The 144,179-nt window shown below is 45.1% G+C and overlaps 2 protein-coding genes across 2 annotated transcripts in view; both read left to right on the forward strand.

Annotated features, from left to right (window-relative positions):
• Window positions 1-12,592, forward strand: part of LOC142663703 (uncharacterized) — a 17,435-nt gene extending 4,843 nt beyond the window's left edge. Inside the window, exons 2-7 of the mRNA XM_075842476.1 lie at window positions 3,044-3,169; window positions 3,286-3,441; window positions 7,441-7,564; window positions 8,634-8,731; window positions 8,998-9,085; window positions 11,360-12,592. Of these exons, the coding sequence (XP_075698591.1) occupies window positions 3,092-3,169; window positions 3,286-3,441; window positions 7,441-7,564; window positions 8,634-8,731; window positions 8,998-9,085; window positions 11,360-12,558 (1,743 nt within the window). The 5' untranslated portion in view covers window positions 3,044-3,091 and the 3' untranslated portion in view covers window positions 12,559-12,592. The remainder of the gene's footprint in view (window positions 1-3,043; window positions 3,170-3,285; window positions 3,442-7,440; window positions 7,565-8,633; window positions 8,732-8,997; window positions 9,086-11,359) is intronic.
• Window positions 12,593-38,737: 26,145 nt separating this feature from the next.
• Window positions 38,738-115,610, forward strand: LOC142663004 (uncharacterized). Its single transcript, XM_075841298.1, is given in 16 exon segments — window positions 38,738-38,875; window positions 44,676-44,831; window positions 44,935-45,439; window positions 49,448-49,559; window positions 49,674-49,829; window positions 55,439-55,562; window positions 57,667-58,097; window positions 65,843-65,975; window positions 70,939-71,647; window positions 79,257-79,309; window positions 82,390-82,493; window positions 82,610-82,765; window positions 100,470-100,593; window positions 103,480-103,601; window positions 103,871-103,985; window positions 113,895-115,610. Coding segments are annotated over 14 exon segments (3,723 nt in total). The 5' UTR covers window positions 38,738-38,875; window positions 44,676-44,831; window positions 44,935-45,410; the 3' UTR covers window positions 115,250-115,610.
• The last annotated feature ends 28,569 nt before the right edge of the window (window positions 115,611-144,179 follow it).

Genomic DNA, 144,179 nt, shown 5'->3' on the forward strand with positions numbered 1-144,179 from the left:
GGTCCTATGTCTACACTACAGCTACATTTCTACATTTAGGCCTCAGCTAAGTTTCTAGATTTTAGGTAAGGGGCAAGAGGAGGGCAGATGGAGCCAAGTACTGTTATTCAATACTAGTGAATGAGGATGCAGCGGTCTGAGTGAGGAGGCCAATGCGTGCTGGCCTGGGAGTGGACCAGTCCAGTCACCTGACCTCATGTCAGGTGACTGGACTGGTTGACTCCCAGGCCGGCACACACCAGCCTCACTCAAACCGCCACCATACTTGGCTCCATCTGCCATCCTCTTGCTCCTAAATGTGAGTGAGATTGGGTTGGACGGAGCCATGCAGAGAATGACACGGCTGCAGCGGCGGTCAGTGAAGTCGGTGCGTGCTGTGACGGGAGTGGACCAGTCCAGTCACTGACGTGAGGTCAGGTGACCGGACTGGTCCAGTTTCGGGCCGGCACGCACTGACCTCACTCAGACCGCCGCCGTACTTGGCTCCGTCAATGATGCGGTGGCAACGTGGTCTGAGTGAGATCGAGCCAGACCAAATGATCTTGCGGGCCTAAGACGGTCCGCGGGCCAGATGTTCCGCACCCCTGGTTTACGATGATAATCAATGGTTCTATAATCTGGACAAAATGTAGGGAACATAGTGCTTCTAGTGAGAGGGAAAATGAAGAGACCGGAATGTTTTGGTTTGTTCCCCAACCACTGGCTTCCGATACAGCAGCTGTTTCACGGTTTTTGTTTTTTTATTGTGAAGTGACAAAATAATTACAATTTCAGAACTATAATGCCGTATTTTCAGGTTTAATCAAGATCTGTTGTTCTGCCTGACTATTGAGTATTGGGTTTCAGTGTTATCACGTATAATCAAACTGTTAAATTATTAATTGCCCAGCTTAGTATGATTTCCCATGGCTTTGTGTTTTTAGCACTGTATGACGGTGTTATTTTGCTACTACATGGCAGAGGTGTATGTTATTGTTATTTGTGCACTATATGGTGGGACATTATTTGGGTTGCTATATATGTGAAGCGTTACCAAATAGTCACTTACCACTTGCCGTTCGTATCTAGTATACAGATGTGTCCTCCCTTACCTTTTTTTCCTATCTCAACATATCCTGACATGTCTGGCGTGAGATAACTGGCTTGAAAAACAAAAGGATTTTGCGATACTCTGTCATGAGATGTCTAAGATATGTTTGTCCACCCAATGGTTGTGATGTGCATTGCATCCTGTTATAGTTTTGCTAGCATGTGGCGACATTGTATTGAATTTGTTTCATGATAAATTGGAGTCCTCAACCAAAGGTAAAGTGGACACATTTTTACATACACTACCGTTCAAAAGTTTGGGGTCACCGAGACAATTTTGTGTTTTCCATGAAAACTCACACTTATATTTATCAAATGAGTTGCAAAATGACTAGAAAATATAGTCAAGACATTGACAAGGTTAGAAATTATGATTTTTATTTCAAATAATAGTTTTCTCCTTCAAACTTTGCTTTCGTCAAAGAATGCTCCATTTGCAGCAATTACAGCATTGCAGACCTTTGGCATTCTAGCTGTTAATTTGCTGAGGTAATCGGGAGAAATTTCACCCCATGCTTCCAGAAGGCCCTCCCACAAGTTGGATTGGCTTGATGGGCACTTCTTGCGTACCATACGGTCAAGCTGCTCCCACAACTGAACTATGGGGTTGAGATATGGTGACTCAGCTGGCCACTCCATTACAGCTAGAATACCAGCTGCCTGCTTCTTCCCTAAATAGTTCTTGCATAATTTGGAGGTGTGCTTTGGGTCATTGTCCTGTTGTAGGATGAAATTGGCTCCAATCAAGCCCTGCCCACAGGGTGTGGCATGGCGTTAAAAAATGGAGTGATAGCCTTCCTTATTCAAAATCCCTTTTACCTTGTACAAATCTCCCACTTTACCAGCACCAAAGCAACCCCAGACCATTACATTACCTCCAACATGCTTGACAGATGGCGTCAGGCACTCTTCCAGCATCTTTTCAGTTGTTCTGCGTCTTACAAATGTTCTTCTGTGTGATCCAAACACCTCAAACTTCGATTCGTCTGTCCATAACACTTTTTTCCAATCTTCCTCTGTCCAATGTCTGTGTGCTTTTGCCCATATTAATCTTTTCCTTTTATTAGCCAGTCTCAGATATGGCTTTTTCTTTGCCACTCTGCCCTGAAGGCCAGCATCCTGGAGTAGCCTCTTCACTGTAGACGTTGACACTGGCGTTTTGCGGGTACTATTTAATGAAACTGCCAGTTGAGGACCTGTGAGGCGTCTATTTCTCAAACTAGAGACTCTAATGTACTTGTCTTGTTGCTCAGTTGTGCAGCGGGGCCTCCCACTTCTCTTTCTACTCTGGTTAGAGCCTGTGTGTGCTGTCCTCTGAAGGGAGTAGTACACACAGTTGTAGGAAATCTTCAGTTTCTTGGCAATTTCTCGCATGGAATAGCCTTCATTTCTAAGAACAAGAATAGACTGTCGAGTTTCACATGAAAGCTCTCTTTTACTAGCCATTTTAAGAGTTTAATCGAACCCACAAATGTAATGCTCCAGATTCTCAACTAGCTCAAAGGAAGGTCAGTTTTATAGCTCCTCTAAACAGCAAAACTGTTTACAGCGGTGCTAACATAATTGCACAAGGGTTTTCAAGTGTTTTCTAATCATCCATTAGCCTTCTAACACAGTTCGCAAACACAATGTACCATTAGAACACTGGAGTGATGGTTGCTGGAAATGGGCTTCTATACACCTATGTAGATATTGCATTAAAAACCAGACGTTTGCAGCTAGAATAGTCATTTAGCACATTAACAATGTATAGAGTGTATCTCTGATTGATTTTAATGTTATCTTCATTGAAAAAAAATTAGCTTTTCTTGCAAAAATAAGGAAATTTCTAAGTGACCCCAAACTTTTGAACGGTAGTGTATAATCCAGTATAAGTATTTGTTTATAACTTTCATTTAGTGGGATAGTATATTTCATATAGGATGATCTTTGAAGAGTTATTTAATTCCCTCAGGTTTGTTTAAGCAAGAAACCAGGTCTTCTCCTGATTGACTTTCTAAGGATGGACAAGGACAAAAATCAGATGGCACAGAGAATATTAAACCTCACCCTAGAGATCATCTACTTGCTGACTGGAGAGGTGAGGGATTCTGGAAATTATATCCCATGTCATGACTTGTATCTTAATACATCAAGCACATGACGGGAGAGGTGACGGGAATATATAAAGTGACATCAGTGTCTCTCCATGTACAGGATTACATAGTAGTGAAGAAGAGACCTGAAGAGGGTGACGGACGGAGCAGGAACCAGGTTCCTATCACGATGTCTCCACCTCAATCACTAATACATAAGAGAGATCAGGAGATCCTGGACCTGACCAACAATATCACTGAGCTGCTGACTGGAGAGGTGAGGACTGCTGGGAATACCGGGAGGAGGTGTGTGGATGACGACTATAACCTTGTGTGTGGATGATGACTGTAACCTTGTGTGTGGATGATGACTATAACCTTGTGTGTGGATGAAGACTATAACCGTGTGTGTGGATGAAGACTATAACCTTGTGTGTGGATGAAGACTATAACCTTGTGTGTGGATGAAGACTATAACCTTGTGTGTGGATGATGACTATAACCTTGTGTGTGGATGATGACTATAACCTTGTGTGTGGATGACGACTATAACCTTGTGTGTGGATGACGACTATAACCTTGTGTGTGGATGACGACTATAACCTTGTGTGTGGATGACGACTATAACCTTGTGTGTGGATGACGACTATAACCTTGTGTGTGGATGACGACTATAACCTTGTGTGTGGATGACGACTATAACCTTGTGTGTGGATGACGACTATAACCTTGTGTGTGGATGACGACTATAACCTTGTGTGTGGTTGACGACTATAACCTTGTGTGCGGATGATGACTATAACCTTGTGTGTGGATGATGACTGTAACCTTGTGTGTGGATGATGACTGTAACCTTGTGTGTGGATGATGAATATAGCCTTATGTGTGAACCGTGATGTCAACAATCAAGCGGTTGAGGCTTTGTGCTTGTGCCAGGAAAACATAGAAGAGTCCCAGTATGTAAACAAATTACTTTAACATTTTTGCTGTGATTTTGCACCCATTTCCGTGTCAGTAAGTAACATCTAAGATTTGTTATGCTTTGAAACTGAAGTAAATATGGGACCAGTTGGGTTCCATTTCGAATATTGGTCATACTTTTATTTTTTTACTGTTGTTTTTTTTAAATTAGAACAAACCTAGAACAGTAGAACAACTCCTTACCGAGCAATGTTATGTGTAGGAGAGACAAAGAATAGATACCAATTAACAATATGTTAAAGGTCTTGTCCACTTTGGACAATTCTTTTTTGTTAGAAGTGTCCCCTGACAATATGCTGGTCTCGTGGTGTCTCCCCGTGGTTTTGTTCAGCTGTACATTTATCTGAAGAAAATGAATGCCCAACCATGTACTTCTAACCAGCATATGGACACGAGTTGTTTCGATGAGAGCAATTCTCCTGACTCTTGTTAGCGAGAGGTGCTAACATAGAGTACCACTTGATCTGGCAGACCTGGCCTGCCACGTATTACAGATTTTAAAACTGGACCAAGGGCAATAAATACAAAAACAGGTCTTTTGGATGAGATGATCACTTCAATAGAGTATATAGCTAGGGATATGCCATCAAGTCAGAAAGCTGTAAATCATTGAAATAGCATTATTAACATTGACAGATCATGCAAGTGCCAACTTCACACTTTCTTAACTGACGTTTAGTACTGTAAATCCAAGTGAAGCAAAAAAACAAAAAAAAACAAAAACAGCTTAATGCTGGATTCGGGTGAAATTAGCAGAATTATATTTAAAAAAGGCAATTAATTAATCTGAGAGACCTCAAAATCTATCCCCCCAATGAAAGCATATTTTCTATCAGAATTTCTACCATACCGGCTAAAAGCATAGATACAACAGAACATTTACTACTGTATAAAAAAATCATAAAAACATTTATAAATTAACAAAAAATAAAGACCTGCAGATTATCATTTTCCACTATTTCTTTTTATCCCATTATGCAAAAAAAATTCCTAATTTTTGCAGATTTTAGTGTAACCCGCGCTGATTAACTATCTCAACTATTTGCTAACCACAAAAGAAAAAATTGGCTTAAGTCGGAATATGGTTGTGAGAATTATTTCTCGTTCTGACGTTTGCAATTTAATTTTAATAAAAATGCTATACGGCATGAAAATTCAAACAAAATTACTATAATAAATACCAAGATTAGCCCACAGAAGAATACAATAGTAAATTTCAGATCATTTGTAAAGACTTTCAGATACAACTTTTCCTTATGTCCGGGTAATCTAAGTGTAATTGAAAAAGAGACCATTTGTTGGCGCTGCTCCGACCGTGCAAAATAAATGTAACTCAGCTGATTTACTTTGGAGTTACTTTATTAATTGTGTAAGAAGGTGCTACGCGTTTCGGAACTGTACCAGCTCCTTATTCAGGCAATTATTCATTGAGAACATGCAAGAAATTTCCATCTTAAAAAAAGAAAAAAACGGGAAAAAGACAGTTAGGTCAAAGGTGACTCACATTGTTGTTGTTTATAATGATGCATAAAAACATAAAACTGTTAAAAAACCTATAAAATCACAGATATGCTTTGGGTGTATACTTTGTATACTTTGATACTGTCGGACTGATTTGTGTAGAAAGCAGATGTAGATATTCTGATTAAATGTGTGTTGTATATGCTGGTTCCATGGTAACCCGTTCTCTGCGCGGAGTCATGTTCTCCAGTGTGGGAACTTGTGAGAACTGGTAAATTTTGAGAAAAGAGGCTAAAGTACTTTGGAAGAAAAAGCTGTTCCTAGATTTGGGACCTGATGTGTTTCTTTAGAATACATTTCTAATGTTGGCTGGTCTCCCAGGTCACTGGTGACGATATTAGTTTATAGCGCAATGACGGAAGCCCGTGAGGCTCAAAAACAGAAATGTCAGCATTTCTTCTAAGAACCAGTGTGGTGGCTGGGAGACATTTGGGTGAGTAAAGGGTTCGTTCCCAGACCACGTTGATGACTTTTCCCGCCACCACTTGTTTCTGCAGAGTTTGCTGCCCCCTTTAGTGCACAAAGTACTCGTGCCACACACAAAAATACTGGCTCATTAGTGCCCACCATAGTAGTCGTGCCCCCTGTGTGCCCACACATTAATGGTGCCCCTACACGGTAATGGTGCCTTCTTAGTTCTCCCACAGTAATAGTTCCCGCAAACAGTAAAAGTGCCCCCCAGTATTGGTGCCAACTTAGTGTCCTTCAAACAGTAACTGTGCCCGTCACTTAGTAACGGTGCCCCTTATTTCTCCAATCAGAATTAGTGTTCTCTTAAATCCCCACTAAGTAATGGTGCCCCCACAGTTATGCTGCCCCCATAGTGCCCCCACTCAGTAGTGCTGCCACACTCTGGTGCCCCCCACTCCGTAATACTGCCCCCAGGCAGTTATGCTACCCCTGTAGTACCCCACACTCACTAAGCCTGCTTCCCACTCAGTAATGCTGCCACTCTCTAGTGCCCCCCACTCAATTATGTTTCCCTATAGTGTCCCACACTCAGTAAGCCTGCCTCCCACTTAGTAATGCTGCTGTCCATTTAGTAATGCTGCCCCTCAGTGCAATAGCAACCCCATATTATCCAAGAATAGCTTAATAAAAAATGAAACTAATAATCACCTAGCCCTGTCCCCACGCCGAGCCGCTCTGTTTGCAGTCTATGATACGCTGGGACGGGATCCCTGCGCTGGTCGACGTAATGACATCACTGCATTGTGCCGGCCTCCCAAGGAGTCCAGTCCTGGCGTCCCATATGCTGTGAGTCTGAAGTGGCCCATGAGAGTGAATGGTGGGGCAGGGAACTGTCCGCTCCCTTGCCCCACCATAGTATTCAACTGTATCTGCGTCCTGAGAATGCAGATGCAGTTGAAAATTATATCAATGTGAGACATGTTATGCTAATATTCCCCTGCCGCAGCCAATGCAGAGAAAATGAGTTTTAGCTTCTTTTTTTTTTTTTCATAAAAAGGTAGCGAGTTGTCTGGGATCTAGTAAATAAAGAAATCATAAAAAAATAAAGGATGTAAATTTGTCTCATGAAACTAGTAAATTGTTTTGTCTATAATGAAATCGCTGAAGTTGATTGTATTATCAGTAAATTTGTATATTAGCGTATGTACGAGGCATAAAATTCTATAATCGTATGGAAGAAACCACTAAATGGGCTGTCGTCATAACCAGGAATGTGCTATTCACACTACGGAAGCCCGGATGGTTCAAAAATTCTATGGTTGACCCTTTTTCCGCACTGAGTTTGTATCTTTGTGTGTGTCAGGTTCCTATAAGGTGTCGGGATGTTGCTGTGTATCTCACCATAGAGGAGTGGGAGTATATAGAAGGACACAAGGATCAGTATGATGACATCATGATGGAGAACCACCAGACTCTCTTATATTCAGGTAAGAGGAGACCTTCTTTATCCTTGACTCCAAAGTTGTGTTCACAGAGTGCGATTTATTTTATTAGGCTGTTTGTGACTTTTTTGTCACATTTATTTGCCACGGTTTATTTAATTTTGTAGATATTTTTGTAAATATTTTAAAAAAAATTGCATCTAAAATCGCGGCATCACTGAGACAAAAACTGCAGATGTAAATACAGCCGAAAAGGAAAAATCATAAGTTGGTCATAAACCGACAAAATGTTTAAAGACTTAGGCTGGGTTCCCACAATAGTGTAAACTCGGCAGAATTTCTGCAATGGGATTCTGTGCTGAAAATACGCAGCATTTACAGTAGTAGAAAATTGGATGAGATATGAAAAAATTTGCAGAGAAAACATTCATAAATTAACATGCGGTGCGTTTTTTTTAATCCCCAGCATGTCAAATCATGCTGTGGAATCGTTGCACCCTTGTTGCGAGTTTTCACCATTGAATGCAATCGCAACCCGCAAACGTGTGGCGCAAACGCTGCGATTCCGTCGCAAAAATTGAAAATTCGAAGAAATATGCAAACTTTTTTTTAGCTCAAATTTAATATAAAGTCTAGATTTACCCCCCTCTGTTGTCATAGCGACGGCTCCTTTTTCTTCCCGGCTGTTCTCTGTGCAGGCTGACCTCCAGGGATGACGTGTCTGCTGCAGCCATTCACAGACTGCAGTGGTCATCATAGGAGGCTGGGCTGCACGGAGAACAGAGAGACGTGTTACTATGGCAACACCAGTGAGGTCATTTATTTTACGTCCGTTTTCCACAGCGGCGATTCCGGACAAAAATCTGCACCACAATTTGGTCCAGTTTTTCGGTCAGAATTCCCTGCGATTTCTAGGTCGAATACACTGCGTACTTTAATGCAGCATATCCGACCATAGCCTCACACGTCACTTTTGGATCCAGCCTTGCTTTGGGCTGATAAAACTGCACTGTGTGAACAAGGCAGAGTAGTTTGAATGATTGCAAAGAAATGTCCAGCACCTGATGATCACGTATAAACAATGTATAAGTCACTAGGTGTGTGTCACCTACAGATGAATCCAGTAATGAAGAAACACCAGAGAGATGTCCCAGTCCTCTATACTCCAAGAATGATCCAGAGGAGAAGCAGAATGTCCCACAGGATCATCAGGTAGATGGAAATGCCGAATGCTTTATATGATAGAGTTTGATCTCAGGTCACAAATTTAAAGTTATACTATTTTTGATATTTCTTGGAATATTAAGGGAGGTGATGAGCTAAAATTAGGGGTTTATTTATCTGATGTAAATATATATATACTGCTGCCATGAAATATTTTGTTATCATGAGAGACGGCTGGGACAAATTTTTGGTTTCTTTTTCGCATTTCTCCAACTGTCTTTAAATCATCATTTGTTACATACGTGGGGAATTAGGTGACGAATCTGACTGAAAAAGGAGAGACGTGTGTGGATGCTACCCAGCTTTGTAAGGTGGAGGCAATCCCTACAAATATCCGTATCGGTAAGTGATGACCATTAAAAGGGAATCTATGGTCAGAGAATGATAATAAATCTAAATATTATCGAAATCAAGTTTTTGAGGTAAGTTTTTGTAAAGTTTTTGTCACTGTCTATAAATATGAAAAAAATATTGCCGTTTTGCCACTGACCACTCGCAGTAGGTAGGCTGATATTTCCTGCTTTGTGGAGAACGCTTTTCAGCTGGTGCTGTGTATACTGTAGAGCAAGCTCCACGGTCACCCCATTGACAATAGGTGATGGGGAGCTTCCTCCCTGTGTATTGACCCCTGAGCATGCTAAAAACACTCTCCTACACGTCAATTCATCTTTTTTTTTTATATTGTTTTCATTTAACCAGTAAAATAACTAAGGAAGCATTTCCTTATAAATACTAAAAATAATCACATCGTCACAGTAATCTTTTATTCAATCCTTCCTTCTCCCAGTGGATGGGCTCCTGACCCACCATCCCCCTATATTAAACCCTGCTTTTGACACCCTTACATGGCGTTAGGGGTTTTATAAACATTGATTTCATTTTCCAGAAGTACATTGTTAAGTTTGATATTGTTTAACCGCTTAATGACACAGCCTAGTTTAGGCCTTAACGGGATTGTCCACGCCCGAACAACTGATGAGCTATCCACAGGATAGGTCATCAGCATATGATCGGTGGGGGTCTGACACCTGGACCCCACACCGATCAACTGCTCCGACTGCCTCCGGGCACCGGATGTTGTGATGGGTATTCAGTAGTCGGAGGCAGATGGCCCAGACCCCTGCATAGTGGGCATGCTGCAGAATTGCAGTTCTGCTCCTATTCACTTGATTAGGAGCAGTACTGCAGCCCGACTGCTATTCAGTGACCGGAGCCATCTGCTTCCGGCATTGACGTCCAGTGCCCGTAGGCAGCCGAAGCAGCTGATCGGTGAGGGGTTCGAGTGTCGGACCCCCACTGATTATATACTGGTGACCTATCCTGTGGAGAGGCCATCAGTTGTCCGGTCGTGGACAACCATTTTAAGGCTCAGACCCCATTTTTCAAATCTGACGAGTGTCACTTTATCTGGTACCATCACTCCACCCATTTGGCCAAAGTGTTTTTAAATAGCAGGAGACTGCATAAGGGTTTCTACCTATTTTGATCTCAGTTTGGCCACAGAGACTACAAGGAAAGGTGTTCAGTGTTACTGTAGTGCTGTGTCTGTGGGGGGACGTGGTCCAGAGCCAAGGTGGCTCAGACTGGCAGCATGGGTGCTGTTGATTCCCTTGGGTTGCTCCCTCTGCAGGTGCTGTGTTGCAGTGGCATTGGTTGCCATGCAATACTGCATTTGATAGAGTAGGGACGCACTTTAAAGAGGTCGCCGTGAAGTGGCAAGTGGCTTATAGAGTTTGATCAAAATGTAAACTAAGAACCTCATTTTCTCACATTTTTAAATTTTGCTGAGCCGCAGTAGATCAAGTACAGCAAAGCGGATGTGCAGTCCAGATTTTCTTCTCTCCCCTTGTGATTATCTGGTAATAACTTTGGAATGCTTTTATTTATCCAAGCGATTCTAAGATTGTTTTCTCGTGACACATTGTACTTTATGTTAGTGGTAAATTGTGGTCGATACCTTTTTAGTGTTTATTTGTGAAAAACACCTACAGTTAGAGAAAATTTGGAAAGATTTCCATTTTTCTAAATTTGAATGGATCTGCTGGTAAGACAGTTAGTAATACCACACAAAATAGTTAACATATCCCATCCCATAACTTAGATGTGATCGATTACAGGTGGATCCTGCGTGCCAGAGACACGCAGGACCCACTTTCACTGATTCCGTCAGGTCTGCGGGACTAACGGATCCAGTGAATCGCGAATGATAAAGCTGTTCTGTATAGAGAACTTTTCTTCTCCCTCCGGTTCCGACCTCTATGATGACTTCATTGTTGAAGCACTGTATGGCGAGGCGGGAAGTGATGGTTCCCGTCTCGCCAGCGCAATAGTAATCCATTGTGTCCGTGTCCTAAGGACGCGGATACATTTGGGTCAGAGGTCCCGCTTCACCCGGCTCTGAACCAGCTGTAATTTTAACAACTGGATCAGGAGAACCGGGGCGAACTGGGCCCCCTTTCAGCCTCCAGCCCTGGGCACATGCCCAGATTGCCCTCATTGTAATCCGCCCCTGAATGCCTCTGACAGATTCCACTGTATAAGTATACAGGGACATTTTAAAATAACTACTTTGCGTTTTTAAAAGTTTGAATTCAAATCTGTTTCTATTCCTAACAGATAACTGCAACAAAAACTTTGCGCAACATCTCCTTTTATCTCCGGATTATAAAGTAAAATATCAAATTGCAGAAGACCATCACGAAGAGCATTCCACGTCACCTCTTACCACAAATAAACCTTCAGTCGTTCAAAGCAGAGATCTATCTACCGATCCCAAAAATCACAAGAAACCTTCATCTGGTCATTCACAGATTATTAAACAGAGTGCAGGAGATAAAAAAGGTAAAATATTTCCATGTTCTGAATGTGGGATACATTTGAAAAATAAATCTCTTCTTTCTATTCATGAAAGAATTCACAGAGATGAGAATTTATTTTCATGTCCAAATTGTGGGAAAGTTTTTTGCCAAAAATCCGATCTTTTTAAACATCAGAAAAGCCACAGAGGGGAAAAGCTATTTCCATGTTTAGAATGCGAGAGAGATTTTCACCATAAGTCACATCTTATTGTACATCAAAGATCTCACACAGGGGAGAAGCCTTTTTTATGTTCAGTATGTGGGAAATGTTTCACCCGGAAAGCAAATCTTATTGAACATCAGAAAATTCACACAGGGGAGAAACCATTTTCATGTCGAGAATGTGGGAAATGTTTTATCCAGAAATCAGATGCTATTAAACATCAGAAATGTCATACAGGCGAGAAGCCATATTTATGTTCAGAATGTGGGAAATCTTTTAGCCAAAAGTCAAATCTTATAAAACATCTTAAAACTCACACAAGGGAGAAGCCGTTTTCATGTTCGGAGTGTGGGAAATGCTTCACAAGAAAATCAAGTGTTACCGATCATCTGAGAACTCACACGGGGGAGAAGCCGTTTTCATGTCCAGAATGTGGGAAATGTTTTATCCAGAAGTCCGATCTTGTTAAACATCATAGAAGTCACACAGGGGAGAAACCATATTCATGTTCGGAATGTGGGAAATGTTTTAGACAAAAATCAGCTCTTATTACACATCAGAGAATTCACACCGGGGAGAAGCCATTTTCATGTTCGGAATGTGGGAAATGTTTTAGTCAGAAATCTGATGCTGTTAACCATAAGTTTATACATACAGGGGAGAAGCCATTTTCATGTTCAGAATGTGGGAAATGTTATAACCATAGATCAGCTCTTGCTCATCATAAGAAGCAAAGCCATTTTAATGTTCAGATGGTAGAAAATGTTTTACATCAAGGAAATCCGTTGGATTAAAAAAACTTTTTTTATCATGATATTTTTTTCTTATGTGTCTGTTATATCCCCTATCCAAATTAAGTGGTGTAAAATTGAAATGAAAAAAAATGAACCAGACACTGTACCACATTTGACCATCTCTGCAGGGACACCCGGTCCCTAAGCCTTTTTCTGGCCAAGGGAGGCAAACAGGATGCCAAGTCATAGTTCTTGCCAATTCTCTCCTGGCAGTTTTAAGGCACCGGATACACGCCATCAACAAATCAACATTGAGAAGCTCCAAGGCAGACTATCACTACAACGTTTTATAAAATGGCTTCTGGCAGTACTGATACCAACGTCTTACAGGCACTGGCATAGCTATAGGGGTCGCAGTGGTCGCAATTGCGACCGGGCCCCGAAGCCAGGGGGGCCCGCGGCCCCCCGCACCACATCAATAAAAAGTAACTATAGTAACTCGGGCCGCGGGCCCCTGTTACTATAGTAACATACTTTACTTACCTTCCTGGTTCCGGATGGCAGCGGAGGTCCTGACGTCAGGCGCTGTGCGCAGCGCATGATGTCACAGTGCTATGCGCCGCGCACAGCATCGAGATGACAGAACTCCCGCCGCGGCCGAAGAGGAAGGTAAGGTTAGCCCTGACTGGCGGGGACCGACTCCGGGACCCACCAATCAGCTATTTTGAAGGGGCCGCAGCACTCGTACGAGAGCTGCTTCCCTTCATTCCTGTCACTTCATTCCGGTCACACTGTGAATCCGTGTCGGCGATTCACAGTGTGAGCGAGTAGTGAAACGAGTGCTGCAGCCCCTTCAAAACAGCTGATTTGCGGGTCCCGGGCGACACATCAGCTATTGATGGCCTATCCCGTGGATAGGCCATCAATGTTTAGGGACTGCACAACCCCTAAGCCTACGATGTAGCAGGCTTAGGGGGCCCATGAGACAGGATCACAGATTGTGTGATCCTGTCTGCTGGGCCCTGTATCTAAGCCAATCACATGGTAGGCTTAGATACATGGCCCATGTGTGATCCTGTCTGCTGGGCCCTGTATCTAAGCCAATCACATGGTAGGCTTAGATACATGGCCCATGTGTGATCCTGTCTTGTGGGCCCTGTATATAAGCCTACCACACTGTAGGCTTAGATACATGGCCCATGCGTGATCCTGTCTGCTGGGCCCTGTATCTAAGCCAATCACATGGTAGGCTTAGATACATGGCCCATGTGTGATCCTGTCTGCTGGGCCCTGTATCTAAGTCTACCACTCTGTAGGTTTAGATACAGGGCCCCAGCACACAGTAATCTTATATAAGATTACTGTCTGCTGGACCCTGTATCTAAGCCTACGTTGTGGTAGGCTTAGATACAGGGTCCCACAGACAGTATCACACATGGGCCCTGTATCTAAGCCTAACACATGTGTTACTAATCATTTTTTGTGTGTTTTCTTACAGGTTCGGTCGTTGGACTAGGTCGGATTCCAGGACTACTTCGATGACAGCTTTTTTTTTTATTATCAATAAAATGGTTAATGATGGCGGTGTGGGTTTTCTTTTTATTTCAATAAAATATTTTTTCTATGTCTTTGTTTTTTTTTAAACTATATTACTACCGCCTTAGTAATGTCCGCCGGCTGATTGACGACGTCCATTGCTAAGGCGGGGCTTAGTGTTAGCCGGTGCAGCGGCTACCCCGGTACCCACCGCCACCAGGGGTGGTACGATCCAGTACCTGACCATCTGTAGTGATGGTAGGCCACTGGGGTGGCCGCAGGCTGATATTATCAGGAGGGGAAAGGCCAAAAACAGTGGCCCTTCCTACCCTGGTGATGCTAGGCTGCTGCTGCTTTATTGTATCTGGCTGGTTATGAAAAATGGGGGTACCCAACGTCATTTAAAAAAAAAAAATTGGAAAGAACGATGTGGGGGTCCCCCCCAATTTTCATAACCAGCCAGATACAACACAGCAGCAGCAGGCAGCATTACCAGGGTGGGATGGGCCACTGTTTTTGGCCTTCCCCAGCCTAATACTACCAGCCTGCGGCCACCCCGGTGCCTACCCGTCACTACAGATGGTCGGGTACTGGTTCGTACCCGGCTCTTCGCAGTACCCCTGGTGGCGGTGGGTACCGGGGTAATAATGGGGGTTAGTGTTAGCCTCTGCACCTGCTAACATTAAGCCTCGCCTTAGTAATGGAGGTTGTCAATCAGCCAGCGGCCATTACTAAGGCGGTGATAATAAAGTTTAAAAAGATACAAACACATAGAAAAAATATTTTATTGAAATAAAAAAACACAACCCTCATTAACCATTTTATTGAGAATAAAAAAAAACTCTGTCATAGAAGTCCTCGTATCCGAAGTCCAACAACCGAACCTGTAAAAAAACACACACAAAAATAATCAGTAACACATAAAGAAGCAAAATTATTATTCTTACCTGTCCTGGGTCCAGCGCTGGAGCCGCAATGTCAGCGAGCTGGGCCCTGTATCTAATCGTATCTTGTGTGATACTGTCTGCTGAGCCACTGTATCTAATCCTATCATGTGTGATACTGTCTGCTGAGCCACTGTATCTAATCCTATCATGTGTGATACTGCCTTCTGAGCCACTGTATCTAATCCTATCATGTGTGGTACTGTCTGCTGAGCTGTGTATCTATTCCTATCATGTGTGATACTGTCTGCTGGGCCACTGTATCTAATCCTATCCTGTGTGATACTGTCTGCTGAGCCACTGTATCTAATCCTATCGTGTGATACTGTCTGCTGAGCCACTGTATCTAATCCTATCCATAGTTTATAGGGTTGTAGTGCTATAGATATGCTATGCTTATACACACACTTTTTTTTGGGCGGACACATATGTCTTGGGGCTATTTCCCCTGACATTTTAAGCCCTGAGGGTATGTTCACACCGCAGCGTCTGTTACGGCTGAAATTACGGTGCTGTTTTCAGGAGAAAACAGCACCGTAATTTCAGCCGTAATGGCATGTGCAGGCGTCTTTCACTGCGTCCATTACGGACGTAATTGGAGCTGTTTTTCTATGGAGTCCATGGAAAACGGCTCCATTTACGTCTGAAGAAGTGACAGGCACTTCTTTGACGCGGGCGTCTTTTTTACGCACCGCGTTTTGACAGCGGCGCGTAAAAAAAATGACCGTCGGCACAGAACATCGTAAGACCCATTCAAATGAATGGGCAGATGTTTGCCAACGCTTTTGAGCCGCATTTTCGGACGTAATTCAATGCTAAAACGCCCGAATTACGTCCGTCAATAGGGTGTGTGAACCCAGCCTTAGTGACGCCCCCGGCTGCTAGTGCTGCATTGTTGGGTCACTTAGGAGACCCAGCGATGCAGCTGAAAGGTGCGGACCGTCGGCCATGAGAAGTTTGCGGGGGGGGGGGGGCCCAGTGAGAATTCTTGCATCGGGGCCCATGAGCCTTTAGCTACGCCCCTGCTTACAGGCAACACTTCTCAATGGGAACATTTAACAGGGTTAACCTATTCTTCTACTCTTGTGGGAAACTATAAGATACCTACCCCGTGTCCTAGAGCCTACAAATGCGTTTACTTTTCAGCCTCATCTTGTAGCAGTTTTTTACTATAACATCACACATTTCCATAACCAGCCATGGATTACTTTAACCTTACCACACTTACCCACTGTGGCTTATGTTTAAATTCAACTGCCCGTCCAAGATGAGCTTTAACCTAAACTGCGTTTATGGTTTCCGTTTGACTTATGCACTGGGAAAAGCTCACAACTTATAAATTAAACTTGGCTCCGTCCACTGCATGGCGCCCGTTCTGCAGAACTGCAGCTTTGCTCCTATTCACTTGAATAGAATCAGAGCTGCACTACTGCAGCTCGGCCACTATTCTGTGACCAGAGCCATCTGCTTCTGGCTCCAACTACTGCATACCGTCCACAACACCTGGAGGCAGTGGGAGCAGCTGATCGGTGCCGGGGTCCATGTGTCGGACCCGCACCGATCATATACTGATGACCTATCCGGTGATCGTGGAAGATCCTTTTAATGGATAAGTCCCGAAAAGCTCATGACGTACATATTTAACGGATGCCATACTGTGCCATTCATCATGAATAGGTTCCTATTTTTAAAAAAACATGTATACTGCGGTGTATTTGCTTTTTTTTTTACTGAATGCCTCTGTATGAAATAGAGAGAGCTGCTGTGCTATTCCATACATTACATAAAATGGTATCTCTGACATATACCGCCTGACCGAGGCCAAAAGAACACTATTCTGGCCTTCGTCAGTATAATGGGAACCCGTGCGTACTTTAGACGTATGCCCTGGAAGCTTTACTGGCTTTACGTCAAACGTTCAGGGGAAACACAGTAGGAAAATGCCCTTAGTCTAACTGCATTTACCATTGATGCCATGTGATAACAAGACTTAAATAAATTAAAACACACCTCTTCGCTTCAAATTGGGCCAATAGTGTCCGATACCAGCGATGACGCGCGTCACATGCCAGGCCCCCCACCGCCATTGGATGGCGGTCCGATGATGCTGTCAGACACACCTCCTCAAGCCATTGGATGGCCGGGTCGATGACGCACGTTGCGTTATATGGCATGCCACACTGATTAGGCAGTGCTACAGCCCAAACGGAGGTGTGTTTCCTCCATTGGTTGCTATGGAAACCTGACGGCAGGCATACATACATGTTAGAGCTCTTCGGCAAATTACAAACAGATGGTAATTATAGAGACAGAAGACTTACCTCCCAACTTTTGAATTCGGAAAAGAGGGACATTTTAAGCCATGCCCCCTAACCACGCCAAATATCCCGCATAAACACATCAAATCACGGCCAGATCATTCTGCAAATAACACTCGCACATTCTCACTGCGGATCTCTAGACTGTCTATATATCACAGATGTTATATTTCAGGTTATGTCGTCTTTGTGTTTCTTTTGCTATCTTGGGTATAACATTTGCTCACCACGGCAGCAGCAGCTGCAGGACAAACCAAAATAAACAAAACCTAAAGATTGGAGTCTGACACACCAAAAATGAATTAAAACGATATAAATTTATTAGATTAATTAAAATTAACAAAACACATTAAAAGTATAGAGATGATTGCCACAGTGCGGATAGACAACCAGATAATACAGTACAGAAAATGGCGCTGTATAAACAAGAAAGGACAAGACTATAGCACATTACACACACATATATATATATATATATATATATATATATATATATATTACAGTGGAGGAAATAAGTATTTGATCCCTTGCTGATTTTGTAAGTTTGCCCACTGTCAAAGTCATGAACAGTCTAAAATTTTTAGGCTAGGTTAATTTTACCAGTGAAAGATAGATAATATATAAAAAAAAAAAAGAAAATCACATTGTCAAAATTATATATATTTATTTGCATTGTGCACAGAGAAATAAGTATTTGATCCCCTACCAACCATTAAGAGCTCAGCCTCCTCCAGACCAGTTACACGCTCCAAATCAACTTGGTGCCTGCATTAAAGACAGCTGTCTTAAATGGTCACCTGTATAAAAGACTCCTGTCCACAGACTCAATTAATCAGTCTGACTCTAACCTCTACAACATGGGCAAGACCAAAGAGCTTTCTAAGGATGTCAGGGACAAGATTATAGACCTGCACAAGGCTGGAATGGGCTACAAAACCATAAGTAAGACGCTGGGTGAGAAGGAGACAACTGTTGGTGCAATAGTAAGAAAATGGAAGACATACAAAATGACTGTCAATCGACATCGATCTGGGGCTCCATGCCAAATTTCACCTCGTGGGGTATCCTTGATCCTGAGGAAGGTGAGAGCTCAGCCGAAAACTACACGGGGGGAACTTGTTAATGATCTCAAGGCAGTTGGGACCACAGTCACCAAGAAAACCATTGGTAACACATTACGCCGTAATGGATTAAAATCCTGCAGTGCCAGCAAGGTCCCCCTGCTCAAGAAGGCACATGTACAGGCCCGTCTGAAGTTTGCAAATGAACATCTGGATGATTCTGAGAGTGATTGGGAGAAGGTGCTGTGGTCAGATGAGACTAAAATTGAGCTCTTTGGCATTAACTCAACTCGCCGTGTTTGGAGGAAGAGAAATGCTGCCTATGACCCAAAGAACACCATCCCCACTGTCAAGCATGGAGGTGGAAACATTATGTTTTGGGGGTGTTTCTCTGCTAAGGGCACAGGACTACTTCACCGCATCAATGGGAGAATGGATCGAGCCATGTACCGTCAAATCCTGAGTGACAACCTCCTTCCCTCCACCAGGACATTAAAAATGGCTCGTGGCTGGGTCTTCCAGCACGACAATGACCCGAAACATACAGCCAAGGCAACAAAGGAGTGGCTCAAAAAGAAGCACATTAAGGTCATGGAGTGGCCTAGCCAGTCTCCAGACCTTAATCCCATCGAAAACGTATGGAGGGAGCTGAAGAGCCGAGTTGCCAAGCGACAGCCTCGAAATCTTAATGATTTACAGATGATATGCAAAGAGGAGTGGGCCAAAATTCATTCTAACATGTGTGCAAACCTCATCATCAACTACAAAAAATGTCTGACTGCTGTGCTTGCCAACAAGGGTTTTGCCACCAAGTATTAAGTCTTGTTTGCCAAAGGGATCAAATACTTATTTCTCTGTGCACAATGCAAATAAATATATATAATTTTGACAATGTGATTTTCTGTTTTTTTTAAAAATATGATCTCTCACTGGTAAAATTAACCTAGCCTAAAAATTCTAGACTGTTCATGTCTTTGACAGTGGGCAAACTTACAAAATCAGCAAGGGATCAAATACTTATTTCCTTCACTGTATATGTGTCTTGTCCTTTCTTGTTTATACAGCGCCATTTTCTGTACTGTATTATCTGGTTGTCAATCCGCACTGTGGCAGTCATCTCTATACTTTTAATGTGTTTTGTTAATTTTAATTGATCCAAGAAATTAATATTGTTTTAACCCCTTAATGACCAGCCTATTTTAGACGTTAATGACCAAGCTATTTTTTATGTTTTCCCATCGTGGCATTCCAAGAGCTATAACTTTTTTATTTTTGCGTCGACATAGCTGTATAAGGTCTTGTTTTTTGCGGGACAAGTTGTATTTTTTAATAGCACCATTTTTAAGTACATATTATTTATTGATTAACTTTTATTAACTTTTTTTGGGGGGGGAATAGAAAAAAATCTGAAATTTCGCCACTCTTTTTTGCGTCCTAAATCTACGCCGTTTACCGTGTGCTATAAATAACACAATATCTTTATTCAGCGGGTTGTTACGATTGCAACGATACCAAATTTGTATCGTTTTCGTATGTTTTACTACTTTTACACAGTAAAAACGCATTTTTTTCAAAATTATTTGTTTTTGTGTCTCCATATTTGAAGAGCCGTAACGTTTTTATTTTTTCGCCGATGCAGCTGTATGAAGGCTTTTTTTTTTGCGGGACGACTTGTAGTTTTTATTGGTACCATTTTGGAGTAGATGCGACTTTTTGATCACTTTTTAATCACATTTTTTTAAAGTCAGGATTCACAGAAAACAGAAATTTTTCCATCTTTTTTTATTTAATTTTTTACGGCGTTCACCATGCGGGTTAAATAATGTTATAGATTTATAGTCGGGGTCGTTACGGATGCGGCGATACCAAATATGTGTAACTTTTTAACTTTATTTTGTTTTTTTTAATACTAAAGTGGGTTTTTCATTTTTTTTGAAATTTTTTTTTTTATTAACTTTATTAAACTTTTTTTTAAACTTTTTTACTAGTCCCACTAGGGGACTTTAATATGCGATTCTGCGATCGCTATTATAATACACTGCAATACTTTTGTATTGCAGTGTATTATGCCTGTCCGTTTAAAACGGACAGGCTTCTGCTAGGTCATGCAGGAGGCATGATCTAGCAGGCATTCACTACAGGCAGACCTGGGGGCCTTTATTAGGCCCCCGGCTGCCATCGCAGACACAGACACTCGGCGATCTTATCGCCGGGTGTTGGTGGGATGAGAGGGAGCTCCCTCCCTCTCTCCAAAACCACTCAGATGCGGTGCACGCTATTGAGCACCGCATCTGAGGGCTTAAACGGGTGAAATCTATACTAATATCGATCTCACACGGCAGAGCAGGGACGCCCCCAGCCCTCAGCTACCTCTGGCAGCTGAGAGCAGGGAGATTTGACAGCTCCCTGCTCTGTTTACTTATTCCGATGCCGCGACGTAAAAAGTCTATGGCATCGGAAAAAGGCCCGTTAGTGACCGACGTAAAAAGACTATGGGCCGGTCACTAACGGGTTAATTCATTTTTGGTGTGTCAGACTCCAATCTTTAGGTTTTGTTTCAAATCAGCGGGTCTCACTGTTACCACCATGTTTACCATGGGCCTTTGTGCCTGGTTCCCTACAGACATCATACATCAATTGAAATGCATATTTACAATGAATATTCTAGGGATTCTCTTGGTGTTCTCCATTTAGGTATAGGACAAACCAAAAGGTTGAGAACAATGAAAGTCAAGAGGGAGACCCTGTGGTGGATGACTTTTCAATTGACAGGTAGCAGAGTTACATTATGGGGATTTTCTTTTTCCAGTTGTGTAACTCTGCTACCGGTCAGTGGAAAAATCATCCACATGAGCCCCCCTGTAGATTGCTCCACACACAGCCCCCCTGTACATAGCGCCAGACACAGCCCCCTGTAGATAGCTCCACACACAGCCCCCCTGTAGATAGCTCCACACACAGCCCCCCTGTAGATAGCCCTACACACAGCCCCCCTGTAGATAGCCCTACACACAGCCCCCCTGTAGATAGCCCTACACACAGCCCCCCTGTAGATAGCCCTACACACAGCCCCCCTGTAGATAGCCCTACACACAGCCCCCCTGTAGATAGCGCCAAACACAGCCCCCCTGTAGATAGCGCCAAACACAGCCCCCCTGTAGATAGCGCCACACACAGCCCCCCTGTAGATAGCGCCACACACAGCCCCCCTGTTGATAGCTTCACACATAGCCCCCCTGTAGATTGCTCCACACACAGCCCCCCTGTAGATTGCTCCACACACAGCACCCCTGTAGATAGCGCCACACACAGCACCCCTGTAGATAGCGCCACACACAGCACCCCTGTAGATAGCGCCACACACAGCCACCCTTTTGTACATAGCACCACACAACCCCCTCCCCCTTCTACATAGTGCCACACAACCCCCCTCCCCCTTGTACATAGTGCCACACAACCCCCTTATACTTTGCGCGGAGAGCGGTAGAGGTAGCCGGCCCTACTGCTGCCACTTTCCGCTCTGCTTTGATGTCACTCACCATCAGAAGAAGGCAGGAGTCTTGCAGCGGCGTTCTCACTGGTATCGATGGCGGCCCGGGAGTGGACCAATTCTGTCACCTTACCTGTCACCTTACCAATGAGGTCAGATGACAGGTCAGGTGACTGGACTGGTCCACTCCCGGGCAGGCACTGATCCCAGTCAGAACACCGCCGCAAGACTCCTGCCTTCTTCTGATGCTGATCGCTGCTGCAGACGTCTGGCATGCAAAGTGCCTGTCAGCAGCGATCAGCTGTTTTGATACAGCTGCAGTGCACAGCGGGACCTTTTGCAGACCGCCCGGGACGGCGGTGAGAAACTGGGACTGTCCCGCCGGATCCGGGACGGTTGGGAGGTATGCAGAAAATTATCCTTCAAAAACAGGAAACAACGATTGTCTTTGAAGAAGAGGGGAGGATGGAGCGGTTCTATGAAAAAAAAAACATGCGTGAAAAAAGCCCACGTGAAAATTCCTCACTGAAAGAACTCCACTATCATATATGTGCACACCAAAAATGCCCACACGGAATATTGCCCACATTGAAAAATGCCCACATAGAAAAATGCTGGTGTGATTCAAAGGTCTTGGCAATGCAGTGTTATTTGAGCAGCATGTAATGTGCTCCGTGTATGAAACTCTCTTATCTGCAAACTGAACAGTCAGCTCTAAGGCCTCGTGCACACGAACGTGTTTTTGTGGCCACAATTCAACCGCGGGTAAATTGCGGTCCCATTCATTTCTATGGGCCCATGCATACCACCGTGGTTACCACGGGATCCCGGACCGCAAAAAGATAGGACACGTCTTATTACGGCCGCATTTTGCGGTCCAGGCTCATTGAAACTGAAGGTGCACGGCCTGTGATATGGGGCCGGCCTGCCGGTGACACTGCGCGGCTGTCCGGGCTGCAAATCACAGGCCGTGCACAGTCGTGTGCATGAGCCCTTACTTTTGTCTGACTGTTTAGTGTGCAGATAACAGAGATTTGTACACTGAGCACAGTAAATCTGTGCAAGGAACTGAGCTGCAGGGACCTTCTAACAGAAATAACTCCTATCTGCTTCTCCGTACCACTGCCATCTGTTGAACTCATTGGAGGGTGAGGACTCTATTTGGCAACATGATTGGGCACTGTGACTGGCATTGTAGTGAGGCACCGACTGGCATTGTTGTAAGGCACTTTGGCTGGTATTGTTGTGGGCCACCATAGTACTGTATCTGTACAATATAGTCTTAATTTTGCCCATTAGACGTACAATAAAGTAAAAATGTTTCTCCTCTTAACCCCTTGCCGCTTCAGCCAGTTTTGACCTTCCTGACAGCCTGATTTGTCAAATCTGACATGTCATTTTATGTGGTAATAACTTTGGAATGCTTTTACTTATCTAAACGATGATGAGATTTTCTCGTGACACATTGTACTTTATGTTAGGGGGGAAATTAGGTTGATCAGTGTTTATTTGTGAAAAACACCAAAATTTAAATAGTTACTACTTAACATTTCCCATATGTCTACTTTATGTTGGCATCATTTTTTGAACGCCCTTTTATTTTTCTAGGTTGTTACAAGGTTTAGCAGCAATTTCTCATATTATCAAGAAAATATTAAAAGCCTATTTTTTTAGGGACCAGTTTAGTTCTGAAGGACCAGTTAAGTTCTGAATTGGCTTTTTGGGGCCTATATATGAAATCACCTTATTTTAAAACTGCACCGCTCAAAGTTCTCAAAACAGCATTTAGAACATTTCTTAACAGTTTAGGCATTTCACAAGAATTAAAGCAAAGTTGAGGTGAAATTTACACATTTTCATTTTTTTTCTTTTGCAGAAATTTAATTTTAATGTGGACATTTGTCCTTTTAAGCAATTTTTTATGTGCCCATTTTTCTTGTGCACATTTTTTTATACCTTTTGGGGGACATTTTTATTTTATTTTACATCATGTTTTTCCACTGTAAGGCTGGATTCACACGAGCATGTTCGGGCCGTAAAGGACGGAACGTATTTCAGCCACAAGTCCCAGACCGAACACACTGCAGGGATCCGGGCTCCTAGCATCATAGTTATGTATGACGCTGGGAGTCCCTGCCTCTCTGCGGGACAACTGTCCTGTACTGTAATCATGTTTTCAGTACGGGACAGTAGTTCCACGGAGAGGCAGGGACTCCTAGCGTTGTACATAACTATGATGCTAGGAGCCCGGCTCCCTGCAGTGTGTTCAGTCCGGGACTTGCAGCCGAAATACGTTCCGTCCTTTACGGGCTGAACATGTAGTGTGAATCCAGCCTAAGGGTTATTTCACGCTGATCTTTTTGTAGCCATTTTCTGAAGGAACTTTGAGGTAGATTGCCAGCGTTGTTTTAATGTTTTTATATCCACGTTTTTTCGCCTGTGACCATTGAATCTAATGCAAGGACCGCAGGCAAGAAATGCCACCAAAAAGGCTCAGAAACTAGCGCCGTGGCTTTTTCTGCCTCGCATTGATTACAATATAAAGTTAGAGGCGGAAACCACAGCATGATTGCAAATGCCGCTTTTTTCCCCTGCAAGCGGACAGAAGTCGCCTACGAAATAAAATGCCTCCGCCTTCTATTGGGGGCGATTTCGGATTTCTGGGTCAAAATCAGCGCAAAAAAACCTCTATGCGGACTATAACCCTGACTAGGACTGCAGAGCAGAGCAGCGCCAGTTAACGGGGAAATCGGCTCTGTTAGTGTTACTATTGTCACTGATACGGCTGTGCTGGGTCTAGTTAAAGACGGCAGCCTTCCAATAACGGCATCCCGGCGATCATGTGATCAGTCACATATTTACTGGGACCAATAGAGGCAGCGGCGCTGCTGCCTCTATTCTATACACAGCGTTGATTAAGCACCAGAGAAGACAGAAGTGGTGAGAACAGCTTCCATCTTCTCTCCAGGGTGCCCGGCAGTCTGACTGTCGAACATCCAACATTTAGCTGGCGGATGATTCTAGCCTGTGCCGTAGATATACTATGGCACAGGTTTTAAGAACCTGGATTGCCCACTGTATAAGTACAGTGGGCAGTCGCAACCAGCTAACTATCTTTTCTCTGTAGATGTACGTTTGTCTCTAGAAATGGCTTTACTATCGGTTATTCCGGGTCCTAACAAGGTGGTCAAACATAAAGTGCTCCATCATTTCTCAATAGCCACTCCTTTCTTAATTACGAGATCATGGAAATCCATACATCCTCCGACTAGAATCCAATGGGACACTGAATTTATTCGCATTATGATAACTGAAGAGACTGTATCTTATTCTGTCTTTGTGACACAATGGTCCCATGGCTAAAATTCTAAGACTCACCCGCCTTTTCTATATGGATTGAGTTGGATTCTCTTCCCCGTGTGGCCGAGTGCTCTCCCCCCTCGCTCAGCCAAATTCAACCCCTACAGGTTGCTATGCCTAGAGGGGAGACTCCCTGTTTGTCCCTGAAGATTTGTGAACTTTATGGGGTTCACTGGTTCCCCCTCCCCTCTTTTTGTCTCATTGTCCTGGTCATAGTTTGTATGTCTGATGTGTATATCTATGTTTTTACTTTTTGAGATGTTTTTTTCTTGTTCCTGTATCTTTTACTTTTGTGAAAATTGGTGTACTCATATTTGATAGTGTGCAGATTTGCTTTACAGCATCGCCCACTATTTCTGGTGATTGTGCCCTAAAAAAGGTGATGTATTCAAGTTCCTGGCCGTAGGAAAAGTCGATGTTGGTATCTGGGATGGTCCTTGTGTTTGACTTTGTGACCTGGGTAACATCGACCCAGTAGCTGTATATATGTGCTGTTCCCAGTCCCATGGTTGATACTTGGGAATTGATCTGTCTGGCCCATGATATTGAGGAGGGGCCCTGCATGACAAATGATACATTGCAGCCATATAATGCTCACTACTCAGGGAGTTTACCTCCAGTTTAACAATTGATGCAGATATATCGGTACTTATAATACAGAACAACCAGGACACGATTTATGCAACTTTACTGTGGAAGTTTTAAGTTACTTCTTATTTAGCTAATGGACATATAGGGATAATTTGTGGCCGGAAGACTTGTTGTTGTACATGTAAACCATAAAGTGCACAGCTCTCTGTGTGTGTGTAAGGCCCTGTTCCCATCTGCGTTCGTTATTCCGTTGTTCTGCTCCGTCAAATAGAAGAGCAAGGGAATAACCGGAAGCGCCGGTTCTGTTGCACCACTAACACCACCGGCAGCTGACGGAACCCATTGGCTTTATGGCCCTGCTCACACAGAATTTTTTGGTTCTGTTTTTGACGTGGAAACTGAAGCGTCATGCCCTTTCTTCAGGTGTTTCTGTCTCTGACCTCCCATTGACATCAATGGGAGGCAGAGAAAGCGGTTAGAACATAAAGTCGGAGCTGTGTGTGTAAAGTATACAGTGCAGAGCAGTGTGTGTGTCAGAGCCTCTGACGCAGATGTGAACAACAGCCTTACCTGCTCTTGAGGACATTATCAAGAGGGAACTACATGACACTCCTCCACAGTCCGGAGTCTGACTCCTCCTCCACAGCCCGGAGTCTGGCTCCTCCCACACATCTAGAAGAAGCGAGACGAGGCGGCACATCCATAATATAAAGGCAATTTTATTCACCCAAATATGCCACGTTTCAGTCCAACAGGACCTTTCTCAAGATTGTTCAAATACTCAATGTGACAGGTATACATGGACTCGAGAGTCGTCCATAATCAAAATACATAATTAGTGATATAATATATAAAAAATACTTAATGAGGTCATGATATTATCTAGCATACATTTCATGACATATTCAAAGTGAAGTGATCATCATAATTTTTTTTAAACTAGTGTAAAGGTTCTATTAAATAGGTGTACAATGTTTAAATACCTAATATAACAGGTCCAGATATTGAATTAAAAACTGATTAAGCATAAAAAACAGCTATTACATGTGGACTTACTATTCCTTGGTCTCCCCGTCCCCAGCTCGCCACTATGCATGTCAAAACAATAATTAAAGGCAGTCGTGCTAAGGGAAAAGCTATTCTGTCTACTGCGCATGCGCAAAGTATGTCATCGAGGAAACTCATGTGGGTCCTGAGTAGGTCTACTTAAACCATCCTCGCGCATGTGCAGAAAGGACCCATAACCCATAAGCACCATCGTGAAGATGGGCAAATCGCCAAGAAATACTCACTTAGGAATGTACCAAGGTAAACGGACACAAAATCCAAAATAACTAAACTAAATTGTTAATAAATAAAAAAAATTATATAATATATTAATAAATATAAGGTACGAAATATCCAAAAAAGGTCAATGTGAAGGAAGACCACTCATGGACCTCGATCTCCTATCCATTTATAACGGGACATAAGGAGGTTAACCCAAGACCAGTCTCAGAAACTGAGAGGCTCAAATGTACCCATCAAACTAAGTGACAAAGGGATTCACTCCTGCATCAAAGATGCAAATCCTGGGCTCGACAAAGGCGGAATCCAAACAAGTTAGACCCAGGAACCGAACCCCGGCCATAATGTCTGGATCACGGTAAGTAACACAATGTCACTGTACGTGGTGGTGTACTACTGCATTTCACACGGGTAAGTGATGAGCCCGGCCAGGTATGCTAGATAATATCATGACCTTAGTAAGTATTTTTATATATTTTATGCTAATTATGTATTTTGATTACGAACGACTCTCGAGTGCATGTATACCTGTCACATTGTGTATTTTCACATGCTTGAGAAAGGTCCTGTTGGACAGAAACGTTGCATATTTGGGTGAATAAAATTCCCTTTATATTTTGGATGTGCGGCCTCGTCTCGCTTCTTCTGGATTACACCAAGGGACATGGGATCAGTTTCTGTTGAGGCTATTTTCATATATGGTGCCGTGATACCATTGTTTGTCCTCCCACCCATCTGACTGATCACATGATCATGACATCATTGAAGGTCCTTTAGATTCTACAGCAGTACACCCTGAAGCCTGACTCCTCCCACACATGTGACTGATCACTTGATCATAACCATCAAAGGTCCTTTAGCTCAATAGAATTTACCATCTACCTTAGTGTTAAGTATAAGTGTGACTTGTATAAGTGTGACTTTGTGGTAATACGTGCTTGTAACTGGTTTTTAGTGTATATATCTATATATAATGTGTATATTATATACTGTATGTATCGTTAGTATGTATATATAGTACAGGGTTATATATGTTAGTATATTATATATCTGTAGACATGTAATATAGGTGTGTATACAGTATATATAGTGTATTATATACAATGTATAACTATAATGTATAAATACTACTAAGTTGTATATAATGTTAGTATTTTATTTATCTGTGTGTACATATAGTCATGTAATACAGGTGTGAATATATAGTGGGGGAAGTTTAGCAAGATTTCTGGTGCAGTGCAAATTGCGACTTTTGGAGTTTTTTACGCCACTTTTGTGACAACTTTATTTTACTTCACGCCAGTTTATAGCTGGTGTAGATTTCACTCTGTGGGGTGTAGCAAGGTAAAGGTCTGTGCTTGACCCCCCCCCCCATGTGCGTATTATATACATTTTAGATCTATAGTGTTTATAAAAAAAATATATAATAAAATATATATCTATGACCGGGTTGTATATGTTAGTATTTTATAAAGCTGTGTGTTTTTATAGACATGTAATATGGGTGTATTATATACAGCGTATATCTATAGTGTGTTTGTGTGTGTATATCAAAGTTTCCTCAGGGCACCACTACCAAAAGTTGTTGCCAGAAAAACAAGCACTACGCTCCTAGGGTATGTTCACACAGCGTTTTTTTGTAAGGCAGAAAAAAACCCCGCCTCGAAATTCCTTTGGGATTGACAGCGTTGTTTGATACTTTTTCTTCGTGGTTTTTTGCGATGTTTTTTTAGCACATTTTTTTTCACAATCCGTTGAAGCGAATGCAAAAACCGCAGGCAACAAAAGCTCCAAACGAGCGCCGCAGGTTTTTACTGCCTCCTATTAATTTCAATGGGAGGTCAGAGGCGGAAGCCACTCAAAGACCATCAGCCCCCCCCCCCACTCACAGTAAAATGACCATCAGCACCCCCTCCCCCACTCACAGTAAAATGACCATCAGCCCCACACTCCCCACTCACACTAAAATGACCATCAGCCCCCCACAATCAGTAAAATAACCATCAGCCCCCCCACTCACACAAAAATGTCCATCAACCCCCCACTCTCAGTAAAATAACCATCAGCCCCCCCCCCCCCCACACAAAAATGACCATCAGCCCCCCACTCTCAGTAAAATAACCATCAACCCCCCCACTCACAGTAAAATAACCATCAACCCCCCCACTCACAGTAAAATGACCATCAACCCCCCCACTCACAGTAAAATGACCATCAGCCCCCCCACTCACAGAAAAATGACAATCAGCCCCCACTCACAGTAAAATGTCCATCAGCCTCCCACTCACAGTAAAATTACCATCAGCCCCCCCACTCACAGTAAAATGTCCATCAGCCTCCCACTCACAGAAAAATCACCATCAGCCTCCCACTCAGAGTGACGATCACTGATAAAAAGTGTGCTTACTCCTAGGGAAGGGATAAATAAGGAGGTATAATAGGAGAAGACTACAACTCCCAGCATGTCCAGGCTGTTATTATGTAATATCAGAGGACATTACAGGGAGGAGGTATAAGTGGAGAGAGCTACGACTCCCAGCGTTCCCCTGTCTCCAGTTCTTAAAAAATTGCTGAAAAACTACCCTGCCCATGTCCGCAGCGTTGGTTCCTGTCCCTCCGTCAGGCTCTTCTGGTGGGAAGTGGTGGGCGGTGCTTGTAGCAGACGTGCGTGTGTCACGTCAACTACCAGCAAACAGTTTTTGTTTTTTTGCAGTGGCTGAGCGAAGTGTCGTGGCACCCCTGGTCGGTCCTCACGGCACCCCGGTTGGGGACCACTGGTGTATATGTATGTACGGGTTTGTATATAATACTAGTATGTTTATATACTTGTGTGTATATATAGAGGTGTTTATTATGTGTACAGTGAATATTTATGGGGTGTGTGTGTGTGTGTGTGTGTGTGTGTGTGTGTGTGTGTGTATGTATATATATATATATATATATATATATATATATGTGTGTATGTATATGTTTCAGGGGCTATTGAGGGACTATATACAGAATTATGTGACAATAAATAGTATTATAAGTGGCAGCCAGCACGGATTTACTAAGGACAGAAGTTGTCAAACCAACCTGATCTGTTTTTATGGTGAGCAGAAGCCTAGACAGAGGGGTCGCTGTGGATATAATGATTATATGAGGGGTGAGGAGAAGCCTAGACAGAGGGGCCACTGTGGATATTGTGTTTTTGGACTTTGCAAAGGCATTTGACACTGTACCCCATAGACGCCTAATGGGTAAATTAAGGACTATAGGTTTAGAAAGTATAGTTTGTAATTGGATTGAGAATTGGCTCAAGGACGTATCCAGAGAGTTGTGGTCAATGATTGCTACTCTGAATGGTCCCCGGTAATAAGTGGTGTACCCCAGGGTTCAGTGCTGGGACCACTATTATTCAACTTATTTATTAATGATATAGAGGATGGGATTAATAGCACTATTTCTATTTTTGCAGATGACACCAAGCTATGTAACATAGTTCAGTCTATGGAATATGTTCGTGAATTGCAAGCGGATTTAAACAAACTAAGTGTTTGGGCGTCCACTTGGCAAATGAAGTTTAATGTAGATAAATGTAAAGTTATGCATCTGGGTACCAACAACCTGCAAGCATCATATGTCCTAGGGGGAGTGATATTGGGGGAGTCACTTGTTGAAAAGGATCTGGGAGTAATAATCTGCATGTATTATATGTCCTAGGGGGAGCTACACTGGGGGAGTCACTTGTTGAGAAGGATCTGGGTGTAATAATCTGCAGGCATAATATGTCCTAGGGGTGCTACACTGGGGGAGTCACTTGTTGGAAAGGATCTGGGTGTACTTGTAGATCATAAACTAATCATCGGTCGGAAAGGGATTAAGGAAGTTGTCAGTGGGGTCTTGTGCAGCTGGTCCCCTTGACTACCGACTGTAAGACGCAGGGACTTTTTTTTAATATATTTGTCTATCTATAGAATTAGTCTGTCAGGAAGGATAAGGAGAGATGAATGTCTGTGGCCACCGTCTGCAAAACCATTTTTAGTGGTTGTGTCTTGCTGATGCCTCCCCAGTTCACCTGTTGATTGACTTTAACCCCTTAAGGACGCCACCTAGTTTGGGCCTTAAAGAGGCTCTGTCACCAGATTTTCAAACCCCTATCTCGTATTGCAGCAGATCGGCGCTGCAATGTAGATTACAGTAACGTTTTGTTTTTTTCAAAAACGAGCATTTTTGGCCAAGTTATGAGCATTTTTATATTTATGCAAGTGAGCCTTTCTTAAGTACAACTGGGTGTGTTTAAAGTCCAAGTGGGCGTGTATTGTGTGTGTACATCTGGGCGTTTTTACCTGTTTTACTAGCTGGGCGTTGTGAATAGAAGTGTATGATGCTGACGAATCAGCATCATCCACTTCTCTTCATTACCACCCAGCTTCTGGCAGTGCACAGACACACAGCGTGTTCTCGAGAGATCACGCTGTGACGTCACTTCCTTCCCCAGGTCCTGCATCGTGTGGGACGAGCGAGGACTCATCGGCACCAGGCGACAGAGGCTACATCGACTTACCTGCAAACGCAGATGCTGCTGCAGAATCAACTGTAGCCTCTGTCGCCTGGTGCCGATGTGTCCTCGCTCGTCCGACACGATGCAGGAGAATTTTTTGAAAAAAATAGAATTTTTCTGAATTTAAAGGCATCTGCTTGTAAAACAGATGGTTATACCACCCAAAATAGTTACTAGTTCACATTTCCCATAAGTCTACTTTAGATTGACATCGTTTTTTGAGCATTATTTTATTTTTCTTGGACGTTACAAGACTTAGAACATAAACTGCAATTTCTCATATTTTTAAGAAAATTTCAAAAGCCTTTTTTTAAAGGTACCTGTTCAGTTCTGAAGGGGCTTTGAGGGGCCTATGTATTAGAAACCCACATAAAACACCCCATTTTAAAAACTAGACCCCTCAAAGTATTCAAAACAGCATTTAGAAAGTTTTTTTTAACTCTTCCGGCATTTCACAGGAATTAAAGCAAAGTGGAGGTGAAATTTGCAAATTTCATTTTTCTTGCTGAATTTCAATTTTATTCAATTTTTCTGTAACACAGAAGGTTTTACCAGAGAAACACTACTAAATATGTATTGTCCAGATTCTGCCGTTTTTAGAAATGTCCCACATGTGGCTCTAGTGCGCTCGTGGACTAAAATACAAGCCTCAGAAGCAAAGAAGCACCTAGTGCATTTTGCGGCCTCTTTTATATTATTAGAATATATTTTAAGCAGCATGCCAGGTTTGAAGAGGTGATGAGGTGCCAAAAATAGGAATTCCCCAAAAATGACCCCATTTTGGAAACTGCATCCCTGAAAGAATTCATGTATGGCTGTTTTTACCATTTTGACCCCACAGTTTTTTCCACAGCGCGTATTTGAATTGGGCTGTGAAATGTAAAAAATTTATTTTTTTCCAATAATATGTAGTTTTGCCTCAAAATTTCTTATTTTCACAAGGAATAAAATACCCCATTTTGTTGCCCAATTTGACCTGAGTGCGGCAATACTCCATTTGTGGTAATAAACTGCCGTTTGGGCCCCATGCTCAGAAGAAAAGGAGCGCTATGTGTTCTTTGGAGTCCAGATTTTGCTGGATTGGTTTTCGGGTTCCATGTCGCATTTGCATGTCGCATTTGCAGAGCCCCAGAGGTATCAAAGCAATGGAAACCCACCAGAAGTGACCCTATTTTGGAAACTACACCCCTCAAGGAATTCATTTATGGGTGTTGTGACCATTTAGACCCCACAGTTTTTTCACAGAATTTATTTGAATTGGGCTGTGAATTAAAAAATATATATTTTTTCCAATAAGTTGTAGTTTTGGCTGAAAATTTCTTATTTTCACAAGGAATAATTTTGTTGCCCAATTCGTCCTTAGTGCGGCCATACCCCATTTGTGGTGATAAACTGCGGTTTGGGCCCATGGAAGGGCTCAGAAGAAAGGACCACAATTTGGCCTACTGGGGATTTTCTGGTACTAAGTCATGTATGCAGAAGCCCCTGAGGTACCAGTACAGTTGAAACCCCCGAGAAGTGACCCCGTTTTAAAAACTGCACCCCTTAAGGCATTCATCTAGAGGTGTAGTGAGCATTTTGACCCCACAGGTATCGTGTAAAAGATAATGCGCAGCAGATGGTGCAGAGTGAGAATATGCCATTTCAGTGTCCGAAATATTGTGCCCAGCATGTGCCACCGGAGATATACACCCCATAAGCTGTAATGTGGGTTCTCCCGGGTACGGCAATACCCTACATGTCGCTGTTATCAGCTGCCTGGGCACACAGCAGGGCCCAGAGTGGAAAGACGAGGGGGATACCCTGATGCACTCCGCACAGCTTAAGTAAAACTGGGGTAGATTGAAAATCTAAGGGATGTATGATAAATTTTAAAAACACTGTCATACAGAGCCCTGGTTTTTCGTGACACGTGTCACATTGCTATATTGGGTCCTTCCTTATCCCCCTCTTTGAGCAGACTCTGCACCTCTTTTGACTTTTTCCCTTCTTGCCAGTTTGGGGAACTTCTCCTGGAAAGTTTTGCCCTGGTGCGATGCGTGTGGCCTCGCTGCCAGAAGTACTGGGTGCCCCCCCTTCCCGGTCCCTAAAGATTAGTTTCTTGATAACCACCTCTTGAAATTCCAGGAAAGTTCCCGTCCGGCCTGCACATCGACGTAGCACGTACATATTGTACAATGCCATCTGTATGATGTGCGCGGCCAGCTTCTTATACCACACCGCATGGCGCTGTAGGGCTTCAGGACTTGATCTGACAAGTCCACCCCTCCCAAGTACCTATTGTAGTCCAGGATGCAGTCTGGTTTGGGGGTCTCTGTACTGGTACCTCATATGGGTACTGGTGTGACATCTCTCTTGTCTTGTACTTGACACACAATATGTTGCTGCTGGATTGTGCCCTGCTCTCACCCCTTCTGAGTGTTTGCCCTGCAGAGTCTTAGGGAGGCCTCTCAGATTTCTTCTAGCAGTGCCGCATGCTGCAGTACTTCTGGAAGCGAGGCAGTTGAAGAGCGGGACGCTGGTATAAAAATTATCCAGGTAGTAGTTGGTAACCCTGGTCCAGCAGTGGGTGCACCAAATCCCACACAATTTTTGCATTAACTCCCAGTAAGGGGGGGGGGGGCGCTCTGGGGGCTGAATACTGGTGTCCTTCCCTTCATATATCCTAAATTTGTAGGTATACCCTGATGCACTCTCGCACAGCTTATACATCTTCACGCCATACCTTGCCCTCTTACTTGGCAGGTACTCGCGGAATTGAAGCCTCCCTTTAAAATGTACCAAGGACTCATCAATAGAAATACACTTCTCGGGGGTGAATGCTTGGGAAAACCGGGCACTGGAATGGTCTAATAGGGGTCGCAGTTTATACAAAAGGTCAAAACTGGGGTAATCTCGGGGTGGGCACGGCTCATTGTCAGTATAATGTAAGAAGCGAAGTATTGCCTCATAACGCATCCTGGACATGGCCATGCGGTACATCGGGGTGTGGGATAAGAAAAAGCCTAAATTATTATTTTTTTTTTTAGGTTCCAGTTCTGAAGTGGCTTTGAGGGGCTTATATATTGGAAACCCCTATCAAACACCCCATTTTAGAAACTAGGCCCCTCAAAGTATTCAAAAAAGCATGTAGAAAGTTTATTAACCCTTTAGGTGTTTCACAGGAATTTAAAGCAAAGTAGAGGTGAAATTTACATATTTAATTTTTTTGTCAGAAAATCCTTTTTATTCCATTTTTTTCTGTAAAACAGAAGGTTTTACCAGAGAAACGCAACTTAATACGTATTGCCCAGATTCTGCAGTTTTGAGAAATATCCCACATGTGGCCCTAGTGCGGTAATGGACTGAAGCACCGGCCTCCGAAGCAAAGGAGCAGCTAGTGGATTATGAGGCCTCCTTTTTATTAGGCACCATGTCCAGTTTGAAGAGGTCTTGTGGTGCCAAAACAGTGGAAACCCCCCAAAAGTGACCCTATTTTTTAAACTAGACCCATGGGGAATTCATTGTAGTGTTCATGTTGTGCATGCGGCCTTTTGATCAGTTTTTGTTCTATATTTAAGTGGCGTGGTGACTAAAAAAACAGTAATTCTACTATTGTTTTTTATTAATTTTTTTTTTTACAGCGTTCACCGTGCGCTATAAATGACACATTGATTTTATTCTGCGGGGCGATACGATTACGGCGATACCAAATGTTTATAGTTTTTTTTGTCTTAAGGTGTTTGCACAATAAAATACATTTTATTAAAAATCATTTACTTTTTGTGTTACCTTATTCTAGGAGCCATAATGTTTTTTGTTCCCCATCAATAAATCTGTGCGAGGACTTGTTTTTTGCATAACGAACTGTAGTTTCGATCAGCACCATTTTTAGGTAAATGCGACTTTTGATCTCTTTTTATTCCATTTTTTGGGAAGTGAAGTGACCAAAAAATTGTGATTCTGGTACGGTTTATTGTTATTTTCTTTTATGGCGCTCACCGTGCGGGATAAATAACTAAATACTTTTGTAGTTCAGGTCGTTACGGAAGCGGTGATACCAATTATGTATAGTTTATTTGTTTATTTTTATTAATAATAAAGAACTGATTAGGGGAAAAAGGGGGATTTTTACTTTTGTTACTTTTAAAACTTTTATTTTCTTGTTTTTACACAACTTTTTTTTAACTTTATTACTTTGTCCCACTAGGGGACTTGAGGGCAGGAGGCCCAGATCGCTATTCTAATACACTGCACTACATGCGTAGAACAGTGTATTAGAGCTGTCAGCTACTCACTGACAGCAAGCATAGTGGGTCCTGACGAAGTCAGGACCCACTAGGCTTCCGTAGATGGCATAGCCGGACGCCATTGTTAGGCGTACGGTTGCCATAGCCACCATCGCTGGCCGCTATTGTGTAGCGGGCCGACGATGGTAGCTTAACCCCTAAGAAGCTGCGATCGCTATTGAACTCGGCTTCCAAGGGGTTAATCAGCGGGGACACCACGATCGGTCTGCGCTGAAGGAGCTGCGGTAACTGCTGTACGAGACAGTTAAGGACAGAAGATTGACACCCGTCACAACCATGGCCCCACATTTTCCCTCAGATAAAGACTCAACTACCGTTATGGTGTAAGGCCATAGCAGGAATATTTATTAACTAATATTCTCATAAATAACTTTTTTCATAAATAACTTTACATAAAATACAATGTAAAATGACAGGTAATCAACAAATTCATCCTAGAAGATATTACCCTGTTCTATCTTCTCCATTTTGGGGGGAAAACGATCCTAAGAGGCAGACTCCATTTTTTTAAACCCTACTCTCCAAGTAAGGTAAAAACTCCTTACCCCTAGCTGGCCACACCTGGCCTAAGGGCACCAAATACAACTTATCCCACTATTCCTGGAGGACTCCTGCCCCCCAGGATTCCATTTGTTGTATTACACCTTAAATTCAGATGCATTGACCATAAAATGTCTGCCTCCAAGGACCCCTTCTCCCGGCCAGAGACGGACCACAGTGATGCCTTACTGGAGGCGATCACGCCAAACCCTCAGGGCTAATTCTAATCTGTCCCAAAGCCCCAGACACCACATGTCTATGCCAACCGGGCTAATGTGAACCCCATCGAATTCTGGGGACAGTGTGTCCAGATCTTTGTGTCGCACTGCAAAACCCCCGTTACGGCGGACAAAATGTGACACCTCTTTGTTAATTTTAGCCCTGGCCCTGTTCAACCCCTCAACACTCAACCACACATGATCGCACGGCCCCCCTCATGCCCGGTGTTGCGTCGCTAGCACCGGAGGGGGCCCCGGTGCTAGCGGCAGCGACATTCACACGTCAATGAAATGACGTGTAATAAACTACACGGGCCCCTGTTACTTTAGTAACTGACAGTACTTACCCCTCCTCTTCCTGGAGCGCATCGGAGGTCCTGACGTCACAGCGCTGTGTGCAGCGCATAACATCACGATGCTATGCGCCGCGCACAGCATCCCGACACTTCATGGAGTGAAGACCTGCGGCCGAGGAGAAGGTAAGTTTTTAATGTTAGTGTCTTGCTGATGGGTTGGGGTCAGACACCCGGGACCCCTGCCAATCAGCTGTTTTGAAGGGGTTGCAGCCGCTCGTACGAGGGATGCTTCCCCTTCATTCCGGTCACTTTCTCACACTGAATCGCCGACACGGACATGTCAGCGATTCACAGTGTGAGCAAGTGAGGGAAATGAAGGGGAAGCAGCGCTCGTACGAGCGGCTGCAACCCATTCAAAACAGCTGATTAGCTGGTGTCTGCTATTGAGGGTAAGAAGGTTCATGTTGGACTTTAACATGCCCTATCCTCTTTTAATCTCGGGGAAAAATTTTATTAGATGTATCTTGCAGCTGCTTATCCCACTAGTTAAAGCTGCATAATCACCACTTCTGCCCCATATTAAAGCTTTGATATTGTAGATATGCTTTACGTCTTTTCAAAATCCCATCTCTTGCTACTGGGAAGGGCTGGAAGGACTAATGGGAACAGGGAGGTAGAGGCTTTTAGGTCGAAGACAACACAGGGCAATTGCCTCATTTTACCCCCAATAACCCTGTTTGAACATGGTTCAGGATGACCTATTTTGCTTCTTGCCCCCTCACATATCTATATGCCTATATCATAGTATAATTAAATTTACATTCTATTTTAGCCTCTTGGTTGATCCAATGTAAAGCTTCAAGAGGAATCAAATGTCCGGTCACTTTCTCACACTGAATCGCCAACACGGACGTGTCAGCGATTCACAGTTTGAGCAAGTGAGGGAAATGAAGGGGAAGCAGCACGCATACGAGCAGCTGCAACCCCTTAAAAACATCTGATTAGCGAGGGTCCCGGATGTCTGACCCCAACCCAACAGCTATTGATGGCCTATACTGAGGATAGGTCATCAGTGTTTAGGGACTGGACAGCCTTTAAAGCCTACCGTGTGTTAGGCTTAGATACAGGGCCCCAGCTTATACTGCATAAGAATACTGTCTGCTGGACCCTGTATCTAAGCCTTCATTAGGCTTAGATACAGGGTCCAACAAACAGTATCACACATGCACATGGGCCCTGTATCCCCCGTTTGGGGGGATATTCATTTGCATCTATAGGGGGCTGTGAGTAACGCTCTCTACGGGGGGGGGGGGGATGTGTGATATCTACAGGGGGCTGTTTGTGCCGCTATCTATGGGGGGGGGGGTAATATCCACAGGGGCTGTGTGTGGAACTATTTACAGGGGGCTGTGTGTGGCACTATCTATGGGGGTGTGTAATATCTACAGGGGACTGTGTGTGGAGCTATCTATGGTGGGTGTGTATTATCTACAGGGGGCTGTGTGGCACTATGTACTGGGGGCTGTGTGTGGCACTATGTACAGGGGGGTGTGTGTGGCGCTATCTATGGGGGTGTGTAGTATCTACAGGGGTCTGTGTGTGTCACTATGTACAGGGGTCTGTGTGTGGCACTATGTACAGGGGCTGTGTGTATGTGGTGTTTTACAGTGTGTGGTATTATATGGAGGCGCGCAGTGTTTGGTGCTATTATATTTAGGGGTACAGTATGTGGCACCATGATAACTTTATTTTCATTTATAGGTGTGGAAACGTGAGGAGTCGAAGACATCTGAGTGGCAAATTCTGCAGAAATCGGTCATGGCTGGGAGAAGTCGTCATGAGCTCTGGACTGGATGGAGAAGAAAAGCAGAAAAAAACTACTAGAATCTGAGACGTCGTCACATGTGAGTCACTAGATTTATAGAGAATCTGTCACCTCTCCTGACATGTTTATTATAGGAAATCCTTGTATTTCACAAAAAGTCTTTCTGCTGTCCAGGACTGATAGACAATTCCCCTTGTCGGGAGGATGTGTCCCTGCAGAGTGTGATACTGTCAGTTGTAGGGACACAGCCCTGTGACAAGGGGAATCGTAACACTCATTTGTTAATGCTTGCCCAAAATGGTAGTGGAAATTGGTTCGGAATGCACTAGATCCAGGTAGGTGCACGAATAGGCTCCCAACCCAATCGTATTGTGAAAAAGTATTTGGCACACTGAGTCGTAAGTAATGGATTCTTGAAATTTTTATTATGTTTGATGCCAAGGGTTAGGTGCAACGTTTCGGTCAAAGGACCTTCGTCAGGCACTATAAGTATACAGAATATTTATACATTGGTATATTAGCATCATATACGTACATTGGTCAAAAATTGAGTAAAACAGAACGTAAGTAAGGAAAGTAAATAAATAAAAAATGAAATAAATCAAAGAACAGAATTGTGCATTGAAATATCACAGAATAAATAATCAATCAAGCAAGAACAGTATGAGTGTACGGACGACATCCTCGTCCCAAGCACAATAACGTAATCAGGTATGCAGCAATATAACGAGTTCTTCATATAGGCAGCATAAACCGTTCCACAGAGGCTGTGTTTAACAAATAGAGATATCCATACATAGCTCATTAAGGAAAAGACAGGGGTAAAGCAGTATCTCCTGTTGTCAAACAGGTACATCGCTAAGGGCAACATAATAACATCATAACATGGTAATAAAGTGTGACAGGCTTCCATGGTCTGCAGAGGCTATCAGTCTAGTGCTAACTAGCATAACATCAGGTCATAGTTGTAATGTATTGGGTGCAGAGTTGTTGTCAAGCCTACCTTGTTACCCTGGTTTCTGGTATGTCCAGACGATCGGCGCTGTGGATACGAATGGCGGAATTCTGCTTCTTTTTGGCGCTAAAATGGGGGATATATCGCAGGTTTAAATATCCCTGAGCGGGGCGGGCAGTGGGCGTGTCCCAGTGTGGGTCTAGTTATTGACGTCACGCTATGGGCGTTCTGCTAATCAGAGGACACTCGTGTCCTCTCCTGTCAAACCCTGCCTCTCCTTCATCTGATTGGTCCTTGCCGTCCTTACTAACGCCTACATGTTATCGAGCGTGAAGGGAATCCCTGCTGTCGGCTCTCGGCTGGTCTTGTAGTTAGAATACTACAGCTACGCTATTTAATTATGGAAATGCCTCATCATTAGACAAAGACGCCTGTAATCCCTTGTGCCCATCTGTCAGATCTGTCACACGGCATTAGAATGAAAGGGAAGCGGATGGCACAGGGGGACGATCGCAGCCTGTTTCACCAGAGATTTGTTTCACCAGAGATTTAAAAACTTAAGAGATGCCCAATGTTACCCGGCTAGCTTTTAGGGAGTTATGAATCCTGATCCTACAGTAAATCCTACCGCAAATATAAGGAAATGGTGCCATCTTTTTTCCTTTTTTCTTCATTGTGGTGTCAGATCTGCTTAAAATACCTGTCACAGGTGAACAACAAAACGTATATTTTACCACAAAACGGCGCGGTTTTCAAATTAATTGTTAATGGTTGCATAATTTTTAAGCTGCAGTTTGATTGTTATTTGCTAAACGGGTCTTTGTTTGCGAAAATTTGCAGCCATTTGTTATAAAATTGCATGGCGGCGGAGATCTTGTACACAGCGCGGCTATACGTCATTCGCCTGGTCTAACTACTACCTCTGCACCCTTTATAGCTATGGGCCTGCTTTACTGTGTAATAAAAAGTTCTACAACTTCTCAATATCATTTATGCATCAATATCTTACAATTTTCAATATCTCTGCTTGCTGTCTTCAATAGATACACTATGTGCTGTGCCATGGTAGTGTTAAAAATATTTACGGCGCGGCAGGGCGGCGGTGCGCAAGGGGGGCCCAAGTTTGGGTAACAGCCCAGGGCCCATCTTCTACTTAATCCGCCACTGCCCGGAGCCCTAACCAGCAAACCTGCATATCTGACCTGTGAATGCCCAATTGCCGACCGTCAGAACAAACATCGGCTCGCAGTGCACCCCAGTACACGTATGAATGGCCAACGATCCACGCCAGACACGCCGCCGCTCCTGAAAATAGAAATAATAACATAGCAGACAAAACACCACCACAAAACCCCCAGCATCTTCAAGCAAAATTCCCAAGCACTATAACAACTGAGGACGGACATACCCCTTGAACATAGCAGATTCCCAACTCCCAATCTTCTTAATCACTGCATCCCCTAGACCACACCGGAATGCCTCCGTAGCTGCCCCAATCCGGAATGAATGCAGGACTTCCCATGTTGCTACGCTCCCGGCGCCAACCTGCGAAACCTGTCCCACTGAAAGAGAGAGAATCAGCGATATCATTAACAATATGTATAACAAAAGAAAATAAAAAATATTTCAGAAACATAACAAGGCGCTCTTGGGTTATTAGAAAAATATAAGAAATACTTTATTGAACTCTAAATAATTTTTGAAATATAAATATATGAAAAAGGGGAAAAGGGGGTAATGGACACAGATATTTAAAAAAATCATTAACAATACCCTGTACATGAACAGCAACAAAACACACATTCAAACTGAGACAACGCAGCACCAGTTGACAGAACAGTCTCACTATCGGGGGGGGGGGAACTGGCTGTCTGTTTGTTAATGGCCTGGACCACACCCAAATTATAGCAGCAAAAACGCACCCTCTTATTCTTCAGATGCTCGCCCCATATTTCTACTGCCAAAACTATAGGGAACAATTCCAACAATACCAAATTAGCAACAAGCCCCCCTCCCTCCGGCCACGTCCCTGCACACCACTCTCCCTGAAAATATGCACCAAATCCGTGCGCTCCCGACACATCCGTATGCATCTCCAGATCAACATTGGACACTACCGCCTCCATCCACATAGACTTTTCATTGTACCGCCAAAGAAACTTCACCAGAATGCTAAATCTGCCCGCACGTCAGCCGACAAACGAACAAAATGTTGGGGCCCGCCACCCCCACTGTAGCTAAGGCCAGCCGGCAGCAGAACACTCTCCCCATAGGCAACATCCTACAAGCTAAATTAAATTTTCCTAACAAGGACTGAACCGCCCGCAGCTGCGCTTTTCGCATCCCCTCCATGCGAGCAATTGTATCGCGCAAATCTACCACTTTTTCAACCAGCAACTTGCACTCCATCCGTTCAGTGTCGATTATGATCCCTAAAAACTTCACCTGAGTCGCCGAACCTTCCGTTTTTTTCAGGTGCCAATGGGAATCCAAACAAACCCGCTACATGCTCCATTGTACGCAACAAAATTGAGCAGACCCTAGAACTCGGTGGGGCCCACAAACAAAAAGTAATCGAGATAATACAACACCGACATCCAGCCCGCCTCCTCTTGCACCACCCACTCCAAAAATGAACTGAATGCCTCAAAACACGCACACGAGATCGAACAGCCCATTGGAAGACAACAATCCACGTAAAAGGCTCCTTGCCAGCAAAAATCCAGCAATGGAAAACTATCGGGATGCACCGGCAGCAACCGAAAGGCTGCCTCGATGTCAGTTTTTGCTAACAAGGACCCCCTGCCAAATTTTCGAACCCACGAAATGGCGGTGTCAAACGACGTATAAGACACGGAACATAAGTCGGGATCATTCACCGACCCACCCGCAGGATACGACAGGTGATGAATGATGCAAAATTTGTTAGGTTCCTTCTTTGGGACCAAGCCCAAAGGAGAAACCCACATGTTGGGCCACGGTGGATTGCAAAACGGGCCGGCGATCCGCCCCAGCCGAACTTCCTTCTCTATTTTCTCCGAAACTATCCCCGGTTGTTCTAACGCCGATGCCAAATTCTTATAAACACGCCCCGAACCGTCCAAACGATAAGGGATACGAAAACCATCCAAAAATCCAGCCCGCAATAATTCTGCTGCCGCCTTATCTGGATACCTCAAGAGGAACTGCAGCATCTCTGCCACCCTCACCGGCGTCACCCCGCTTTTGTCCAGCATCCGTGCCTTTTCCTTTTCCCCGCTTGAAACACCGCGACAAGCTGTGCCCTCCACCGCTTCCAGAGCACTCATGCTTGTAGCGGCACTCCGATAAGAACTTGCAGTGTCCCTCGTTGAACTGCAACAGCCCTTGCGCAAACCAGCCGAGGAGCCTGCTGCTGAGCAACCCCCGGCTGTTCCGGGAAACGACTGCCCCCCCCTTTTGGCGCCGCCATAAGCCTAATCCAAAGACTAATGTCCTTGTGGTCCCAACGCAGACTAAGACGTACTGACTTTCTCTGGCGAAATTGCTCGTCGTACCGTAACCAGGCCACACCACCGTACACACGATAAGCTTCCCCAATCCCATCCATATAACACAAAAGCGCCGAACAGTTTTCCGGTGCCTCCTCTCCCACCACGCTTGCCAAAATTGCAAACGCCTGCAGCCAATTTGAAAAAGTAAGTGGAATTAAGCGATAACGCCGCTTCACCTCCTCGTCCTTTTTACTCTCTTCTGGTTTAACCCTATCCAAGCTAAATTTTTCCAGAGGTAAGAAAGAGAAGATTTCAACAAATTTGTCTTTCCAAATCTTCTCCTTGGTCTCTGTTTTTAAATGAGCGCCTAACGGACCTTCAAAGCACACGTACACCTCCCCTTTTGCCGCGTCCGCCAGCCTCACATCCTCCGCCGCCTTGGCTTTTTCACCACCATCCCCAGACTTCTTGTTCGAACCCGCTGGCGCATCCACCACGTCTGACGCATCGCTCTCGACTGTCGAAGCCCCCGAGGCACACACTGCAACCGCTCCAGCTCCCCCCGCAACTACAGGCAACGGAAATATATGGAAATGTCAGCACACCCTCCTAGGTGCACGAAGAAAACAGCGATCTCCACGCTGTAGAAACAACAATCCAGAAGGAAAAGGTTCAGCACTCCTTGTGGAACATGAAAAAAATCCTCTTTATTGGTTAAAATAGATAGCCAGCGGAAGACTGAACAGCAAACAGTGGACAAGAAACATAAAACATACGTTCGCTCTGACGCGTTTCTAGCTCTCAAGAGCCATTACTCATAGATAGGGGAAGGAATGAGAATGTCTGGCTAAAATAGCAGCCAAGACAAAAAACACCCACTTTGATCAGGTGTATGCAATTATCACAGAAGTGGATGACATGTGGAACATACAAAATTGTATAAAATGCAGCTATAAAATCTCAAGCCAAACACAAAAATACAAAATGTGCAAAATATATAAAATATTAGTAGTTCAGAATAAGATCATTTCTCACATTTAAACCATTGGGGACTATAGTGTTCAACATGAGAATCCAGTAACCCTCACGATTCAAAAGTGCTCTCCTATGATCACCACCTCGCACTGGTCTATTAACTCTTTCAATTCCTGAAAACTCAAAACTGCTTGTATCGCCTTGGTGCATAAGACTAAAATGTTTGGATGCATTGGAAGGATTTCTAACTCCAGGATTAGTGGCTCCATTGAGATGTTCTCTAATTCTATTAAGGGAGCGACTAGTGCACCCAACATAAGATAAATTACAAAGAGTACAATTTATTTTGTAGATTACATGTCGTGTGTTGCAATTGATGAATTGTTTAATTTTATGTATAGATCCATCAATGGCTGAAATAACTTCTTTAGTTTGGTGTGCATAATTACAACACATACATATATTTGCTCCACAAGGATAAAAACCCTTTGATGACAGCCATGAATTCTGTTTGGATGAAAATTGCGTTAAACTAGGTGAAAGCATAGAACCCAAAGTAGGCGCTCTCCGAGAGGAAAATTTACAACCTGGCTCTAATATCTGGCGTAAGCCCTCATCTTGAAAGAGGACTGGTAAATATTTGGACACTATAGATCGTATGGTATGATATTCTTTACTGTACTATGTAACAAACGCAAGAGATGAATTTTTGTTCTTTTTATGTGTATGCTACAGGCAACGCAACGGGCGGCTGCGCAACTAGAATGCTCACATCAGGTGGCGACCCTAAAGCTGACCACACAATCGCAGGGGACCCTAGCCCACCATGTGACCCCGCCACAGCACATGCCAACCATTGTAAAATGCCAGACAAAACTCCTTGAACTACATGCTCATGCCCCCCACCCTGACAATCCCACAATTGCGCCAAAGCGCCCTCACCTGGCTGTCCCTAGGCAGGATCTCCAGCAGCCGCCGTGAAGACTCCATCCCGACATCCAGGCCGTCCCGAATTTGCACCGGCCGTCACATCTCCTGGAAGAGGGCCCCTTCGCGGTGGAAAATCCTCTGCCCGATCCGGATCTTCATCCGTGAGTTCGCCGTCTTCCCGGGACTCCCCGGCCACCATTGCTGCTCCATCTGCACATGCGGCCGCAGGGGATTCAAGCTCCGCCCCTCCTCCATGTCGCACAAGCCGCCGCCCAGCCGAAATGTCCAAAACGGGCGGTTCCCGCTACAGGTAAGTCCACCTGCATGACTGCCTCCCCGGCCGACCTCTCACCAGGGGATTCAGCCGCTGCACGCTCTGATTCGCCACGTTGATTAGAAGGGGGAGGAGGGATGGCCCCACTCCCGCCATCTGCTGGGTCCCACCGGCGTACAGGATTCCTCCCCGACCGCAAGCCCGCCGGAGCAGACCGTTGCCGGCCAGCAGGCACGGGAGGGTCCCTGGTGGGGCTCCTTAGCCGGCGCCGAACCCTGGGGGTAGCCTCAGGACTAAGGCGCTCGGGTGGCCTAGAACAGCGGGCCCGCTCCCGGACTGGAGGTTCCGCCACCGACTCCCCAGGACCAGACACTGCAGCCATTAGCGTGGCCTGCACCCAGTCCTGGCCCCTCTGTGTCACAGTCTCACGAACGGCCACCAAAAAAATCGTCCATGGAGGACGCCATGCCTAATCAAAATTTGCTAACTGCTCCTAAAGTTCATCAAAAACTGCTCCCTCCAACTGCTCTACACTGGTACCAACTGAGGTACCCTGCCCTTACCACCTCCTTTTTATATATCCCCTACCCAGGCTATACCAATACCCCCATCTAGTGGCAAAAATGGAATAATACAGGCCTCCATCACTAAAATCCCACTAATCCCGTTAATGATCCTGCTACTTCTCCCCCAGTCAAGCCGCACTCCGCTACGGTTTCACCCCGCTCCATTGCTCTCCTTATTTGCACCAAGTATCTTTATTTTTTTTACACCGAATACTGAGCAGTACAGGTCAGTCACTAGCCATAAAGTTCCTTCAAATGAATTTTAGGTCACAATAGGATTTGATAAAACCTGATATTTGAAGGAAGGTACACAGTAGATAATTTGACAAGGACTACTAGGAAACTACTAGAAACTTTGACATAGGTCAGTCTGTTTTTGCTCGGGACTACCAAGGACACAAATGGCAATTTGGGATAATTTATTCCAAAACTGGACGGCTGATATACATTGTGCAGGTGGGAGGAGGGTTGTAGCCTTGCTACATTGACCAGATTGTAGAGGCCACTGAAAAAAGGGACATTAGTCTATACCCAAACTGATCTAAGTTAGAGAGGCCGGGTCAACTGTACCCATACAAAAAGGATTTGCTGATATGATGGATCCATCTGGACTTTTGACCGAGAGTATTTTTGAGCCAAACTTGGCTCCAACAGAACCAGAGACCGCTTAGGCGTCTACAGTAGATTTTCAACACGAAATTCCTCCAGTGCGAACCTGCCCCACTGGAATCTCGACACCGATGCCCTGTCCGCTTCAGGAAGGTGTCTGGAAGACTAGATCTGAAGTTTATGGATCTCTATATAGGGTTGTGCTAGATTTATCATTTCTTCATTTAATTGGCTATATTGAGGGAAGTGCGGTGTATGTGTTTTAGTTCTATATGCGGGAGACGTATTAGGCCCCCAGCTGCCATGATAACCCATCGGCAACACGCAATCGCATTATAGTCTGATGCATGGAGCCCCATCTCTCTGTCTCGCTCCTTAGATGCTGCACCACCTGATTGGTCACGATTGACTGTGGAATCTAAAGAGTTAAACAACTTGAATCAGAAGTTTCCCTGATCCCGGCCATTACAGCAGGAGCCTGACTGTCAATCACTGGCAGGCTCCCGCTGTTAGCTTCTGTGCTCATGTGATACACCTGACATAATCCCTTAGGCAAGGCAAGCTATGAGATACGTCAAGGTGCGCCAAGGAGTTAAGGTATTCATTTCCTAGCAGGCACACAGGCGTTTTAGCCGCTGTGCCTTTGACTGTGGCAGTAAGGGCCTAAATATTTCCTTGTAGGCTAGGGGGAGTGTTTTTTTAGTGCTCGCCAATCATTTGCTAAGGGGGGGGGGGTCATGCTAATCTAGAGGGTTTATAGGGACAGGGCCACTCCCTCCTTCCTCTTTTGGCTGTGTGATTTTCCCTCCCTCCCTGTTTTCTTTCCTTTTTGGAGTTTTTTTCTGTATATATATATATATATATATATATATATATATATATATAATTACAAAAATATTAATATTTTGATTATTTAATGAGTTATGAGAGAATAAAAGCTGTGGCCGACCCGAGTCAACCCACTTGAAAAGTAAAACAAAGTGTCGTATTATTTTATTTATGGGGTATGAATAAGGTCCTTGTTGTTTCCGCCTACAACAGTTTGCTGGTATGCACCCAGTCTTAATTAACTTGTACAAGTAGACCAGACACCAGATTCTGTTCTGACCTAAATTTATTCAGAAAGTACAACCAAGTGGTCATTTTATACAAAATTTCTCCTACAGTATATAATGTTGTGTTATACAGTACTGTGCAAACTTTTTAGGCAGTTGTTGAAAAAATGTTGCAAAGCAAGAATGCTTACAAATTTTTTATTTTATTATTCAATTAACAAAATACAAAGTGAATAAACAGAAGAGAAATTCAAATAAAATCAGTATTTGGTGTGACCACCCTTTGCCTTCAAAACAGCATCAAATCTTCTAGGTACACTTGCAAAAAGTTTTTGAAGGAACTCATCCGGGAGGTGTTTCCAAACATCTTGGAGAAGTAACGGCAGATCTTCTGTGGATGTCTCTTCCTCAAATTCTTCTGTCTCCATGTAATCCCAGACAGACATGATGTTGAGATCAGGGTACTGTGGGCCACTTCATCACTTCCAGGGCTACTTTTTCTTCTTTAAGCTGAAGATAGTCCTTAATTACGTTGGTTGTATGTTTGGGGTCGTTGTCCTGCTGTAGAATAAATTCAGAGCCTTCTTGACAGTATTGCATGATGGATAAGTATCTGCCTGTAATTCTGAGCCTTGAGGACACCATTAATCCTGACCAAATCTTCAACTCATATACTGAAATTATTGTTATAATTAACAACTGAACTCAGCGCTGGATCATTTCTTCTGTTTCTTCTAATACATACCGCCAGCCGTAGCGGGGATCCGAGCGGAGAGTCAGGAGACGCACCAAACTGGTGAGCTGGAGGTTTCCTCCCTTTACTATTTCACATTTTTACTCATCAGTCCAGAGCACCTGCTGCCATCTTTCTGCACCCCAGTTCCTATATTTCCGTGCATAATTGAGTCGCTTGGCCTTGTTTCTATGTCGAAGGTATGGCTTTTTTGCCGCAATTCTTCCATGAAGACCACTTCTGGCCAGACTTCTCCAAACCGTAGATGGGTCCCACTTGTTTCTGCCAGTTCTGAGCTGATGGCATTGCTGGACATATTCGATTTTGAAGGAAAGTATGCATGATGTATCTTTTGATCTGCTGCACTAAGTTTCCTTGGCAGACCACCGTGTCCACAGTCCTCAATGTTGCTTGTTTCTTTGTGCTTCTTCAAAAGAGCTTGAACAGCACATCTTGAAAACCCAGTCTGCTTTCAGATATTTGCCTGGGAGAGACATTGCTGATGCAGTATAACTACCTTGTGTCTTGTTGCTGTGCTCAGTCTGGCCATGGTGGACCTGTGACATGAAACTGTCTTCCACAACCTCACCTTTGTAGCATAGTTTGGCAGTTCCTCACCCAGTTTTAAGCCTCTAACATGGCTGTTTGTTACAGTTAATTACTGTTCTTCAATCTACATATGTAAATAATGATCATTATCACCTGTTTTGTATAATTGGTTAATCATACACCGAACTATAATATTACAAAATCCATGACTTTGTGTAAGTGTACCTAGAAGAATTGATGCTGTTTTGAAGGCAAAGGGTGGTCACATCATATATTGAATTAATTTAGATTTCTCTTCTGTTCATTCACTTTGCATTTTGTTAATTGCTAAAAAAAAGAACTATTAACACTTTTTTTTTTTTTTTTAAAGCATTCTCACTTTGCAGAATCTCACAACTGCCTGTAACTTTTGCATAGTACTGTATATTCCGGTTTGAGTATTCCTTCATAGCTTCAAATTAGTGGGCTAGTATAACACTTGAAAGATTATACTATATAAAAGTATTTGACTCTCCTTCCCTTTCCCCTCTAGTAAAATCTGTATTTTCCTGACTGACCCACTAAGGATGGACAAGGACAGAAATGGGATGACTGAGAGAATATTAAACCTCACCCTAGAGATCATCTACTTGCTGACTGGAGAGGTGAGGGATTCTGGGAATTATATCACGTCATGACTTGTATCTTAATACATCAAGCACATGACGGGAGAGGTGACGGGAATGTATAAAGTGACATCAATGTCTCTCCATGTACAGGATTACATAGTAGTGAAGAAGAGAACTGAAGAGGGTGAAGGACGGAGCAGGAACCAGGTTCCTATCACGATGTCTCCACCTCAATCACTAATACATAAGCAAGATCAGGAGATCCTGGACCTGACCAACAAGATCACTGAGCTGCTGACTGGAGAGGTGAGGACTGCTGGGAATACCGGGAGGGAGGGGTGTGGATGATGACTGTAACCTTGTGTGTGGATGATGACTATAACCTTGTGTGTGGATGACGACTGTAACCTTGTGTGTGGATGATGACTATAACCTTGTGTGTGGATGAGGACTATAACCTTGTGTGTGGATGATGACTATAACCTTGTGTGTGGGTGATGACTATAACCTTGTTTGTGGATGATGACTATAACCTTTTGTGTGGATGACGACTGTAACCTTGTGTGTGGATGATGCATATAACTATGTGTGTGAATGATGACTATAACCATGTGTGTGGATGATGACTATGACCTTGTGTGTGGATGATGACTGTAACCTTGTGTGTGGATGACGACTATGACCTTGTGTGTGGATTTTTGTGGAAGTTTAAAGGGTAAATGAACATTTAAAAAACTTTTGACATGTCATAGTGATGTCAGAAGCTTTGATTGGTGGGGGTCTGAGCACTGAGATCCCCACCGATTGCTAAAACGAAGTGGCAGAAGTGCTCAGATGAGCGCTGTGCCGCTTCTTTTCTGATCGGCTTTCCTCGTAAAAGAGTGAGCGGTGTATGGACTCATAGACTTTCTATTGAGCCCACCCACAGTTCAGAGGAAAGCTTATCAGAAACGAAGTGGCATAGAACTCAGCGGAGTTCTTCTGCCGCCTCGTTTTAACAATCGATGGGCGTCTCATTTCTCAGACCCCCACCGATCAAAACTTCTGACGTGTCACCATGACATGTCAAAAGATTTTTAAAAGTTTGGTTACAATTTATTTATGGAATATATACAAATAAGTTATTCTTTTTATTGTGATATTGCACCGACCCCTTTGTTCGTCATCACAGTAGATAATATCTAACATTTTGCTTTTAAAATCTAGTACCAGTCCCATTCAGCATAATGTGTTTTTTTTAACGTAATCAATACATAATGAATCAGCCATATTGTCTCTACTACATCCACCATTATAGTGAAGGAAATAAGTATTTGATCCCTTGCTGATTTTGTAAGTTTGCCCACTGTCAAAGATATGAACAGTCTAGAATTTTTAGGCTAGGTTAATTTTACCAGTGAGAGATAGATTATATAAAAAAAATAAAAGAAAATCTCATTGTCAAAATTATATATATTTATTTTCATTGTGCACAGAGAAATAAGTATTTGATCCCTTTGGCAAACAAGACTTAATACTTGGTGGCAAAACCCTTGTTGGCGAGCACATCAGTCAGACGTTTTTTGTAGTTGATGATGAGGTTTGCACACATGTTAGATGGAATTTTGGCCCACTCCTCTTTGCAGATCATCTGTAAATCATTACGATTTCGAGGCTATCGCTTGGCAACTCGGATCTTCAGCTCCATCCATAAGTTTTCGATGAGATTAAGGTCTGGAGACTGGCTAGGCCACTCCATGACCTTAATGTGCTTCTTTTTGAGCCGCTCCTTTGTTGCCTTGGCTGTATGTTTCGGATCATTGTCGTGCTGGAAGACCCAGGCACGAGCCATTTTTAATGTCCTGGTGGAGGGAAGGAGGTTGTCACTCAGGATTTGACGGTACATGGCTTCATCCATTCTCCCATTGATGCGGTGAAGTAGTCCTGTGCCCTTAGCAGAGAAACACCCCCAAAACATAATGTTTCCACCTCCATGCTTGACAGTGGGGACGGTGTTCTTTGGGCTATAGGCAGCATTTCCTCCAAACACGGTGAGTAGAGTTAATGCCAAGAGCTCAATTTTAGTCTCATCTGACCACAGCACCTTCTCCCAATCACTCTCAGAATCATCCAGATGTTCATTTACAAACTTCAGATGGGCCTGTACATGTGCCTTCTTGAACAGGGGGACCTTGCGGGCACTGCAGGATTTTAATCCGTTACGGCGTAATGTGTTACCAATGGTATTCTTGGTGACTGTGGTCCCAGCTGCCTTGAGATCATTAACAAGTTCCCCCCGTGTAGTTTTCGGCTGAGCTCTCACCTTCCTCAAGATCAAGGATACCCCACGAGGTGAGATTTTGCATGGAGCCCCAGATCGATGTCGATTGACAGTCATTTTTTATGTCTTCCATTTTCTTACTATTGCACCAACAGTTGTCTCCTTCTCACCCAGCGTCTTACTTATGGTTTTGTAGCCCATTCCAGCCTTGTGCAGGTCTATGATCTTGTCCCTGACATCCTTAGAAAGCTCTTTGGTCTTGCCCATGTTGTAGAGGTTAGAGTCAGACTGATTAATTGAGTCTGTGGACAGGAGTCTTTTATACAGGTGACCATTTAAGACAGCTGTTGTTATGGCAGGAAGGAGGTGAAGGGAACAAGTGAGCCCTAATCTACCCACCGCCCTGTCCCTGCCTACTTGCAACGACCCGCCCTAGGCGACGGGGTACAACTTGGCGGCGGTCCCTACGCTGACTAAGTGCAAGGGGATACAAACAGGGAACAAGCAAGGGAAGGGGCAGTAGCCCACGGAACACCGTGAGGAAACGGAGTGGTGAACGAGCCAGTCAGGATCAGGATGTAGTGGAGTATACAAACGCAGAGCACGGAGCAGGAAGCAAGCCAGGGGCAGAGCGAAGCAGGATAAGCGGGAACTGAAGCAAGGCAGAAGCACGGCAGAAGCAGGCTGGAGCAAGGCAGCAGTGGGGCCAGGAATCCAAGAAGAATAACAAGCAATGAGGAAGAGAAAACCTGATTGGTGGGAGCCGGTGTCAGTCTAAGAGGTCTGGCCTCAGGTGTCGACTGATTAATCCTGGGAGTATCCACAGACGTAGTGCCTGGCAGATCCTTTACAGCTGTCTTTAATGCAGGCACCAAGTTGATTTGGAGAGTGTAACTGGTCTGGAGGAGGCTGAACTCTTAATGGTTGGTAGGGGATCAAATACTTATTTCTCTGTGCACAATGCAAATAAATATATATAATTTTGACTATGTGATTTTTTATTTTTTTTATATAATCTATCTCTCACTCGTAAAATTAACCTAGCCTAAAAATTCTAGACTGTTCATGTCTTTGACAGTGGGCAAACTTACAAAATCAGCATGGGATCAAATACTTATTTCCTTCACTGTATATGTATGCTTGTACTCGTATATAAAAAAAAAAAATCTCTAAAAAATTACAGGGTGGGCCACAAAAAAACAGAAACCTGTTTCCCTTGTGTGGTTTGTACAGAATATTGCTTACTGGACCTCATTCAGCAAAACGGTCTTTGTTGCCCATAGCAACCAATCAAAACTCGGCTTTCACTTTACCACAGCAGTGTAAGGAATGAATGCCGCCCATCGTCTCCTTCCCTGCCAGTCGAGTTGCACTCTTTGCGGAGGGCAGTAGAGTTGTGCGTGAGTGTGACCAACGAAGAATTGCGATTATGGAGGCGTAGATATGCATGGGCTCATTTATAGAAACACGGGACTGTTTTATTGGTTGATTTCAGGACCTTCTCGTACCAGCAAAAACCAATATTCACGTCCAACGCCAAAAAAAATAGAAAACCACAGGATTAAGAAAAGGCAGAGGAATTCAATGCTAAATTTAGACTGACCGGCATACGCCCGCAGGGCAGGATGTCGACGTGTACTGAAATCGCTTCACCTTTGTTCTGTCTGGTTGTGCGCCTGTTAGTGTGGAGCACGTTACTTGCATGAGATTTGCATACGATGTAAAGTACTGGGTTTTGCGCCACGCTCCGTAGTATGTATTTGTAGAAAATTGGCGTGATTTTTGCTTGTTTTTGTTTGCGATACATTTTGGCCATTTTTTTTAGACGTTTTCTGGTGCAAATTTGAATGCAAAGCAAATTAGCTCCAAGGTTGTTTAAATTTAGATAGAAGTGTCCAAAATTGCGCCTTATTTATCATAAAGCACGCAAATTAAAAAAAAATATATTTTTTATTTGAAATGAATAAAAAGCTTCATACTTACCCCCCTGCCATAGTCCTAGGGCTGCGATCTTCTCTTCTGAGCATAGCCCGGCCTTCTGGGATGACGTTTCATCCCATGTGACTGCTGCAGCCAATCAAAGGCTGCAGCAGTCACATGGACTACAGCGTCATCCCAGGAGGCAGGGCTGCGCTTAGAAGAGAGGGACGCGTTACCATCCCTATGGCCGGGTAAGTGTAAACGTTTTTATTTTTATTATTACTGCAGGATTTCAGCAGCGGACATGCTGCCCAAAAAAAGCACAGCACAATTTGGTGCGGTTTTTCGGACGGAATTTCTTGCGGCTGCCAAGGCGGATTCGTTGTGTAGGTTTGTACAGAAAAGTATTAAACAGTCTATCTGTTCAGAGAGAGCTTTTAAGGTCATTGTAGGACATATAATAGCCCTCAAAACCTAGATGTGTCACCATCTGGTGTCTGCTGTTGCAGAGCGGCACTTCAGAAGTCGGCATAAATGATCGCTGGTGAGGTCCTGGCTGTCAACAAAAGCAGGAGTCCGCGACTTGCAGGGTAACAGGAGAACAGACCGGCAAGCGGGTTTCCAAAGGGGTCCGGTCATGTCTGGAATATTTCGGCACTGCACCCTTTCGATCTCATTGTTCAGCTTAATCTGCCCCTATAACTGGACTGAGACTAGTCCCATTTTTATATTATACACACAAAAAAGCTCATATAGCAATAGTAGTAAAGGGCTTGGTGCTATGCAAGTAAAGCAACCTCCCTAAATGCAAGAGAAAGGCAACTCCTATAGATTCATATATGAACAGAAGGAGGACAAGGAGCAAAACAGCCAAGTAGTAAAATTACATATCTTTATTTTACACATCAATACACATAACATGTTAAAAGTTACAAAAGGACAAGAGGACTCTGTAGTTCCAGTAAAGCACTAACAAGAAAGACTCCCAATAATGGTGCAGGGCGGAATTACAAGCACTCCAGATACAGAGTGTGGGGTATGGGCAGAGTACCAAGTGCTATAAATGAATGGTTATACCCTAATATAATACAACCTGTATATGCAGTAAACAGGATTAGGGATTGAAATGCATCACTGGTAATAATAGGTCCACAAACTGATCTGTCAGCCCCCACCTCTCTATTCAGAGATAGTCTTACCCATGATACGGGAATCGGGAGAGTCAGTCAGGCGTGCAGATAAACCCCAACGCGCGTTTCGCGGTATGCTTCCTCGAGGGCTATTAACGTGTCTGTAAAAGGACAGCTTTATATATGGTGAGCCACGAGTGTACTCACCCATATTTTTTCATTCCAAGGAGTCATTTTTATATTACTGCCTGCATCCTCTGCACCACACACACCGATCTGGTACTTACATGGGATAATTGACATACGCAAGTGTTTACAATGTTCATAAAGATATTACCTGTATGTCCTATTTTTGCAGGATCTATTTTAAAATAACACTTTAAATTAATGAAAGAACACATTGGCCCACATTTATTATTGAGTTCACGCCTGATTTTGCCGGTAATTTCAAAGACTACAGGGTCACATTTAAGATTTGTCAAAATTGAACAATTTTACATCATTTGTATTTGTCTTTGGGTGTAACTCTTGCCGGTTACCTTCTCTAATTTAATTGGTGCAAAATCCTTTTTTACCCACTGAGTTTGTATGTTTGTGTGTGTCAGGTTCCTATAAGATGTCGGGATGTCTCTGTATATTTTTCCATGGAGGAGTGGGAGTATTTTGAAGAACACAAGGATCAGTATGATGGCATCATGATGGCGGACCACCAGACTCCCATATCACCAGGTAAAATGCGACCTTTCTTGTCCGTAACTGCAAAATTCTGTTCACAAAGTGTAGATTTTTTTAAGCGGTTTGTCTTGTTAGGCTGTATTCACATGAGCCTTTATTTGTTTTGTTTTTTGCTGTGTTTTTTTAAATAAAATATAAAACTGTAATCTTAAGAAGGAAAACCAAAGAAATCCATCAAAAGTTGTGGGAGGACTGTTACAAAAACCTCATAGATCTATTGCCGTTCATATAAGGACCAGATGCTGGGCAGCGTCAGGACGTTGGTTGTATGCAACGCAGTACTGATGATGTTGAAGTGCTGCGTGGCATATAAGATCCGGACGCTGCTCTGCGTCAAGTCCTTCTATGAGTGCCGCTAGGAGGATGAAGGAGCTGAAGAGGGGAGAAGAGGGGCGCTGAAGTGAGTACGTGTGATTTTTATTTATTTTTTTGGGAATGTTTGGTACGTGGCCATGGTCGTTGCGCCACAACGCACGGGCCGCCAAAAAGAGGGGACACCTTTATTAAGAGGCTTTTGCCTCTTAATAAATGTTTCAGAGTTTATTCCAACCTTTAAGTCTATTAGAGTCCAAACAAAGAGGCCCCTAATCCGGTCGCAACCCGGCCAACAACCGCACTGGCAGCAAGTTTGGAGTGGCTGTCGAATAGCCTATTGCCTGTAGGCTGTCGAATGGCCACGCATTATTGCGGGTAAAATTGCCCTTTACCTACAAAAGCAGTTGTTGGCCACGTCCCAACCGGGTAAGGGCCGCTATGTGAGGAATAAAGGCCCTTTTATATGGGCTGACACTCGGCCGGTGCAGCGAGCGCTGATCAACGAGATATCGTTGATCGGCGCTCGTTTGCTCCTGTCACACGGAGCTATGGTTGGGGACAAGCGGTCGTTACTCCGACCGCTCGTCCCCATCCATTATTATCATGTCGGCAGCGCGTCTCCCTGTTTACACACTAAGATGTGCTGCCGACAACGATAATCTTGAAGGCATTTAAGGTGTTAAATGGGCGGAATCAAAGTGAACTTTGATTCCGCCTGTTGCAGTGAGGTGTCGGCTGCGTGTAACAGCTGTCACCCGCTGTGTATGGAGCGAGCTCAGCCCGTGAGCTCGCTCCATACTTCCCCTTAACCCTCATCACGTACAGTTACGTGATTGGGCGGGAAGGGGTTAAGACTGGTGTTTCTTAAGCCGGTCTTAATCGAAAGAGGCGCCTAATTTATTAAAAAGCGCACACCTCCTAATAAATTCGGCACATATCTGGCAATTCGTGTCATAATCTGGTGTTCATTTATGCCAATTTCTGGAGTAATTTATAGTAAATTTGTCGGGCCCATGTTGCACGCGTTGCATTTAATATGCGGCTTTTAGCTGCAACTGCAGCAAAACGACACTGTTTCTCAGGGGTCGTGGCAGAAAAAAACAAAACGCATTTTGACGTGTGAACCCAGTCCCAAGTAGAAAATAAACAATTATATGAAAATCAGAGAGCACATATCTTCTCTGATTAGTACGTTGGCGATGTAATGTACAAAAGTTCATGTATCCACCCCTGGGGTCACTGGATGCTGTAGAGGGAGAAAGAGGATAGAAACAGGCTGTGATCTCTCTTCTGGCTCTTACATGCAGCTTCCCTTTCCCCTACACAGACAGAGAACATGGAAGTTAGGCCTTATTCAGACGAGCGTGTTCAGTATATGGACCGTATGTCGGCCGCATTTCCAGGACCGAACACAGTTCAGGGAGCCAAGCTCCTAGCATCATAGTTTTGTATGACTCTAGGTGTCCCTGCCTCCCCGCGGGAGTACTGTCCCGTGCTGAAAACATGATTACAGTACGGGGCAGTTTTCCCGCAGCAAGGCAGGGACACCTGGCATCGTACATAACTATGATGCTAGTAGCGTTCTTCCCTGCACTGTGTTCGGTCTGGGAAATACTGCTGATATACGTCCATATATCAAGGACCGAACACGCTCGTGTGTGGAAAGCCTAACATTTTTCATCCTCCTCCCAACTAGGAAGCTTCAAGTAGGACTGTTTTAAGATATCTATTTTTATTGTGTTTTGCAAGGGGTAAAAAAAAACACTTTTTCTGTTTCCAACAGATGACCGCACCAAAAATATGGCGGGACCTCTCTCTTTATCTTCAGATTATGAAGTAAAATGTATCAATATAGCAGAGGAAAATGGTGGAGAACATTCCGTGACACTTCTTACCGCAAATATACCCTCAGTCCTTCACAGCAGAGATCTATTTAATGATGCCACTAATCAAAAGGAACAATCATCTGGTCAATCGCAGATTATTAAACAGAATACAGGAGATAAAGAGGGTAATATATCTCCATGTCCTGAATGTGGGAAACATTTTAAAAATAAATCTGTTCTTTATATGCACAAAAGAATTCACAGAGATAATGTTAGGGATCTGCCAGGTACTACGTCTAGGTATACTCCTGGGATTAATCAATCCACACCTGAGGCCAGACCTGTTAGACTGACACCGTCTCCCACCAACCAGGGTGGCAGGCTCAGGAGTGGGAGAGCCTATCGCGGCCTGGTCAGTCGGAGTTAGCTCCGCCCCCTGTCCTTTATTACCTGCCGTGTTCTCTTCCTCAGTGCTTGCAATTCTTCTGGATTCCTGGCCCCACTGCTGCTTGCTCCAGCCTGCTTCTGCCGTGCTTCTGCCTTGCTGCAGTTCCGCTTAACCTGCTTCGCTTGCCCCTGGCTTGCTTCCTTCTCCGTGCTCACGTTGGTATACTCCACTTCATCCTGGTCCTGACTACTCATTCACCGCTCCGTTTCCTCGCGGCGTTCCGAGGGCTACTGCCCCTTCCCTTGCGTGTTCCCTGTTTGTTCTCCCGTGCACTTAGACAGCGTAGGGACCGCCGCCCAGTTGTACCCCGTCGCCTAGGGCGGGTCGTTGCAAGTAGGCAAGGACAGGGCGGTGGGTAGATTAGGGCTCACTTTCCCTTCACCTCCTTCCTGCCATTACATAATTACAAGCCCATACCTAGTCTACCATTTCTCCTACGCTGACGCTATCATGGACCCCCTTGAGACCCTGACCCAGCAGATGCATGGCCTCTCCCTACAGGTCCAGGCCCTGGCCCAGAGGGTCAACCAGGGTGACGCTGCCTTAGTAGTACCCCTCACCTCTAGAACCCGACCTCAAGTTACCTGACCGGTTCTCAGGGGACCGTAAGACGTTTCTCTCCTTCCGGGAGAGTTGCAGACTGTATTTCCGCCTAAAACCCCACTCCTCAGGTTCCGAGAACCAGCGGGTGGGTATCATCATATCCCGACTCCAGGAAGGGCCCCAAGAGTGGGCCTTCTCCTTGGCTCCTGACGCCCCTGAACTTTCCTCTGTTGATCGTTTTTTCTCTGCCCTCGGACTCATTTACGACGAGACTGACAGGACTGCTTTAGCCGAGAGTCAGCTGGTGACCTTACGTCAGGGTAGGAGACCGGTTGAGGAATACTGTTCCGATTTTAGAAAGTGGTGCGTAGCTTCTCGGTGGAACGATCCGGCCCTAAGGTGCCAGTTTAGGTTAGGATTATCTGACGCCCTGAAGGATCTGCTGGTTAGCTACCCCTCTTCTGACTCCCTTGACCAGGTTATGGCCCTAGCAGTACGACTTGACCGACGTCTCAGGGAACGTCAGCTTGAACGTTTCAATGTGCTCCCCTCTGACTTTTCTGCGATCCCCCCCGAGGTCCCGTCTCCTCGCCCCTCCACGGAGGACTCGGAGGTACCTATGCAACTCGGGGCCTCCATGTCCCCTCGACAACGTAGGGAGTTTCGCAGAATGAATGGTCTCTGCTTCTACTGTGGGGACGACAAGCATCTACTGAACATCTGTCCCAGGCGCAAGAATAAAAAGCCGGAAAACTTCCGCGCCTAAGTGATCATCGGGGAGGTCACTTGGGCGCACAGGTATTTCCCGTTAATGCGAAACGCAATAAAATTTTGCTTCCCTTTCAGGTCTCGTTTGCTGGCCGGTCTGCCACGGGCAGTGCTTTCGTGGATTCTGGCTCATCTGCTAATATCATGTCTGTGGAATTTGCTATGTCTCTAAAGATGCCTTTTATTGATTTACCTTATCCTATCCCTGTAGTAGGTATCGACTCAACTCCCCTTGCTAATGGTTATTTTACTCAGCATACTTCTGTTTTTGAACTCCTGGTTGGCTCCATGCATTTGGAGCAGTGCTCTGTACTGGTGATGCAGGGATTATGGTCTGATCTGGTATTAGGTCTTCCCTGGTTGCAGTTGCATAATCCCACGTTTGATTGGAATACTGGGGATCTCACCAAATGGGGTAGTGAATGTCTTATGTCATGTCTTTCTGTTAACTCTATTTCTCCCCGGGAGGAGGTAAACACGCTTCCTGAGTTTGTTCAGGACTTCGCCGATGTGTTTTCTAAGGAGGCCTCCGAGGTGTTGCCCCCCCCATAGAGATTACGATTGCGCCATCGATTTGGTGCCTGGTGCCAAGCTTCCTAAGGGTAGGATATTTAATCTTTCATGTCCTGAACGTGAAGCTATGAGGGTGTATATCCAAGAATGCCTGGCCAATGGTTTCATTAGCCCCTCGACTTCTCCTGTAGGTGCTGGCTTCTTCTTCGTGGGGAAGAAGGATGGTGGTCTTAGGCCGTGCATTGATTATCGTAACCTGAATAAGGTCACCGTAAGGAACCAGTACCCACTTCCTTTGATTCCGGATCTTTTTAATCAGGTTCAGGGAGCCCAATGGTTTTCTAAGTTCGATCTACGGGGGGCATATAACCTTATCCGCATCAAAGAGGGGGATGAGTGGAAAACTGCGTTCAACACACCCGAGGGTCATTTCGAATACCTGGTCATGCCCTTTGGGTTGTGTAATGCCCCTGCTGTCTTCCAGAATTTTATTAATGAAATCCTGAGAGATTACCTGGGTAATTTTCTTGTTGTGTACCTTGATGACATACTGGTGTTTTCCAAGGACTGGTCCTCCCACGTGGAGCATGTCAGGAAGGTGCTCCAGGTCCTTCGGGAGAATAATCTGTTTGCTAAGACTGAAAAATGTGTCTTTGGGGTACAGGAGATACCATTTTTAGGGCAAATCCTCACTCCTCATGAATTCCGCATGGACCCTGCCAAGGTTCAGGCTGTGGCGGAATAGGTCCAACCTGCCTCCCTTAAGGCGTTACAGTGTTTTTTAGTGTTCGCCAACTATTACAGGAGATTTATTGCCAACTTCTCGGTCGTCGCTAAGCCTCTTACGGACCTTACTCGCAAGGGTGCTGATGTCCTCCATTGACCCCCTGAGGCCGTCCAGGCCTTTGAGACCCTCAAGAAGTGCTTTATCTCAGCCCCCGTGCTGATTCAGCCCAACCAAGAGGAGCCATTTATTGTGGAGGTTGACGCATCCGAGGTGGGAGTGGTGGCCGTCTTGTCCCAGGGTACCAGCTCCCTCACCCATCTCCGCCCCTGTGCTTACTTCTCTAGGAAGTTTTCGCCCACGGAGAGTAACTATGATATTGGCAACCGCAAACTTCTAGCCATTAAATGGGCTTTTGAAGAGTGGCGGCACTTCCTGGAGGGGGCCAGACACCAGGTAACGGTCCTTACGGATCACAAGAATCTGGTTTTCCTAGAATCGGCCCGGAGGCTTAATCCTAGACAAGCTCGGTGGGCACTATTCTTTACCAGATTTAATTTCTTGGTTACCTATAGGGCTGGGTCCAAGAATATTAAGGCTGATGCTCTGTCACGTAGTTTCATGGCCAATCCTCCTTCCGAGAAGGATCCTGCTTGTATTTTACCCCCTGGTATAATCGTTTCTGCCACGGATTCTGATTTAGCTTCTGATATCGCAGCTGATCAGGGTTCAGCTCCCGGGAACGTCCCTGGGGACAAACTGTTTGTTCCCCTGCAATACCGGCTAAGGGTACTCAGGGAAAACCATGACTCCGCTCTATCTGGTCAGCCTGGCATCTTGGGCATCAAACACCTCATTACCAGAAACTATTGGTGGCCTGGGTTGCCTAAAGACGTTAGGGCTTACGTCGCCGCTTGTGAGGTTTGCGCTAGGTCCAAAACCCCTAGGTCCCGACCTGCGGGCCTACTACGTTCCTTGCCCATTCCCCAGAGACCTTGGACCCATATCTCCATGGATTTTATCACCGATTTGCCCCCATCTCAGGGCAAGTCGGTGGTGTGGGTGGTAGTAGACCGCTTCAGCAAGATGTGCCACTTTGTGCCCCTTAAGAAGCTACCTAACGCCAAGACGTTAGCTTCTTTGTTTGTGAAACACATCCTGCGTCTCCATGGGGCCCCAGTCAATATCGTTTCTGACAGAGGGGTACAATTTGTTTCCTTATTTTGGAGAGCTTTTTGTAAAAAGTTGGAGATTGATCTGTCCTTCTTCTCCGCCTTCCATCCCGAAACTAATGGCCAAACGGAAAGGACTAACCAATCCCTGGAACAATATTTAAGGTGTTTCATCTCTGACTGTCAATTCGATTGGGTCTCATTCCTTCCCCTTGCTGAATTTTCCCTGAATAACCGGGTCAGTAACTCGTCAGGGGTCTCCCCGTTTTTCTGTAATTTCGGGTTTAACCCAAGGTTCTCCTCCATTTCCCCTGGTTGTTCCAATAATCCTGAGGTAGAGGATGTTCATCGGGAACTGTGCACAGTCTGGGCCCAGGTTCAGAAGAACCTAGAGGCGTCCCAGAGCGCACAAAAGATTCAGGCTGATAGTAGACGTTCTGCTAACCTCCGGTTTGTCGTCGGGGATTTGGTCTGTTTGTCGTCCAGGAACTTGCGCCTTAAGGTCCCGTCCGCTGGTTCTCGGAACCTGAGGCGTGAGGTTTTAGACGGAAGTAAAGTCTGCAACTCTCCCGTAAGGAGAGAAAAGTCTTACGGTCCCCTGAGAGCCGGTCAGGTAACTTGAGGTCGGGTTCTAGAGGTGAGGTGAGGGGTACTACTATGGCAGCGTCAGACTGGTTGACCCTCTGAGCCAGGGCCTGGACCTGTAGGGAGAGGCCCTGCATCTGCTGGGTCAGGGTCTCAAGGGGGTCCATGATAGCGTCAGCGTAGGAGAAATGGTAGACTAGGTATGGGCTTGTTATTATGTTGTGGCAGGAAGGAGGTGAAGGGAACAAGTGAGCCCTAATCTACCCACCGCCCTGTCCCTGCCTACTTGCAACGACCCGCCCTAGGCGACGGGGTACAACTTGGCGGCGGTCCCTACGCTGACTAAGTGCAAGGGGATACAAACAGGGAACAAGCAAGGGAAGGGGCAGTAGCCCACGGAACACCGTGAGGAAACGGAGTGGTGAACGAGCCAGTCAGGATCAGGATGTAGTGGAGTATACAAACGCAGAGCACGGAGCAGGAAGCAAGCCAGGGGCAGAGCGAAGCAGGATAAGCGGGAACTGAAGCAAGGCAGAAGCAGGCTGGAGCAAGGCAGCAGTGGGGCCAGGAATCCAAGAAGAATAACAAGCAATGAGGAAGAGAAAACGGCAGGTATAAATGGACAGGGGGCGGAGCTAACTCCGACTGACCAGGCCGCGATAGGCTCTCCCACTCCTGAGCCTGCCACCCTGATTGGTGGGAGCCGGTGTCAGTCTAAGAGGTCTGGCCTCAGGTGTCGACTGATTAATCCTGGGAGTATCCACAGACGTAGTGCCTGGCAGATCCTTTACAGCTGTCTTTAATGCAGGCACCAAGTTGATTTGGAGAGTGTAACTGGTCTGGAGGAGGCTGAACTCTTAATGGTTGGTAGGGGATCAAATACTTATTTCTCTGTGCACAATGCAAATAAATATATATAATTTTGACTATGTGATTTTTTTTTTTTTTTATATAATCTATCTCTCACTCGTAAAATTAACCTAGCCTAAAAATTCTAGACTGTTCATGTCTTTGACAGTGGGCAAACTTACAAAATCAGCATGGGATCAAATACTTATTTCCTTCACTGTATATGTATGCTTGTACTCGTATATATTAAAAAAAAAACTCTAAAAAATTACAGGGTGGGCCACAAAAAAACAGAAACCTGTTTCCCTTGTGTGGTTTGTACAGAATATTGCTTACTGGGCCTCATTCAGCAAAACGGTCTTTGTTGCCCATAGCAACCAATCAAAACTCGGCTTTCACTTTACCACAGCAGTGTAAGGAATGAATGCCGCCCATCGTCTCCTTCCCTGCCAGTCGAGTTGCACTCTTTGCGGAGGGCAGTAGAGTTGTGCGTGAGTGTGACCAACGAAGAATTGCGATTATGGAGGCGTAGATATGCATGGGCTCATTTATAGAAACACGGGACTGTTTTACTGGTTGATTTCAGGACCTTCTCGTACCAGCAAAAACCAATATTCACGTCCAATGCCCAAAAAAATAGAAAACCACAGGATTAAGAAAAGGCAGAGGAATTCAATGCTAAATTTATACTGACCGGCATACGCCCGCAGGGCAGGATGTCGACGTGTACTGAAATCGCTTCACCTTTGTTCTGTCTGGTTGTGCGCCTGTTAGTGTGGAGCACGTTACTTGCATGAGATTTGCATACGATGTAAAGTACTGGGTTTTGCGCCACGCTCCGTAGTATGTATTTGTAGAAAATTGGCGTGATTTTTGCTTGTTTTTGTTTGCGATACATTTTGGCCATTTTTTTTAGACGTTTTCTGGTGCAAATTTGAATGCAAAGCAAATTAGCTCCAAGGTTGTTTAAATTTAGATAGAAGTGTCCAAAATTGCGCCTTATTTATCATAAAGCACGCAAATTAAAAAAAAATATATTTTTTATTTGAAATGAATAAAAAGCTTCATACTTACCCCCCTGCCATAGTCCTAGGGCTGCGATCTTCTCTTCTGAGCATAGCCCGGCCTTCTGGGAAGACGTTTCATCCCATGTGACTGCTGCAGCCAATCAAAGGCTGCAGCAGTCACATGGACTACAGCGTCATCCCAGGAGGCAGGGCTGCGCTTAGAAGAGAGGGACGCGTTACCATCACTATGGCCGGGTAAGTGTAAACGTTTTTATTTTTATTATTACTGCAGGATTTCAGCAGCGGACATGCTGCCCAAAAAAAGCACAGCACAATTTGGTGTGGTTTTTCGGACGGAATTTCTTGCGGCTGCCAAGGCGGATTCGTTGTGTAGGTTTGTACAGAAAAGTATTAAACAGTCTATCTGTTCAGAGAGAGCTTTTAAGGTCACTGTAGGACATATAATAGCCCTCAAAACCTAGATGTGTCACCATCTGGTGTCTGCTGTTGCAGAGCGGCACTTCAGAAGTCGGCATAAATGATCGCTGGTGAGGTCCTGGCTGTCAACAAAAGCAGGAGTCCGCGACTTGCAGGGTAACAGGAGAACAGACCGGCAAGCGGGTTTCCAAAGGGGTCCGGTCATGTCTGGAATATTTCGGCACTGCACCCTTTCGATCTCATTGTTCAGCTTAATCTGCCCCTATAACTGGACTGAGACTAGTCCCATTTTTATATTATACACACAAAAAAGCTCATATAGCAATAGTAGTAAAGGGCTTGGTGCTATGCAAGTAAAGCAACCTCCCTAAATGCAAGAGAAAGGCAACTCCTATAGATTCATATATGAACAGAAGGAGGACAAGGAGCAAAACAGCCAAGTAGTAAAATTACATATCTTTATTTTACACATCAATACACATAACATGTTAAAAGTTACAAAAGGACAAGAGGACTCTGTAGTTCCAGTAAGGCACTAACAAGAAAGACTCCCAATAATGGTCCAGGGCGGAATTACAAGCACTCCAGATACAGAGTACTGTCCCGTGCTGAAAACATGATTACAGTACGGGGCAGTTTTCCCGCAGCAAGGCAGGGACACCTGGCATCGTACATAACTATGATGCTAGTAGCGTTCTTCCCTGCACTGTGTTCGGTCTGGGAAATACTGCTGATATACGGTCCATATATCAAGGACCGAACACGCTCGTGTGTGGAAAGCCTAACATTTTTCATCCTCCTCCCAACTAGTCAAGTAGGACTGTTTTAAGATATCTACTTTTATTGTGTTTTGCAAGGGGTAAAAAAAATCTTTTTCTGTTTCCAACAGATGATCGCACCAAAAATATGGCGGGACCTCTCTCTTTATCTTCAGATTATGAAGTAAAATGTATCAATATAGCAGAGGAAAATGGTGGAGAACATTCCGTGACACTTCTTACCGCAAATATACCCTCAGTCCTTCACAGCAGAGATCTATTTAATGATGCCACTAATCAAAAGGAACAATCATCTGGTCAATCGCAGATTATTAAACAGAATACAGGAGATAAAGAGGGTAATATATCTCCATGTCCTGAATGTGGGAAACATTTTAAAAAGAAATCTGTTCTTTATATGCACAAAAGAATTCACAGAGATAATGTTAGGGATCTGCCAGGTACTACGTCTAGGTATACTCCTGGGATTAATCAATCCACACCTGAGGCCAGACCTGTTAGACTGACACCGTCTCCCACCAACCAGGGTGGCAGGCTCAGGAGTGGGAGAGCCTATCGCGGCCTGGTCAGTCGGAGTTAGCTCCGCCCCCTGTCCTTTATTACCTGCCGTGTTCTCTTCCTCAGTGCTTGCAATTCTTCTGGATTCCTGGCCCCACTGCTGCTTGCTCCAGCCTGCTTCTGCCGTGCTTCTGCCTTGCTGCAGTTCCGCTTAACCTGCTTCACTTGCCCCTGGCTTGCTTCCTTCTCCGTGCTCACGTTGGTATACTCCACTTCATCCTGGTCCTGACTACTCATTCACCACTCCGTTTCCTCGCGGCGTTCCGTGGGCTACTGCCCCTTCCCTTGCGTGTTCCCTGTTTGTTCTCCCGTGCACTTAGACAGCGTAGGGACCGCCGCCCAGTTGTACCCCGTCGCCTAGGGCGGGTCGTTGCAAGTAGGCAGGGACAGGGCGGTGGGTAGATTAGGGCTCACTTTCCCTTCACCTCCTTCCTGCCATTACATAATTACAAGCCCATACCTAGTCTACCATTTCTCCTACGCTGACGCTATCATGGACCCCCTTGAGACCCTGACCCAGCAGATGCATGGCCTCTCCCTACAGGTCCAGGCCCTGGCCCAGAGGGTCAACCAGGGTGACGCTGCCTTAGTAGTACCCCTCACCTCTAGAACCCGACCTCAAGTTACCTGACCGGTTCTCAGGGGACCGTAAGACGTTTCTCTCCTTCCGGGAGAGTTGCAGACTGTATTTCCGCCTAAAACCCCACTCCTCAGGTTCCGAGAACCAGCGGGTGGGTATCATCATATCCCGACTCCAGGAAGGGCCCCAAGAGTGGGCCTTCTCCTTGGCTCCTGACGCCCCTGAACTTTCCTCTGTTGATCGTTTTTTCTCTGCCCTCGGACTCATTTACGACGAGACTGACAGGACTGCTTTAGCCGAGAGTCAGCTGGTGACCTTACGTCAGGGTAGGAGACCGGTTGAGGAATACTGTTCCGATTTTAGAAAGTGGTGCGTAGCTTCTCGGTGGAACGATCCGGCCCTAAGGTGCCAGTTTAGGTTAGGATTATCTGACGCCCTGAAGGATCTGCTGGTTAGCTACCCCTCTTCTGACTCCCTTGACCAGGTTATGGCCCTAGCAGTACGACTTGACCGACGTCTCAGGGAACGTCAGCTTGAACGTTTCAATGTGCTCCCCTCTGACTTTTCTGCGATCCCCCCCGAGGTCCCGTCTCCTCGCCCCTCCACGGAGGACTCGGAGGTACCTATGCAACTCGGGGCCTCCATGTCCCCTCGACAACGTAGGGAGTTTCGCAGAATGAATGGTCTCTGCTTCTACTGTGGGGACGACAAGCATCTACTGAACACCTGTCCCAGGCGCAAGAATAAAAAGCCGGAAAACTTCCGCGCCTAAGTGATCATCGGGGAGGTCACTTGGGCGCACAGGTATTTCCCGTTAATGTGAAACGCAATAAAATTTTGCTTCCCTTTCAGGTCTCGTTTGCTGGCCGGTCTGCCACGGGCAGTGCTTTCGTGGATTCTAAGGAGGCCTCCGAGGTGTTGCCCCCCCATAGAGATTACGATTGCGCCATCGATTTGGTGCCTGGTGCCAAGCTTCCTAAGGGTAGGATATTTAATCCTGAACGTGAAGCTATGAGGGTGTATATCCAAGAATGCCTGGCCAAGGGTTTCATTCGCCCCTCGACTTCTCCTGTAGGTGCTGGCTTCTTCTTCGTGGGGAAGAAGGATGGTGGTCTTAGGCCGTGCATTGATTATCGTAACCTGAATAAGGTCACCGTAAGGAACCAGTACCCACTTCCTTTGATTCCGGATCTTTTTAATCAGGTTCAGGGAGCCCAATGGTTTTCTAAGTTCGATCTACGGGGGGCATTTAACCTTATCCGCATCAAAGAGGGGGATGAGTGGAAAACTGCGTTCAACACACCCGAGGGTCATTTCGAATACCTGGTCATGCCCTTTGGGTTGTGTAATGCCCCTGCTGTCTTCCAGAATTTTATTAATGAAATCCTGAGAGATTACCTGGGTAATTTTCTTGTTGTGTACCTTGATGACATACTGGTGTTTTCCAAGGACTGGTCCTCCCACGTGGAGCATGTCAGGAAGGTGCTCCAGGTCCTTCGGGAGAATAATCTGTTTGCTAAGACTGAAAAATGTGTCTTTGGGGTACAGGAGATACCATTTTTAGGGCAAATCCTCACTCCTCATGAATTCCGCATGGACCCTGCCAAGGTTCAGGCTGTGGCGGAATGGGTCCAACCTGCCTCCCTTAAGGCGTTACAGTGTTTTTTAGGGATCGCCAACTATTACAGGAGATTTATTGCCAACTTCTCGGTCGTCGCTAAGCCTCTTATGGACCTTACTCGCAAGGGTGCTGATGTCCTCCATTGGCCCCCTGAGGCCGTCCAGGCCTTTGAGACCCTCAAGAAGTGCTTTATCTCGGCCCCCGTGCTGATTCAGCCCAAGCAAGAGGAGCCATTTATTGTGGAGGTTGACGCATCCGAGGTGGGAGTGGGGGCCGTCTTGTCCCAGGGTACCAGCTCCCTCACCCATCTCCGCCCCTGTGCTTACTTCTCTAGGAAGTTTTCGCCCACGGAGAGTAACTATGATATTGGCAACCGCGAACTTCTAGCCATTAAATGGGCTTTTGAAGAGTGGCGGCACTTCCTGGAGGGGGCCAGACACCAGGTAACGGTCCTTACGGATCACAAGAATCTGGTTTTCCTAGAATCGGCCCGGAGGCTTAATCCTAGACAAGCTCGGTGGGCACTATTCTTTACCAGATTTAATTTCTTGGTTACCTATAGGGCTGGGTCCAAGAATATTAAGGCTGATGCTCTGTCACGTAGTTTCATGGCCAATCCTCCTTCCGAGAAGGATCCTGCTTGTATTTTACCCCCTGGTATAATCGTTTCTGCCACGGATTCTGATTTAGCTTCTGATATCGCGGCTGATCAGGGTTCAGCTCCCGGGAACGTCCCTGGGGACAAACTGTTTGTTCCCCTGCAATACCGGCTAAGGGTACTCAGGGAAAACCATGACTCCGCTCTATCTGGTCATCCTGGCATCTTGGGCACCAAACACCTCATTACCAGAAACTATTGGTGGCCTGGGTTGCCTAAAGACGTTAGGGCTTACGTCGCCGCTTGTGAGGTTTGCGCTAGGTCCAAAACCCCTAGGTCCCGACCTGCGGGCCTACTACGTTCCTTGCCCATTCCCCAGAGACCTTGGACCCATATCTCCATGGATTTTATCACCGATTTTCCCCCATCTCAGGGCAAGTCGGTGGTGTGGGTGGTAGTAGACCGCTTCAGCAAGATGTGCCACTTTGTGCCCCGTAAGAAGATACCTAACGCCAAGACGTTAGCTTCTTTGTTTGTGAAACACATCCTGCGTCTCCATGGGGCCCCAGTCAATATCGTTTCTGACAGAGGGGTACAAATTGTTTCCTTATTTTGGAGAGCTTTTGTAAAAAGTTGGAGATTGATCTGTCCTTCTCCTCCGCCTTCCATCCCGAAACTAATGGCCAAACGGAAAGGACTAACCAATCCCTGGAACAATATTTAAGGTGTTTCATCTCTGACTGTCAATTCGATTGGGTCTCATTCCTTCCCCTTGCTGAATTTTCCCTGAATAACCGGGTCACTAAATCGTCAGGGGTCTCCCCGTTTTTCTGTAATTTCGGGTTTAACCCAAGGTTCTCCCCCGTTTCCCCTGGTTGTTCCAATAATCCTGAGGTAGAGGATGTTTATCGGGAACTGTGCACAGTCTGGGCCCAGGTTCAGAAGAACCTAGAGGCGTCCCAGAGCGCACAAAAGATTCAGGCTGATAGTAGACGTTCTGCTAACCCCCGGTTTGTCGTCGGGGATTTGGTCTAGTTGTCGTCCAGGAACTTGCGCCTTAAGGTCCCGTCCAGGAAGTTTGCTCCCTGATTTATTGGACCTTATAAGATCATTGAAGTCCTCAACCCTGTATCCTTCCGTCTGGAGCTGCCCCCATCCTTTCGCATACATGACGTCTTCCATGCCTCCCTCCTTAAACGCTGCTCCCCGTCCTGGTCCCCCTCGAGGAAACCTCCTGTTCCCGTTCTCACCCCTGAGGGGGTGGAATTCGAGGTGGCCAAGATTATGGACAGTAGGATGGTCCAGGGCTCCCTCCAGTACCTGGTCCATTGGAGAGGATACGGGCCGGAGGAGAGGACTTGGGTACCTGCCCGTGATGTTCACGCTGGGGTATTGATCAGGAGGTTCCACCTTCTCTTCCCTACTAAACCGGGTCCTCTTAGTAAGGGTCCGGTGGCCCCTCATAAAAGGGGGAGTACTGTTAGGGATCTGCCAGGTACTACGTCTAGGTATACTCCTGGGATTAATCAATCCACACCTGAGGCCAGACCTGTTAGACTGACACCGTCTCCCACCAACCAGGGTGGCAGGCTCAGGAGTGGGAGAGCCTATCGCGGCCTGGTCAGTCGGAGTTAGCTCTGCCCCCTGTCCTTTATTACCTGCCGTGTTCTCTTCCTCAGTGCTTGTAATTCTTCTGGATTCCTGGCCCCACTGCTGCTTGCTCCAGCCTGCTTCTGCCTTGCTGCAGTTCCGCTTAACCTGCTTCGCTTGCCCCTGGCTTGCTTCCTTCTCCGTGCTCACGTTGGTATACTCCACTTCATCCTGGTCCTGACTACTCATTCACCGCTCCGTTTCCTCGCGGCGTTCCGTGGGCTACTGCCCCTTCCCTTGCGTGTTCCCTGTTTGTTCTCCCGTGCACTTAGACAGCGTAGGGACCGCCGCCCAGTTGTACCCCGTCGCCTAGGGCGGGTCGTTGCAAGTAGGCAGGGACAGGACGGTGGGTAGATTAGGGCTCACTTTCCCTTCACCTCCTTCCTGCCATTACAGATAAAAGACGATATTAATGTCCAGAATGTGACAGAGGTTTTCAGCAGAAATCGGATCTCATTGTACATCAGAGAACTCACACAGGGGAGAAGCCATTTTCATGTCCAGAATGTGGGAAATGTTTCATAAAGAAATCAAATCTAGTTACACATCACAGAATTCATACAGGAGAGAAACCACATTAATGTTCGGATTGTGGGAAATGTTTTAGCCAGAAATCAGCCCTTGTTATACATCAAACAATTCACACAGGGGAGAAGCCATACTCATGTTCTGAGTGTGGGAAAGGTTTCAAAAGGAAATCATATCTTATTGAACATCTGAGAACTCACACAGGAGAGAAACCATATTCATGTCCAGACTGTGGGAAATGCTTTGGCCAGAAGTCTGATTTTCTTAAACATCGGATAATCCATACAGGGGAGAAGCGATATTCATGTTCAGAATGTGCTAAATGGTTTAGCCAGAAGTCCGATCTTGTTAAACATCAGAGAATTCATACTGGGGAGAAACCATTTCCATGCTCAGAATGTGGGAAATGTTTTAGTCAGAAGTCTGATCTTGTTAAACATCAGGTAATCCATACTGGTGAGAAGCCATTTTTATGTTCAGAATGTGGTAAATGTTATAACCATAGATCAACTCTTTCTCAGCATAAGAAGCAAATCCATTTTAACGTTAACACTGTAACAAATGGTTTACCCCAGATGTAGTGCTCCAGGGAAATAAATTGCATTAAAAGACTCTCTCTGAATTTTTGGGGTTTTTGATTATGACAAAATTTTTCCTCAAAATTGTTTTGATTATTTTATACTTCAGAGTCTTTGTTCTATACCACACAAAAAACTGAGCCACCAAACAGAACCCGACTCCCTGCATAGTTCTAGATACCGTGTCAAATTCCGCCGTGTCTGCAGGAAACTGTGAGGGACCTACTGTACCTCTGTCCAATAGAGCCTACAAATGTTTGAACTGCCCTGCCTCAACTAGTCACAGATTCTTTTTACTTTTAAAATAGTTCATATGAGACTTATTTTTACGCTGCTCAATTTAAAAAAAAAGCCTCACAAATACGCCTCGTAAAAAAGAAGGGATATGTCTTTTCCATTGACCCTACAAAAAAAATGCTTGGAAAATATACCTCAAAATATGCTTGATAAACACTTTGAAAATCTGCTCTAAAAACTCCTGGATTTAGAGGCTGTTTTCTCTTGAAATAAGCGTCGTATTTTCCTGCCTCCAACATATGTCGTGTGAACATAGCCTAGCTGATGACTCCAAAAACACAACCAAAAATATGAGCAGCTACAAACAAGCAGAACCCCAACCTTTATCCTCCAAATGAAACACAAAATAAGACAAGACCATGGCTAAAAATACAAAGCACCCACGTAACTATCTTTACCCTCACTTTTTAATACCAACTTGAATGCTACACCGGACATGCTAGTGTCTTCGTCCCACATCCAAAATGCCTCCCTGGATAGAGACACCTACCTGGCAGCATCAGTGGCCCCAGTGTTCACAAGAATGATAACGCCAGTAATGGACAAAAGGCTAGACCTCCTTCATGCTTTCATAAATATAGCTCTAGCACAAATTGCCAATAATGCGGAGAAGCTTAACAACATAGAAACCAGAGTGGTGGAATCTAAAACATCTTTTGGCTCCCTACAAGAAAGGGTATTCACACAGGAGGACACTATGTAAGCCATACAAAATAAATTAGACAGCCTAGAAAATAGATGCAGTAGGAATAATCCCTGGTTTTTGGGCAAACACGAGTAACTCAAAAGTAACAAACACTTTTGCTTTGTCACGAAAGCCATCCCTGTGTCCCTGGGTCTTAAACTGGAGCTTCCTACCCTGATCCCGGAACGGGTCCAAAAACTTGGCCCAGAATGCAATGAGCAACACACGCCCTAGTCAAGTGTTTGCCCGATCATTTCACTTACGAATGAAAGAGGATATCCTGCGAGCCTAGAAAAAATGACCCGCACTGGAGGTGCACGGACACAACATTTTAATCTTTTAAGAATACCTCGCATAAGTCGCTCAGAGAAGAATAGCCTTCACACCAAACTGCAAGTTTATACTAGACAACAATCACAAATTTAAACTTCAACAACCTGCGTTTTAAGTCTAGCTTTGTGTATATAGTGTAGAGGTGTGTGTGTATAGTATACAGTGTAAAGCTGTGTGTGTATATATAGTATACAGTGTATAAATGTGTGTGTATATAGTATACAGTGTAGAGATGTGTGTATATACGTGTGTGTGTGTGTATGTATATATATATATATATATATATGTACAGTATATATATGTATATACACACATACCGCTCAACTTTCAAGTATCATGCCTCTAACCCCACCCAGTATAATGCTCCAATAGTGCCTCCCACACAGTATAATTCCCCAGAGCTGCCACCATACAGTATAATACCCTCATAGATGCACCCATACGGTATAAAGCTTACACAGTTTCTCCCATGCAGTATAATGCCCACACAGATGCCCCCATACAGTATAATGCCCAAACAAATTCCCCTATACAGCATAATGCCCCCATACAGAAGAATTCCCCATAGCTGCCCCATACAGTATAATGCCCCATAGCTGCTCCATACAGATTAATGCCCCCAAAGATGCCCACATACAGCATAATGCCCGTAAAGCTGCCCACATACCGCATAATGCCCCCACAGCTGTCCCCATACAGTATCATGCCTCATCGCTGCCCCCATAGCTGCTCCCATACAGTATAATGCTGTCTTAGATGCCCCTGTAAAAGGTGGGAGGGGGTTTAGGATTATTACTGCCCCGCAGAGAAAATTGCACAGCAAGAACTTCAGACGACACAGGTATAAAACTTTACTCTAAAAGAGGCACAATCTTCATGGTTACGATATTTTGTACATAATCTTGACGGTTTCACAAAAAGGCTCTATACTTGGCAGTTTCTGATTTAACTGGTTTGAACAGGACATCGTGTTGGCTAATGGTTCAGTCTCAAGTTAATCTTGTGGTGCACGGGATCTTTGTTCTTGTATGAAGTGCTGAGCTAGCGATACGACATTCAGCCTAGCAATACAAAGTATTTTTAGTCGATCCGTCACTTGGTAGCTTGCGCCCTACCTGGCAATCTCAACTGGCAGCTCTCGCCCTGCCTGGCTATACAATCTGGTATCTCTCGCCTTGCCCGGCTATACAATCTGGCATCTCTCGTCTTGCCCGGCTGTACAATCTGGCATCTCTCGCCCTGCCCAGCTATACAATCTGGCATCTCTCGCCCTGCCCGGCTATACAATCTGGCATCTTTCGCCCTGCAGGCTATACAATCTGGCATCTTTCGCCCTGCAGGCTATACAATCTGGCAGCTCACGCCGCGCTCGGCAATCCATCCACTCTGTACTGACTTCTTTCTCCCCCGCTTATCCCACACGCATCACGCTTTCTGTCTCTTTCCTCCATTACTCAGCAATTGTCACTGGCTCTGGAGACTGCCTCCCTATTACTCCTCCCCTTTCAGTCCACCCACACCACTAATGTTAAACAAAGACAAGACACACACAGACAAGACACACAATGAGGGGACAGACCGGGGAAACCGATGAGAAACACTCAAACCACAGACAACAGGCAAACATGGGGATGTTTATAATTGATGTACGGCATATCCCCCAACCACCCCCATACAGTATAATGCCCCCTTAGCTGCCCCTAGTGCCAGTGCCCACATATAATGTATCAGAGCCCACGTAGATATTGCCAGTGTCCCCTGTAGATAGTGGATAGTGCCCCTGTATAGTGCCACAGTGCCCATCTAGATAGTGCTACACCCCCTTGAAGATAGCGCCGCCATCCTGAAGATAGGGCTACCCCCCCTGAAGATATCACCATTGGGACTCCCTCTAAGGGCTTATTTAGACGAACGTATAATAGGTCCGTGCAACGAGCGTGATTTTCACGCGCCTCTCACGGACCTATGTTAGTCAATGGGGCCATGCAGACTGTCCGTGAGTTTCACGCAGCGTGTGTCCGCTGCGTAAAACTCACGACATGTCCTATATTTGTGAGTTTCTCGCGCATCACGCACCCATTGAAGTCAAAGGGTGCGTGAAAATCACGCGCAGCACACGTAAGCACTTTCGTGGGACGAGCGTGATTTGCGCAACAGCAGTAAAAATTATGAATAAAAACAGAATAGCACCATGTGCTTTTCTGTTTACAAACATACAAACAGAGTGTCATAATGATGGCGGCTGCGCGAAAATCACGCAGCCACGCATCATACGCTGCTGACACACGGAGCTGTTAAGCACCTTTTCGCACACGCTCGTGTAAATCGCACACGCTCGTGTAAATCCGGCCTAAGAGTGGAATTCCCAGTCAGGGCATAGGCTGGGGATTCTGCTCCAGAGGAGCCACAGACGTCACTGTCCATATATGGACAATGACGTCAAGGGCTTCCCCGGGCACAGCGCTTAAAGTAGCGCTGTGCCTGGTGAGTCCTTGGTAAGCGGAGGAGCCCCTCTGCTCTGGACTAATGATGGTTCCCTGCTTCAGCATGGTGTTCAATTGTATCTGCATCCTGAGGACGCAGATACTGTTGACAGCGGGACATACCCCCCTCTTCGCCCGGGACACCACCCGGAATCCAGGACAGTAGTGAGATATGGTATATAATGTGCAGTGTAGAGATGTGTGTGTGTGTGCATGTAGAGGTGTGTGAATATAGTATACAGTGTAGAGATGTGTATATAGTATATAGTGTAGGGATGTTTGTGTCTATACAGTGTAGAGATGTGTGTGTGTGTGTGTGTGTGTGTGTGTATGTATGTATGTATGTGTGTATATATATATATATATATATATATATATATATATATATATATATATTAAATCCTTTCAAAATACGAGACAGCACACCTTGATAGTGAAAAAAGTGGATTTATTCACCACATGCGACGTAGAGAAAGGCCCCATGGAGTAGGGCTGAAACGTCGCATGTGGTGAATAAATCCACTTTTTTCACTATCAAGGTGTGCTGTCTCGTATTTTGAAAGGATTAACTTGGTATTTGGGACATTGGTCATATGTCCAAACGAGACCTTGCACCCTGGCTGTACGTATTTTGATGAACGGTGCTGCTTGTTTATCCTTTGTATGTATGTATATATATATATATATATATATATACATGGAGGAAATAAGTATTTGATCCCTTGCTAATTTTGTAAGTTTGCCCACTGTCAAAGTCATGAACATTCTAGAATTTTTAGGCTAGGTTAATTTTACCAGTGAGGGATAGATTATATAAAAAAAAATAAAAAAAATAACATTGTCAAAATTATATATATTTATTTGCATTGTGCACAGAGAAATAAGTATTTGATCCCTTTGGCAAACAAGACTTAATACTTGGTGGCAAAACCCTTGTTGGCACGCACAGCAGTCAGACATTTTTAGTAGTTGATGATGAGGTTTGCACACATGTTAGACGGAATTTTGGCCCACTCCTCTTTGCAGATCATCTGTAAATCATTAAGATTTCGAGGCTGTCGCTTGGCAACTCGAATCTTCAGCTCCCTCCATAAGTTTTCGATGGGATTAAGGTCTGGAGACTGGCTAGGCCACTCCATGACCTTAATGTGCTACTTTTTGAGCCACTCCTTTGTTGCCTTGGCTGTATGTTTCTGGTAATTGTCGTGCTGGAAGACCCAGCCACGAGCCATTTTTAATGTCCTGGTGGAGGGAAGGAGGTTATCACTCAGGATTTGACGGTACACGGCTCCATCCATTCTCCCATTGATGCGGTGAAGTAGTCCTGTGCCCTTAGCAGAGAAACACCCCCAAAACATAATGTTTCCACCTCCATGCTTGACAGTGGGTACGGTGTTCTTTGGGTCATAGGCAGCATTTCTCTTCCTCCAAAAACGGCGAGTTGAGTTAATGCCAAAGAGCTCAATTTTAGTCTCATCTGACCACAGCACCTTCTCCCAATCACTCTCAGAATCATCCAGATGTTCATTTGCAAACTTCAGACGGGCCTGTACATATGCCTTCTTGAGCAGGGGGACCTTGCGGGCACTGCAGGATTTTAATCCATTACGGCGTAATGTGTTACCAATGGTTTTCTTGGTGACTGTGGTCCCAGCTGCCTTGAGATCATTAACAAGTTCCCCCCGTGTAGTTTTCGGCTGAGCTCTCACCTTCCTCAGGATCAAGGATACCCCACGAGGTGAGATTTTGCATGGAGCCCCAGATCGATGTCGATTGACAGTCATTTTGTATGTCTTCCATTTTCTTACTATTGCACCAACAGTTGTCTCCTTCTCACCCAGCGTCTTACTTATGGTTTTGTAGCCCATTCCAGCCTTGTGCAGGTCTATGATCTTGTCCCTGACATCCTTAGAAAGCTCTTTGGTCTTGCCCATGTTGTAGAGGTTAGAGTCAGACTGATTAATTGAGTCTGTGGACAGGAGTCTTTTATACAGGTGACCATGTAAGACAGCTGTCTTTAATGCAGGCACCAAGTTGATTTGGAGCGTGTAACTGGTCTGGAGGAGGCTAAACGCTTAATGGTTGGTAGGGGATCAAATACTTATTTCTCTGTGCACAATGCAAATAAATATATATAATTTTGACAATGTGATTTTCTTTTTTTTTTTTTTTATATAATCTATCTCTCACTGGTAAAATTAACCTAGCCTAAAAATTCTAGACTGTTCATGACTTTGACAGTGGGCAAACTTACAAAATCAGCAAGGGATCAAATACTTATTTCCTCCACTGTATATATATATATATATATATATAGTGATAGAGATGTGCGTGTGTATATAGTATACAGTGTAGAGATGTGTGTGTGTATATAGTATACAGTGTAGAGATGTGTGTGTGTATATAGTATACAGTGTAGAGATGTGTGTGTGTGTGTGTGTGTGTGTGTATATAGTGTATAAGATGTGTGTGTGTGTGTATATAGTATACAGTGTAGAGATGTGTGTGTATATAGTGTAGAGATGTGTGTGTATATATAGTATACAGTGTAGAGATGTGTGTGTATATAGTGTAGAGATGTGTGTGTATATAGTGTAGAGACGTGTGTGTGTGTATATAGTATATAGTGTAGAGATGTGTGTGTGTGTATATATAGTATACAGTGTAGAGATGTGTGTGTATATAGTGTAGAGACGTGTGTGTGTATATAGTGTAGAGATGTGTGTGTATACAGTGTAGAGATGTGTGTGTATATAGTGTAGAGATGTGTGTATATATAGTATACAGTGTAGAGATGTGTGTGTATATAGTGTAGAGATGTGTGTGTGTGTATATAGTGTAGAGACGTGTGTGTGTATATAGTGTAGAGATGTGTGTGTATATAGTGTAGAGATGTGTGTGTGTATATATAGTATACAGTGTAGAGATGTGTGTGTGTGTATATAGTATATAGTGTAGACATGTGTGTGTATATAGTGTAGAGATGTGTGTGTATATAGTATATAGTGTAGAGATGTGTGTGTATATAGTATACAGTGTAGAGATGTTTGTGTATATAGTGTAGAGATGTGTGTGTAGTGTAGAGATGTGTGTGTATATAGTATATAGTGTAGAGATGTGTGTGTGTATATAGTGTAGAGATGTGTGTGTATATAGTGTAGAGAGGTGTGTATATATATAGTATACAGTGTAGAGATGTGTGTATATAGTATACAGTGTAGAGATGTTTGTGTATATAGTATATAGTGTAGAGATGTGTGTGTATATAGTGTAGAGATGTGTGTGTATATAGTGTATAATGTAGAGATGTGTGTGTGTGTATAGATGTGTGTCTATAGTATACAGTGTAGAGATGTATGTGTATACAGTCTAGAGATGTGTGTGTATATAGTGTAGAGATGTGTGTGTATATAGTATACAGTGTAGAAATGTGTATATAGTATACAGTGTAGAGATGTTTGTGTATATAGTATATAGTGTAGAGATGTGTGTGTATATAGTGTAGAGATGTGTGTGTATATAGTATACAGTGTAGAGATGTGTGTATATAGTATACAGTGTAGAGATGTGTGTGTATATATAGTATACAGTGTAGAGATGTGTGTGTATATAGTGTAGAGATGTGTGTGTATATAGTATATAGTGTGTGTGTGTGTGTGTGTGTGTGTGTGTGTGTGTGTGTGTGTGTGTGTATAGTATAAAATGTTTAGATGTGTAGATCAGGCAGCAGGACGTTTGATGATGTCATGACCATGCGTTTCCTGGAGCCTGACTCCTCCCACACATATGAATGATCACATGATCATGACATCGTCAAAGGTCCTTTATCCCACTGAGTTCTGGTATCTGTAGATTAGTTAGTGGTAAGTATTAGTGTGACTTGTATGCATTGCAATTATGTTCTTGTAACGTATATAGTGTGTATTACTGTATATATCTATTGTGTACATATAAAAGATCTAGAACTATATATATTAATATATTTGTAAATATAGATATGTAATATATAGACGTGTGTGTATATATATATATGTGTATATAATCAGTGTGTTGTATATAATGTTAGTACAGTGTGTGTGTGTGTGTGTATAGATATATATACACAGTGTTTATAGTATAATACACTACTGCTCATTCATTTCAGTACACCGCCCGATTCATAGATTTTTCTGTAAAGGATGAACATGATCCGTGTGGTTTGCGCAGAAATGAGACTCTACTGTTTTAAACCCTTTCAGCACCGGCATGCGTCGTATTTGTACATTATTTATATAAATAACCATAAAAACTGTAGTATTTGGAGAAATTGGGTTATAAAACCGGTATAAAAGAGAAAGTCTTTGTTGCCCATAGCAACCAATCACAGCACAGCTTTCATTTTTTCTAGAGCAGAATATGAAATGAAAGCTGTGCTGTGATTGGTTGCTATGGGCAACAAAGACCGTTTCTCTTTTACACCGTTTTCTAAATCTCCCCTGTACACAGTGAAAGGACTCTGGTTTTTGCCTTGTGTTGTGATACTGTGTAAACTTGTGAAAAAAGGTAAATGGCTCCCAGGACGGAGTTATTAATCGGAAAGCAATTTGCTGTAGTCGCCTTGAGAAATGCAGGGCATAGCCTGCGGGAACTTGGTCGACTGTCGAAGGTTTCTTTTGGTGGCATGCGGAGATACGCCAAAAAGTGTACGTGATCGTCTACGAATAGCCAAACTCGAGTGACCACAAAACAGGAGGAAAAATGTATCAGAGTGTGTTTCAAACAAGACAGATTAAAGGCACCCCGTCAGAACACGAGGAAAAAAAGCGTGTCAATCACGACCGTCAAACGTCGCCCTATAGCCACGGGCCTGAAGGGATGTGTTGGATCCCATAAACCGTTGCTTAGACACGTTAATAGAAAAAGAAGCTATTGTGGGCTAAAAAGCACAGGAGCTGGACCACTAGTCAGTAGAAGAAGGAACTTTTCACAGACTATTCAAAGTTTGAGGTGTTCGGGTTGAAGAAGCGAAAGTTTGTTCGCTATGTGACAGGTAAGCGCACGCTTTCTGCTGGCATTCAGCCTGTAGGAGGAATTACCACTGTCGGTACGCAATGCAAGAGGCACAACTTCTTTTGTTCAACTTCTTTACTGCAATGAACAGGTAACAGGAAATTCTCTTGTATGGAGCAGACAGGAATCCTGAGGTTGAGGACTTCGATCCCGCTGGAAGTCCCCCGCAGAGAGCTTGTGCCTGACCCCACGTTGCCAGACTTGGCTACGGTCACGCCGCTGTCAGTCACGGTGGGAGCTACCCACTACTGACAGCCTATCCCAGGGTAAGAGTCACACTCCCGGCCCATGGGTCGCGTTGTGGGAATCGGTGAACTACCCGTACCTACTGGCACCGTCACGGGTCCTTGCGGAGCTATCCGCTACCTTTCGCGACAAACCCTCTCTCTCCTCAGTCGGCGGTCCAAACGGTGGACCCCCTAGGACGCAACTGAACCGGCGGGTTGATGCTAAGGTTTCACAAAGTCCAGCTAATAGTCCAATAAACTTCCGCCCGCCTCTCCCGTCCTCTCTCTTCATCCGGTCTCCTCCTTTGCTCCAAGTCCCGGCATCGCGAGACTTCGCCCTGCTTCACTGATGGGCGCATGCGTCATAGCTGTCGGCAGTGCGGCCGTCGCCATGACGCCCGAGACGCTCCTCCGCTCCAGAGCCAAACTCCCGAGCCGCCCGGCAAGCCCGTGTCCCTGCGTTGGCCCCCGGGGAGAGGTAAGTACGGGTGCACCCTTACAAGCCCACGGTCAATCATGGAGGAGTTTCTAGTATGGTCTGAAGATGTTTCGGAGGTGGTGTTGGTGACTTAATAATAATCTAAGGATTCATGGATTCCAAGTGCGACCACAACATCCTGGTTCACATGTAATCCTTTTTGGCAACTGTCACACTACAGCAAGATAATGACCCAAAACATATCCTGTCTTTGTTCAGACAACAGGTGCTGAAGAACGTGGTTAGGCCCCCTCGAAATCTCGAGTGTAATCAAATTGGACTCCTTTGGGATCATCTTGACAGGTGTGTTTGAGATGTGCAAGTTACAAGGCAAAAATCACTTTTGGGAGTTGCTCCAAATTAAGTGGGCTGCAATCGGAGCTGAAACGAGAGACAAATTGACCGACCGAATGCCTAGCGTTTGCACTGCTGTGATTTCTGCTAAGGGTGGATACTTTGTTGAGAGAAAAATGTAACCCCTTCCTGAATCCTTTCACCTATCTAAGTGAATCTGAGATTGTTTTCTTGTGACACATTTTACTTTATGAATGAGGTAAAATTTGGTTGATACATTGTGTTTGTGAATAACACCAAGATTTTGAGAGAATTAGCATTTTTCTAAATTTTAATGTATCTTCTTGTAAGACAGATAGTTAAACCACACAAAATAGTTACTAATTAACATTTCACATATGTCTACTTTATGTTGGCATCGTTTTTTTTGGACTTCCTTTTAATTCTCTACGATGTTACGAGGCTTCTAAGTTTAGCAGCAATTTCTCACATTTTCTCACATATTTATGGGATAGGTGATAAATGTCTAAATCGGTGGGAGTCTGACTGCCGGGCCACCACTCCAGTCATTTATAATGGGCTGCTGAGCTCTATCTTCGGCAGCCACGTAGAAATGAATGGAGCTCCATTCATAAGGGGCTCCTAGGAACTGCAAGGTAAGCTTTTGGAGTGTGGGAGGAAGCCCACGCAAGCATTGGGAAAACGTACAAAGTCCATGCAGATGTTGTCCTAGGTCGGATTTAAACCCAGGACCCTAGTGTTGCAAGTCCTAACACTGAGGCTATGTATGTATGTAAGTATATATATCTATGCAGATATCTCTATCTCTAAATAGGTAAATACAAAATAATATCCTGTATGACGTTTTTGACTCCCTCTTCCTCTGGTAAAACAGGTCTTCTCCTGACTGACCTTCTAAGGATGGACAAGGACAGAAATGGGATGACTGAGAGAATATTAAACCTCACCCTAGAGATCATCTACCTGCTGACTGGAGAGGTGAGGGATTCTGGGAATTATATCCCATGTCATGACTTGTATCTTAATACAGCAAGCACATGACGGGAGAGGTGACGGGAATGTATAAAGTGACATCAATGTCTCTCCATGTACAGGATTACATAGTAGTGAAGAAGAGAACTGAAGAGGGTGAAGGACGGAACAGGAACCAGGTTCCTAACACGATGTCTCCACCTCAATCACTAATACATAAGAGAGATCAGGAGATCCTGGACCTGACCAACAAGATCACTGAGCTGCTGACTGGAGAGGTGAGGACTGCTGGGAATACCGGGAGGGAGGGGTGTGGATGATGACTATAACCTTGTGTGTGGATGATGACTACAACCTTGTGTGTGGATGATGACTATAACCTTGTGTGTGGATGATGACTATAACCTTGTGTATGGATGATGACTATAACCTTGTGTGTGGATGATGACTATAACCTTGTGTGTGGATGATGAATATAATCTTGTGTGTGGATGATGACTATAACCTTGTGTGTGGATGATGACTATAACCTTGTGTGTGGATGATGACTATAACCTTGTGTGTGGATGATGACTATAACCTTGTGTGTGGATGATGACTATAACCTTGTGTGTGGATGATGACTATAACCTTGTGTGTGGATGACGGCTATAACCTTGTGTGTGGATGACGACTATAACCTTGTGTGTGGATAATGGCTATAACCTTGTGTGTGGATGATGACTATAAACTTGTGTGTGGATGACGGCTATATCCTTGTGTGTGGATGACGGCTATAACCTTGTGTGTGGATGACGGCTATAACCTTGTGTGTGGATGACGGCTATAACCTTGTGTGTGGATGATGACTAAAACCTTGTGTGTGGATGATGACTATAACCTTGTGTGTGGATGACGGTTGTAACCTTGTGTGTGGATGACGACTGTAACCTTGTGTGTGGATGACGACTGTAATCTTGTGTGTGGATGACGACTATAACCTTGTGTGTGGATGACGACTGTAACCTTGTGTGTGGATGACGACTGTAACCTTGTGTGTGGATGATGACTGTAACCTTGTGTGTGGATGATGACTGTAACCTTGTGTGTGGATGACGACTATAACCTTGTGTGTGGATGATGACTATAACCTTGTGTGTGGATGACGACTATAACCTTGTGTGTGGATGATGACTATACATTTATACATTAGTATTGTAGAATATCATGCAAGCGATCCAGCGATCACTGTTTCAGGTCCCCTAGTAAAAAAAAAGTTAAATAAACATAAAATAATAAAAACATTAAAGTTTAAAAAAATGACATAACTGGTATCGCCGCATCCGTAGAAGTCTGAACTATTACAACATAATATTATTTAACCCGCACGGTAAAAGCCATAAAAAAAAATTCACTTCAACTCCCACAAAAAACGGAAAAAAATGTAATTAAAAAGTCTTGTGTACCCCAATATGGTACCAATAGAAACTACAACCCCCGCTCAAAAAAATAAGCCCATATATTGCTTAATGGATGGGAAAAAAAGTTATGGCTCTCAGAATATAGCGATAAAAACATATTTTATTTTTAATAATCCGTTTTTTCCATGAAAAGTTAGTAACACAAAAAGAAAACTAATTTTCGTATCGCCGTAATCGTATTGACCGACATAATAAAGTTAACATGCTGTGTTAACCACACGGTGAATGCTGTAAAAACTAAACCCCTCCAAAAAATTGAGGAATCATTGTCGGGCTGTTTTTGTCCCTCCCCTTTTGTTAAACCACTCCCCTTTTCCAAAAGTGTCTAGAGGGGTGTAAAATTCAAAAAAAAAAATGCACAATTTACCTCTATGCCAATTGCAAGTTTTATGGCATAGATTAATACACCACCCCTTAGATTTCTACTCCACTAAAGTGAGATGTGACAGATTTTATTAAGAGGAGCACGCATTAAATAATAGTAATTTTTTTTTAGTGGAACTAGTTTAAAACGATCGTTTATGCCGACCAACAGTGGATAAAAATTAAATTATTTATTGCGAAAAATCTTTTCCATTCATCGGAAATATATTAGAAATTTTCCTCTAGGGATAATTGTTATTGCTTTGAATGTAGCATGTAACAGGTATGGCTAAAAGAAGCGGTCAGTGCTTTTTGCGCTAAAGATTGTGTACAGAAAGGAAATGGACAGTGTAAAATGTGCAAACTTTATTGATGATTGTGTGTGTTGCAAAAGCTTGGTGCGACTTATTTGACACTGCAACTAAACAGCTGGTAAGCGCCCGAGTCATGAAGTTGATAAAGGGCACAAAGGGGTTATTAGATGAGCTACTTCTTCTCTTCTCACTCATTTCTGAAAAAAAAGAAACACCCATATGTGACGATTAGAGAGCAAGCATGCACTATCATTGATAAGGGGGTTGATAACATGAACAATAGTTAATGTAACCCCTCCCCCTGGGGTCATCTACAGTCTTACAGGGACAGGAGGAGAAGCACAGATTCTCCTCCTCTCCCTGCACTGTCTGCACATCCCTCTCTCCTCCTCCACTCAGGCTGAAATGAGAGCAGAAAATGGAGCAGGTTAAGATCGGGGGCTGCATATAACTCAGGCTAGCTAGAGGTTAGAATCTTCGCTTTCAAACAAGCCCAGGATCACCGCTCTAGATTCAATCCAGCCTCATTTATAGCCGTTAGAAGCAGGGCTCGAAGTGGGAGCTGCAAGTATATTCAGCTTTCATTTCAAACTGCCTTAGCTCCAGCTAGATCATACCATATGTAAACCTTTTGGTGACAATTTTCTTATTGCAATATATGTAGTTGATGTATGTTGATTATGAACACTTTTCTAATATACTGTACGTGTATTAAAAATGTTGTTTCGTTTCAGCCCTAGAGCTTCTAATGTATTCTGTTTACATAGAAGCTGCAGTACGACGCTGTAAGCTGAATCCGTCAGTGAGCTGGACTAACGGCTTGGCTGTCAGAGGCTCCTGTGTGCCTCTGACACACAATTCCAATACTGACTACAGCTGCGTTCTTCAGCCTTTATGTTACATGGATACATAGAAACTGCAGTGCTGAAACAAAGCAAAGTTCTTAACCAGTTCAGGACCGGGCTATTTTGCGCCTTCAGGACCAGGCACCGTTTAGCCATTTTTAGCACGTGTTAGTTAAATGGCTATAACGTTTTTATTTGTTGGGCTAACGACAAAATTTTTGCAAAGTTTTTTCCGTAGACAATGCAGGTTTCATTTTTTATCATTTTTATACACACCTTTTTTGCTATTTTAGAATTTGTATTCATAAAGTTTGAAAATAATAGTAAAAAAATAAGCTTTTTTACGTTTCAGCTATTTTTTTGGGGTAATAACATAGTTTTACCCTAAAATAGACCTTTTATTTGTGATCGTCATTGTCTACCGTAAATTTTAATATATTACATGTCTGTGTTAGGGTCATTGGGTCAGCGCTAGCGTTACAACAATGATTGGCGGGGGGAACGTTTTTTTTTGGGGTGGGTATTTTATGTGTATTTATTATTTAATTTTTTTTTGCACTTTACTTTATTATTTTTTTATTACTATGGTCTGTCCCTCAAAGGTCAAAAAAGACCTTTGGGGAACTTTATATATATTTTTTTCTTTCTTTTACACCAGGCTTTTCCCCTGTACCTGGGGCTGCACAGCAGCCCCAGTTAGAGGGGAAATCAGCCCTCTAATAGTGACGATTGTCACTAATAGGGCTGTGCTGGGTCTAGTAAGAGCCAGCAGCAGTCTGTCAGTAATGGCACCTGGCGATCATGTGACCAGTCACGTGATCACCGGGAGGAATAGAGACAGCGCCGCTGCCGCTGTCTCTATTCCTATACACAGCGTTCATTGAACGCTGTGTAAAAAGACATCGGAGAAGACAGAAGCAGTAAAAGCTGCTTCTATCCTCTCCTCAGGGTCCCCGGCAGTCTATGGCTCGGGTTTTAAGGACCCTGACCGCTGGCCGTAAAAATACAGCTAGCGGTCGGGAACCAGTTAATAAATGTATATTAGAAAAGTGCTTATGATCAACATATACATACATTAAAATAAAAGAAAATTGGCACCAAAGGATTCCATAGCCTTTAACTTTTTTTCTATGTTAACTGTTGGTAGGGAATCCCTTTACACTCTGACCAGGGAGGCATTCGAAATGGTCAATTAGAGCCTGAATATTTGCCAAAATTAGAAAACAGCCAAAAAAATACAAATATTTTTCCATGAATATTGTGTTTCAAAAAACAATTACCCCTTTCCAATAGATGTGTCCCTTTAATGATTCATTGCCATCTAGTATGTCAGAAGACTTTTATTATTCTAAAGAAAGGTTAGAACTAGAGATGAACAAACTTATGAAAAGTTCGGTTCGGCTGGTTCGCCGAATTTCATGAAAAAGTTCGATTCGGACCGAACTAGTTCTGACCGAACCTGTAATACAAGAAAGCCCCTAAAAATCGTGTATAACACTGTTTAACCCCTTAAGGACGCAGCCTAGTTTGGGCCTTAAGGCTCAGAGCCCATTTTTCAAATCTGACATATTTCACTTTATGTGGTAATAACGTCGGAATGCTTAAACCTATCCAAGCGATTCCGAGAATGTTTTCTCGTGACACTTTGGGCTTCATGTTCGTGGTAAAATTTGGTCGATATATTCAGTCTTTATTTGAGAAAAATTGCAAAATTTAGAGAAAATTTAGAAAAAATAGCATTTTTCAGAATTTAAATGCATCTGCTTGAAAAACAGACGGTTATACCACCCAAAATAGTTACTAGTTCACATTTCCCATATGTCTACTTTAGATTGGCATCGTTTTTTGAACATTATTTTATTTTTCTTGGACGTTACAAGGCTTAGAACATAAACAGCAATTTCTCATATTTTTAAGAAACTTTCAACAGCCTTTTTTTTAAGGTACCTGTTCAGTTCTGAAGAGGCTTTGAGGGGCCTATGTATTAGAAACCCCCATAAAGCACCCCATTTTAAAAACTAGACCCCTCAAAGTATTCAAAACCGCATTTAGAAAGTTTTTTAACCCTTCAGGCATTTCACAGGAATTAAAGCAAAGTGGAGGTGAAATTTGCAAATTTCATTTTTCTTTCTGAATTTCAATTTTATTCAATTTTTTTTCTGTAACAAAGAATGTTTTACCAGAGAAATACTACTAAATATGTATTGACCAGATTCTGCCGTTTTTAGAAATGTCCCACATGTGGCTCTAGTGCGCTCGTGGACTAAAACACAAGCCCCAGAAGCAAAGAAGCACCTAGTGCATTTTGGTGCTTCTTTTTTATTAGCATATATTTTAGGCAGCATGCCAGGTTTGGAGAGGTGTTGAGGTGCCAAAACAGTAGGAATCCCCCAAAACTGACCCCATTTTGGAAACTGCACCCCTCAAGGAATTAATTTATGAATATTGTTACCATTTTGACCCCGTAGTTTTTTCACAGCGCGTATTTGAATTGGGCTGTGAAATTAAAAGAATGACAATTTTTCCAATAAGATGTCATTTTTGATCAGAATTTCTTATTTTCACAGGGAACAAAATGCCCCATTTTGTTGCCCAATTTGTCCTGAGTGCGGCAATACCCCATTTGTGGTGATAAACTGCCGTTTGGGCCCATGGGAGGTATTAGAAGGAAAGGAGCGCTATGTGTTCTTTGGAGCCTAGATTTTGCTGGATTGGTTTTCGGGTGCCATGTCGCATTTGCAGAGCCCCAAAGGTATCAAAGCAATGGAAACCCACCAAAAGTGACCCCATTTTGGAAACTACACCCCTCAAGGAATTCATTTATGGGTGTTGTGACCATTTAGACTCCACAGTTTTTTCACAGAATTTATTTGAATTGGGCTGTGAATTCAAAAAAATGTAATTTTTTCCAATAAGAGGTAGTTTTGGCTCAAAATTTCTTATTTTCACAAGGAATAAAATACCCCAATTTGTTGCCCAATTTGTCCTGAGTGCGGCAATACCCCATTTGTGGTGATAAACTGCCGTTTGGGCCCATGGGAGGCCTCAGAAGGAAAGGAACGCTATGTGTTCTTTGGAGCCCAGATTTTGCTGGATTGGTTTTCGGGTGCCATGTCGCATTTGCAGAGCCCCAAAGGTATCAAAGCCATGGAAACCCACCAGAAGTCACCCCATTTTGGAAACTACACCCCTCAAAGAATTTATTTATGGGTGTTGTGACCATTTAGACCCCACAGTTTTTTCACAGAATTTATTTGAATTGGGCTGTGAATTAAAAAAAAAATTATTTTTTCCAATAAGAGGTAGTTTTGGCTCAAAATTTCTTTTTTTCACAAGGAATAAAATACCGCATTTTGTTGCCCAATTTGTCCTGAGTGTGGCAATACCCTATTTGTGGTGATAAACTGCCGTTTGGGCCCATGGGAGGGCTCAGAAGGAAAGGACCACCATGTGGCCTACTGGGAATTTTCTGGTGCTAAGTCGTGTGTGCAGAAGCCCCTGAGGTATCAGTACAGTTGAAACACCCGAGAAGTGACCCCGTTTTAAAAACGACACCCCTTAAGGAATTCATCTAGAGGTTTAGTGAGCATTTTGACCCCACAGGTATTGTGTAAAAGATAATGCGCAGCAGATGGTGCAGAGTGAGATTTGCAATTTTCTATATATATGCCATGTCAGTGTCCGATATATTGTGCCCAGCATGTGCCACCGGAGACATACACCCCATAAACTGTAATGTGGGCTCTCCCGGGTACGGCAATACCCTACATGTGGCTGTTATTAGCTGCCTGGGCACACGGCAGGGCTCAGAAGGAAAGGACCACCATTTGGCCTACTGGAGCTTTTCTGGTGCTAAGTCTTGTACGCAGAAGCCCCTAAGGTACCAGTACAGTTGAAACCCCCAAGAAGTGACCCTGTTTTAAAATCTACACCCCTTAAGGCATTCATCTAGAGGTGTAGTGAGCATTTTGACCCCACAGGTATTGTGTAAAAGATAATGTGCAGCAGTTGGTGCAGAGTGAAATTTGCAATTTTCTATACATATATGCCAATTCAGTGTCCGATATAGTGTGCCCAGCATGCGCCACCGGAGATATACACCTCATAAACTGTAATGTTGGCTCTCCCGGGTACGGCAATACCCTACATGTGGCTGTTATCAGCTGCCTGGGCACACAGCAGGGCTCAGAGGGGAAAGATGAGGAGGGGTAAGCTGTGCGAAGTGGATCAGAGCGAGTAAAACTGGGGTAAATTAAAAATAAAGGGATGGATGATAAATTTTAAAACACTCTTTCATACAGAGCTCTGGTTTTTCGGGACACGCGTCACATTGATATATTGTGTCCTTCCTTGTCCCCCTCTTATAGCAGACTCTGCACCTCTTTTGACTTTTTCCCTTCTTGCCAGTTTGGGGAACTTCTCCTAAAAAGTGTTGCCCTGGTACGATGCGTGTGGCCTCGCTTCCAGAAGCACTGTAGGGCTTCAGGACTTGATCTGACAAGTCCACCCCTCCCATGTACCTATTGTAGTCCAGGATGCAGTCTAGTTTGGGGGTCCCTGTACTGGTACCTCGTACAGGTACATGGGTACTGGTGTGGCATCTCCCTGGTCTTGTACTTGACACACAATATGTTGCTGCTAGATTGTGCCCTGCTCTCACCCCTTCTGAGTGTTTGCCCAAGCAGAGTCTTAGGGAGGCCTCTCAGGTTTCTTCTAGCAGTGCCGCATGCCGCAGGACTTCTGGAAGCGAGGCAGTTGAATAGTGGGACGCTGGTATAAAAATTATCCAGGTAGAGGTGGTAACCCTGGTCCAGCAGTGGGTGCACCAAATCCCACAAAATTTTTGTATTAACTCCCAGTAAGGGGGGGGCATTCTGGGGGCTGAGTACTGGTGTCCTTCCCTTTATATATCCTAAATTTGTAGGTATACCCTGATGCACTCTCGCACAGCTTATACATCTTCACGCCATACCTTGCCCTCTTACCCGGCAGGTACTCGCGGAATTGAAGCCTCCCTTTCAAATGTACCAGGGATTCATCTATAGAAATACTCTTCTCGGGGGTGAATGCTGGGAAAACCGGGCACTGAAATGGTCTAATAGGGGTCTCCGTTTATACAAACGGTCAAAACTGGGGTCATCTCGGGTTGGGCACGGCTCATTATCAGTATAATATAAGAAGCGAAGTATTGCCTCGTTTTTATTTTATTTTTTAGTTTCCAGCTCAGTTCTGAAGTTGCTTTGAGGGGCCCATATATTAGAAACCCCTATCAAACACCCCATTTCAGAAACTAGACCCCTCAAAGTATTCACAACAGCATTTAGAAAGTTTATTAACCCTTTAGGTGTTTCACAGGAATTTAGAGCAAAGTAGAGGTGACATTTAATTAATTTAATTCAATTTATTAGGCACCATGTCCGGTTTGAAGAGGTCTTGTGGTGCTAAAACAGTGGAAACCCCCCAAAAGTGACCTTTTTGGAAACTAGAGACCTTGAGGAATCCATTGTAGTTTTCTTGGGGCGCATGCGACTTTTTGATCAGTTTTTATTCTAATTTTAGGTGGTGTGGTGATTTTACTATTGTTTTATATAAAAAATTTTTTACAGCGTTCACCGTGCGCTATAAATGACATATTCACTTTATTCTGCGGGGCGATACGATTACGGTGATACCTGATGTTTATAGTTTTATTTTATGTCTTATGGCGTTTGCACAATAAAATACATTTTGTAAAATATAATTTATTTTTTGTGTTACCTTATTCTAAGAGCCATAACTGTTTTATTTTTCCATCAGGAAAGTCGTGCGAGGACTTATTTTTTGCGTAACGAACTGTAGTTTCGATCAGTACAATTTTTAGGTACATGCGACTTTTTGATCTCTTTTTATTCCATTTTTTGGGAGATGAAGTGACCAAACAATTGTGATTGTGGTACGGTTTATTATTATTTTCTCTTACGGCGTTCACCGCGCGGGATAAATAATGACATAATTTTGTAGTTCAGGACGTTACGGACGCGGCGATACCAATTATGTATAGTTTATTTGTTTATTTATATATTTTTATTAATAATAAAGAACTGATAAGGGAAAAAGGGGGACTTTTACTTTTATTACTTTTAAATCTTTTATTTTCTTATTTTTACACAACTTTTTTTAACTTTTTCACACTTTTTTTACTTTGTCCCACTAGGGGACATGAGGGCAGGAGGCTCTGATCGCTATTCTAATACACTGCACTACATACGTAGTGCAGTGTATTAGAGCTGTCAGCTGTTCGCTGACAGCAAGCATAGTGGGTCCTGATTTTGTCGGGACCCACTAGGCTTCCGTCGATGGCGTAGCCAGAGTCCATTGTTAGGATTCTGGTTGCCATAGTAGCCATCACGGCCCGCTATCGTGTAGCAGGCCGGCGACGGCAGCTTAACCCCTAAGAAGCCGCGATCGCTATTGAACGCGGCTTCTAAGGGGTTAATCGGCGGGGACCACCGCGATCGGTCCCTGCACACTAAGCTGTGATAGCGTGCTGTCAGAAACAGCAGTTATCACAGCTCAAGCACGCGCCGGGATTAAATGGCGCCATGTTTACTCAGGTCAGTACTATTACTGACCTGAGCGCGAACGATGTACTTAGCGCGACGTAATAGTACTGACCTGAGCGCGAAGGGGTTAAAAGCCCTAGAAGCCCTGTATAACACTCTTAGGTCACCCATGAGTGTATCCAAGTACTTTTGAGCTGTCTTTAAGGCAAAGTTAGTGTCAAAGTTACGCCAACATGTATGGCTATAGGAAAACGGATGGGACACGGTGATAACTAACAGAAACCACTGCACTTGTGCATGTTGTATGCTTAATGCATTGTTAAAAAAGGTACAAAAATTAACCATTTTTGGCGGCAGATGCCTGCCAGGGTTCATACATATAAGGTGGTAAAAGAAGAAGCAATGGCTTTTGACAAGCCCTCAAAAAATTTACCCTTTATGGTGGCAGATGCCTGCCGGGGTTCATCCATACATGGATGTAAAAGCAACAAGCAATGGCTTTTCACAAGCCCTCCAAAAATTTACCCTTTTTATTGGCAGATGCCTGCCAGGGTTCATCCATACATGGATGTAAAAGCAACAAGCAATTGCTTTTGACAAGCCCTCAAAAAATTGACCCTTTATGGTGGCAGATGCCTGCCGGGGTTCATTCATACATGGATGTAAAAGCAACAAGCAATGGCTTTTGACAAGCCCTCCAAAAATGTACCCTTTTTATTGGCAGATGCCTGCCGGGGTTCATCCATACATGGATGTAAAAGCAACAAGCAATGGCTTTTGACAAGCCCTCCAAAAATGTACCCTTTTTATTGGCAGATGCCTGCCGGGGTTCATCCATACATGGATGTAATGTAAAAGCAACAAGCAATGGCTTTTGACAAGCCCTCCAAAAATTTACCCTTTTTATTGGCAGATGCCTGCCGGGGTTCATCCATACATGGATGTAAAAGCAACAAGCAATGGCTTTTGACAAGCCCTCAAAAAATTTACCCTTTATGGTGGCAGATGCCTGCCGGGGTTCATCCATACATGGATGTAAAAGCAACAAGCAATGGCTTTTCACAAGCCCTCCAAAAATGTACCCTTTTTATTGGCAGATGCCTGCCGGGGTTCATCCATACATGGATGTAATGTAAAAGCAACAAGCAATGGCTTTTCACAAGCCCTCCAAAAATTAACCCTTTTTATTGGCGGATGCCTGCCGGGGTTCATCCATACATGGATGTAAAAGCAACAAGCAATGGCTTTTCACAAGCCCTCCAGGCCTGCTTGTAGCAGACGGCAGTGGAGGTGTATTGGTGGTAGTAGAGGTAGGCAACGGACAGCAAGGGTGGTGGTAGTAGTAGTAGTAGCAGCACATTAAAAGAGACTGGACAGTCACAGGACAAAGCCCTGTGGTGGGGCAGGCCTGCTTGTAGCAGACGGCAGTGGAGGTGTATTGGTGGTAGTAGAGGTAGCCAACGGACAGCAAGGGTGGTGGTAGTAGTAATAGCAGCACATTAAAAGAGACTGGACAGTCACAGGACAAAGCCCTGTGGTGGGGCAGGCCTGCTTGTAGCAGACGGCAGTGGAGGTGTATTGGTGGTAGTAGAGGTAGCTAACGGACAGCAAGGGTGGTGGTAGTAGTAGTAGCAGCACATTAAAAGAGACTGGACAGTCACAGGACAAAGCCCTGTGGTGGGGCAGGCCTGCTTGTAGTAGACGGCAGTGGAGGTGTATTGGTGGTAGTAGTGGTAGCCAACGGACAGCAAGGGTGGTAGTAGTAGTAGTAGTAGTAGCAGCACATTAAAAGACACTGGATAGTCACAGGACAAAGCCCTGTGGTGGGGCAGGCCTGCTTGTAGCAGATGGCACTGGGGGTGGATTGGTGGTAGAAGTAGTAGCAGCACCAACAGCGGCACATTAAAAAAAGAGTGGACAGGACAGAATCCCGTAGTAGCAGGCGGTAGTAGCAGGCGGCAGCAGCAGCAGCAGCTATGTCAGATCTAATCAGTGGCATCAGGCACAGGGGTTTTAAAATCCTCACCGATCCACGCTTGATTCATTTTCAGAAACGTCAGATTTTCCAAGCTGTTGGCGGACAATCTTGTTCGCTTAGGGGTGACAAAGCCCCCTGCCGCGCTGAATACCCTATCTGACACTACACTGGAGGATGGACAAGACAGTACACCCATGGCAAACTGGGCCAGTTCTTGCCAATGATCCAATCTGCTGACCCAGAAGTCCATGGGGTCTGGGTTCCACATTTCTGACGGAGAAAGGGCACAGTCCAGGTACGAGTGAACCTGGTTGTTTAGGTGCTGCACCTGGTGATGGTGAACATCCCTTTGGTGACTACGATGTGTGTCAGGTCGGGGTATTGGATGTAAAAATGTTGTCATCATATTTTCCAAACTGAATTGGCTGCTGCTGCTGCCGCTGCTGCCGCCTATTGCAGAGGTAGCTCTGCCAGAGGCAGTGGAACCATGAGACAGTGGGGAGCGGAGAGTGGCCCCCCGGTCAGACATGCTTGCAGCAGGTGTTTGCCGTTTGAAAGCCGTGACAAGCTGGCTTCATACCTTCTCTCGATAATAAGCCAATTTTGCCTCCCTCTCGGAAGGCACAAAAAACTCCACCATTCTGGCTTTATACTGAGGGTCTAAAAGTGTGGCTATCCAGTACTCATCTCTTTGCTTCATGCTAATAATACGACAGTCAGCGCGCAAGTAACGAAGCATACAGCTCGCCATCCTGGCCAGCGTTTCAGAGGGCCCGGTTGGTTCAATCTCCGCCCCATACTGCCATGGTTGTCCATCATCAAGGTCGTCGTCAGACTTGTCATCACCATCACTGTCATGTTGTGCGGCTGCCTCGTCCCCTATCCCTTCCTGTGATTCCATCTCCAAATCCAGCTCCTCTTCAGGTCCTGTTTCCTCATCCTCATCCTCCTCCTCCTCCTCCTCAACATCCATAGCCAGATGTGATCCTTCCTCCATCCTTTGCTGAATCATCGCTGTGAGCATTTGCTCCATAATGAATATCAGCGGCATAACATCGTTCATTCCGCTAGCGTCACGGCTCACAAATCGTGTGGCCTCTTCAAAGGGTCTCAAAACGTGACATGCGTCTCTAACCAGCTGCCAGTGCCTGAGCTCGAAATTACACTGGCTCCAAACGCTGCCCGTCTGCTGCATCAGGAAATCATTCACGTCTTTCTGCTGTTCGTACAGACAGTCCAACATGTGCAGGGTGGAATTCCAGCGTGTTGGAACGTCGCAAATCAGGCTGTGTTCTGGGAGATTGTTTTGACGCTGCAAGTCCATCAGACAAGTCCATCAGACAAGACATGGCCAGCACACCCTTCAAACCAACATATGACTTTAAGAAGCGTGTTATGACCAGATTGATCACTTGTGCCATGCAAGGAGCGTGTGTCAGGTGACCTAGACGCAGTGCAGCCACAACGTTCTTCCCGTTATCAGAGACAACATTGCCCAGTGTGAGTTTCAGAGGAGACAGCCAGCGTGCGATATCCTCCTTGATACACAGCAGCAGCTCCTGCCCTGTGTGGCTTTTCTCGCCCAGGCTCAGCAGGTGTAAGACAGCGTTGTGGCGCTTCACCTTGCACCTATGAAAAGAGGAGGGAGGAGGAGTGGAAGATACGCTGTGTCCTGTCGGGGACAAGAAGACCTCCATTGAGGAGGGCAAGGAGGAGGAGGAGGAATAGGAGGAGGAGGATGGTAGGCGCCTGGTGTCCGGAGTTGAACCAGAAAGATACAAGCGTGGAGGTGGTAATGCCTGGCATTGCTGCGGTGGTGCATCGGACTGCAAAATATTGACCCAGTGGGCCGTGAAAGACATGTACTGTCCCTGCCCATAGTTGCTGCTCCACATGTCGACGGTGGCATGTACCCTGCTGCACACGGATAATTGCAAGGACTGGCACACCTTTTCCTCCACGTGCTTGTGCAAGGCAGGGATAGCTGTTTTGGAGAAGTAATGTCGGCTAGGTATTCACCACCTAGGCTGAGCGCACGCCATCAATTGCTTGAAGCCGTTGGAGTCGACCAGGTGGTACGGCAGCGACTGCACCACCAACAACTTAGCCAGGTGTGAATTAAGCCGCACGACAAGTGGATGACTGGGTATATATTGTTGCTTATTGGACAACGATTCCGTAATGGATAACTGACGGGACGTAGGAGGAGCACTAGATGACAGTGATGATGATGATGACAACGACATGGTGGATAAGGCCTGGCTACTACTTAGATGACAGGGACTCGGAGCAGCAGCAGCAGAGGGGTCTTCATTAGATGTACATGATGATGTGGGGCATGTCGATTGTCCCACCTGGCCTTGTGATGCCGCTCCATGTGTTTACGTAGAGCGGTAGTTCCTAAATTGCTGCCCTGCCCACGCCTTACTTTCTGCTTGCAGATACGGCACTGTGCCATGTTTTCGTCCTCCGGGAAGGTACAGAAAAATTGCCACACGGCAGAGTACCGTAAAGAGGTAGTACCACGTCCACCACCACCACCACCACCACCCGAGCTTGCCCCTTGTCTGGCAGGCTTTTTTCGGGAGCCTACACCAGTAGCATCAGTGTCGCCGTCACCGGCTCCTGAGCTGACCCTACCGCTGCAACGTTTTGCAGATTGACTTCTGCCCCTACCTCGGCTTGGCTGTTTATCACGTCCAGTGCCGCCACTACTACCCTCCTCCTCTGACGCCGTCATTACCTCGTCACCTGGTCCCCACATCCTGTCTAAAACAACATCATCATCATAGCCCTCCTCATCATCCCCGCCACTTTTGTCACTGTGTTGTGAATGTGATGTGACATCATGGCGGGCTCCATGCCCCCCCTCATTACTGCGTCTGCCACCACGGCTACCACCACCAACACCCCCACTACCACAGCTATGCATCTCGGACACCGCTTCCACCTCCACCACCGCCGCAACACACTCCGTTGGCTGACTCGCGGAAAATAAATCATCATCACTATGTCGTTCAGTATCTTCCTTCGCACCCGAGGAGATGTCTCTTAGGACTCTCAGGAAAGATGGCTTCCCATTAAGAAGGGGGAGTGAAGACATAGATGATGGAATAAAAATGCTAGAAATACCCATATTACTACTGTCACTGTGCCAAGGAACTGTAGAGGATCTGGAATCCAACGAAACCTGGCTTGAAGCCAGATCGTCAGAGTCTTCCTGCTTAGATGACCGCAAGCCAGCCAACCAGTCCACAATGGCCGTATTGTCTAAAGTAACCCGCCCACCGGAGGAGATGGACAAGTCTGGCTTGCTGATACTGCTACTACTACCAGCAGGCACATGGCTGCTGCTACTAGTGGAACTGGGCACATGTCTTGTGCCACAAATGCTGTTACTGGGTCTGCCACCAACAGATCCAACATTTGGACTGGAGGAGGACACGGCATGGGTATTTTTTCCTCTAGCCCGTCCTTTCACAACCTTTTTTTTACCAGACATTTCACTGCTGGAGTGCAGCAAGTTGAATCAAAACCCGGGGGATGAGTCCCTTCTAAAAGCGTATTCACACACTGGCTTGGCAAATGGCAATGAATGAGAATCTCTATCAGCCACGCCGCGGTGCACTCAGGGAATGCTGGGCATTGTAGTACTACTAAAAGGCTGCCTGTATTGCAAGTTAGATTGTTATTTGTTATGTTAACGGCCGGGGATGAGACCCTTATAAAAGCGTATTCACACACTGGCTTGGCAAATGGCAATGAATGAGAATTTCTATCAGCCACGCCGCGGTGCACTCAGGGAATGCTGGGCATTGTAGTACTACTAAAAGGCTGCCTGTATTGCAAGTTAGATTATTTGTTATGTTAACGGCCGGGGATGAGCCCCTTCTAAAAGCATATTCACACACTGGCTTGGCAAATGGCAATGAATGAGAATTTCTATCAGCCACGCCGCGGTGCACTCAGGGAATGCGTGGCGTTGTAGTACTACTACAAAGGCTGCCTGTATTGCAAGTTGGATGCAACGGGGATGAGCCCCTTATAAAAGCGTATTCACACACTGGCTGAGTAGTGAGTAGTGGATGAGCCCCTTCGATTGCTGGATTCCTGGCTTTTAGATTCCTAAAGCTTTCCCTTACTGCACAGAGATTCTATCCCTACAGCTCCTGTCTCTAAAATGGCTGCTGAGCTCCGTGCATAGACTTTTATTGCAGGCTTGAGCCTGCCCCTATGCTGCCTCCCGATTGGCTGGGAGAGCCGTTTGCAAGGCATTATGGGGTAGCCTGATGTCAGGTGATATTGTGAAATCCTCCATTTTACATCTAACATGTGGCAGGCGCCAAAATGTTGCCGGGTTCGGTCAAAACGGGTTCGGCCGAACCCGGTGAAGTTCGGATTCACTGCGAACTGAACTTTTCCCGATGTTCGGACCGAAACCGGGTTCGGTTGTCCCGATTCGCTCATCTCCAGTTAGAACCCTTTAGCTCAATATCGCTATTAAATTTTGATATCCAATTTCTGACAAAAATATTGGCCAAAGCTATGAAAAAAGATTGAAAGACTTGATTCTTCCGGATCAACGCGGACTTATTCCTGGGCAGTCGACTCAAGACAATGTTGGATTTTTTTAAATGTAATCTGCAAGTTTCAGGGAACGATTATATCGCTAGATGCGTCAAAAGCATTTGACTGCGTAGAAAGGGATTTTATGTGGGAAATACTGGATGTATTACACAGGGAGATGTACTGCCAACTAGAGACCATTCTTTGGGTGGCATAAAAGATGCGATCAACCGATGAATGAGTGTTTGCTTTTTCATCGTTCCATGGCTGTCCTTTAAACACAGGGCAATGATCGGGAGCAAGCGTTCGCATGAACGGAGGAAGCAGTGAAAGAAAGACACAGACATGCTGCCCATAGAGGTCTATAGAGAGGGGAGGGGAGAGCAGGAGGAGGGAGCAGGGAGAGAAAGGCGCACACACAGACACGCTACCCATAGAAGTTTCTAGAGAGGGAAGGGGGAGCAGAAGGAGAGAGCAGGGAGAGAAACACACAGATGTTGCCCAGAGACGTCTAAGGAGAGGTATTAAATAATAATTTTAGATCCTTCGATCATGGGTTAAAAAATTAGATTATAGACCATACATAATGAAACCACTTGTGTCAGATGTCAATTCTTCACAGGGCTAGTAAAATGTTATATGGTAATAGAGCTTTTTGAGAAACACCGTTGTGTGACATGTAGGAAAGATCAAAAGATCAGTGATCATCTCAAGTCCTTGTCCGATCTCTCATACCATATTAGTACATTGGGATTAAAAATGGTTTCAAAGAATCTCTATGGACCTCAATGCTATAAAAACCTAGGCCCAAAACACGTGGACACATAAGCCATGACACACCCTGGGGCCGATGAACACACATGGGGGAGGGGTCAAGTACCTTCTATATGACACTTTGAGGACACAGAGATAAAGAAAGACAACTGCATAGGCAAGACTATTTACCTTTCTCCTGTAATTGCAAACCATTCTATATTTTACTGTATATTTTCCTATATATCTCTTCCTGTATTTCTTAATGTATATTTATTACAATATTACTGCATTTAAATAAACCTAAAAACATTGCATAAGTATCGTATTCCTCCTATTTTATACTGATTAAAAATATTGAAGAAACCACAATCAATATTGAACATTGGAGACATTTAATAAGATGGGATGGGGGGTGCAGGGGGAGAGAGAGACACAGACACACTGCCCATAGAAGTCTATGGAGAGGGAAGAAGGGAGCAGAGAGGAGACCCAGGTTGCTGGTAAGATTTCTATGTCACCCCAGTGCTGAATACTCAGCTACACTGCTCATTATTGCTGTATAATGTCCTCCATGCTGCTGTTGCTTATGTACAGGCTCTAATTCTGGGTTTTTTCTGAGCTAGTTGGTGGAGCCTAGCTGCTATCATGTCTTATATACACAGCACACATGAGAAGAGGGGAATCCGGCTCTCCTATGTCTATCAAAAACATGATAGCAGCTAGGCTGCACCAACTAGCTCAGAAAAAACTCAGAATAAGAGCCTGCAGAGGGGAAAACTGAAAAGGGAAACTAGTTTATTTACTTAAAAAAGCGGAGTTAATGTAATTTGAAGTTATAGCAAAACTATAAGATATCTAGTGTGGGGTGGTGAAAATCTGCACTCAGGGAAGAGCACAGTCTGAGGCGAGTTGCGGCCCAGTACACATTTTTCTGTCTATAATTAAAGCCTTGAAGCTGCAGTACTAAAGTTAATTGTATTATCAGTAAGTTTGTAGATTAGTAGTATATACGAGGTATAATAAAATATCCCTCAATTTAAGTGGCTTCTTCCACACCAGGAATGTGCTTTTTACACTACAGAAGCCCAGATGGTTCAAAAATTCCATGGTTGACCCTTTTTCCGCACTGAGTTTCTACCGATTGTGTGTGTGTGTCAGGTTCCTATAAGGTGTCAAGATGTCACTGTCTATTTCTCCATGGAGGAGTGGGACTATATAGAAGGACACAAAGATCAGTATGATGACCTCATCGTGGAGAATCACCAGCCACTCACATCACCAGGTAAGCGGAGGCCTTCCCTGTTCTTAACTGCAAAGTTTTGTTCACAAAGTGCAATTTGTTTTGTTAGGCTGTTTTCACATGTCTCTTTTTTGTTGCGTTTCTTTGCTGTAATTTTGTAATATGAATTTTTATGCTTGTTTTGGAAAAATTGCAATAAAATCAATATAAAAAAACAAAAAAACCCATCAAGAATGTATAAAAATCTATGGTATAACCACAATCAAAATAGCACATGTGAATATAACCTAAAGCATAAAAGACTTAGGGAGCATTTATTAAGACTGGCATTTCATACGCCATTCTTAAAAGTAAGAAAATTTAGAGTAAACTGTGACACACTTATTAAGCCTTCTAATAAATGTTTTGCATGTTTCGGCCGGGATCATGCGCCATGCTCCATACATTCTCCCCATCATCGGACATAAAATCAAAAAACGACATGCTCACATCTCCACTTCTCTTCTTTTCTCCGGCTCCTACATCACTCCAGTGCCGCTCGTAGATGGTCCTGACGCTGAGCAGTGTCAGGGATTTATATGCGAAGCATGACTTCAACGTCATCAGTGCTGCATTGGTTACAACTTCCCGGTGCTGCCTGGAGTCATTACGCTGTAACAGCAGCGCTGGAGTGATGAGTTAGCCGTAGGGGAGAAGAGGAACGGTAAGGTGAGTATAATTAACAAAAATTTTATGCTTAATGTGGGAGCAAGTCGTTCGTCCAATCGGGGAGGGGGTAAGGTAAGGGTGTAGATTTCCTCTTTAATTTATGCCAGAAATGGCGTAAATTTTAATAAATCTGTCGGGCCCCCTTTCCCCGAGGCCTGGTGCGTTTCCACATTGGTTTAGATGTGGCATCCACACCGATAATCCACACCAAAATGACCATTAAACGGCACAGTGTGATTGTCATGTCCGTGGCTGCGGGCTGTCAGCTCCAATCTCCCCCTGACAGCCGCAGCCACGAGTCGGCAAGCACTGGCCCCAGCCTCCTCCTCAGGAGACACCAGCGCTCACTTCCACTCACCTCAGCCGGATCCCGTAGGGTGTGCGCGCACGCTTGTGCCCGCTCTTAAAGGGGCAGCACGCGCACCGGACTTTGATGAACATAAGGCCTTGAGTACCCTGGACTTTAAGGGGGGTCTAGCCCCTTGCTTTGATGCCTGAGCGTTGTTGTTTCCCTAGTTTGTCTATGCAATGGTCTCCTAGTGTGTTCCTGTTCCCTGCATTCCATACTTTCCTGGTCGAGTACTGTTCTGAACCAAAGTCGTGCCGTGCTGTATACCACGCCTGATCTGCTTCACCTCACCTAACGTCTACCTGTTGCCTAGTCCCAGATGAGCCTGCCTTGCTACTGTCCTAGCTGCCACAGGTACCTATACAAACTATAGACATTGACCTGCGCCCTGTTGGCCAGCAGCCATACTGCCAAGGCGGTAGGGCCCAGTGGGTCCACAGACCCTTCGTGGGAGTACGCTCAGGCTATAGACCCCGGTTGTCGTTTCAAGACCATGACGACGTATCAAGAGATGCGGGCGGATATGCTAGACCTCCGGTCTCGACAGGACCAACTCTTTCAGGCATTGAACATTCTTGCACGTCAGCAGCACAAGCTTCCATTCCTCCTACTACACCTCCTGCCAGTGTTGATCCTCAGACTACACCTTTTGGCAGTGTTGACCCGCTTGTTTCTTTTCCACTTCCTGACAGCTATGATGGAGACGCAAGTACCTGTGGTGGATTTCTGAATCTGTGCCAGACCCACTTCAGCCTGTATTCTAGGACATTTTCGTCTAATGGCACAAGGGTCGCTTTCATCATCTCTATCCTCACTGGCAAGGCTCTTGCATGGGCAAACCCTATCTGGGAGAGACAAGGACCCGTGACTTCCAAGCCTTCCTCTGGACTTTTCGTATGGTGTTTGAGGAGCCTCGTCGGGTCCACAGACCCTTCGTGACAGTGATCTAGGCAGAGTAGTTTCGGGGATCACCAATTAGCTGATGTTTGGATTTGTCGGATTGATTTTCTTTGTACGAATGCTATGAGGAACCATACATTTTGGGACTTTGATTGCGCCTTTTTTAACATTTTGTCTTTGATAAATGAGGCTAAAAGTACATTTACAGCATGAACTTGTCCACTTTTTCACCTGTTTTCTTTGTCGAATTGATATGACATGTTGCCAATTTTGGCGCAATTTTAGATGTGACTTTTTACCTTTGCATCTTCTGCTAATCTCGTAATCAATACGGAGGACAACCTAAATACCCCTTAAGAATAATGCAAAATAAATTAAATTTGTCATATATTGGGGGAGGACAAAAAACAATTGATGCCCATGATTATTAGTAACATTAGTTATGACTCATAATATATATTAGAACAGATTCAAAACCATGATATTATAGATAAAATTACAAATTATTTATTAATACATAACACAACAACAATGAATATAAATACTCATATATTAAAATCAAGGATGACTACCACAGTGTGGAAAAAATGGAGGCCAGACACCTGTATGTGATGGGCTAATGTAATGGCATATGCATAAGGTAGACAGTACAAAAGTACATGAATGAGAAAGCAAGCAAGTCACTGAAATCTGAAAGACCATCAAAAAGTATGTTTGTGTAACAAGCTATACACGGTCCCAGGTCATGTTTGTGAGGTTGTAACTATTGGTGCCCCTTGGCACCTACCTCACATAGGTCACAAATGAAAACAAACATATGCAGCTTGATAGTAATAGCTTACCCATAATGTATAGCACTATTTGTCTGGCGTCACACCCGACGCGCGTTTCGGCGACAAAAGCCTTCGTTCCGGGATCTTCTGCTAATCTCGTGTTTTAACTGAATAATAAATGTAGGCCATTGTCTTCAGTCACTAGGTGTGTGTCTTCTACAGATGAATCCAGTAAGGAGGAAACACCAGAGAGATGTCCCAGTCCTCTATGCTCCAAGAATGATCCAGAGGAGAATCGGAATGTCCCACAGGATCATCAGGTAGATGGAATTACCAAATGCTGTATATGATAGAGTTCGATCTCAGGTCACGAATTTCAACATTATTCTATTTTATATTGTTTTAAAATATTTAGGGAGGTGATAAACTGAAATTAGGAGTTTATTATCTATCTGGTATAAGTATATACTGCTGGCATCAAATATTTTGTTGTCATGATTGTTGGCGGAGACAAATTTTTGGTTTCTTTTTGAACTTTTCCAACTTTCTTCTTAATTTTACATCATTTGTTCCATACATGGTGAATTAGGTTACAAAAATGACTGATCTAAAAGCTGAAGACATAAGAGAAGTAGAAGAAGCAACGTCTATGGGTGTAACCAAACTGTGTAAGGAGGAGGAAATTCCCACAGAGATCCGCACCGGTGAGTTATAACTATTAAATGCTTAAAAAAAAGTTCAAAAAAACCTTAACAAATTTGCTTTGTTGCCTTTAAAGGGAATGTGTTGCCAGAAAAACATGTTTTTTTTTAAAAAATTAAACATTTAGTGTGTGGGTGATTAAACATTGTTCAAATTTTTTTTATTTTTTTCACGAGTCAGGAAATATTATAAATTAATTCTAAATTTATAATACTACCCATTTTTGGTCACTAGATGGAGCTATTCCCAAAATTGCAGCAGTGCAACATAGGGTTAAAAGCCCTCGCTCTAGTGAGCTCTCAGCATCCCCCCCTCCTTTATCCTGGCTAGTGGCGGGATAAACGAGGGGTTTGAACGGTGTAACCTCCTACACTGTGTGTCGCCATTTTTTGAGCTAACACACAGTGTAGTAGCAGAACCGATAAAAACAAGGGGACATATACATTATCCTTGTCGTGGATTGCGAGCTTGCGTCCTTTTGGCCAAAATGATTACCAATACCCCAGGTATTTTTCATTATTATGTATATTCGCTTCTCTTGGACACAGCCGGGTCTTTGATGCTGGGAGAGCATGGTGTGTTGTTGTTTGGCATAGCAAGCAGGGTAGCCCGCTCTATGAATTATCAAGGCGTCACAAATAGGCTTCTACCTGGCTATACACGTTGTGCCTCATGACGTACACACTATCCCTCCATGTTCCACTCACTTGCACCCCATTATTCTTTTATTTCTATTGAGGCACTTCACTCATTACTGCCCCCTATATTTCACTATAGTATTACACTTGCACACACACTATTCATTTATTATTTCTTACTACAGATCCCATGCACCACACACCACTCCCCTCAAGACTAGTGGGAGTGGCTATTATTATTTAAAGCACCTGCTCACCCTTTCATCAGCGTTTCTGACCTGGCTGTGTCCATTTGTAAGTATGGCCTTTTTCGGTGTTTTTACACAGTGTAGTAGGTTTACATACAGTAGTAAACACACACAAACACGAACATACATTGAAATCTCTTACCTGCTCCTGCCGCCGCGGCTCCCTCCGGCCCGTCCGCTCCGTTTGCTGCCGCTGGTCCAAGTGCACAAATCCGGAAGCCGCGACCGGAAGTAGTAATATTACTGTCCGGCCGCGACTTCCGGTCCACAGGAAAATGGCGCCGGACGGCGCCAATTTCGAATTGGACTGTGTGGGAGCGGCGCTTGCGCAGTTCCCACACAGACGCCGTACACGGAAGTCAATGGGACGGGAGCCGTTCGCAGTCCCTATGGGACTGTGGCTGCCGTATTCCATGTCTGTATGTGTCGTTAATCGACACAGACAGAAATGGAAAAAAAATGGCAGCCACCATAGGGAAGAAAAAGTGTAAAAATAAGAAAAAGTAAAACACAAACACACAAATGAATATAAACGTTTTTAATAAAGCACTAACATCTTTAACATATAAAAAAATAATTTGTGATGACACTGTTCCTTTAAGCTCTACTGTTGATGATGTTAGTTCCTCCTTTAACCCTTTACCACCTTTTGGCCTTTGAGACAGAGCCCGATTTTTCAAATGTGACGTATTACATTATGTGGTAAAAAATTTAGAATGCTTTTAGTTATCCAAGCGATTCCTAGATATTATTTTTGTTCAATCCTTTCTTTTTTCTATTGTACTTTGTTAGTGGAGAATTTTAGTTGATACTTTCTGTCTTTATTTGTGAAAAACACCAAAATGTATAGATTCTTATACGACACAAAATAGTTACTAATTACATTTACCATATGTCTTCTTTATGTTGGCATCCATTTTTTTAAATCCTTTCCTTTTTTTGGGGCATCAGAAGGGTTATAAGATTAGCAGCAACTTTTCACATTTTCATGATAATTTCCCAACCTGAATTTTTTAGACAGAAAAAGGCCATACTTGCAAATGGACACAGCCAGGTCAGAAAATGCTGATGAAGGAGTGAGCAGGTGCTTTAAATAATAATAGCCACTCCCACTGGTCTTGAGGGGAGTGGTGTGTGGTGCATGGGATGTGTAGTAAGAAATAATAAATGAATAGTGTGTGTGTGCAAGTGTAATACTATGAGTGAAATATAGGGGGCAGTAATGAGTAAAGTGCCTCAATAGAAATAAAATGGATAATGGGGTGCAAGTGTGTGAAAGGGATAGTGTGTACGTAATTTTTTAGAGACCAATTCAGTTCTCAGAAAATAAGATAAAATTTGGAAGGTTTTGCAGATGTTCTGGCCCTACCTGTGCTCAGATTTTTAGCACGGGCAGTGCAGCTATTACCCTCCTCCTCTAACGACATCATCACCTCCTCTTTACCTGATTCCCATATCCTGTCCAATACCACATCATCATGTAGTCCTCCTTATCAACCCCGCCATTTCTCCCAGTCTTTTCTGATGACTCCTTGCCCCACCTCACCATATTCACCTCCATAACTACCACTGCCACCACGGCTATCACCAACCCCACTATCACAGCTATGCGTCTCGGCCACCGCTTGCACCACATCTGCAACAAACTTCAAATGCTAACTGTCCTCAAATAACTCCTCATCATCACTGTGTTGTTGAGTATCTTCCTTATCTGTAGCATCCGGGGTGCTGGCTCTTAGGATAAAATGTGTAACCCCACTAAGAGGGGGTAGTGAAGACAGAGATGATGGAAGGGAAAGGCTTCTATTAGTGTGCCAAGTAACTGTAGAAGAGTTTTAGAGCCCTCTCATGAATGCACATGAAAGAAGGTTCCCCAGACTTGCTTCGTCCCATGGCTCTCTTAAGACAAACCCATGAATGAAGAAGGCCAGCGTAGTTGTAAAGAAAATGTATATATTGTGGTAAAAAAGGTTACTTTGTTCACAACTGTCCCGTAGAGTTGGGAAACACAAGCTTTTAGGGTTGGTAGATGGGACGACCCTAGGTGGATATAGCCTCTCTCCAAAGTTGACTATGCCCGTGAAGTTGTTCTGTGGTAACACTTTTGCCACCGTTCAAGGACCTAGTGACTAGTCTTTGCCGGCCGGGTGTAAGTCTGAAGAAACCCATGGCAGTGGATTCCATAAGTGGCCAGTGCCTTCCTGACCCCATTCTTTATCACACAGCTTCTGACTCTGCAGGTGGGGGTACTTCACTCGGAGCAGATATCCTTCTATGTGTTGCCGGTCTCCATTAACGCCTTGTTTCTGGGCTTATCCTGTCTACGGCAACACGCCTTGTGCTTGATTAGAACTCCGGCCAAGTTCTTCAGTGGGGGTCAAGCTGCCATACCAAGTGCCTGACACCGGTCGAACCTGCCTCTTCCACAGAACCTGTCTGGTCTGCCTCCTCGCTACTTGGCCTATGCAGACATCTTCAGCAAAAAGGAGGCAGAGACGTTGCTGCCACATTGACCCTATGACTGTTCTGTTGATATGCTGCCAAGGTCAGCTCCTCCTTGGGGTCGAGTCTATCCATTGTCCCTGCCAGAGACTCAAGCAATGTCAGAGTACATCAGAGAAAACCTGGAAAGGGGATTTATTAGGAAGTGTTCTCAGCTGGTCGGAGCCGGGTTCTTCTTCGTCCAGAAGAAGGATGGATATCTACGTCCATGCATAGATAATACTGGACTCAACAAGATCACAGTAAAAACCAAATAGCCGCTATCGTTGATTGCTGAACTCTTTGACAGGATCTGTGGAGCCAAGATCTTCACCAAACTGAATCTGCGCAGACGATACAACATGATCCACATCTGGGAAGGCGACAAGTGGAGATGGCGTTTAATATTCGTGATGGAATTTATGAGTACTTTGTTATGCCGTTCAGACTCTAATGCTCCTGCCGTATATTAGGAGTTTATGAATGACATTTTCCGGGATCTGTTATATGTCAATGTGGTGGTTTATCTAGATGACATTCTGATCTTCTCGCCCGATTTGACCACACACCGGAAACATGTCCGCTAAGTCTTTCAACGGTTGCGGGAGAACAATCTCTATGCCAATATAAAGGATCTGCCAGGCACAGCTTCGGGGTTAACTCCCTTAATTAATCAGTCAGCACCTGAATCTACATCCCTGAGACTGACTCCAGCTTCCACCACTCAGGCTGGCAGGCTTAGGAGTGGGAGAGCCTATCGCAACCTGGCCAGACTCAGCTAGCTCCCGCCCTCGGTCTATTTAAGCCTGCCTTTCCTGTTCCTCCAGTGCTTGTGATTCTTTTTCGTGTGGTTTCCTGGCCCAGCTACAGCTCCTTCTATTTTGTTCCTGCTCCATACAGACCCTGGCTTACTGACTACTCTTCTGCTCTTCGTTTGGTACCTCGCACACTCCTGGCTTGACTCGGCTCGTTCACCACTCTGGTTTCTCACGGTGTTGCCATGGGCAACTGCCCCTTTTCCTTGCTTGTATTCCCTTGTATGTTTGTCGTGTTTGTCGTGCACTTACTGAGTGCAGGGACCGCCGCCCAGTTGTACCCCGTCGCCTAGGGCGGGTCGTTGCAAGTAGGCAGGGACAGAGTGGCGGGTAGATTAGGGCTCACTTGTCCGTTTCCCTACCCCCGGTCATTACAGCCAAGTTAGAGAAATGTGTCTTCGAGAGATCCTCCCTTCCCTTTCTGGGTTATATAGTCTCTTACCAGGGATTAAAAATGGATCCCAACAAATTGTCTGCTGAGTTAAACTGGCCTCATCCATAGGGTCTTTGTGCTATTCAATGCTTTCTTGGATTTGCAAACTTTTACCGGCAATTCATTCCCCACTTTTCCTCATTGCTGGCTCCTGTAACAGCTCTGCGAAGACAGGAGTAAATGGCAAATATTTGACAGGCAGAGGCGGATTTTCTTAAATTAAAATAGTCCTTCACTGTCGCCCTTATTTTGCAACACCCAGATGTGTCCCAGCAAGTAATTTGTTGTCTATCTTCAGACCTCTCAGCATTTTAATCCGCGCCAGGCCGGATGGGCGCTATTCTTTGCCTGGTTTTATTTTGTGATGCACCTCCGTCCGGCCGAAAAGAATATCAAGTAGACACACTGTCTCAGTCATTTGACTTCACCGACCAAATTGAGGATCTGCAACATATTATTGATCCTTCTCTAACTGCGGTGTACAGTTCACATCAAGATTTTGGAGAGCTCCGTGTGGCCTACTGGATATCAAGTTGTATTTCTCTTCTGCATACCATTCACATTCCAAGGGTCAAGTGGAGAGGGTCAACCAGGTCCTGGAGAATTTTCTTTGCTATTTTGTGTCTGCCCATTGGTAACTGGGTAAGTCTCCTTCCTTGGGCCGAATTCTTCCATAACAACCATTCCAGGGTTCCTCTCCTTTCTTCATTGTATACAGTCGGCATCCTCGGATACCTCTTCCTGTGTCTGCTTCCTCTGGAGTTCCAGCTGCCAACTCCCCCCTATGGGAATTTTTTGCAGGTCTGGCAGCAAACCAAATCTGCCATTATGTAGGCTGGTTCTCGTATGAAAAGGTACCTAGATAAGAAAAGGAGATTTCCTCCAGAGTATGCTATTGGATATAAAATATGGCATTAAAAACATCTACTTCAAGGTACCCTCATACAAATGTGCTCCTCGTTTCCTGGGTACATTTGAATTCTTAAAGAAAATAAATCTGGTGAAATACAAACTCTGTCTGCCTCCTTCTACTTATGTTACTGCTCATGTTGATCCTGGACCTGAATTTGAGATTAGGGATATTCTTGATGGTAAAAGAATTGAGAAGAGAACATATTATTATTTAGTAGATTGGAAAGGATTTGGCCCTGAAGAACTTAGGAGCCTTCAGAGAACATCAATGCCCCAGTGCTCCTCAGGAAATTCCATTCTAATGCTGGACCCAAGAAGAGGGGCATAAGAGGGGAGTATTGTAACGACGGCGATGGGTCCTTCTCCTTTTGGAAATCCCCACTGCCGAGTCTCGTACCTACTCCGGTGGCCTTGTCCTGCTCCTCTTCCAGGCAGCTGGCATCTGCTGTGTTCCTCTGCTCACGGCCGCAATGTCCCTACCCTGTATCGAATTATCCGCTACCAGCCTTTATCCAACTATTTGTTATCATCCTGTGTCCAGCTACCTGCCTGGGTCCAGCAACCCGCTACCTGCCTGGATCCAGCTACCCGCGACCTGCCTGGGTCCAGATTCCCGCTACCTGCCTTGGTCCAGCTATCCGCTATCTGTCTCTGCCCAGCTATCTGCTATCTGCTATAGACCTGGGTCTATCTGTGTGCTGCAAGTCTGCCTTTGTCTGTGACAAGCCTGAAGCTTCCATCCATCAAGGAACCGTCTGCAAGTGCATGAACCTGGTCCACTTGGCCAGCAGCTACTCTACTGGGACCACCTCAAGAGGTAGCAACCTAGTAGCCTCCCCACAGTGAATACCAGATGCCTGCAGAGGGGTTAAACGGTAAAGACCGGGGAGGCTACTTAGATAACGCCCTTAGAGATGGCCCAAAGCCGCTGGTCGTAATATTACCATTAATCGTTACTATAGAAAGTAGATATTTGAGTATTAGGTTGAAATGCGTCACACACATCCCCAGTGATAGATTTAGCCCCCGGAAAAAAGTACTTTAGACCTGATGGAGTCAAATTATATCATAACCTATCCAATCAGACATGTGTGAACATATAGTGTCTATAATCGTTCCTTCGTTTTGATGTCGAGATTATTACAATTGCCTGTATTTCCGAAACATCTATGGCACCTCTTAGATCCCTGTATCATGTAAAAAAGAAAGTAAGAGAAACAATAAATATCTCATACATACTATTGGTAATGGTAATTAAAAAGAGCAAAAAAGGAAGATCTTAGTTCATGATATTGGAAATCATAAGATGGAGCAATAGCTACCTTATTAGGGAGTTTAGAGAAAAGAGGCAAAACTCCTAATATTGTCCTAATATTTGGCAAGTGCTTCCCTCATTTCATGACGTCTGGAATTGTAGGGATATATGAATCTTGCAATATCCGATCTCTGTCTGGAGATTCTTTTGGCAACTAACAGATTATCCCTTTTGGAGGCTTTCTCCCTTCTGTGGTTCTCAAAATTTCCTTCATTGGAAAAGATCCGGAAGATTATCAAGATTATCAAGAATAGTCCTACAGGTATGCTATTAATAAGACTTTTTTGGTGCGAGAAGTCTGCATTAATCGATGTTGATTTTCTGAAGGCGTCAGTATTTGCTCCTCTTCATCCACATGAAACATCCAAGAATTCAATTTTCTTTCTCCCTGCCTTGAAGGTCAGTTTAACATTCATATTGTTGTTATTCAATGTATTCATGAATGTATCCAATTCATGGGACGTCCACGCCAATTAAAGATGTCATGAATATACCGCCCCCACAGATGCAGTCTCTCTATGACGGGGATGGGGTTGATGAGGAATATCTTGCGCTCCCACAGCCCCAGGAACAGGTTAGCATATAAAGGCACACAAGCCGCCCTCATAGCTGTGCCCCGGAGCTGTAGGTACACTGACTCTATGAACAGGAAAAAATTGTGCAATAATGAGATTTCGAGAAGTTGCAATGCAAGCTCACCTAGATCACAATCTACTTCAGAAGTGGCTGAGAAATATCTTGTTACCCCCAAGGCATCCATATTGAGAATTGAGGTGTATAAGGATTCAACTTCTCATGTGACATGTAAAAACATGCTACCATGGGTTTATCCAGATTTAATCCATCATATTGTTATTTATTGATAGTACCCCTGGAAACAGCCTCCAATAAAATATTTTTAAGTTCAATCTGATATTTACTGAGGGGATTGAAAGTAAGTTTTTGTAGTAGGTTGTCTAAACGCCTCTTATTCATACATGATTGCAGAGGAAAAAACGGGATATAAACGGCGCTGCTACTCAAGAATGATACTTGGATTGGTTATGATGATATGATCTTTATTCAATAGGCTACGAGTTTCAATGCCGCACCGGCATCTTCCTCAGGCCATATAGATATGGCCTGAGGAAGATGCCGGTGCGGCATTGAAACGCGTAGCCTATTGAATAAAGATCATATCATCATAACCAATCCAAGTATCATTCTTGAGTAGCAGCGCCGTTTATATCCCGTTTTTTCCTCTGCAATCATTTCTATACGGATACCCATTGGTGTGACCGTCTGGGATTTCGGCTGCAGCACTTATCATCCTACGTGACTGATCTTACTTCTTGTGGTAAGCCTACACCTGTCATTGCTTGACTGTTATTTTGGGCTTACTTACGCTATGTGGCGCCGTGTGTTTTTCCTTGTATTATTTTCTTATTCATACATGGCTTTTGGCCAGATGACGACGCTGCCACCCTAGTCAGAGTATTTAATGACAACATTGTGCATCTGGCCCAGCTCCCTAATTGCTACACTAATTGTCCTGTCTAATAGTTCTTGGGATGCATTTAAATTCCTAACAAGTTTAACGAACAATTCTATATTAGGGAAGAGGGAAAAATCAGGGCCATTTTTGGATTTGGGTAATATACTGGTAGGGAACTTAACTTTTTAGGTTTGTGTGTTTGTTCCTCCATCAATTCCTGAAGTATTCTTCAGGCCTCCTGTTCTTCTCGTGGTGTAAAGATGCTTGGTATTGTGTCTCGATGGTAAATTCGTTTAAAAATACGTTTTCGTGTAAATAAATGCAGATCATTTATGGCTGTAAATTGATCAAAACTATCAGAAGGAGCAAAAGAAAGACGGAGGCTTAAAACCTCTATTTGGGCCTGTCTTAGCTTCCAGGATACTACTCTCTTTTCTGTGTTTGGATTGGGGCCTTCTGTTGGAGTTAAATTTCCTTTTCCCATATCGTATTGTATAACCGTGAGCGCTACTCCCCTCCAGTCGATGTATATGAAAACACCGATGGTGTTCTGCTTCTAGGTCTTTGCTTCCCCTGTTTTCACTTGTAAACATGATCCATTTGCATCTCCACCGTATCTCTGATATTTTTTTTTACTTGACCATTTAATCTGCTTCTCCCATATCTGGAACAACTCCTCCAATCTGTATTCCATATCGCCATAGCCGTAGGGACTAGGAGACGGCCAAACTAGACTTCAAAGTCAGCTATCCAACATCTCCATCGATTTAACATTCTAATTTATAATCAATTGCATCAGGGACTTGAAGCTTACCTCCTCCCACGTGGTGCTAAATGTTTCATCATCTACCCCGTGTGACGTGAAGAGTTGTATTCTTAAACCCCTCGGAGTAAAGTTTTTACTCACATAATTTTTCAATGATAGTCTTCCACCATATTTTGGTTTTTCAATTTATTTATACATGTATTTTATTTGGCGACTAAGAAATGTATTTGGCTACTAAATTTTCCGTTTAGGATCCAAAGGCACCTAGATGATGATTTTTTTTTTTTTTGCCTGGAGCATTTCCATAAACATAGACCCATGATACATTGCGAAAATGCTACACAGCCGTTTACGCTCATGGGTACCATCATGCAATTTTGCATTCAAGTGTAACTTTTTTAAATAACAAAATGCATACAAATTCACATTTGTGGCTATAAGTCCAACTCAAGCAGAGTCTTAAATTCCCAAAATTTCAAGATGCGCAGAGTTCATATATGCAAAATCTGTGTATGTCTACATGCACATACACTATATGGACAAAAATGTTAACACACCTTTTTTCATCCTACTCACCGACTTAATTAATTAATTCTGCTTCCAAAAAAATAAGATTCTTAGTTTTAAAATTATACCATAATAAATTATAGCTGCGGCAGTCAGTCATGAAATATTGCATACATTTTTGGCAGTGAAAGTGTTAATGTTGGTAAGTGAATTTTTTTTATTTGGAATCATGTTTTAGTTGTTGTATGGGAAGCTTCATGTAGAAACATTTTGAAATTCATTTTGCAAAAGATGAGATAAAACCGGTTTCTCTTTTTAACAGATAATTGCACCACAAACATTGCAGGACATCTCCTTTTATCTCCAAGTTATGAAGTAAAAAACAATCGTGAAGAACCTTCCACGACACTTCTTACTACAAATATACTGTTAGATCTCTGCTGTGAAGGACAATCGACTGATCCCACTAAAAACAAGGAACCATCATCTGGTCAATTAAAGATTGTAAAACAAAGTATAGGATATACAGGGGGTAAAATATTTCCATGTTCTGAATGTGGGAAACATTTTAAAAGGAAATCTATTCTTTCTATGCACGAAAGAATTCACAGAGATGAGAGGCCATATTCATGTTCAGAATGTGGGAGATGTTTTCGCCAGAAATCAGATTTGATTGTACATCACAGAAGGCATTCAGGAGAGAAGCCATTTTCATGTCCAGAATGTAAGAAATGTTTTCAACAGAAGTCGGATCTCATTGTACATCAAATAACTCACACAAGGGGGAAACCATATTCATGTTCAGAATGTGGGAAGCATTTTATACAGAAATCAGTCCTTGTTGCACATCACAAAATTCACACAGCTGAGAAGCAATTTTCATGTCTGCAATGTGGCAAATGTTTTACCCAGAAACAAAATCTATTTAAACACCAGAAAATTCACAGAGGGTTAAAGCCATTTTCATGTTCGGAGTGTGGGAAATGCTTCACAAGGAAATCAAGTGTTACGGATCATCTGAGAACTCACACAGGGGAGAAGCCATATTCATGTCCAGAATGTGGGAAATGTTTTAGCCAGAAATCAGATGTTGTTAATCATCAGGTAATTCATACAGGGGAAAAGCCATATTCATGTTCAGAATGTGGGAAATGTTTCACAAGGAAATCTACTGTCATCGAACATTTGAAAACTCACACAGGGGAGAAACCATTTTCATGTCCAGTCTGTGGGAAATGCTTTAGCCAGAAGTCTAAAGTTATTAATCATCAGATAATCCACACAGGGGAGAAGCCATTTTCATGTTCAGAATGTGGGAAAAGTTATAACCATAGATCAGCTCTTGATCGGCATAAGAAGTTAAGCCATCAGGTAATCCATACAGGAGGGAAGCCATTTTCATGTTCAGAATGTGGGAAATGTTTCACAAGGAAATCTAGACTCATGGAGCATTTGAGAACCCACACAGGGGAGAAACCATATTCATGTCCAGACTGTGGGAAATGTTTTAGCCAGAAATCCGATGTTGTTAATCATCAGGTAATCCATACAGGGGAAAAGCCATTTTCATGTTCGGAATGTGAGAAATGTTATAACCATCGATCAGCTCTTGCACGGCATAAGAAGCAAAGCCATTTTAATATTGAGGCTGTAGGAAAAGTTTTACCTCAGATGTAGTGCTCCAGGGAAGTTAATTGGTTTGAAAAATGTAATCATTTTTTCCGTGTTTTTGTGAAATTTGTGTGTTTCATTACAATTTGCACATGGGGTACCACAGTTTTATGATAAATCATGGATTATATTATACTCCGAAAGTTTCAGAATAAGTGCTATTCAACTGACACCTCTGGTTATTTGAAATGTTTAGTACCTAACACAGGCTTTATACAGCTCTTATGCAAATGTCCATAACCACAGATATTCCATGGAGGCATTGTTAAAGGGGTTGTCCGAGATACCATCATATTTTGAAAAAACCCTTTAATGCATGTAATTTATAAATGTAAATACATTTGTAATATACTTAAATTTTCCAAAGTGTCCCTGTTTCCAGATCCTGCCGTGGGGAACTTGATTGGTGACGCCACTCTCTGCTCCGCTTTGTTGATCTTGAATTCTTTGCCGGGTATACGACACGTCACTTGTGACGTGTGTGACGTGGTGTATATCGTCTTGTTCTTTTGTAACGCGCATGCTGTTATCTCGAGAACAGCAGGGGCCGCGAGAACAGCAGTGACAGCGCATGCGCCTTACAGGCTGTGAAGCAGAACAAGCCGATATACACCACGTGACAAGTGACGTGTCTTATACCCGGCAAAGAATTCAAGATCAACAAAGCGGCAGAGCCAGTGCAGAGAGTGACGTCACCAGTCAAGTTCCCCACGGCAGGATCTGGAAATGGGGCCATTTTGGAAAATGTAAGTATATTACAAATGTATTTACATTTATAAATTACATACATTAACCCCTTCCCGACATCCGTCGTATATATACGGCTCTGCCAGGAAGGTGTTCCCGCAAAGCGCAGTACAGTTACGTCGCAGTGATGGTGCGGGCTCAGAAGCAGAGCCGGCACCATCACCGCAGGGTGACAGCTGTATTATACAGCTGGCACCCTACTCTAACTGCCAGGACCGGAGCTATTCTCCGATTCGGCTGATTAACCCCTCAGATGCTGCGCTCAATATTGCGCAGCATCTGATAGATTTTAACCCGACCGGAAACCCAGTGACGCAATCGCTGGGTTGCTGTGGCAATCGGACGCCAGAAAATGGCGTCCGAGTCTGCCTTGTACGGGAGCCGATGAGGACCCGCCTGCGGCGCGTCCTCATAGGCTTGCTGTCAGTGAATAACTGACAGCGCTAATACACTGCACTACATATGTAGTGCAGTGTATTAGAGTAGCGATCGGGGCATCAGGCCCTCATGTCCCCTAGTGGGACAAGTCAAAAAAGTAAAAAAAAGTTAATAGAAATGTGGTAAAACAATAAAAACACAAACATTTCAAATAAAAATAAAGCTAAACTGACTTTTTTCCCATAGTAAGTCTTTTATTATGGGAAAAACCATAAACATTAAAAAAAACTATACATAATTGGTATCGCCGCGTCCGTAACGACCCAAACTACAAAACTATTATGTAATTTATCCCGCACGGTGAATGCGGTAAAAAAAACATGAAAAACAATGCCAGAATCTTTGTTTTTAGGTCACATCGCCTTCCAAAAAATGCTATAAAAAGCGATCAAAAAGTCACATTTACTCCAAAATAGTACTAATAAAAACGGCAATCCGTCCCGCAAAAAATAATCCTTGACACCGCTTTGTGCACGCAAAAATAAAAAAAGTTATGGGTCTTAGAATATGGTGACACAGAAAACAAATGATTTTATAAAAAAAGTGATTTTATTGTGCAAAAGCTGCAATACATAATTAAAACTATATAAATTTGGTATCGCCGTAATCGTATCAACCCGCAGAATAAAGCTAACATGTAATTTATGGCGCACTGTGGATGCCGAAAAAAAAAACCAATAAAAAACTATTCCAGAATTGCTTGTTTTTGGTAATTTCCTTTATTAAAATAATGAAATAAAAAGTGATCAAAAAGTCGTATGTGTTCTAAAATGGCACCAATAAAATCTACAGCCCATCTCGCAAAAAACAAGCCCGCACACCGCTCAATCAACTGAAAAATAAAAAAGTTATGGCACTAGTAATGCGGTGATGAAAAAACATCTCAATGCGCAGGCCGGAGGGGAACATTCCTTCAGTTTCAGGGCCCTAGTATTTAGGAACTAGGAAAGGGAAGGGACATAGCACATCCGCTGGAAGTGAGGGCGCCCGTATTATACCAGCGCAAAACTTTCCCAGCAATATTTCCCAAACTACGAAGGAGAAAAAGTCCCCAAAAGGTGCAGAGCGTTACAAAAGGGGGATTAAGAAAGAAAACCGTTTATCAGTGTGACACCGGCCTGCGCATAACGGATCGCTTCACAGCGTAACACACGTCTATGGATAATTGCATTATTTACCCCATTATTATACCCTCTTATTATTCCCTGATGTACTCCGCACAGATTACATATACCCTGATGTACTCCGCACAGATTACATATGCCACCACATTATATACTGAAATACCAGCAAAACCCCAAACAGAAAAACTACCAAGCAAAATCCATGCTCAAAATGGCGGTCTTTCCCTTCTTAGCCCTACAGCGTGCCCAAACAGCAATTTATGGCCATGTAATGGCAGGAAGGAGGTGAAGGGAAAGTGAGCCCTAATCTACCCACCGCCCTGTCCCTGCCTACTTGCAACGACCCGCCCTAGGCGACGAGGTACAACTGGGCGGCGGTCCCTACGCTGTCTAAGTGCACAGGAAAACAAACAGGGAACATGCAAGGGAAGGGGCAGTAGCCACGGAACGCCACGAGGAAACGGAGCGGCGAACGGACAGTCAGGACCAGGACGAAGTGAGTACACCCAAGCGGGCAAGGAGACAGAAGCAAGCCAGGGGCAAAGCAAAGCAGGTCAAGCAGAAGTGCAGCAAGGCAGAAGCACGGCAGAAGCAGGCTGGAGCAAGCAGCAGTGGGGCCAGGAATCCAAAAGAATTACAAGCACTGAGGGAGAGAACAGGGCAGGTAATAAAGGACAGGGGGCGGAGCTAACTCCGACAGACCAGGCCGCGATAGGCTCTACCACTCCTGAGCCTGCCACCCTGGTTGGTGGGAGATGGTGTCAGTCGAACAGGTCTGGCCTCAGGTGTGGATTGATTAATCCCAGGAGTATACCTAGATGAAGTACCTGGCAGATCCCTAACAGTACTCCCCCTTTTATGAGGGGCCACCGGACCCTTACTAAGGGGACCCGGTTTAGTGGGGAAGAGAAGGTGGAACCTCCTGATCAATACCCCAGCGTGAACATCACGGGCAGGTACCCAAGTCCTCTCCTCCGGCCCGTATCCTCTCCAATGGACCAGGTACTGGAGGGAGCCCTGGACCATCCTACTGTCCATAATCTTGGCAACCTCGAATTCCACCCCCTCAGGGGTGAGAACGGGAACAGGAGGTATCCTCGAGGGGGACCAGGACGGGGAGCAGCGTTTAAGGAGGGAGGCATGGAAGACGTCATGTATGCGAAATGATGGGGGGAGCTCCAGACGGAAGGATACAGGGTTGAGGACTTCAATGATCTTATAAGGTCCAATAAATCGGGGAGCAAACTTCCTGGACGGGACCTTAAGGTGCAAGTTCCTGGACGACAACCAGACCAAATCCCCGACGACAAACCGGGGGTTAGCAGAACGTCTACTATCCGCCTGAATCTTTTGTGCGCTCTGGGACGCCTCTAGGTTCTTCTGAACCTGGGCCCAGACAGTGCACAGTTCCCGATGAACATCCTCTACCTCAGGATTATTGGAACAACCAGGGGAGACGGAGGAGAATCTTGGGTTAAACCCGAAATTACAGAAAAACGGGGAGACCCCTGACGAGTTACTGACCCGGTTATTCAAGGAAAATTCAGCAAGGGGAAGGAATGAGACCCAATCGAATTGACAGTCAGAGATGAAACACCTTAAATATTGTTCCAGGGATTGGTTGGTCCTTTCCGTTTGGCCATTAGTTTCGGGATGGAAGGCGGAGGAGAAGGACAGATCAATCTCCAACTTTTTACAAAAAGCTCTCCAAAATAAGGAAACAAATTGTACCCCTCTGTCAGAAACTATATTGACTGGGGCCCCATGGAGACGCAGGATGTGTTTCACAAACAAAGAAGCTAACGTCTTGGCGTTAGGTAGCTTCTTAAGGGGCACAAAGTGGCACATCTTGCTGAAGCGGTCGACTACCACCCACACCACCGACTTGCCCTGAGATGGAGGCAAATCGGTGATAAAATCCATGGAGATATGGGTCCAAGGTCTCTGGGGAATGGGCAAGGAACGTAGTAGGCCCGCAGGTCGGGACCTAGGGGTTTTGGACCTAGCGCAAACCTCACAAGCGGCGACGTAAGCCCTAACGTCTTTAGGCAACCCAGGCCACCAATAGTTTCTGGTAATGAGGTGTTTGGTGCCCAAGATGCCAGGATGACCAGATAGAGCGGAGTCATGGTTTTCCCTGAGTACCCTCAGCCGGTATTGCAGGGGAACAAACAGTTTGTCCCCAGGGACGTTCCCGGGAGCTGCACCCTGATCAGCCGCGATATCAGAAGCTAAATCAGAATCCGTGGCAGAGACGATTATACCAGGGGGTAAAATACAAGCAGGATCCTTCTCAGAAGGAGGATTGGCCATGAAACTACGTGACAGAGCATCAGCCTTAATATTCTTGGACCCAGCCCTATAGGTAACCAAGAAATTAAATCTGGTAAAGAATAGTGCCCACCGAGCTTGTCTAGGATTAAGCCTCCGGGCCGATTCTAGGAAAACCAGATTCTTGTGATCCGTAAGGACCGTTACCTGGTGTCTGGCCCCCTCCAGGAAGTGCCGCCACTCCTCAAAAGCCCATTTAATGGCTAGAAGTTCGCGGTTGCCAATATCATAGTTACTCTCCGTGGGCGAAAACTTCCTAGAGAAGTAAGCACAGGGGCGGAGATGGGTGAGGGAGCTGGTACCCTGGGACAAGACGGCCCCCACTCCCACCTCGGAAGCGTCAACCTCCACAATAAATGGCTCCTCTTGGTTGGGCTGAATCAGCACGGGGGCCGAGATAAAGCACTTCTTGAGGGTCTCAAAGGCCTGGACGGCCTCAGGGGGCCAATGGAGGACATCAGCACCCTTGCGGGTAAGGTCCGTAAGAGGCTTAGCGACGACTGAGAAGTTGGCAATAAATCTCCTGTAATAGTTGGCGAACCCTAAAAAACACTGTAACGCCTTAAGGGAGGCAGGTTGGACCCATTCCGCCACAGCCTGAACCTTGGCAGGGTCCATGCGGAATTCATGAGGAGTGAGGATTTGCCCTAAAAATGGTATCTCCTGTACCCCAAAGACACATTTTTCAGTCTTAGCAAACAGATTATTCTCCCGAAGGACCTGGAGCACCTTCCTGACATGCTCCACGTGGGAGGACCAGTCCTTGGAAAACACCAGTATGTCATCAAGGTACACAACAAGAAAATTACCCAGGTACTCTCTCAGGATTTCATTAATAAAATTCTGGAAGACAGCAGGGGCATTACACAACCCAAAGGGCATGACCAGGTATTCGAAATGACCCTCGGGTGTGTTGAACGCAGTTTTCCACTCATCCCCCTCTTTGATGCGGATAAGGTTATATGCCCCCCGTAGATCGAACTTAGAAAACCATTGGGCTCCCTGAACCTGATTAAAAAGATCCGGAATCAAAGGAAGTGGGTACTGGTTCCTTACGGTGACCTTATTCAGGTTACGATAATCAATGCACGGCCTAAGACCACCATCCTTCTTCCCCACGAAGAAGAAGCCAGCACCTACAGGAGAAGTCGAGGGGCGAATGAAACCCTTGGCCAGGCATTCTTGGATATACACCCTCATGGCTTCACGTTCAGGACATGAAAGATTAAATATCCTACCCTTAGGAAGCTTGGCACCAGGCACCAAATCGATAGCGCAATCGTAATCTCTATGGGGGGGCAACACCTCGGAGGCCTCCTTAGAAAACACATCGGCGAAGTCCTGAACAAACTCAGGAAGCGTGTTTACCTCCTCCCGGGGAGAAATAGAGTTAACAGAAAGACATGACATAAGACATTCACTACCCCATTTGGTGAGATCCCCAGTATTCCAATCAAACGTGGGATTATGCAACTGCAACCAGGGAAGACCTAATACCAGATGAGACGATAATCCCTGCATCACCAGTACAGAGCACTGCTCCAAATGCATGGAGCCAACCAGGAGTTCAAAAACAGGAGTATGCTGAGTAAAATAACCATTAGCAAGGGGAGTTGAGTCTATTCCTACTACAGGGATAGGATAAGGTAAATCAATACAAGGCATCTTTAGAGACATAGCAAATTCCACAGACATGATATTAGCAGATGACCCTGAATCCACGAAAGCACTGCCCGTGGCAGACTGGCCAGCAAACGAGACCTGAAAGGGAAGCAACATTTTATTGCGTTTCACATTAACGGGAAATACCTGTGCGCCCAAGTGACCTCCCCGATGATCACTTAGGCGCGGAAGTTTTCCGGCTTCTTATTCTTGCGCCTGGGACAGGTGTTCAGTAGATGCTTGTCGTCCCCACAGTAGAAGCAGAGACCATTCATTCTGCGAAACTCCCTACGTTGTCGAGGGGACATGGAGGCCCCGAGTTGCATAGGTACCTCCGAGTCCTCCGTGGAGGGGCGAGGAGACGGGACCTCGGGGGGGATCGCAGAAAAGTCAGAGGGGAGCACACTGAAGCGTTCTAGCTGACGTTCCCTGAGACGTCGGTCAAGTCGTACTGCTAGGGCCATAACCTGGTCAAGGGAGTCAGACGAGGGGTAGCTAACCAGCAGATCCTTCAGGGCGTCAGATAATCCTAACCTAAACTGGCACCTTAGGGCCGGATCGTTCCACTGAGAAGCTACGCACCACTTCCTAAAATCAGAACAGTATTCCTCAACCGGTCTCCTACCCTGACGTAAGGTCACCAGCTGACTCTCGGCTAAAGCAGTCCTGTCAGTCTCGTCGTAAATGAGTCCGAGGGCAGAGAAAAAACGATCAACAGAGGAAAGTTCAGGGGCGTCAGGAGCCAAGGAGAAGGCCCACTCTTGGGGCCCTTCCTGGAGTCGGGATATGATGATACCCACCCGCTGGTTCTCGGAACCTGAGGAGTGGGGCTTTAGGCGGAAATACAGTCTGCAACTCTCCCGGAAGGAGAGAAACGTCTTACGGTCCCCTGAGAACCGGTCAGGTAACTTGAGGTCGGGTTATAGAGGTGAGGTGAGGGGTACTACTAAAGCAGCGTCACCCTGATTGACCCTTTGGGCCAGGGCCTGGACCTGTAGGGAGAGGCCCTGCATCTGCTGGGTCAGGGTCTCAAGGGGGTCCATGATAGCGTCAGCGTAGGAGAAATGGTAGACTAGGTAAGGGCTTGTAATTATGTAATGGCAGGAAGGAGGTGAAGGGAAAGTGAGCCCTAATCTACCCACCGCCCTGTCCCTGCCTACTTGCAACGACCCGCCCTAGGCGACGAGGTACAACTGGGCGGCGGTCCCTACGCTGTCTAAGTGCACAGGAAAACAAACAGGGAACATGCAAGGGAAGGGGCAGTAGCCACGGAACGCCACGAGGAAACGGAGCGGCGAACGGACAGTCAGGACCAGGACGAAGTGAGTACACCCAAGCGGGCAAGGAGACAGAAGCAAGCCAGGGGCAAAGCAAAGCAGGTCAAGCAGAAGTGCAGCAAGGCAGAAGCACGGCAGAAGCAGGCTGGAGCAAGCAGCAGTGGGGCCAGGAATCCAAAAGAATTACAAGCACTGAGGGAGAGAACAGGGCAGGTAATAAAGGACAGGGGGCGGAGCTAACTCCGACAGACCAGGCCGCGATAGGCTCTCCCACTCCTGAGCCTGCCACCCTGGTTGGTGGGAGATGGTGTCAGTCGAACAGGTCTGGCCTCAGGTGTGGATTGATTAATCCCAGGAGTATACCTAGATGAAGTACCTGGCAGATCCCTAACAGGCCACAAGTAAGGCATTACCATACCCGGGAGAACCCGCTTAACAATTTATGGGGTAAGATACTCTAGGGGCACAACATATTGTGCGATGAATAGGCAGATCCGTGGAAAAATTGAAATTTTCACTTTGCACCATCCACTACGTATTCATTTCTGAAAAACACCTGTGAAGTCTAAATTCTCACTACACCCCTTGATAAATGCCTTTAGGGGTGTAGTTTCTAAAACGGGGTCACTTTTTTGTTTGGTACATCAGTGGTTTTGCAAATGCAACATGGCGTCCGCAAACCATTCCAGCAAAATCTACGCTCCAAAAGATAAATACCGCTCCTTTTCTTCTGAATGCTCCCATATATGTAAACAGCCGATTATAACCACATATGGGGTGTTACCGTACTCGGAAGAAATTTTTTTACAAATGTTGGCGTGCTTTTTCTTCTTTATTCCTTGTAAAAATGAAAAATGTTGATCTAAAACTACATCTTGTTGGAAAAAAAATATTTTTTTTCATTTTCATGGCTTAATTCTAATTAATTCAGCAAAAAACCTTTGGGATCAAAATTTTCACTATACCCCTAGATGATTCCTCAGGGGGTGCAGTTTCCCAAATGGAGTCACTTTTGGGGTGTTTCCACTGTACTAGTACTACAGGGGCTCAGCAAATGTGACATGGAGCCCAGAAACCATTCCAAAATCCAAATGGTGCTCCTTCCATTCTGAGCCATACTGTGTGTCCAAACAGATGTTTATGACCACATGTTGGGTATTGTTTTACACGGGAGAAATTGCTTTACAAATGTTGTGGTGCTTTTTCTCCTTCAGTCCTTGTGGAAATGAAAATAAAATATCTAAACCTACATTTTCTTTGAAAAAATGTAGATTTTCATTTTTACAGCCTAGTTCCAATAAGTTCTGTAAAACACCTGTGGGGTCAAAATGCTCACTGTACCCCTAGATAATTTTCTCATGGGGTATAGTTTCCAAAATGGGGTCACTTGTTGGGGGTTTCCACTGTTTTGTCCCCTCAGGGGCTTTGCAAATGCGACATGGCCACCGCAAACCATTCCTGCTAAATTTGAGTTCCAAAAGCCAAATTACGCTCTTTCCCTTCTCAGCGTTGTTGGGTCCAAACAGCCATTTATTACCACATGTGGGGTACTGTTTTACTCGGGAGAAATTTCTTTACTAATTTTATGGTGTTTTTTCTTCTTTAGTTCTTTTGTAAATAAAGAAAAATTAGCTAAACCTACATTTTATTTGAAAAAATGTAGATTTTCATTTTCATGGCCTAGTTCCAAAAATGTTTGCAAAAAACCTGTGGGGTCAAAATGCTTGCTACACCCCTAAATAAATTCTTCGAGGGGTGTAGTTTCCCAAATGGGGTCACTTTTGGGGGGTTTTTACTGTTTTAGTTCCACAAGACCTCTTCAAAGCTGACATGGTGCCTAAAATATATTCTAATAAAAAGGAGGCCCAAAATCCACTAGGTGCTACTTTTGCTTCGGAGGCCGGTACTTCAGTCCAGTAGCGCACTAGGGCCACGTGGGATATTTCCTAAAACTGCAGAACCTGGGCAATAAATATTGAGTTACATTTCTGTGGTAAAAGCTTCTGTGGTACAAAAAAATGGGTTAAAAATGAACTTCTGGAAAAAAATAATGAACTTTGTAAATTTCACCTCTACATTGCCTTAATTCCTGCGCAATGTCTAAAGGGTTAAGAAACTTTCTAAATGCTGTTTTGAATACTTTGAGGGGTGCAGTTTTTAAAATGGGGTGACTTATTGGGGGTTTCTAATATCTAAGGACCTCAAAGCCGCTTCACAACTGTACTGGCCCCTGTAATAATAGCCTTTTGAAATTTTCTTGAAAATGTGAGAAATTGCTGCTGAAGTTCTAAGCCTTGAAACGTCCTAGAAAAATAAAAGGATGTTCAAAAAATGATGCTAAACTAAAGTAGACATATGGGTAATGTTAATTAGCAACATTTTTGTGTGGTATAACTGCCTGTCTTACAAGCAGATACATTTAAATTGAGAAAAATGCAAATTTTTGCAATTTTTCGCTAAATTTTGCCAGTAACATAAAGTACAAAGTGTCACGAGAAAACAATCTCAGAATCGCTTGGATAGGTAAAAGCATTCCGGAGTTATTACCACATAAAGTGAAACTTGTCAGATTTGAAAAATGAGGCTCTGTCAGGAAGGTCAAAAGTGGCCAAAGAGGGAAGGGGTTAAAGGGTTTTTTGAAAATATGATGGTATCTCGGACAACCCCTTTAAGGACCGGACTGGTCTTTGGAGATAATCCAGTAAAGCAGAGGCCGCACTGCCGCCTAAAAGACAGTAAGGGGAGGCCTCCATGACAGGCTTAGGAGAGAGTAGGTCAGAAGTTCAGCGTGGGGTTGATAGAAAGTTTAAATGGAGGGGGTCAGTATTATGGTTAGAGGAAGGATGGAGCATGGGGGTGGTACGTTAGGTCTGTTGCCTTCTTCCTGCTTTTCTCATTCTGAGGGAAGCAGGGAAAAGAGCAAAATCAAAAAACAAGTAAAAGTTAACAAGAAAGGTGGGCGTGGCCAACGACGGACATGAGCGGTCGCATGTTTTAGGTGCTCCGTACCCAGCTAAGGTTTTCCTATTATTATCCTGCTGATATACCGCCATAACTACTCTCAGACCCGGACAACATACTCACCAACGGGGGACACGCTGTCATGAACCGTACCAGGCAATCCTTGGCGGCTGAGCGGCTGAAGGAATACGCCCGGGCTGTTCCACAAGATGGGACCAGCGCCTCTGCATCTTCGCCGACTCCCGCCTCAGAGCTGGAACAGCTTGAACCTCCCCTAGCTCCAGAGGCAGAACTTACTTTGACACAAGTGTCTTCCAGATTACTGGATGCGATTCAACTATCTACATCTTCCTTGACTGGCAGGATTGCAGAGGTAAAGACGGATGTGGGTCTCCTGAGGCAGGATCTGCAGAATTTAAGGGAAAGAGTGTCTTCCAATCCAGAGATTCTATCTTCTGTCTCTCTCAGAGTGGCTCCATAGACATCAAAGCTGATTCAGTTGGATAAGGTGGCTGGTCAGTGGGCACAGCGAGCAGACGACTTGGAAAACCGCCTTCGGCACAATAATATTAGGATCCTGGGGCTACCCGAGCGTAGTGAAGGACGAGACCCCTGCACTTTTATAGAAGCCTGGTTTAAGGAAATATTACCGGACGCCATTTTGTCTTCTTCCTATACTATTGAAAGAGCGCATCGCGTGCCGGGCAGACCACCACCCCCTGGAGCTCCTCCGAGGCCCATGCTAGCCCGCCTCCTCAGCAGCAGAGATCAAGATGCCATTTTACAAGCGGCGCGTAAACATGGAGAGATTCGTTTTCAGAATGGCACCATACTGCTTTTTCCGGATTTTTCCGCTGCATTACAAAAAACAAGGGCTTCCTTTGTGCAAGTTAAGAGGCGACTTCGGGACTTACAAATCTCTTAATCGATGGCGTTCCCGGCAAGATTGAGGGTGGTACATCAGGAAAACACTATCTTCTTCACTGATCCGGCTGAGGCGGATGAGTGGCTGAGTTCTGTAGGTCGCTCCCCCCGCCGCTAGCTTTTGCATCATCTGTTATCTCAGGGACTGTTCTATATGTTCGCCATGTCAACATTATCTGCCCTTGCGGGATATCGTACGGGACTTTCAGATGAGTATATAACGTATGGATACTGTGATTTTGACATTCTGTTTGTCCTGCCGATGGTGACCTTATTACGTACTTCACATATACTGTAGTTGCAGATTTCTCCTGGAATAGTGTGTCTGAGAGCGTGACCTGCTGGTATCATTACTGTATTATTGTTCTCTTTTTTTTTTCCCTATATCCTCTAAAGTGCATTTCTTTGATATACAATATATATGGAAATAGCGGAGAGCTGCCTTGTGTAGAATCAATCGAACCTGTTGCGGGCCCCAGGTAGGGATATATATTGGGCAGCATCGTATAGCTAATGCCATGTTTTGATACTTGTAGTAGCGGTCAATACAATTCACACATAAGGAAACATAATGCTGTTTTTTTCTTCTGTTACTTTTCTAACTTGTTCACCTATATCAGCAATAAGGTATATAGGTGATCCCCCGTTTGCCCACAATATCACACCTGTGATATAACGTAACTTCAAAGCCCTGAAAGCTTCGGTTGCAAACTGTTCGTACTGGTGTATTGTTCTTTGCACTAGCTGTTCATTTCGACAAGTGATCTGTACTGTTATATAATGCAATAGGTGACATGACTCTGAATGTTTTATCTGTAAATGTGAGAGGCCTGGGAGACTCCCATAAAAGAAATCTAACATTTTCCTTTATCCGCAACCAAGGGCCACAATTAATATGCCTTCAGGAGACACACCTCACTCCCTCCACTGTTCATTGTCTGAATCGAGCGTGGATCCAGTGGTCGGCCCATTCCACTCACAGCTCCTATTCCAGAGGGGTTTCCATTTTAGTCCATAAGTCACTTAGATGGGAACTGGATGTGGTACTGAAAGATCCAGAGGGTAGGTGGCTATTCATACATACTTGGATAGAGGGACATCCTTTTGTGCTGATTGGACTATATCTTCCACCACCGGCTCCCATGTCGGTACTTTATGAAGCGGCAAAATTTGCTTCACAGTTTCCCATGGCCGGAGTGTTGTGCATGGGTGATTTCAACCTTTTACTGGATCCGTCTACTGACAAGTTTTACCCTGGAGTGATACCGGGAAATCTACCTGTAACCACTCCCCTGGCTGGGTTCTTGAGAGAGATGGGCTGGCTGGATATGTGGAGACAGCGATACCTTGATAAACGAGAGTTTACCTGCTTCACACCTGGGAGGAACACGCTGTCTCGGATTGATTATATGTGCAGCAACTCCAAAGTGTATAGTATGATGGAACTTATTTCACACTTACCCCGAGCAATGTCTGACCACTCACCAATGTTGGTTAAACTTACCCTCCGCCCTCACGTAAATAGGGGTCCTAGGAAGATACACCCATTCTGGCTCACAGTGTTCGGCGCTCAAGATCGATTACCAGATCAACTGGAGATGTTCTTTGCGGATAACCTTCCCTCTGATAACCAATCGGCTCTTTGGGACGCCATGAAGGCATACTTACGTGGCTGTCTGCAGTCATCAATATCCTATCATAAAAGACAGTCCTCTAAGTTGGAACAATTGCTGGAGAGTGAATGCACCAATCTGGAGGCCGATTTCATTGTAGATCCCTCACCACTCAATCAACAGCGATGGCTACAGAAAGGCAGAGAATATGTACATCTTCTTCACGAAAAGACTAAATGTTGCATCTTCTTCTCTAAGCAGAGATACTTCGAACATGGGAATCAATCCAGTAGTCTCTTGGCACATCTCATTCACTGCAACTCTACATCTCCTGCCATACTACGTATTAATACAACCGACGGGACCACGCTGCATGATAATGAGCAAATCCTCAACTGCTTTTCGGACTTCTACAAGGACCTATATAGCCCGACATTACAGGTATCCCCTCAAAACATCAGGGACTACCTATCGGAAATAAATATTCCCAAAATGACTGACACATAAAGGGCATTTATGGATGCTCCTCTAACCCTGCAGGAATTGACACAAGTACTAGCCTCAATGGCGAAGGGCAAAGCATCCGGCCCGGATGGCATACCGCTTGAAGTGTACGTCAAATACCAGGAACATCTCTTGCCTCAGTTACTTGCTGTCTTGAATACGTCATTAGAAAAAGGAATGCTGCCTGCTTCATTCTATGACGCTACCATAATTGTACTTCTGAAGCCGGACAAGTCACCACTGGACTGCGGGTCGTACAGACCTATTTCCTTGCTCAATACCGATTATAAATTACTGACGAAAGTGTTCGCGAACAGGCTGAACTCGATCATCGCTGAGCTCATCCATCCTGACCAGTCGGGATTCATACCGGGGAGGAGCACGTCTGATAACCTGCGGAGAGTCCACGCGGTGGAACAAATAGGGGAACGAAACAGCAATGATTGGGCCTTGGCATCCTTGGATGCAGCTAAAGCCTTCGACTCCGTGGAGTGGCCCTACCTGCTTTGGCTTTGGATCGGCCTTTGTGTCCTGGATACAGCTCATTTATAAACACCCGAAGGCTAACGTGGCATTGAATGGATTAACATCGACTTCATTTGAGCTTGGCAGTGGAACGAGGCAGGGTTGCCCCCTATTGCCCTTACTCTTTGCTATGGCAATGGAACCACTGGCGATACTCATCAGATCGGACACAGAGTTGCAGGGTATCCAACATGCAGCAAGCGAGGATCGAATTGCCCTATACGCCGATGACATCATGCTTTTCATCTCAAGGGTGCAGTTTTCCCTTCCAAGGGCAATGAGCCTCATTAATACATTCGGAGACTACTCCGGTTTAGGTATAAATTGGTCAAAGTCGACAGTAGTGCTTCTTAATCTGGTCGAATCTCAGCCGGTGGGTTCCACGATGGAAGGTCTTGCGGTAGTGGAACACTTCAAATATCTAGGACTGCATATCGCTGGGAAAGCATCACTCTCACTTCCACTCAATGTTCACCCGCTCCTGGCCATTTTTAGAGAAAAATTCAAGGTATGGGCAGCCCTTCCCTTATCAGTCATGGGCCGTATCAATTTAATTAAAATGGTGGTATTGCCGAAGAGCCTGTATGTCCTGCAACATGTCTGTGTACTCCTATACCAAAGTCTTTTTTCAAACAATTGGACTCACTAATCATATCCTTCATATGGGGACGCTCCAGATCTAAACTGGCCTTAAAAAAATTGCAACGCCCAAAAGAGATGGCTGGTATTGCTCTTCCAGATATCTACTCAAATATTTGGCCCCCTGGACACAAGCAAATCGACCACCTGGCACCGAGGTGATATTACTGGAGTACTCCGCACATGAAATATTATGGCCTGTCTTGTTCCATCATGGGACTCCAGGGACATCTTTGTTACCCATTTGTCGATTGGCCAGAGGAGTGTGGAGGGTGGCTGTGGACATCTCCGGTTCCTCTTCAATCCCGGAGGAAACTCCATTATGGCACAATGTGGACCTGGACTCCTTATACACCTATCCGGATGCAGCGTACTGGATAGCGGCGGGCATACAGGTGCTCAACAATGTCTACGAAAATTATGTCTTTATATCCTTTGAACAGATGCAGGAAAGATTTCACATTCCGAGGCAACACTTCTTCAAATACTTACAACTGCTCCACCTACTTTCTACACAGTTTCCGGCACCTCGTCAGCTCATCTCCTTATATCCTCTTATCGGGGTGGTCAGATCTCAGGGTCCTAAAGGACTGATCTCTACCATGTACGCCCACCTACTGGACAAAAAGGCATCAGCGGCCCCGCTGCCAACTACCTCTAAATGGGCCCAACTGATACCATCGCTAACTGAAGAGAATATTGTTGATCTATTGCAGTCTCACCTACATGTATCGCCGGCGGCTAACAACAAGCTCATTCAGTTATACTGTATCCATCAAGCCTACCTGACACCTGTACGACTGTTTAAAATGCATTGTATTACTGCACCTTCCTGCCCCAAATGTTCTTATGCTCCTGCAGATTTTTGGCATATGGTGTGGTTGACTTCCTAAACCAGATCCTACCTTCCCCTATTGCAAGCTCTCCAGAACTTTGTTTGTTTGGCATAATGGAGGAAGAACAGTGGCCATACTATACCTGAATCTTTATACAGGAGACACTATTTCTAGCTCGCAAAGGTATCTCAATGAGATGGATGGATAGGCGACCTCCTAAAGTTACAGTGTGTAAAAATATTGTCAACTCAACGGTGTCGTATGAACGCGTCATCTTCAAACACAGAAATCGGCCTGATAAATTCCACAAAATTTGGGACCTGTGGTGTGGATCTTCAGATACTAATTATTCATCCAGAGAACTGGGGCAGGCAGTGGAAGCGCTGGTGGGGGTGGGGGGTGGGGAGATAATCGCGGATGGCTATGGAGATAGTGGATGTCCCAGGCCTCTCGCATAAATAAGCACTTGTACTGTTCCTTTGTTATGTACGCTCAGATGGTTACGTTGAATAACTATGGTGTCTATGTTTGCAAGGCACTGATTGCATTATGTGGAAATATTGCACTTATACTTTCAGCACCTGCGAGTGCTCTGTTACGATGTTATAGGACAGTGTTGTCCACTCACTGTTTTGAACATGTCTTGTGATAAACTTTGTTTACTTTTCAATAAAACGAGTTAAAAAAAAAAAAAGTTAACAAGAAAGACAAGTGACAGTTAACTTACCTGGACTAATGGAGTCGGACGATCGCGTGTTAGAGCGGCTGCGTGCTTATGCTGCGGCACGGGATCCTTGCTGGCTGGAGGAGACGGTAAGAGCCCTCACGGGCTCCCCTGCCTCCCCGGACGTGTTGCCTCGGAGGTACCGGCGTGCGGTTTCAGGCCCGGGTGGCACCGCTGTACAGTCTCCCGGCACTTCTGCAACTTCCAGCGGCAGGGAAAATGGAGCTCTGCTAGCTCTGTTCACGGCACAGCTGGGTCGTCATCGCGGGCCACGGCACTCTCGCCCACCGGAAAGGCTTAGCCCGGAAGTTATCCCGCGGGCCAGGCGGCGCAGGAGGAGCCACTCACGGGACGCTGCAGGTAGGGGTTCAGCAGGGAACATTCCTCCACTGAGGCCCCGGTCTGGCAGGAATCCTCAGCCGCGGCGGGGTTCTGCGGTGAAGAAGGGATCTTAGCATGGATTCCCAGCCACTCCCCCTCCATCCGGTTCCAGGCCTGGTATGACGTAGTCTGCAGCCTCGCCTGATGATGTCCCAGCCAGGTGGCATGCTTCTCGGCAGAGAGGATCGTCTGGAGAAGTGGCAGGAATGGCCCCTAGCCTGCAGTCTGAAGTCTGGGCCATGTCTGGCGGGCAGCAGGTCACTGGCCCGGCCACCTCACAGGACATCTCCCACCGCATGGTCCGTGCCAGGGTAGGGTCGCTGCCATCTGTCGGGATGGGCAGTTGTTTCTGGATCGCCCTGTCGTTGTTGCCGATGTGAAAGGGAGCCGCAGGACGCGGCAGAAGTGGAGGACGGCGAGTTGACGGAGTTCCGTCATGGACAGGAGGTTCCGGCTGGCGGGAGGACAGCACCTGCGCAGCCCGGTGAGTATGGTTCTCCTTCTTTACCGTATCCTGCTATTTTTATGTCTGGGGTAATGGGGGGTAACTGGCGGGCCTTTATCTGCACCTGAGACTGGTTCGGCTAGCGCAGAGCGGCAGGGGCTGACGGATTTAGTGGGTTGCTTGCGCGAGTTAGTTGGGCGGTTAGACAGGGCTCCCGCTCCTGTCGCTCCGGTGGTGTCTCCGGCGGTGGTTTGGAAAGGGTCCGGGTTCTGGAATTATTCAGGGTGCCATGGTTTCTGCCCAAACGGTGACAATGCCTATGGGGGCGGTTGAGGCATCGGTCCAGACGGATTCGTCAAGGGAGGGGGATAGGATTCGATTGGATGATCGGGCGCGGGGGGAGGTTTATGTCTGTTTTGAGGGTCCATTGGGGGCGCATCTTAAAACGGAAGTACGGGAGCGCATATGGAAGGATGAGTATGTGGAAATCTTTTCTCTTCTGCCGCTTGCAAAGTTTAATTTGGACAAAAGCAAGCGGGATGAGAGTAAAAGAGAGGAGGAAGAACGCCGGCGGTATAGGCTTATACCGCAGACGTTTGTGAATTGGCTCCAGGCTTTTGCGATTCTCGCTAGTGTGATTGGGGAAAAAGCTCCAGAAAACTGCTCGGCGCTTTTTTGTTATCAAGACGCTATAGGAGAGGCGTATAGGGCGTATGGCGGACAGGCGTGGTTGCGTTATGATGAACAGTTTAGTCAGCGCAAGGCGATAAGTCCAACTATTAGGTGGGATCAAAAGGATATCGCTTTGTGGTTGTGGGTTACTGCTCTGGTAAAACAGGGTCAGTCCTTTCCTGGGAGTGGCGGCTCCTCCGGGCAGGGCAGTCAGTCAGGCACGAGTGCAGGGTCAAAACTTGGATTTTGCTGGCAATTTAATGATGGCCAGTAAAAGTTCGGTTCCACTTGCAAGTTTAAGCATGTTTGCTCGCACTGTAACGGATCCTCCCATGGAGCTGCTAAATGTTTGCGCAAGGGAAAGCGGGCAGGCACACAACTTAGTTCAGCTAGTCAAGGGAGTGACACTAGTGAGGCTGGAAAAGATGGCCCCCTATCTAAGTGATTATCCTGACAGGGCCGCGGCTAAGTTGCTTTATGAGGATTTTAGTTGGGGTTTTGTTATTCCCGCGCCCCCCCCCCCCGCATGTAGTGCCTGGTACGCGGCGTAATCTTAGATATGCTTACCAGCATTCTGAGGTGGTTTCTTCTAAACTTAAGAAAGAAGTATCGTTGGGTCGGATGGCGGGCCCCTTTCTTGTTCCCCCGGTAGGGGATTTGGTAGTTTCCCCATTGGGAGTCGTGCCAAAACGGGAGCAAAATAAGTTTTGGTTAATTCAGCACCTGTCTTTCTCAAGAGGCTTGTCGGTAAACGACGGTATCGCTCCAGAGTTGAGTTCGGTAGTTTACACGTCGTTTGATAAAGCGGTGGAGCTCGTGAGGCGGGCGGGGCGCGGTGCTCTTTTGGCGAAAACCGATATAGAAGCAGCGTTTCGACTGTTGCCAGTGCATCCTGACAGTCAACGACTGTTGGGATGTTTTTGGGATGGGGGTGTAAAGGATCTGCAAGGCACAGCTTCTGTGTCGACGCCCGTGGTTAGTCAGTCTGCACCTGCTCCTAAGTCTGATCGAGTCACCCCTCCTTCTACCAATCAGGCTGGGAGGCTGAGGAGTGGGAGAGCCTATCACAGCCTGGCCAGACGGAGCTAGCTCCCGCCCTCTGTCTATTTATACCTTCACTTCCTGCTCCTCCTTTGCCTGTGATTCTCCTGTTTCCTGGCTCTGCTGCTTGAACTATTTGTCCCTGCTTCATATTGACACTGGCTTACTGACTACTCTGCTGCTCTGCGTTTGGTACCTCGTACACTCCTGGTTTGACTCTGCTCGTTCACTACTCTTGTTGCTCACTGTGTTGTCGTGGCAACTGCCCCATTTCCCTTAGCTTCTGTGTACCCTTGTCTGTTTGTCTGTCGTGCACTTATTGAGCGTAGGGACCGTCGCCCAGTTGTGCGCCGTCGCCTAGGACGGGCCATTGCAAGTAGGCAGGGACTGAGTGGCGGGTAGATTAGTGCTCACCTGTCTGTCTCCCTTCCCCGTCATTACATAATCACAGGTCCATATACCTTTTTTACCCTGGTCCCTGACAGAACTATGAACCCCCTTGAGACCCTGGCTCAGCAAATGCAGGGCCTCTCCCTACAGGTCCAAGCCCTGGCTCAGAGGGGCAACCAGCATGATGCTACCCTGGTAGTGCCCCCCACCTCACCTCTTGAACCCCACCTCAAGTTGCTTGACCGGTTCTCAGGGGACCGGAAGACCTTTTTCTCCTTTCGAGAGAGTTGTAGGCTCTATTTCCGTTTAAAGCCCCACTCCTCAGGTTCTGAGAGCCAGCGAGTGGGTATAATTATGTCCCGGCTCCAGGACGGGCCCCAAGAATGGGCCTTATCTTTGGCTCCTGACGCCCCTGAACTTTCCTCTGTTGATCTTTTTTTTTCTGCTCTCAGGCTCATATATGACGAGACTGACAAGACTGCCTTTGCCGAGAGTCAGCTGGTGACCTTACGTCAGGGTAAGAGACCCATTGAGGAGTACTGTTCTGATTTTAGGAAGTGGTGTGTAGCTTCTCGGTGGAATGACCCTGCCTTGAGATGCCACTTTAGATTGGGTCTGTCGAACGCCCTGAAAGACCTGTTAGTTAGCTATCCCTCTTCTGACTCCCTAGATCAGGTTATGGCTTTAGCGGTACGTCTTGACCGACGTCTCAGGGAACGACGACTTGAACGTTTTGGTGCCTTCTCCTCTGACTCCCCCATGATGGCTCCCGAGGTTCCGTTGCTTCGTTTTTCCACGGAAAACTCGGATGAACCTATGCAACTCTGGGCCTCCGTGTCTCCCCAACAACGTAGAGAGTTCCGCAGGAAGAATGGTCTCTGCTTCTACTGTGGGGATGACAAGCATCAAGTGAACAACTGTTCTAGGCGTAAGAATAAGCAGCCGGAAAACTTCCGCGCCTAAGTGATCCTCGGGGAGGTCACTTGGGCGCACAGGTATTTCCCGTAAATATGAAACCTAATAAAATCTTGCTTCCCTTTCAGGTCTCTTTTGGTCGTAGGTCTGCTACTGGCAGTGCCTTCGTGGATTCAGGGTCTTCTGCTAATATTATGTCTGTGGAATTTGCTATGTCTCTAGCTATGCCATTGATTGACTTGGCTAAACCTGTCCCGTTAGTGTGTATCGACTCCACTCCTCTTGCTAATGGTTATTTTACGCAGCATACTGTAAAGCATCTGCCAGGCACTGCGGGGTTAACTCCCAGAACTAATCAGTCAGCACCTGAGAATACATCCCTGAGACTGACTCCTGCTTCCACCATTCAGGCTGGCAGGCTTAGGAGTGGGAGAGCCTATCGTAACCTGGCCAGACTCAGCTAGCTCCCGCCCTCGGTCTATTTAAGCCTGCACTTCCTGTCCCTCGGTGCTTGTTATTGCTTTGGTTTCCTTCCTTGTGGTTCCTGGCCCAGCTACAGCTCCTGCTATTTTTGATCCTGCTCCATACCGACCCTGGCTTACCGACTACTCTTCTGCTTTTAGTTTTGTACCTCGCACACTCCTGGCTTGACTCGGCTCGTTCACCACTCTGGTTGCTCACGGTGTTGCCGTGGGCAACGGCCCCTTTTCCTTGCTTGTGTTCCTTGTATGTTTGTCGTGTTTGTCGTGCACTTACTGAGCGCAGGGACCGCCGCCCAGTTGTACCCCGTCGCCTAGGGCGGGTCGTTGAAAGTAGGCAGGGACAGTGTGGCGGGTAGATTAGGGCTCACTTGTCCGTCTCCCTACCCCCTGCCGTTACATAATAACAAGCCCATACCTAGTCTACCCCTGGTCCCTGACACCACTATGGATCCCCGTGAGACCCTGGCTCAGCAAATGCAGGGTCTCTCCCTACAGGTCCAGGCCCTGGCTCAGAGGGTCAACCAGCCTGATGCTACCCTGGTAGTTCCCCGCACCGCACCTCTTGAACCCCACCTCAAGTTGCCCGACCGGTTCTCAGGGGACCGGAGGACTTTTCTCTCCTTTCGGGAGAGTTGTAGGCTTTACTTTCGTTTAAAGCCTCATTCCTCAGGTTCTGAGAGCCAGCGGGTGGGTATAATTATGTCCCGGCTCCAGGAAGGACCCCAAGAGTGGGCCTTCTCCTTGGCTCCTGACGCCCCTGAACTTTCCTCCGTTGATTGTTTCTTTTCTGCTCTCGGACTTATTTATGACGAGACTGACAGGACTGCCTTTGCCGAGAGTCAGCTGGTGACCTTAAGTCAGGGTAAGAGACCTGTTGAGGAGTATTGCTCTGACTTTCGGAAGTGGTGCGTAGCTTCTCGGTGGAATGACCCTGCCTTAAGGTGCCAGTTTAGGTTGGGTCTCTCGAATGCCCTGAAAGACCTGCTAGTTAGCTATCCCTCTTGTGACTCCCTAGACCAGGTTATGGCTTTAGCGATACGACTTGACCGACGTCTCAGGGAACGACAACGTGAACGTTTATGTGTTTTCTCCTCCGACTCCCCCATGATGCCTCCCGAAGCTCCGTTGCTTCGTTCCTCCCCGAAAGATTCAGAGATACCTATGCAACTCGGGGCCTCCGTGTCCCCCCAACAACGTAGAGAATTCCGCAGGAAGAATGGTCTCTGCTTCTACTGTGGGGACGACAAGCATCAAGTGAACAACTGTCCTAAGCGTAAGGTTGCAGCCAGAGAACTTCCGCGTCTAAGTGATCATCGGGGAGGTCACTTGGGCGCACAGGTATTTCCCGTAAATATGAAACGTACTAAGATCTTGCTTCCCTTTCAGGTCTCTTTTGGTGGTAGGTCTGCTACCGGCAGTGCTTTCGTGGATTCAGGGTCCTCTACTAATATCATGTCTGTGGAATTTGCTATGTCCCTTGCTATGCCTCTTATTGATTTGCCTAAACCTGTCCCGGTAGTGGGTATCGACGCCACTCCTCTTGCTAATGGTTATTTTACACAGCATACCCCTGTTTTTGAACTCCTTGTTGGCTCCATGCATTTGGAGCAATGCTCTGTACTGTTGATGCAGGGATTATCGTACGATTTGGTGCTAGGTCTTCCCTGGATGCAGTTGCATAATCCTACGTTTGACTGGAATACTGGGGAGCTAACCAAATGGGGTAATGAATGTTGTACGTCATGTTTTTCTGTTAATTCTATTTCTCCCCCTAAGGAGGCGAATACGCTACCCGAGTTTGTTCAGGACTTCGCTGATGTTTTCTCTAGGGAGGCCTCCGAAGTGTTACCTCCTCATAGAGAATACGATTGCGCTATCGAATTGGTACCAGGAGCTAAGCTTCCTAAGGGTAGGATATTTAATCTTTCTTGTCCCGAACGTGAAGCTATGAGAGTGTATATCCAGGAATCCCTGGCCAAGGGTTACATTCGTCCCTCTTCTTCTCCGGTAGGTGCTGGCTTCTTCTTCGTGGGGAAGAAGGATGGTGGTCTTAGGCCATGCATTGACTACCGTAGCCTGAATAAGGTCACGGTAAGGAACCAGTATCCCCTTCCTTTGATTCCTGATCTCTTTAATCAGGTTCAGGGGGCCCAATGGTTTTCTAAATTGGATCTACGGGGGGCGTATAACCTTATTCGCATCAAAGAGGGGGATGAGTGGAAGACTGCGTTTAACACGCCCGAAGGCCATTTCGAATACCTCGTCATGCCCTTTGGGTTGTGTAATGCCCCTGCGGTCTTCCAGAATTTCATAAATGAGATTTTGAGAAATTACCTGGGGATTTTTCTGGTAGTGTACCTTGATGACATACTGGTGTTTTCCAAGGACTGGTCCTCCCACGTGGAGCATGTCAGGAAGGTGCTCCAGGTCCTTCTGGAAAATAAACTGTTTGCCAAAACCGAAAAATGTGTGTTTGGGGTACAGGAGATTCCATTTTTGGGTCAAATCCTCACTCCTCATGAAGGCGTTACAGTGTTTTTTGGGGTTTGCTAATTATTACAGGAGATTTATTGCTAACTTCTCGGTCATCGCTAAGCCCCTTACGGACCTCACTCGCAAAGGTGCTGATCTCCTCCACTGGCCTCCTGAGGCTGTCCAGGCTTTTGAGGTCCTTAAGAAGTGCTTTGTCTCGGCCCCGGTGCTGGTTCAGCCCAACCAAATGGAGCCATTTATCGTGGAAGTTGACGCATCTGAGGTGGGAGTGGGGGCTGTCTTGTCCCAGGGTACCAGGTCCCTCACCCATCTCCGCCCCTGTGCCTACTTCTCCAGGAAGTTTTCGCCAACTGAAAGTAACTATGATATTGGCAACCGCGAACTCTTAGCCATTAAATGGGCATTTGAAGAGTGGCGCCACTTCCTGGAGGGGGCTAGGCACCAGGTAACGGTCCTTACCGACCACAAGAATCTGGTGTTCCTAGAATCTGCCCGGAGGCTAAACCCGAGACAAGCTCGATGGGCGTTATTTTTTACCAGATTCAATTTTTTGGTTACCTATAGGGCTGGGTCTAAAAATATTAAGGCTGATGCACTGTCGCGTAGCTTCATGGCCAGCCCTCCTTCGGAGGAAGATCCTGCTTGTATTTTGCCTCCAGGTATAATCATTTCCTCGATCGATTCTGATTTAGTCTCTGAAATTGCTGCTGATCAAGGTGCAGCTCCCGGGAACCTTCCTGAGAACAAGCTGTTTGTTCCCCTGCAATTCCGGCTAAGGGTACTTAGGGAAAATCATGACTCCGCACTATCTGGCCATCCAGGCATCCTGGGTACCAAACACCTAATTACCAGAAATTATTGGTGGCCTGGGTTGCCTAAAGACGTTAAGGCCTACGTCGCCGCTTGTGAGGTTTGTGCTAGGTCCAAGACTCCCAGGTCCCGACCAGCGGGCTTACTGCGTTCGTTGCCCATTCCCCAGAGACCTTGGACACATATCTCCATGGATTTTATCACCGATTTGCCTCCATCCCAAGGCAAGTCGGTGGTGTGGGTGGTGGTGGACCGCTTCAGTAAGATGTGCCACTTTGTGCCCCTCAAGAAACTACCCAACGCCAAAACGTTGGCTACCTTGTTTGTCAAACACATCCTGCGTCTCCATGGGGTCCCTGTCAATATTGTTTCGGACAGAGGGGTACAATTTGTTTCATTGTTTTGGAGAGCCTTCTGTATGAAGTTGGGGATTGATCTGTCCTTCTCCTCTGCCTTCCATCCTGAAACCAATGGCCAAACGGAGAGGACTAATCAGTCTCTAGAACAATACTTAAGGTGTTTTGTCTCTGACTGTCAATTTGATTGGGTCTCTTTCATTCCCCTCGCCGAATTTTCCCTTAATAACCGGGTCAGTAACTCGTCTGGGGTCTCTCCTTTTTTTTGTAATTTTGGGTTTAATCCACGGTTCTCCTCCGTTTCACCTGGTAGTTCCAACAATCCTGAGGTAGAGGTCGTTCATCGGGAACTGTGCACAGTCTGGGCCCAGGTTCAGAAAACCCTAGAGGTGTCCCAGAGCGTACAAAAAACTCAGGCTGATAAAAAACGTTCTGCTAACCCCCTGTTTATGGTCGGGGATCTGGTGTGGTTGTCGTCTAGGAACTTGCGTCTCAAGGTTCCGTCCAAGAAGTTTGCTCCCCGGTTTATTGGGCCGTATAAGGTCATTGAGGTCCTCAATCCTGTCTCCTTCCGGCTGGAGTTACCCCCGTCTTTTCGGATACACGACGTGTTTCATGCCTCCCTCCTCAAACGCTGCTCCCCGTCCTTGGCTCCCTCGAGGAGACCTCCTGTTCCCATCCTCACCCCGGAGGGGGTGGAATTCGAGGTGGCCAGGATTGTGGACAGCAAGATGGTCCAAGGCTCCCTCCAGTACCTGGTCCATTGGAGAGGATACGGGCCCAAGGAGAGGACTTGGGTACCCGCCCGGGATGTTCACGCTGGGGTATTGGTCAGGAGGTTCCACCTGCGTTTCCCCAGTAAGCCAGGTCCACTTAGAAAGGGTCCGGTGGCCCCTCATAAAAGGGGGGGTACTGTAAAGGATCTGCCAGGCACTGCGGGGTTAACTCCCAGAACTAATCAGTCAGCACCTGAGAATACATCCCTGAGACTGACTCCTGCTTCCACCATTCAGGCTGGCAGGCTTAGGAGTGGGAGAGCCTATCGTAACCTGGCCAGACTCAGCTAGCTCCCGCCCTCGGTCTATTTAAGCCTGCACTTCCTGTCCCTCGGTGCTTGTTATTGCTTTGGTTTCCTTCCTTGTGGTTCCTGGCCCAGCTACAGCTCCTGCTATTTTTGATCCTGCTCCATACCGACCCTGGCTTACCGACTACTCTTCTGCTTTTCGTTTTGTACCTCGCACACTCCTGGCTTGACTCGGCTCGTTCACCACTCTGGTTGCTCACGGTGTTGCCGTGGGCAACGGCCCCTTTTCCTTGCTTGTGTTCCTTGTATGTTTGTCGTGTTTGTCGTGCACTTACTGAGCGCAGGGACCGCCGCCCAGTTGTACCCCGTCGCCTAGGGCGGGTCGTTGCAAGTAGGCAGGGACAGAGTGGCGGGTAGATTAGGGCTCACTTGTCCGTCTCCCTACCCCCTGCCGTTACACATACCCCTGTTTTTGAACTCCTTGTTGGCTCCATGCATTTGGAGCAGTGCTCTGTACTGGTGATGCAGGGATTATCGTCCGATTTGGTTTTAGGCCTTCCCTGGTTGCAGATGCATAATCCCACGTTTAATTGGAATACTGGGGATCTTACCAAATGGGGTAATGAATGCATGATGCCATGTTTTTCTGTTAATTTAATTTCTCTCCCTGAGGAGGTGAACACTCTACCTGAGTTTATTCAGGACTTCGCTGATGTTTTTTCTAAAAAGGCCTCCGAAGTGTTACCTCCTCATAGAGAATACGATTGCGCAATCGATTTGGTACCAGGAGCTAAGCTCCCTAAGGGTAGGATATTTAATCTCTCTTGTCCCGAACGTGAGGCCATGAGAGAGTATATCCAGGAATGCCTTGCCAAGGGTTACATTCGCCCCTCTACTTCTCCTGTAGGTGCTGGCTTCTTCTTTGTAGGGAAGAAGGATGGTGGTCTTAAGCCGTGCATTGACTACCGAAACTTGAATAAGGTCACTGTAAGGAACCAGTATCCCCTTCCTTTGATTCCTGATCTCTTCAATCAGGTTCAGGGGGCCCAATGGTTCTCTAAGTTTGATTTACGGGGGGCTTATAACCTTATCCGCATAGAAGAGGGGGATGAGTGGAAGACTGCGTTTAACACGCCCGAAGGTCATTTCGAATACCTCGTCATGCCCTTTGGGTTGTGTAATGCTCCCGCGGTCTTCGAGAATTTTATAAATGAGATTTTAAGAGACTACCTGGGGGTATTTCTTGTAGTGTACCTTTATGACATACTTGTGTTTTCCAAGGACTGGTCCTCCCACATTGAGCATGTCAGGAAGGTGATCCAGGCCCTTCGGGAAAACAAACTGTTTGCTAAAACCGAAAAATGTGTGTTTGGGGTCCAGGAGATACCATTTTTGGGTCAAATCATCACTCCTCATGAATTCCGCATGGACCCTGCCAAGGTTCAGGCTGTGGCTGAATGGGTCCAACCTGCCTCCCTGAAGGCGTTACAGTGCTTCCTGGGGTTTGCTAATTATTACAGGAGATTTATTGCTAACTTCTCGGTCATCGCTAAGCCTCTTACGGATCTTACTCGCAAAGGTGCTGATCTCCTCCACTGGCCTCCAGATGCAGTCCAGGCTTTTGAGGTCCTTAAGAAGTGCTTTATCTCGGCCCCAGTGCTGATTCAGCCTAACCAAATGGAGCCATTCATCGTGGAGGTTGATGCCTCCGAGGTGGGAGTGGGTGCTGTCTTGTCCCAGTGTACCAGGTCCCTCACCCATCTCCGTCCCTGTGCCTACTTCTCCAGGAAGTTTTCGCCCACTGAGAGTAACTATGATATTGGCAACCGCAAACTCTTAGCCATTAAATGGGCATTTGAAGAGTGGCGCCACTTTCTGGAGGGGGCTAAGCACCAGGTAACGGTCCTTACCGACCACAAGAATCTGGTTTTCCTAGAATCTGCCCAGAGGCTTAACCCGAGACAAGCTCGATGGGTGTTATTTTTTACTAGATTCAACTTTTTGGTCTCCTATAGGGCTGGGTCTAAAAATATTAAGGCTGATGCACTGTCGCGTAGCTTCATGGCCAGCCCTCCTTCGGAGGAAGATCCTGCTTGTGTTTTTTTCCCCCAGGTATAATCATTTCCTCTGTTGAGTCTGACCTAGTCTCAGAAATTGCGGCTGATCAAGGTTCAGCTCCCGGGAACCTTCCTGAGAACAAGCTGTTTGTTCCCCTGCAATTCCGGCTAAAGGTACTCAGGGAAAATCATGACTCTGCACTATCTGGCCATCCAGGCATCCTGGGTACCAAGCATCTCATTGGCAGAAACTATTGGTGGCCTGGGTTGCTTAGAGACGTTAAGGCCTACGTCGCCGCTTGGGAAATTTGTGCTAGGTCCAAGACTCCCAGGTCCCGACCAGCGGGCTTACTATGTTCTTTGCCCATTCCTCAGAGACCTTGGACCCATATCTCCATGGATTTTATCACCGATTTGCCACCATCTCAAGGCAAGTCGGTGGTGTGGGTTGTAGTAGACCGCTTCAGTAAGATGTGCCATTTTGTGCCCCTCAAGATACTACCCAATGCTAAGACATTAGCTACCTTGTTTGTCAAACACATCCTGCATCTCCATGGGGTTCCTGTCAATATTGTTTCTGACAGAGGGGTACAATTTGTTTCATTGTTTTGGAGAGCCTTCTGTAAAAAGTTGAAGATTGGTTTCTCCTTCTCCTCAGCCTTCCATCCTGAAACTAATGGCCAAACGGAGAGGACTAATCAGTCTCTAGAACAATATTTAATGTGTTTTATCTCTGACTGTCAATATGATTGGGTCTCCTTCATTTCCCTCGCCGAATTTTCCCTTAATAACCGGGTCAGTAACTCGTCAGGGCTCTTCCCCTTTTTCTGTAATTTTGGGTTTAATCCACGGTTCTCCTCCGTTTCTCCTGGTGGTTCCAACAATCCAGAGGTAGATGTCGTTCATCGGGAACTGTGCACAGTCTGGGCCCAGGTTCAGAAGAACCTAGAGGCGTCCCAGAGCATACAAAAGACTCAAGCAGTTAGAAGACGTTCTGCTAACCCCTTGTTTGTGGTCGGGGATCTGGTGTGGCTGTCTTCAAAAAATTTGTCTCCTTCCGACTGGAGTTACCCCCGTCTTTTCGAATACACGACGTGTTTCATACCTCCCTCCTGAAACCGTCGCCCAGTTGTACGTCATCGACTAGGACGGGCCATTGCAAGTAGGCAGGGACTGAGTGTGGGTAGATTAGGGCTCACCTTTCTGTCTCTCTTCCCCGTCATTACAGGGGGATTTTACGTTGATCGTTGCTTGCCTATGGGTTGCTCCTTGTCTTGTGCATATTTTGAAGCTTTCAGTATTTTCATTGACTGGGTCACTAGAGCAGTAGCGGGGGTGGACTCCTTGATTCACTATCTTGATGATTTTTTGTGTGTGGGCCCCCGGGGCTCCCCCGTGTGCGGTAATTTGTTGTTTACATTGGAATAGGTCACGAGGGATTTCGGAGTTTCTTTAGCACCCGGAAAGACGGAGGGCCCGGTTTCGACCATATGCTTCTTAGGGATTGAGATTGATTCCGTTGCCATGGAATGTAGACTCCCCGAGCATAAGTTGCGGGATCTCGG

Source organism: Rhinoderma darwinii, chromosome 11 (assembly GCF_050947455.1).
Source record: "Rhinoderma darwinii isolate aRhiDar2 chromosome 11, aRhiDar2.hap1, whole genome shotgun sequence".
In the NCBI taxonomy this organism is placed as follows: Eukaryota; Metazoa; Chordata; class Amphibia; order Anura; family Rhinodermatidae; genus Rhinoderma; species Rhinoderma darwinii.